Source organism: Prinia subflava, chromosome Z, assembly GCF_021018805.1.
Source record: "Prinia subflava isolate CZ2003 ecotype Zambia chromosome Z, Cam_Psub_1.2, whole genome shotgun sequence".
Taxonomy (NCBI): Eukaryota; Metazoa; Chordata; class Aves; order Passeriformes; family Cisticolidae; genus Prinia; species Prinia subflava.
The window spans coordinates 50,851,282-50,979,973 of NC_086283.1; the positions used below are offsets into that span (position 1 = coordinate 50,851,282).

General features: G+C 40.2%; 2 protein-coding genes across 4 annotated transcripts; both read left to right on the forward strand.

The window, feature by feature from the left end:
* Positions 1 to 2,470: 2,470 nt before the first annotated feature.
* On the forward strand, positions 2,471 to 85,232 carry DAPK1 (death associated protein kinase 1). Of its 3 annotated transcripts, XM_063421915.1 has the most exons (26): positions 2,471 to 2,614; positions 3,032 to 3,178; positions 43,822 to 44,043; positions 54,343 to 54,481; positions 55,010 to 55,139; positions 55,418 to 55,466; positions 55,609 to 55,635; positions 56,054 to 56,206; positions 56,362 to 56,407; positions 58,071 to 58,160; positions 58,564 to 58,656; positions 60,216 to 60,335; positions 61,420 to 61,518; positions 62,317 to 62,415; positions 63,607 to 63,705; positions 65,086 to 65,283; positions 66,269 to 66,466; positions 67,357 to 67,455; positions 70,188 to 70,265; positions 72,282 to 72,504; positions 74,804 to 74,992; positions 76,730 to 76,927; positions 79,176 to 79,314; positions 80,636 to 80,756; positions 82,042 to 82,230; positions 82,835 to 85,232. In XM_063421915.1, the coding sequence occupies exons 2-26, from the start codon at positions 3,117 to 3,119 to the stop codon at positions 84,065 to 84,067; spliced, it is 4,293 nt and encodes a 1,430-aa protein (XP_063277985.1). In that variant the 5' UTR covers positions 2,471 to 2,614; positions 3,032 to 3,116; the 3' UTR covers positions 84,068 to 85,232. The 3 variants fall into 3 exon arrangements, with proteins under 3 accessions (XP_063277985.1, XP_063277986.1, XP_063277987.1); XM_063421916.1 differs by lacking the exon at positions 55,609 to 55,635; XM_063421917.1 differs by lacking the exons at positions 2,471 to 2,614; positions 3,032 to 3,178; positions 43,822 to 44,043 and having other exon boundaries at positions 54,344 to 54,481; positions 55,390 to 55,466.
* Positions 85,233 to 111,949: 26,717 nt separating this feature from the next.
* Positions 111,950 to 116,998, forward strand: CTSL (cathepsin L). The gene is made up of 8 exons (XM_063422051.1): positions 111,950 to 112,107; positions 112,418 to 112,553; positions 112,902 to 113,024; positions 113,107 to 113,262; positions 113,420 to 113,644; positions 115,205 to 115,373; positions 115,702 to 115,819; positions 116,592 to 116,998. The coding sequence occupies exons 2-8, from the start codon at positions 112,428 to 112,430 to the stop codon at positions 116,689 to 116,691; spliced, it is 1,017 nt and encodes a 338-aa protein (XP_063278121.1). The 5' UTR covers positions 111,950 to 112,107; positions 112,418 to 112,427; the 3' UTR covers positions 116,692 to 116,998.
* The last annotated feature ends 11,694 nt before the right edge of the window (positions 116,999 to 128,692 follow it).

The window sequence follows — 128,692 nt, forward strand, 5'->3', positions numbered from 1 at the left end:
CAAATCACTCCTTTGAAAACACATTTGTTGTTGCTAATTTTGCTCCTGAGTCTCTTTCACACTGAAATAATCACTATTACTTCTGATTTGCAATGGTGTTAGTAAGGAGTTAATCTCACTTTATTATTTCTGTTATATTACAACAACTGAAAAAATCACACTGGCTTGAAATCAGGGAACCATGAAATCATGGAGATTCTGACACCAAGTTTATTAGGGCTGGATTTCGTCCAATATGCTATTAAAGCTGTAAGCATAAACCACAATCACTGTTGCTGAATTATATTCGACAGCAATTTAGAATTATTTATTCCATTTACTATATGTGCAGTTCAGTATAACTCCCATGAACATCGACAAGCATTTTGAAGGCACAGCAATGGGATTGGGTTTTCACCTAGACTCACTGTTCCCAGACTGCCAGATGAGTCCCACCACAAACTGGCAAAAAGTTTTTAAAAGTGGACTCCATCAGACAAAACCAGGTGAGTACTCTGAAGAAACGGGAATAGTACTTCTGTTGTAAAACCTCTTCCTTTGTACCTGTGTACACCATGGCATGGATATGTCATTGTGGCTGACTTCACTCAAGTGGAGCATGAGTCCTCCTTATGCATACAATGTGGTGACCTGTGCTTTTACTGCTGCCACAAGAGTATTCAAACACAACCCTCTGGTCACTGAGGGGCCTGGACAACAGAATCCAGGCATCCCAGGCCTAGATGGACAGGTGGCAGTTGCCAGATTTCCACCTTCTAATACGGTTACTTAATAAAAGGGGAAAGATAAACATTTTCATTTTTCTGTTATTCCTTTGCTTCTTGGTAATTATCTCAGTTATGATGTATCGATTCCAATGTGCTTTACTTGAATCAACAGCAAAATTCAATTTCCTTCAGTTGAAACAGGGCTGGGACATAAAGAGTAACAATGAACTGCACATTTGAGCACTGCTTGCAATCCAAAATACATAAAAGGTACTAGAAATGTTACTCTTGTATGAGCTCAGGGCCCCCATAAAACATACCAAAGAAGCTGAAAGACTCTGAAGGTTGGAGTGTTGGAAATTCCATGGGCTGGCTACACTGGTTGCCCTTATTTTCAGCAAAGGAAAAATCTCCAAAACCAAAATGAACTTTTGAACCCATACCCAGTGTTTGTTAAAAGCCTGTAGCTGTGTTGAAAATCTGACAGCCTAAACTGTGTGAGTCATGACTTTGAAAACCTATTAAACCTGTAGAAGATTGGCTGGAGAAAAGGCAGAACATTCATACTCCTGCATCTTTGGCTATAAAGGAAAGAGGGGGTGCATAGTTCTTAATTAAGCTCAGGCTGAGATGCCACCATGCTGCCCTCTTTGCAGGTGGTCTTGTGTAACTTCACATCTAGAAAGCCAACCAAATATCCTCCTTTCAATTTACAGATAACCTCAGTGGAGGTGAAAAACATTTTTGACACTTGCACAAGGTCATGCTGTAACTCAGTCAGAAAATATCAAGGATTCTGTACTTGTTGACCTGTATCTGAAGGCTAGGCTCTTTCAAGTGCCAAATCACATAGGTGTAAAATCGTATGAGTGCACTGAACTTCCTGTTACCTTTGATGAGCAATTCTCTCTCCGAACACCTCCAAATACCAGAAGTTCAGATGGAACTTAAAAGTTGCTCAGTTATGTGACATCATGTCACATCCCCCTTCAAAGGCCAAACAAAATGGATGGGAGGAAAACAGACCTACTAGGAAAAACACTTGTCTCCAGGATGTAATCAGTACTCAACTTGGCATGGGACCAATACACTACAGAAAACAAAGTGTGAGAAATCTGAGCCAGAGATGCAACAGAAGCACATAAGGGGACAGGAAAACGTCAAATATAAGGTGCAACACTCTGTAGAGATTGTACACTGCATCTTGTATTTTAAAAAAGGTTCATTATTATGGTCTGGTAAGAGAATACCTGCAAACAGCACGTAAGCATTTGCTTTCTCGGGTGCCCGAGAGCGCTGCCAGTGGCAGAGGCTCCCTTCTCCGTGCGGGCCAGGAACACTCGGATGTACCCGGGGTGGGCGCATGTGCCACGTTACAGCTGCCCTCCTGAGCTGGCCGCTGCTGGCGTGGCCCGGGGGCTCCGGACGGGGCGGGCGCAGGGCTGGGGACCGCATTTTGGTAGAGCTGGGTGCCAGCAGCGGGTGGCGGAGGGCAGCAGCCGGCAGCCTCTAGCTGCCCTGGCCCCAGCTCACCCCGCCCGGGGCGCGGGGCGGGCGGAGGCGCGGGCTGCGGGAGCGCGCGGCCGCCGGCGCGCACACAATGGCCGTGCCGGGAGCCGCCCGCAGAGCCGCGCTGGGCGGGTCCCGCCGCCGCGGGCTCGCCGTGCCGTGCCGCGCCGTGCCGAGCGGGGCGGGGCGGGGCGGGCGCACCTGGCCGAGGGGACGGGCGGCGGCCGCGGGGCGGGAGGCTGCGGAGAGGGGCGGAGGGCGGCGCGGCGGGCGGGCCGCTCCCCATTGGCGGCGCGGCCACACCGCGAGTGCCTGCGCGCCGGCCGGGAGCGGCCACGGCGCTGTGGCCGCTTCTCAGGTCGCGGAGCGGCGGGAGCCGCGGCAGCAGCGGCGGGAGGGTGAGCTTACCCAGCGGGCGGCGCCGCGGGAGGGGAGAGCCGGTGCCTTGAGCCCCGGCCCGGCGGCGCGGAGGGGATCCCCCGCCTCGCCCGGGGTCAGGTTGCGGAGATGTCCGGGGCGGGGGGGGCTCCTGCCGCAGGCCCGGCGGCACGTCCCGGTTGACAGGGCAACGGAGCCACTGAGGAATGCGGCGGGCGGGCGGCTGGGCTCCCGTGGCCGCCACGGCAGCTGGGTGGCTACCGCTGCCGGGGAAGGGGCGGGGGCGCGGGGTGCCGCTTTCTTCTCCCGGCGCTCGGGCAGGGGAGGTGCCCTGCGGCCCGCGGTGCCGCTTCCTTAGCGGGTGAGGAGGGCGGGCAGCGCCCCCGGCGCCGGGAGAGACCGCGGGCAGGGGCGTTCACCTCCGCGATCCTCCCCAGGGCGCGCAGCCGAGCGCGGGGCGGCTCCGGAGCGCTGGTGATGAGGGCGCCGAGCAGGGGCTGAAGCCGGCGGCGGGCGGCGACCATGACGGTGTTCCGGCAGGAGAACCTGGAGGAGCACTACGAGACGGGCGAGGACCTCGGCAGGTGGGTGCGGGCGGACGGAGCCGCGGCGAAGGAGCGCGGTGGGGCAAGGGGCGAGGGCAGGCTCGTACGCGCGTTGCCTTTCCACCATGTCTGAGGTGCCCGAAGAGGGGAAAGGGAGTTGGATTTGAAGTTACCGCGTCTTTGACTTTTTAATTCGGGTCTGATGAGATTTTTGGACAGGGGCCGTTCCTAAGCTGTATCTGCTGAGCTCGACGCCCTCCCGGGTGCTGTGCGGCGCGCAGGGGCGAACCTGCTGCGGGCGGCGCAGCTGTGGCAGTGCTGGAAACGGGCTGGGCTCGAAGGAGAGAAGTTTTCATTGTTCATAGCGCCAAGGAGTACGTTTGTATTGCGTGTTGGATTTTTAAGAACGCGATTAAAGGAGTGGGAGAAGCTCTGTATTCCATCGATACTATTGTGGTGAAGATCACTGGGCATCGCTGTTGGAGCTGGAAGTCAGATTAAGAGATGTGAGCAGAGTGCTCCAGATGCAGAGCTGCCAACTTGAGCCTTGATTCTTGAATTCTATGTAGTTGTGAGCTCCTCCGAGCTCACACTATTAGTCATGCCTCGTTTTTTCAGTGTTGTCCATGTTTTAAGACTGTTGAAACACTGAATTGTCTTACATGGTAGTCCTTTTCATGTTTTTCCCCCATTCTTTAAGGAGGAAACCAATGGCATTCTAGCAAACCAGTATGGCAAAATCCTTTTCTAGTGTTCATCTAGGTGATTTCAAAGCATGGGATCAGTGTTCAATTAACAGGGCATTCAGTATACACAGAGCAGGTGCCCCCTATGCCTCTACATACCTTTTCAGTGAAGGGTCCAGTCACAGCAAATGTTGTGAACAAGTTACTTGAATAGGGAGGAACTTAGAAATATGTCATGATTTCTTAAAAATAAACAAAAATAAGAATAAACAAAACCAAAACACCAAACAATAATAGCAACAACAAAAAAAACCCCACCCAAACAACAGGTAACCAACCAAGAAGCCCACTACATTATGAAGAACGTTAATTGCAATGTATTTCCAATAAGCTTCATCCCATTTATATACAAGTTTGCTGATATGACTGTGATGATAAATATGTACTTTTATTTCCTCATGGTGTTCTGGATTGGCATTTTCATACCTCTACAGTAATATTCTGTGTTAGACTGTGAAGTAGTATTAACTTGCTGAATAACTTGATAGGAAGATGTGTTGCCATGCTAAAGCATAAGTTTGGATTTTGTGGCCTAGACAATTATTTTGGCACCTAAAATTGTTCTATTTGATTTCTAGGTTTTTTTTGACAAGGATGCACAGTGTTCCAAAATTCAGGTTTAGGTTTCTGAACTCTTAAAAATAAAACCACTCTTGTGCTTACAGTACTGCTAAATGGTTGACTTTATGGAAGAAAACAAAGACACACATATATTGGGGGGTTTTTAAGGTTCTTCAGGGAGAAGATAATGTCAATATTCAAATTTAGACGGTGTTAAGGTTTATGTAATTTCTCCTGTATTTTTTCCTTTAAAGAGGAAGTATCGGTGCAATGTTTGGTCAGTAATACATATTTATGAAATAGAACAATTGCCCTTAGGCCAATTACATAAGAAGTGTTTAAATACATGGAGGGGTTTTTTTGCAAATAAATGTTCTTTCGGAGTCACAAGCTCCAGAACACAGCAGTGTACAACAGACATTTTGTTTTTACAGTATGAGAAGTACAAATGCTGAAAACATTAGGTAGTAAAAGAACAACCAAAACACCAGAACAAATGGAGAGTTTCAGATTGGCAGAGCATTAGGTAATGGTGTTCAGTTTAAAAATGGTATATTCATTTGATCAGTTACCAACAGGGTATTACAACACTGGGGGTTTTATCCATCCTAATGCTATAGAAACTTGGCATGCAGTCTAAACCTATAATAATTTATGAATTTTCAAGAATGTTAAAATGTACTCTAGTTTTCACTTGAAAAAGAGTAAATAAATCTAAGAACCTTGTCAATTTTATCTACATGTGTGTTACCATACCAATGGATGGTAAAACACTGTGAAATGTTTGGCAGGGCTTTTACTTTTAAAGTGGTGTATAGTTATTTAAAAGGGCCAAAGCTTTCACTTCAGTATCATTTTAAGTAACCAGGATTATTCCAGTGTGAAATGTTGGCATAAAACCATAGGAGTAAGGAAAACTCAGGATAATTGTTGTATCGTCTATTTCAGTGGTGTTTTTAACTTCTTTTTGAACTTAAGTTTCTAGGGTTGTACAAAATACTTTTTTGTAAATCTGTGACTTTCCATTCCTCATTTACCCCTCCGCAGGTTTCTGACTCTTAGGTTTGCATATAAATGTAGTTACCCTGAGGCTCAAAATTCAAAAAACAGTGAATATTCAAAACACCTTTGACTTTAAAATTTCCTGTATTCATTTGGAAACCCAAACTGTGAATTAATATTTCAACTAGGCAATGATGAAAGGTTCCATTTTGCAAAATCAACTGATTTTCTCCCTTCTCTTGGAAGAATGCATTTATTTCCTCTTACTTAGCTGCAGGCATGAAGTAAAAAAGGTAAATAAATTAACAGGTGAGTTTTTATTGACAGACTTGTGTTTGAATGAAAAGATCCTTAAGTTCCTAGGCCAACCTGCCTTTTGAGAGAGCTCAGTGAATTTTAATTTTAATAATCTAGATTTTAATAATCTGCACTGTTTTCCCTTGTAAATTATTTAAGTCTTTGTTACATTATGATACTTCTGACAGTAACTAGAATAAAAAATCATTTGAATAATAAAGGTGCGTTGAAGAAAACAAATGGGCTGTGTAAATTAAATTTTTGATAGAAAGTAATAAAGTGGGTTTAAGTATTGCTGAGCGTAAAACCTAGGGTTGTTGGAAATTAGAAGAAGGGATGATGGTGTGCCTGGACTGAAAAAAATGTGTTCTCTAGTTTTCTGATATTTTGCCATGCTGTTGGAGAAAAAAATAATAATCATAGTCCTGTTAGAAAAATGTCTGACTTCTCTTCTAATCTTTAGTTTGTTTTCATTTATGCCTGGGGAGAATAAGGAAAAAGAAATTTGTAGTCGTGAATACTGGTAGAATCCCTGTTATTTATTTCTCTTGCCCATATGTGATTTCTCCTGACAAGTTCATGGCTGTTCAGGTTGGTTTATCTTAAGCTTTTGTACCAATGTAGTCTTGGGACACTTATGGATCTATCTTTGGAACATATCAGAAAATTGCTCTTGATTAATGTATGGTGCGTTGCATACACTTTTTTTGTTTGTTTTCCATCTTACAAATATGAAATTACACGTGTTACTTGTTCACATGCAGGCTACCTACAGACGTGTTAAGTAATTATCTAAGCATGACATTTCAACGGGCGGTAAACATTATCATGGAAGAGCAACAAATTTGCTAAAAGCAATTTTGTCATTTTAATTCTGCCTGCAGTTGCAGGTGGTGTGACTGTGCATTTTAAATACCCTGCTGCTGTGCTTTTGCTTCAGTCTGCCCAAAAGTCAGGAATTCAAGTTCAGCAGTATTAAAAAACCTCAATATAGTGAGAAAGCAAGTAAAGACCTTCAAAGCACAGTGAACTTTTCAAGGTATGACTTTACCTCCCATGACTGGCCTTGCTTGGGAATTCATACAGTATTGTGAGAAATGTGGTGTTGTTTAAATAATTTTAGGGAGACCTATCCAAAACTGTGTTATAAATACATACTGTGTTTGTCTGTGTGAGTTCCTGATCATACAGACAGCTCCTTCTTCCTTCACCCCCAACACCCACGTTTGGTATTTTTGGTTGTTTTATTTTCCTTCAAGCTTTCATCTCTTCTAAAAGAGATGCAGAGTGTTAAGGTAAAGTTTTGGAATTGAAGAATGATATTTGCATTGCACTGTAGTTCACAATTTTTAGATTCTTGTTGATTCAGAAAGTAGGAAGAGGTATCTAACAGTTTTTAATGTCAGGCTTGTTTGGACCTGTTGGGCTCACTAGGGAAACGCTTGTAACTTGTGGAAGGAAAGCTACACTGAATCTTGCCAGTTTTGGAGACTACTCTGGCTCTGATTGGTAGCTCACTAAGCAGAGATGCTAAGACTGAAAAGCAGCAATCTAACCTTGCTCCCTAATGTATCTAATGGCTTTATCAGTTGGGAGAGAAAAATGCCTAGGATAACATACTGAAGATGTTGATAAGAGAGAACAGAGAGCTGTGCAAATATGTATTTACATCCTGTAAGATGTTCTTCCACCTTTCAGAGTTAAGTGAAAAAGGATTTTTTTTCCCCTGTGGAAAATGATTTCCATTGTAAACAGGAAGTATGTAGGCTGAATATACAATTATATATATATGTGCATGAATGTATGTGGTTTTGATTATTCAGATATTGGGTTTTGATAGCACTGCGGAGACTGCCTGTCATCTATCGAAACACCATAACTGTAACTACATTTCACATCTGTATTGGGAGGAAAGTAAAAGCACTGAAAAAAACCCAGACAAACCAACTTGAATGGTGACCAGAATTTGACCTTCATGGCACTTTTCAGGCTTGACAACCTAAGTTAATCTTGCTAACTAGCCCATGTATTAAAATTGCGTCAGTATTGTCAGACTCTGTTGTGAGATTTATAGGATGTGAAACACATTTCAGATGATACTTCCTTTCAAAATTGTCACATTTAAAACCCGTAACAGCAATCTTTAATAATCTTATAGTGTAGCATTTTTTCCTATGAATTATCAGAAAGTCATAGGAGGGAGGGGAAGGAGCAATGTGAAAGATGGTTTTGTAAGGCTAGAACGGTTGCATGTGAGCTACAAAATTTTTAACCGTGGTACACTGAAATTTCCAGTTTCTGTTTCCTTGCATTTCTTGCTATAAGCTCGTCTCCATTGCTCACATAGGGCATGTGTTAACCTTCTTTCTCAAGCAGCAGTAAAGTGGTTAAACTGAAGAAGCAGAAGGCGCAGACCTCTGCGGTCCCATTTCCTGTGTTTTTCGTACAGGCATGGTCGTAAATACTGCAAGTGTATAATTCACTGTTTTTGTAACTACTCTATTCAGATTTTAGTAGTACATGATAATGAATTAAATGGAGTAGACTATGAGTTTTTCAGGGAAAAGGACCTCAGAAGGAACTCTGGTAATGTTAATGACAAAGCCTCTTTGACCAGGAAACTTAGTTGATTGGTGTCTTTGTGAGCTGTTTTGTTTTTATTTGAAGAATTGAAAGTTGTGTAATTCAAATTACACCAAATAACCCTTTCTGTGCTGTTTGTGAATGATATACATGTTTTATCAGCCCTTGGAGAAGAAGTTGGTTATTCCATGCTTGTCTGGCTAAGTCCTGGCTTTGGTGGTTGTGTGGATACTGAAAAGGAAGGTTTCTTAACTGGAAAGCATGATTGCAAAAATTATGCATCTCAAGTCACTTTGTCTCCCAGACATGCCTCAAAATATTTCCTTTTCACTAATGCACTGTAACCTGCAAACTGCTGATTGCACAGACTGCAAGAGCTGTCACCATAGAGTGCCACTGGTGACAATTGCTGCCTTATAAAATGTGCTGACACGTTTGTTTCATGAAAAGCACAAGAATTGGTGGTGATTTTTTGGGTATAACTTGGTCCTGCTTACTTTATTTCTCTCTCTGAGGAAGAATAATGAGTGCTTTGTATGTCTTTTAAAATACAGTGTAGTAAAACCTAGAGCTTGCTGATTATTCTGTGCTTTCAGTTTAAATGCACAAATCTTTGTAAATCTAAACTCATCAGGAAGCAGATAAAAATGCTTGTCTGATTTTTTCTTCTAGCCAGGCTCAGTGAGGCATGATCAATGCCAGAGCAGGTGTATTAGGGGTGTGCTGAAACTTCAGTCTGTCTTTCTGGCTTTCCAGATTAGTCCTTCAGTGCTTGTGGGGGGTTTGGGGCGTTTGGTTTTTTCGTCCCCATTTTCCTCTTTACAGATGTTTGAGTATGTCACTTTCTCTGCTGGAATTGCATGTACTGAGGAGAAGTTGGCCCCTTTAGCCTAAGAAGGGGAGGCTGACACCACTGTTTCATGAGAGCTTTGTTCAAAGCTCAGGCTGCAGTGTTGGTGGTTGAAAGGAGCAGTATCTCTTTCCGCTGCTGTGCGTTTCTCTGTAGGTTGTTTTGTTTCAGGTTTGGGGGTTTTTTTATGTAGTGCTGCTGTCAAAGGAGAAAAATACCACACCCTGTTATCTAATTTATGGCAGTTGTACACTCTCAGATCAGCTGAAAGCACTGTGAAATCTCAGCCTGCATGGAGTTGTGATTGCCTCCATAAATCTACTTCAACTTAAATACACAGAAGGGACAGAGATAAAGAGTTGCTTTACTACAAAGACGGAAGAGCGTAAACTGACAAGGAAGTTTAAGCTGGAAATTAGGAGAACTGTGGGAGGTGCAGGAGTAATTGGAGTAATCTTCATGAATGGTAGTTGCAGTTAGCCAGAGGTATTCAAAGCTGTAGCAGTTTTTAGAGGAGATTATGTGTTTCTTGTGAGATCCTGCCTTAGTGTCCAGATGTCTTTCTGTTTTTAACTGGCTTGTTCAGAAAACCTGTGCAACTTGTTGGTACAATTTTATATTCTGAAGAAATTATGCCAATTAAAGCAGCTGCTCAGCAGCTTGTTTCCTGGATGGTAGGAGCTCTGTCTCAAATAGAACTGTTGTTTTTCAAGCTGTGTTTTATCCCCCTTGGAGGAAGAGGTGACACAAAGGAGGATTATCCACTAAACCTGAACAGCATTCTTTGACTAGCCGTGCAGTATAATAGGTCACTTAACTATGATGAGTTCGTGGCTGAGATGGATGAAGCTAAGAAAAGTGTAGACAAAGCCTAAGGATCTTCAAGCCTTTACTATTTCATTGCTTGTCTATCTCATGCAGTGAATTTTGGCATAATGTGAAATTTTGCAGGACTGGGTACAAAGGACAGTGCCAAGGAGTCTAATATAGGCGATGTTGCAAAACTCTGAGATCTTGTCTAGAAGGTGATACAGGAAGAGTGGAGCCTGCACATTTTAGTCAGTTGTTGGGTGACATTCCTGTTGGTTTTGGTGCAGTTATGGAACAGACTAATGACAGAGATGAATTGTAGGGGTGGGTATCTCTCCACATCCTTGCAAACCTTGCTACATCCTCCTTGACATGTTGCTTGCAGATCCTGTCCCTCGCTTTCAAAGAAATAGCTGCTGTCTTCTTCTGAAGTGAAGAAGAGATGCTAAGCTAAGGTGGGGAAGCTGTGAGATGAAGTTTCTTGAGAAAGAAGACTTAAGGCTTCAGTACATTTAGCCTTGTACCACTATGCTTGGAGTTGTATGATATTACTAATACACTGGAAAAGTTAAAATGGTCAGTGAAACAAAGAAACTTTAGAAACTGTATGTACATTTACGGTTTTCACAGATGGTTCTGCAGGCTGGAATTGAAAGGCTTCTTATCAAAATGACCTTATGGGACCTGGTGAAATGAGACCAGTATAAACAGGGAATCAAAACTGTATCAAGATTGAACTTGTAAAATTAAGAAACAACTCTTCTGGAAAAAAAGAAGGCTGATAAGGATACAGTCATTGTTGATATTTTGTATCAGTTTTAACATTGTCTTTCAAAGTTTCCAGGCATATTGTAGTCCTTGAGGGTGTTGTTCTGTTGTATTAAAATTGTGGTATTATTGGCATATTGAAATTTTGTGGGGTTTTTTGGTTGGGCACACATTGATGTTGGAGGGAATATTTTGTAATAGATATCCACCCAGTCCCAGAATAATTCACATGATTTAGAGCAGTGCTGTAAAACACTTCACTGAGTAATCCACATGGTGGTCTTCAACCTTATTCTCTTGGTTTGAGAAATTAAATTTCCTTCCCTTCATTCCTTCCTGTTTGTGCAAGCTGATGTGCCAAACCATTTCTGCTTCCAGAGGCAGTGGTGTTGAGGAAGAAGCATTGTTGGGTGGCTGTCCAGACCACGCGGGTGCCTTGACCACCAGCAGCAGGGATCCTGGTGTGCCACTCTGCTAGAGCAAGTCTTCCCCGGTACCTTCTGCTTGCAGGTGCAAGTCTCTGTTTGTTAGGAAGCTCAGATGATCTTGCCTTGTATTTAACAGAAAGAAAAATACCTTACTTGGTGATTATGGGGATCCACAAGCTTTAGCCACAGATGGAGGTTTCATAGTCAGTGTAAATTAGGTCAGTATAAATGATTTCTTTACGTACTGATTGAAATTACCGGTTGAGATTTTTTTCTGAATTGTGTAGAGGAGTGAGGTTTTGGAAAGGATAAAAATTATTCGGGGCAATAGCATTTGTCTGTGCACTTCTTGCCTAAATAGGATGCTAAGAGCCTGTAACTGAACCAGTGTACTGGAAATACTTTATTTCCTCTATGTCTTTATTTGTGTGTAATGGTAGCCTTCTAAGTTTTCACGAGTTACTTGGAGTCCTGCTTTCTGCCTGGTATGTAAATTGGCTTCTGGGCTCTTGTACATTTGCTCAGGCCTCTCTCAAGTGTCAGTGGTTGTTCTAGCTTTGAGACACTGGCGAGGTGTGCCTGTAGAAGTATGCACTTAGAGTACCTGCTTTCATGCCACGGGAACTGATAGCAGAGGGACATTTTCCCCAGATCACAGCCTGTTGGACCTGTAGTGTTCTGAAGTTGTTAACATTTACAGGACAGAAAAAAAGCTGTTAATTTTCTGGAAACTGGTGACTTTTAACTGTCTTGTCTTATAGAGAAGTGGTGTGGACCCTCTCATCTCTTCTCTCCTATGCCTTCTGTTTGCTGCAATTTTTAGAGATGAGGATTGAACTTCACTGCTGATATGGTATTTTGTAATCCTGCATTTCTAGAGGAGACTAAGAAAGCCAATACCTAAAGCTTCAAATCATGTGCATCCTTTGTGGTGTCTGTTATTTGCCATTGGGCTTACTTTACCTAGCTGTGTGGGTATAACTGAGTGCAGCTAACTTCTATCCTAACTGATCGTAGTTTTTTTCTGACATAGTTTACAATTAAATTATTCTGCCAGGTTAAATCATTCTGACAGGTTTAATAGGTGGCAAGGTGTGGGGTTTTCCCCCTTATGTTGGTTTTGCACAGCCTGGTTTTTGGTAGTGGGGAGGCCACAGAGGTGGCTTCTGTCAGAAACTGCAGGAAGCTTCCACCATGTGCAGCAGAGCCAGTCTCTGATGGCTCTGGAGATGGACATGCTGCCATCATAATGCCTCTGAGATGACATACTTTAGTAGAAAATAAAAACAAAATGGGGCACGGGGTTTGTTTGTTTGTTTTTTTCCTCTGGCCAGAGGAGGAAGTGAGAACATGTGAGGGAAATGACCTGGAGACACCAAGGTCAGTGAATGAGGGAGCAGGAGGTGGCAGTGAACTGAGATGCCTCTGCAGGCTGTGGTGAGACCATGGTGAAGCATCTGTGCCCCTGCAGCCCCTGGGATCCACAGGGGATGCAGAGATCCAACCACAGCCTGTGGGGAAGGTGTCCATGCCTGGAGGAGGCTGTGATCCAGTGGAAGACCCAGTGGAGAGAGGGGCCCTGCTCCCAGGCAGGAGCAGTCTGTCCTTGGAGGGCTGCACCCCATGGACTAGTGACCCAAACCACAGTAATTTGGGAAGGGCTGTGTGCCTGTGGCAGGGACTCACACTGCAGCAGTTTTGGGAGCACTGTGTGCCCGTGGTAGGGACTCACACTGCAGTTTGAGTTTTGGCAGGACTGCTGCTCATGAGAGTGGACCCACGCTGGAGAAGCTCATGGAGAACTGTGTCCCATGGGAGGGACCCCACGGTCTCACAGGGGAAGGACTCCTCTCCTGGAACAGTGGAAGAAAATCTTGCTGAGGAACTGACCAAAACCCCCATGCCCTGTCTCCATGTGCTGTCAGTGGGAAGGAGGGAGGGGCTGGGGGGAAACGGTGTTTTAAGGTCTTATTTTACTTCTCATTATTCTCCTCTGATTTTATCAGTAAGAAATTCACTTTGTACCTCTAAGTTGAGCCTATTTTGCCCTTGGAAGTGTTTTCTCATGGTTCTTAATGTCAACTGATGAAGCCTTTATTTTTTTTCCCTCCTCTGTCCAGCTGCGGCAGGGGAGGGTGAACAAGTGACTTTCATGGGTGCCTGGTGTTTGACCAGTGTCAAACCATGACACTCCTTTGTCCACAGGGGAAAATAATACTAGTGTGTGTCTTACTTGGGTCCTACAACTCTGAGGCCAAGAACCCAACGTTGAGTAGCGTCATTAGCAAGGCTGGTAGTTTATTATTGTATAAGGAAAAAAAAAAGTGTATGAAAGTCTTGAATGTAACACATTTTGTCTTTCAAATCCTCTCTTCTTGCTGACTCGAACTCCTTTGTTCAGACACTTGGCTCTTGTTACCTTTAACGAAGGTGATGCAGATGTAATCCTAGGGATCTATTTCAACTTCTCTCCTTCAGCTTTCTCTTTCTTTCAGGGATTTAGTTTTGTTTGCTTTGCATTTGTGTGTATTTGTTTTTGTTTTGTTGTGGTTTTTATTCCTTGCAAACACAGACTTCAAACATTTTGGTATGGGAGTATTGACTTTGTTGGTGTGTTATCTGTCTGGCAATATTTTCTTATCTCCATGAGCAGGGCCATCTGCGTAGAATTGCCATTGATTCCCTGGGAAAGGAAAGCACGTCAGGGAATGGCTCAGTTCCTTATGTCTCATCTTTTCTCATGGCTTTTTATTTGAAAGGGCCTTCTGATACTATTTACTTCACATTCTTGCATGAAAGGAGGATATCTCTTTTCCTGGTTTTGCTGCCAGTTCTAACATTAGCTGAAGAACAAACCATTCCAGATTCTATCTTGCAAAGCTGGTCTACTTCTGCTGCCTCTTTTGTTCCTCTAGAAAGAAACCTTTACATTGCTGTTCCTCCTGAGGGTGTTAGTTCCTGGTCAGTGCTGCACTGCCTGCGTGCGAGCCCAGCGGGGGTGGCTAAGCCAGCCTAGCACAGGGGTCCTGTTCCTCACCCACGGAGCAGCATTTTCCTGTGCTAGCACCGGCTCCATCGTGAGCACAGCCTGGAAGCAGGAGGGGATTACAGATGGAGCTCCGTGAACTGGGTCAGCACGGGCATGCCAGATGAGGATCGGTGCCAGCCGCCAGCACAGCGTAGGAATGCAGGGCCCGTGGGATGGGGAAGCCTCTGTTTGTGGCAGGTACTGGCTCAGCCTACTGAGCCACGCTGAAAAGCCTGCTCCGAGGTGCTCTGCATCAGTGCTGTGCAGGTCTGCCAGCGAGGACCGTGTGGAAGAGCTGCTCGGAACTGGGAAGCAAAGCCTGACTGTGATTAACCCTGGACAATGAGACTGGTGACAGCACAGTCTGAGTATGTTTTCCTGTGGCAGCAGCCATGGGGTAGCCAGACAAGCCCTCCTTTGCACAGGGGTCAGAGGGGACAACTTGGAATATATATATGTATGAAAAAATAATTCTTTTTCTTACATGTTCTAAATTTGGAAGTGCCCAAGCTTGTCTGTGAGAGTGAATAGCTGTGAATAAAAGCTGAAGATCGGGGGAAGCAGACAATAACTTGGCTGTAAATAGTGGCTCATAAAACCATAATGTATATGGAATTTATTAAGGCACTTAGCATAAAAGCATTGTGTTTGTGACACAAACTACTTTGTTTGTAATGCCATATCATCTTAAAAAGCTGCCTTTAAGTCATGGAAAAGCCAGTATTTTCATCACTGGCTTAAGTGATGTGTTTATAGCTCAGTGAGTTTCTTACGTATTTAGCTAACATCAAGTTAATAATTGAAAGAGAAAATCCAGAATTTTTCTACACAAAAAATTACTCCACCATCTTCTGTGGTGCATAAGGAGGTTGTTTTTCCTTATGCTCTAATAGTAAAAGGTTAGTAGAACATCTGTGGATTTAGTGGTTCTTCATACCTGGTAGAAGTAGAAAGTAACGAAACTTTAAATCCTTTCCACACCTTTAATTTGTATAATTTCTAGAGAAAGCTGAGTCATAACCTTCTTGGGTCTTTGCAGTCCATCCTCACTTCTGCTCTTAGCAATTAGATTTTACCCTTTTTCTAGGAAGTGTGTGAATGATCCATACTCTGACTGTATTAAATAATTTTTTTCAGAAATATACTGAAAAAACCATTTTTTTTATATCAGCATTGTTTAGCAGGTGCAGCTGTGCTGTAAAGGTGATGAATTTCTGTGTTTTTATTTGTGGCCATTCAACATAGATACCTGCCAGAGTCAAAATCTCCATAGGAGTGCTGCTTCTAGGCACAATGTTATTGCTCATTATGATGATAGGTCTATGCTACTAAACAGGGAGCTCCTGAAAAGCTGAAATGAAGAAAGGCTGTTCATTGTAATGAAAGAGTGGATCACACAAGTGAGGTCTGATCACTAGACTTTTCTTCCCCAAGCTGAAGGACAAACACCCACTCAGGTGTTCTTCAGGACCCATTGCTGAAAAAGAGAAGCTCATTATTCAAAGCACTAGTTATGAAATAGCAGCTACAAATTTTGGTCTTTAGCATCACCAAAATCAAATGTTTGTTCTGCTCATGTGTTTTAATATTCACACCAGTCTCCGGTTTCAAGATTTTCTGAGCTGGTGATAACTGAGCTTTTATGATCAGTTCCAAGTCAGACTTACGTCACATGTATCTTTAAACATTTAGCTAGATTAACTTATGACTTAATGTTAACTGCTGAGCTGGTTTACAAATTTCATGAAAAGTCCAAAAGGAGGGGAAAATGAAGTATTAAATAAGAGTAGAAACATTAAGACTCCGCTTAAGTACTTGCAAGATATATTTAGTTCTGTATTTATATGGGAATGCTTAGGCACTGATTCTTAAAGTAGCTGTATGTGCACATGTACTTTTTAATACCATCAATGGCAGTTACTTAAAAATCTGTGGCCTTTTTTGTATAGCTCCCTTTTTTTCTTCATTTTTGGCATTTTCCTGTATTTATAGATGTAGTTATTACTTCAGCTGTTTAAAAATGTGAGTGCTATTCTTGTCATAGTATAAGATGATTTCTGAAAAGGCTTTAGCAGATGTACATGTATGCAGACCAAATGGGTTTCTACAAGCTCCAGCCCAGGCATCATTAATAGGAAATGGCTGACACACAGCTGCCTTGGAAGTTTTACAGCCATACACATTCCTCCAGCTTATACATTAAATACCACAACCTTTTGACGTGGACTTCACATCGGCATTTTAAACTCCTTTGTCTATGAGTAGACTTTGATCAGAAGTATTTTCTCCAGTGCTATCTAGCTCTTCACATTCTGTAGTATGATAATTACTCAAATATTTTGTTAAGGCATTTGAGCATAGGAACGTCTCACATTTTCATTTTGCGTTGTTTTTACCATCCCCAGGTTTTACCCAGAATCATACTTGTGTTTAGACTGAGTTCACTTTCATACTGGTTGTGCTCATTTTATATTTGTCACATCACCACATTCAGGGAATTATTATTGTTCCCACTGTAACTGCAAAGGAGCAGCTCCAAATTCCTCTCGAACAGGTCAGTACTTTTTGCCTTTTAGCAATGCACATGTCAAAGATTAGTGACTCAGAAGTCTCCCTTGAGAGAGAACCACAGAGTATGAAGAGTCATTCAATCTAACACTACATTTCTTTTTGTGAAAGTGGGAGAGACAGTGTGTGAAAGTGTGGTATAGCACTGCTTTTGTCTGTATACTAGAAAGCTAAGAGCTCTTGAGCTTTGGAGTATTTGCTTAGTCTCATACTAAAAAGAAAAAAAATTTAAAAATTGAATGTACCACAGTAAAGACTATGTAAACTATTTCTCAGCTTCTCTGCCTGTATAATGCCTCTGCATTTATGTCACATTGAACTATATTAAATGAAACTTTAAGGTGAAGTGTAATCCTACAGTAAAATGAATTCTTAGTAAGGAACCAAGAAAAAATGTTTATCTCCTGAGCAGTGAAATGTTTTACTGCACCTGAAGTGTGGAAGTTACAGCCTTTAGATATTATGCTTTTGCTTACAAAGAAATAACCAACAGCTGATGTTTTGTTTGGTTTGGTTCCCCCAACACCACTGGACAGCATAAAAATAGTGTCTGACCATTACTAAGTCTATTGTATGAAGTTTCAGCAACGTTGATGACTTGCATTTCTTGTCCTGTTTACTGGCACAGTGACAACTATGCATGTTTGGTGTTACCCAGACTGTAAAAGTGAGTGCTGGATAGATAATATGAAACTGGAGACAGAGCTGAATTGTTTACATACATATAGGAAGGAGGGCAGGTTTTGTCTCTGCCTGTCTAGCGTTTGCCTCTCACCCACCTATTCAACAGTTCAAAGCACTAGAAAAAGCAGGAAAGAGAATTTAATCTTTGCCTACTTTCAGAAGAATATTTCAGTCAATTTCTTACAGCCATGTGTAAAGCTGTTGGTGTGTCTCTGTTTTGTATCTGCAATAATCCATGGGTTTCCAGGAGAACAGAATCATCAAACCTTCAGTAATGCTTCCAGCTTTTTCAGTGTGCCTTTTCTTCTGAACATCTGCTGCCAACATAGACCCAGAGTACTTTACTCATTCAAATTTGCATTCCAAAACCCAAATGTGAATATAAGAAAAAGAATTTGACATCAGAATTCCTGCTTATGCAAAATAATCTTCTTTTTTTTTTAAGGAATTACAGGACTCTGTAAAAGCATGTAATATCTCTTTGTTCTGGTTAAAAGTAACAAAAATCTACTTATTTGCCTGACAACTAAGCCACATCAATCCACTGACAAAAGTGTAATTTAGAATGAACAAGACAGTACTGGTGAGCACATTGATGTGAAGAAGTTCCTTTTTGTTTCTGTGTACAGCTTGTAACTTGGAACACTTTTCCTATTTGTACACAGATGCCAGCTTTTCAGTGCCAAGAATGTTCCTTTCATACACTACAAAGTTCTAGCAACAGTGCAACTCCTTTTTCTGGCAAGGGCTTTGTATGTGCTTGAGAGTTAAATCCTTGTACTTCTTTTCTGCTTCATCTCCCCCACATGCTTTCATTCCTTGACCTTCAGTTGCACTAAACTAATTTTCAAGAGCACAGTTTGACCTAATTGCTTAGCAGAGTATGATCATGGAGAAACCCATATATTGTCTGATAACCCTGTGGTAATAACTTCTTTAAAGTCATGTGCTCCTTTGAAAGAAGAAAACCACATTGATTGCAGGGAGGGCTGTGTGCTGGTGCTGTCTGTGGAGGATTTAGCAGCTGCAAGGTTTTTTTTTTCTTTCGTAGTCTGAAATACCATTGCCATGCACCTTTTCTTCTGGAAAAACTCTTATCCTTCATGCTGCACAGCACTTCAGAAAGACAAACTCTTGAATCTGTGCCTAGTTGTTTTTTATAAGGCTTATGTGCAGTTATAATGTAAATTTCAAATGCTCTCATGATTTGGAAATAGGTAACTAATAAGAGACCAGAAGTCAAAGTAGAACAAGAGATGCAATTACAGCTGTTAATCCCCATGTTCTGAAAAGGCTCAAAGCACAGCAGGAAGCAAAGGTAGGAGGAAGAGAGGGAGCACAGTTGCCTCATGTCAGCCATGCCTGCCTTAGCTGCACCTTGCTGCAAACCTTCTGGTGCCTTTTCAGTACTGATGGTAGTTTCTGTCTGGCTCATCAGAGCCATCTCAAAAAAACCTTGAAGCTGTATGCTGCTGCAGAGTGAAGCTTTCATCTGTTGAAACCTGTGTTACCTGCCCTTGTTCCCTGCATTGACAAATGCGGGGCTACACTGTGAAGAGTCTCTTAATGCACTTCTGGTTTAAGCTGTGTGTAATGGTAACATAAATGAGAGAGTCAAGTGAAGGAATGTTTTCTCTGCCTCCTTTGTAAGGCAGATGGAAATTACTTTCAAGTTCCTTGTGTATGTCTATCTGTACTAAAACAAGCCACAAATTAAGTGGAGGCACAGTTTTTCAAGCTTATGGAGTAGCCTAGTGACAGGAAAATTCACTTGCTAAAATAAGACCTTCACTGTCAAGTAGGAAGTGTTTTAGGATTATTGAAGTTGATGATCTGCAAAGTAAGGTGCAAGGAAGAACATCATTGTTTCCTAGCTGCTGTTGGATTCATTTGCTACGTAAAATAATTGTGAGATATTAGTTTTTATCTTTTCTTGGAGGATTGATTATGCCACTGTAGGATATTTCATTGTGTGAATTGTATTTGACTTAGTAGTAGTATACTTTATGCTATCATCATGACTGCTTTTTGCAGGGAAAAAGAGAGCTCTTCTGTCTGTAACTTTCATTTGAAAACTAGTAAGCAAACTAATTATTTATTTGTTTGTTTATGTGTTCCAGTATTAGTTCCTGTCTTTTTTGTAACTTCTTTTTTAAAAAGCTGGGGACAATAGGGTGATGCACTTCATCTGTCATGTGTGTGCTGCATGCTGTGTGTTGTCAAGGATGTATTTTCAAATTAATATTAAACATTTTATATTTAATAATTAATTTATTTAATATTTAATATTATTCATTTTATACAATTCTGTTGGTCTGTAAATTATGCCGTAAAGTTTACAGCCCATGGCCTTTGAGCATACAATGTTAAGTATTCTTTTATTAGTCTTTTAGAAGTAATGAGAGATAAAGGCATGTGGGAATATATTTGTGATGGAGATGACTCTCTATTTTTCTTAAAAATAGAAGTGGAGGGGAAGAGGACTGTGTGCCTGTTTGTAGAGACATGCAGGGTGCATGTAGTTGTGTTTCTGTGCTTGGTTTTTCTTCTGTTTTTACCACACATGTAGATTGTACAGCTATTGGCATGTTTTGAGAGGTCTAGTGTTTAGTCAGCTGCACAAAATTACTTAATAATGAAGTTCTGTTCCTTCACTCAGTTCTCTGTTCATTTGGAAGGACTATGAATTTTTAAACTACTTTTAACATTTCATTTAAACATCACTTTCTTCTATCTGCTAAGTAATGTTATCTTTAATACTGTTTATGGCTGATGGTTTTTCATACATTCTCAAGAATGACAAGTAACTGCCATAAAGAAAAAGAAGGATCTTTTGAAGCAGTTATACATGAAACACTAGAAAAAGCCAGATAACATAATGTGGTATCTATTGAACTGAAAATTGAATCAACTCTCTAGGGAAAGGGATGAGCTTGGTGGATGTGGTTACTATCACCTTGTTGGTGTTATAAAATGTGCGTGAGAGTGTTTGGGCTGCATGTACCTGCATGGAGGTAGTTATTGCACATTTCTCAGATGCACAATGTGGCCTTATGCTGGCATCACAGCGGGTTTACTCTGGTTTTACAACAGGTATTTATAATGGCTTATCCTTGTGCAGTGTGGAACAGGAGACTTGCTTTAACAAAAGCCAAAACCTGCAAGTTTCAGGTCTGGTGCCTGGAGTACTGGTCTTCACTTTATCTTTTCAGTAGATTCCCTGTATTTCAAGATTGCACTGGGAAGAAACTGGTTAATCTTTGTAAAGCTCAGACTAGGTTGTTAAGAACATTTGACAGCTTGTCTGTGTGTGTAGCTTTTAAAAAATCAATTGTGTTCTACCCATTGTTCATCCTTCTCTTTCTTCCTCCTTGTATTAAGGTTCAGTTGTTTCTGTATATCATCAGAAGAAACACATCACTGCCTTCTGATCTGTCTTGGTTGTTATCTTTGCTTACATTTGCTTTTTGCCCTCTTAACTTTGGCAGCTATTCAATCTCAACATGATATTCACTTCCTGCTGCCTGTTGGATATTTTCCTTGACTTTATCTCCAAGTGTCAAAATGCACCATGCTCTCCTTAATCACTCAATAAACAGACAGGAGCTGAGATTTTCCAGGATGTTGAAAGGTTGAAAACATCTTCAGGTTCAGTCTGAAATGATCTCCTTTGCCTCTGCTATGCTTTTTATTTTTTTCATCAGGAAGTTGACTTGTGCAGTAACAAGCTCACCTTGTTATACAATGAATTTCTGTCAGTTGAGTTCTATGGTTGCTTTTTTTTCTTAAAGTTGATATAGTAGTTTTAACCAAAAGTTATTAGAATATTAAAAAATGAAAAATCCAACTCCCCTAGCACCTCAGCTTAAAAATTAGTCACAAGACAATAATGAAGCTGGGATCATTATCAGAAAATCTTAGTGAAATCTTATGTGTATTAATTTTAAAATTGCTAATTATTAATATTTATCTTGGTTATTCATAAGTAACTGATGGAAAATTTCATGTCTCTGTAGACATTTAGAATTTTCATTCTAAAACTGGACAGTAACTGGTTTTGTACAGGGTAGGAAGAAGTTGAGAAAAGAATTAGTATAAATATCTTAATATTTTTCAGATTGATCTCCATTTTATATTTTTACATGCCTTTGGGAGGTCTCTAAAGGTCAATTTACAGTTTATTCTTTGCAATTTGCAAAGTAGCTGCATGGCTTTTAAGCAGTGCAGCTTTAGGTGTTTGGGATGAGCGTTCCATTGTGGTTTTGGCTAGAGGAGGTTACTCTGAATCTGACTGAGGAACTGTTTCAGAGATGGAGATATAAAGTGGCCTTTTGGTCTGATCATAATGAAGCAACTGTTGAATTCATCACTTTTTTTCTTTGGAGACACCAAAGTTGGTCCTACATACAACATCACTATTGTCTGTACAAGCCTTCCTGCTGAAGTTCCCAAGCATTTAAGTTGCACATCCATACTCTTCTGGGATGAGAAGATGACATAGTAAAGGAGTATCTTTATTGCATTATACATTTCTGTTGGATTTCAAGTTACAGGGACAGTTGTGCATTTGACTCTTCTGCTCACCTGGAAAGGCCTTCACAACCATGGCAAGGTGGCCCCTTAGCTTGTTTTCTGTGGAATTCTGTATAACTTGTCAACAGTGAAAGCTGGTGAAAATATTTGGAATTGACTTTGTGCTTTTTAACGTAGATGGTTTGGTGCTACTGCTGTAAAGTTAGTGTAACAAAGTGTAATGTTTTCAGTTCTGTCCTCTCAGCTTCACAGTCAGGGAGAAAATCACCTGCAGGGAAAATTTTCTGACCTATTTTGCATATTCTGTCAGTCTTAATTTAAAACTATGAGCTTATATTTGATTTTATGTGATCCCTCTTTCTAACTGTCCTATATAAAAAATCAAATTTGATGTTTCCATAGTATTATCCCAAATGTAGTGAACTAGCTATAATTAATTTCAGTTTTGTTTCTTAACCTGAGAGTAATTAATTTTCTGTGGTTGAAAGAAACTGAGCAGCCTGGTTGCAGTGACCATGTACTCATGGAATTTGGAGTCCTGAGGGATATGGGTCAGGTAAGTAGTAAAGTTAGGTTCCTGAACTTTAAGAAGTGGGACTGCCAGCTCCTCAGAGAGATGGTCAGTGGGCTCTCCTGATAGACTATTCAGAGGGGCAAGGGAGTGGATCAGAGCTGGCAAATCTCTGAGGAAGTCTTCTGTGGAGAAGAAGAGCTGGCAGTCCCCAGGAACTAAAGGGAATTAATCAAATGCAGAGGCAGTGGAAAAAAGAGCAAATGAGCTGGGGAAGGGCATAGAGATGAAGTTCAGTTGTGTAATGATGGGTTGAGAAAGGCCAAGGTGTACCCTTCCTGATAAACAGTGCTGTCAAACTGGTAAGAAAGGATGAGGAGACAGTACTGAGGTACTTAACAGGTTTTTTTGCCTTAATCTTCAATGGCAGTCTTCTGTCCCACACCTCTTGAGTGTGTGGACATCAGGTTGGGGACTGAGGGAACAAAGTTGCTCCCACTAGAAATAAAGGTCTGGTTTGTGACCACCTGAGGAACTTAAACATACATAAATCCATGGGACCTGACAAGATGCACCCCAGAGTCCTGAGGGACTTGGCTGATGAAGTTGCAAAGCCACTTTTCATGGTATTTGGGAAGTCATGGCAGTCAGGGGAAATGGAAAAGGGGAAGCATTGTATTCATCTTTAAAAAGGGTAGAAAGTAGGACCCTGGGAACTGCTGATGTATCAGCATTGTCTCTGTGCCTGGAAAGGTCACGGAACAGATCCTCCTGAAAGTTGTGGTATGGACATGGGGCACAGAGAAGTGACTCAAGCCACCATGGCTTCAGCAAGAGCAAGTTCTGCCTCACGGAGTGACTACAGCAGTGGACAAGAGAAGGGCCACAGATATAATTTATCTAGACTTCTGTAAAGCCTTTGACACAGTCCCCCAAAACATCCTTCTCTCTAAATTGGAAAGAAATTGATAAAAAAATGGCTGGAGGTGCTCACCCAGAGGGTTGTGGTCAGTGGGTCAGAGTCCTGATGGACATCAATGACAAGTGGTGACCCCTGGGGTCCATACTGGGACCACTGTTATTTAATACCTTTATTAAAGACATAAAGAGATCAAGAGCACCCTCAGCAAGTTTGTAGATGCCACCAAGTTGAGTGGTGCTCTTGACACACCTGAAGGACAGGATGCCATCCAGAGGCACCTGGACAAGCTCAGGAACTGGACCCATGGGAATTTCATGAGGTCTAACAAGACCAAGTCCAAGGTGCTGCACCTGGGTAGGGGCAACCCCCAGTACCATCACAGGCTGGGGATGAACAGATGGAGAGCAGCCCTGTGAGAAGGGCTTGGGGTGCTGGTGGGTGAGAGGCTGGACGTGGCCCAGCCATGGGCACTCCCAGCCCAGAAAGCCAAACGTGTCCTGGCTGCATCCAGAGCAGCGTGGGCAGCAGGGGAGGGAGGGGATTCTGCCCCTCTGCTCTGCTCTGCTCTGGTGAGACCCCACTGGAACCCTGCATCCAGCTCTGGGCTCCCAGCACAGGAAGGACTTGGAACTGTTGGAGTGATCCAGAGAAGGGAGGAAAAGCTGAGAGAATTGGATTTATTCAGCCTGGAGAGGAGAAGACCTTGGGATGACCAAATCTCAGTCTCTGCACCTGAAGGGAGTCTACAAGAAAGATGGAGAGAGAGTTTTTACAAGAGCGTGTAGTGACAGGACAAGGCAGAATGGCTTCAAACTAAAAGAGAGTAAGTTTAGATTAGATACTAGACAAAAACTCTTTGCTGTGAGGGTGGTGAGGCATTGCAATAGGTTGCTCAAAGACATTGTGGATGCCCCACCCCTGGCAGAGTTCAAGGCCAGGTTGGATGAGGCTGTGAACAACCTGGTCTAGTAGGAGTTGTACCTGCCCGTGGTAATGGGGGTTGAAACTAAATTATCTTATAAGTCCCTTCCAATCAAGGCCATTCTATGATTCTGCAATTTTAGGAGGAACACAAAGCAACACTGGCATGAAGATCTTTAGATCATTGCTATTTCATCATAGGACATGTGGTAGCACTTTCTACCATGTCTTGTGTGAACAGGGTTTGGAGTGGTTTAAGTTATATCTGAAGTTGGATCATTGAGCGTTAATGGTTAGAAGTAAATCTTAGTTTTGTGAGATCAGTTTGAGAGATATGACAACAGGAAGAAGTAGCTGGGCATGCAGGGGGTAAGGAGGGTATGCACAGATATTTTTGTAGCAGCTTCACTTCTAGACAGAGAAGGAACATGTTAGAGGCCCTTTTGACAATGCCATGTGCTGCAGAATTGTCACTGTGCTAGCAATCCAGCCAAACAGATGTTTATACACTGTATGATGTTAATATGAAAATTAGTTAAACTGAATTGTGGGAAAATACTATTTTGGGAGGACTATGAGTGGAAAAAAATATAAATCAATAATAAATTGCATAGAGAAGGTTCATTGGTCTTGATACTACTACTTTCTACACTAATTTCATGCACTCTCCTGTTTTACTTTAGATATATGTTTAATGTGTGGCCTACATAGGCTTTAACTTTGGAGCAGAGCTTAAAATTCAAAAGAGCTATGATCATCCCTGCTTTCATTTTTTGGAGTTCTGATAGTACTTTTTTTGTACTACCCTGGTGGCAGTCATGTGGCAGATGGGGAAAAGGGTCTCAGCATCATAGCACACAAAATCATGTGAGGCCAGAAAAAGTGACTGTTTCATGCTGGCTGCCTGGTTTCCATGAGATTATCACTTTTCCTGTAGCATCTGCAGAAAAGGGCAGTGTTCCTTGTGCTCACTGTAATTCCAGTGACCCTGTACTTGCAGTTGTGAGAACACTGCATTTGTGCTTAGGTAGTGCTAGTGCTTAGCTTCTACAGCCCACTCACCATGTGCCACCAACTTTCATGTGGATGCTGCTTCAAGCCCTTCTGTCATCTAGATCAATCTTATTATGTTTTCATCTCTGATAAACTGTCTTCTTTTAGCACCGTGCTGACATGGTTGTGTGCAGGGGTGTCTTAGAGGTGCCTGGTAACTTGCCCCTTGCAGCTGCTACTGGATTGCATCTTCCTAAGGGGCCTGGATTTTTGAGGGACCTTTGTTGGGAGGTGTTGATACTCATCGTGAAGTCAATTTATATTTGCATCCCTGACAAAGGTGGTGTCTGGCTGTTTGCAGCAACGACTGTGCTTACCTTGTTCACTCTCAAGGAGAAGCCTGGACTCGCACATGTATTGGGATTTCAGCTTGTTTACTCAAATGTTCTTTGATTCACAGTTTGAGATAAATGTTCTCCAGTGCTGAAGTTTGGTTTGGTTTTGTTTTTTTTTTTATTTCCATGCTTTGAGACAGCTTTCAAAAAGAACAGTAAGTATCTTCAGTTGTACATAGTGAATGCATTGAGAATGGCAGTAAATTTAAGCCTAAAAGCTGTTTATAAAACAGCTGAGACTCACTCGTGGTGTTGCCAAGACAATGAAAATTAATTCAGAAGCTGTTCTGACTTTTTTTGTGATTGTACGGTTTCAGAAAGGAAGGTGTTGGAGGATTTCCTATTCTATTTGACAGATTTTAATGTCAAGCCTACAAGCTGGTTTTTGACTGCCAGCCCTGCAGTAGTGTAGTTGCAGCAGCTGAGCTCAGCTCTCTGCCTGTCACCACCAACACACTGTCACTCTGCCAGCTAGACAGTGTTACGGTTACACTTGGAGTAACACCTGTGCAAACTCATTAATTGCTGAAAGAATTTCACTGATGTTGCTGTAGGAAACAGGAAGAGAGCGGTCTGTATTTTCTGGCAATCTTTTTTTGTTTTGCCTCTGAAAACTCATTTTCCTTCGGGCGCGTTGTTGGCCTTCAGCCACGAGAAAGCTGTGAGGCCAGAGCAGCTCTTGCTGCCAGAGAAACACCTGACCTGTGAGGGGAAGGAAGACTTTAACAGGGAATTATTGCTCTGCAGATGCAAACTTGGGTGCCCCTAGGTTTTCTGGACAGGCTACCGAGATGATGAGTGTCTTCCATTAGTTTTTTTGTCGCTACCAAGGAGTAGCCACATGGTTGCTCGCAGCTGGTCAGAGTGAATGTACTGCACAGGCAGCCGTAACAAAACAGTCTTTCCTGCAGTGACAGACAGTCCATCCTGAATTGCACGCCAGCACACTTGCCTTCCTGATGTGTTGAGGCACTTTGCTTCTAAGTGCAAGACAGTCAAGGGCAGTTAAGAAACTTAGATATCCTGGGAGCCCAGCCCTACTTTCTTTGGGAAAACAGGGGTTGGTTTTTTGGCTCCAAACTCTCAAACTACATAACAATAAAGATGATATCCTGTTGTGCAGGTGCCACCTGGCATCGAGGGCAGTGGGGCAGCAGTGGGGGGCTGCCTGCTCCACCCTTGGCTCTTGCCAGCCAAATTCTTTGTTGCATTCTGTGGTGCATGTTGGGCTCTCAGCAGTTGTCCCAGCAGCAGGGAGTGATCCAGAGGTGATAATGGATCTGTACATCATCTGTACATCACCTGTACATCATCTCCCTTCCACCAGTGAGGGCCTGCCTCAGGATCTCAGCTCTGCCAGCAGGATGCTGCTTCAGGAACTCCTGATCAGTGCAAACATTTTTTGCATGGAGTATCTTGGAACTCGGCGAAATTGACTGAGCAGCCAGAACAGTTTCAGAAACATGGTAGTGTAGAGGGATAGCAGGATTCTGTTTTGAGTTTTGCATGCTGAACAACTGAGAAGAACTACAAAATGGCCTTGAGGCAGATTACTGAGGCACCATTAGTAGGAAAGGAGCCGTCCTGCAAAACACTGGGCTGTCTCCTGGCTTCATGGAGCCACGTTTGAGTGCTGACTTCCTGACAAGTAGATACTGCTGCCTTCTCTAGCTGGGCATGAGATCTTAATGGAAGCTGAAATAAGGAAACTTCACTTGCCACGCTCTCTGGCAGCACAGGTTTTCTTACCCAGTATAATAAATCCTTCTTAAAAATCTCTTTCCTTGGATTAAAAAGGACTATTAAGATTTGTTGTTCTTCATCACACTGTTTTGCAAGGCCATTTGTGGCAAATGTACTACCACACTGGTCTCTTTCTGGTAGCTCTTCAATGACATTTCCCTGTGTAAAGAGCTAAGAGAAACCCCCAGTCTGAGCAACTTTTTTTTTTTTTTTTTTTTTTTTTTTTTTTTACATTTTAACATGAAAAAGAACAAAATGAGGCTTGTCATCGGGGACGAGTACATTGTGCTGGCCTCTCTGAGACCATTTGTATTGGACTGGAAATCTGGTGGCTGGCAGTAGGAAAGGCAGGCTGTTTACAGTCCTGGCACAGGGGGTCTCTGCAGAAAGCAGTCCAAGGCACGTGGTCCTCTGACACAGTGTTTTTGTTAGAGTTGGGCTTCTGTGAAAGGAGCAATAGCAGTCCCTGCTAAGGAAAATCTTGCTCCAGGTAATGTTCTGAGTAGATGAAACTTAAGCAGATAAATGTTGCTTAATGACAGAAGAGGGAAGGAAATGTGTGAATGCATTTTGTATTCTTGAGGCCAAAATAAAATGCCTTTGTGAACTGGATTTGTAACCTAAAAAATCAGCAAAAATTAAGAACACCTTTGTTTGCACTAGTGGAGCTTGTGTCATTTCTTTTTCCTTTTTCAAGGAGGCAACAGATACAAGAAAATTTCAGGAATTTGTGCAGTTTAATTAATTAATTAATGTGCATTTTTAATTTGAAATCTTAACTTGAAAAGTCTGTGTCTAGCAAATCAAAGATCAAAGTAGGCTGTGGTTTGGGAAGTGAAATATTTCAAGATTGTTTGTAATTTATTTCCATGTCCAAAACTACATAGTAACTATGACAAATATATCTTCCATAAAGCAGACTGTCAATTGTGGATTAATCTTTTAATTAGAATACCATATACTGCAGGAACATCTGATCAAAACTTTCCAAACCTTTTTTCCAAACTTTACAGCTTTGATGCAGGGTTAAAATCAACTAAAAGCTCTTTATACTCTTCCAGCATGTCTACAGTATTCATCCCTAAGCCTCTGAAATCTTTAAAGTAAACAGTTAACACTCTCAGGAAGTGAATTTGTAGTTAATGCTTGAGGAAGCTATAATAGCAAAGAGAATGCAGTAAAATACCTCCAGAAGGATGGAGAGGGAACTGATGTGCAGAGAGAGTCCATTGGAAGGACTGAAATGCCTAGGTGACTGGTTCTCCTGTTTTTTCCTGATGGGCCTGGCTCATCTTCAGTTTGCATGCAGGGGGCTTCTGAGTAGAAGTAAGATGAGGAACTGATTCTAGGGACGCTCTGCTGGTGATAGCGATAGGAAAGAAGCTCACAACTCATTGCTTATACCTAACTCTTAGGTGGGATGGATTTGGATACTGCTCTTTACAAGGGTGCAACCCTTTTGTTTGAAAGCTGTAATGAAAAGACCAGCTTTCTGGAACAATACACTAATTGAAGCTCCATTTACAAAGTAATTTATTAATTCAAAAATCGTTGCTTTATTTTGAAGCTGTATTTAAACACACTTTATTCCTCCTCCAAATATCTCCAAGTTAGTGCAGTTGCTTTATCACTGGTGCAGTATTGCTTAGCCATAGCTTATGAAGAACAAGGGTGGAGGATGGCAAAGCCAGGTTATGTAGGTCAGTTAGAATTCTACTCAGCAAAATTCTGCAGAAGTGCATCTTGATTAAGACCGTAATTTCTAAAGTGCTTCCTGGTAGTTTGTGCAGTCCTTTTCTCCCAGCTATTGTAACAAGCAGAAAAGCTTTCAGCTGCACCCTGCAGTGACTGTAAAGCTGAAGTCCATGTGAATGTGTTTTTATTCTGATGCCTAGCTCTTCATCTGAGTAGGAAAGCTGTAGCACAGAGGGCTGGAACTGATGCATTAGAATCTCTTGGAGACTGACTGAATTACTGTAGAAAGTGAAACTTATCAGTAACGTTATATGCAACTGTTTGCATGACAAATCTCCTTAGTCAAAACCAAACGTAGAAAAAATATCTCTATTTTGATAAAGAAGCTGAATTTTAGAAAACCACTTATTTTCAGTAATGCTGATATGGACTTGAAACTCTTTTTTCCCTTTTTTTCAGTGGTATTAATTATCACTGCTAATATTCTTTGAGCATACTCCTTGCATTAATAAAAGTGTCTCTGTTGGTTACAACAGTCTCCAGCCTTTCCTTCAATGTAATAGTTTTCCTAGCTTTCATAAAGTTCATTGAAGCAGACGTGTGGATTTCTGACTGCTCCAGAACACTGACTGCTGAAGTCAGAAATGGAGGTGGTGTTAGGTGACAGCTTACACACAGGAGAGAGTGTCTGGGCACAGCATCCAGTTGCAGAAGTAAAATGTCTTCATGCTCTAGCTTTATACTTTATATAAACCATCTCTAGAAATCACTTAATCCATTTCTCTGCTTTAAAAGAAGATCAACTCAGCTGCCTGTAAATATAAAGAAAGTTTAATGATATTCCCTGCATAACTAACACTGAAAAACGAAACGTTCAATACTCTTTTCTTAACTAAATGCATACTGCTAGCTTTTTTATGATGAGTCAAAGTAGGTTCTTATAGGCCAAAAACATGTTAAAAAAATGCAAGGAATATTTGATGGTTTTTGAGAGAAAGTATATACTACTAAAAATCTGAAACACAAATGGATGGAATCCTAAAGGATAGTGTTAGTGTTGCTATTTTATTTCATACAGTGAAAGAGATCCAGTAGATGAATAAGGCGATGATGCATCTATTTGTCACATTTACTTGATGCAAGCTTTTTAATTTTCAGTGATCTGTTTGTATTTGTCATTTAAGTTCTGAAAAAGTTAGATAATAAGACCTCCAAAAACTTGATGTTTTCCTGTCTTCTCAAATTCCATCTAGAAGTCTAACTCGGAACCTCACTCTTGTTCCACAAGGAGGATTTATGCAAATGAAATGCGTGCTTAACCTGGGCCCACGTAATTATTCAGCAGTCATGCTCCAAATTTGCTGTCTCTATAGTGCTGTACAACAGCACTTCCAAATCCTACCAAAGGAAGAGAACACTGTGTTTTTAATGAAGTGAGCTGGTTTTGCCACCAATGATTTTCATCCATTACTTGTGATTGTTGCTGTAGCACAAAGAATGTATTTCCACGTTAAACAAAACCAATATCAAAGTAAAAACGAGCAGCGATCTTCAGCATATTTTAACATAAAGCTGCGTAGATTGAATTGCTGGGTCAGAGGCTTTATTCTTCCTTTAAGGAAAGGGGTTAGAGACAGTTAGCTATATAAAAAGAAAAATAAAATGCTTGTCACTGTCTTTTCTCTCCCCTCCAGTGACTGAATCTGTACTACACTCTCAGACTGGGCAACATACAGTCTTCTCTGCCTTCAGAGTTAGATCTATATGCACGCAGTATGCCAAAGAAAAACTATTTTAGTGTGTTTTTGGATAATTGTGCCATTTAGTTCAGTCATGGTGAGACTGTTGATAAAGAGACCAAGTAGAAAAACCTAAAGCTAACCTGAAGGAGTCATATTTACACCTTTGGAAGAATAGTGGATTGAAATTAGAAAAGAAATGTGAAACTTTCATACAGAACAGAATTTCTCTGAGTGAAATATCTTAGCAAATGGGGGAACTTCAGATTGTTTGTACTTTAAATGCAGCAGTACTTAAAATGAACTGAGTTGGACTCAAAAGCAAGTGGGTAAGTAAATGTCCAAGAATTTCCCACTGAAATACTATTGCTTAAGCTATAGATTTTTTTTTTACATGTGAGAAAGGGAAGATGTAGAGGAGGGGGAGACAGATTCTATATTGATGCTGGTTATACAGCAAGATTTGTAGATTAATCCTTTTAACCATGTTGTAGATTGATGGGTAACTGCATGATGTGCCATCTGCTTAACTGTTTAACATCTGTTTAGCTGTTAAGTCAAACTTAGTCCTTGTGTATATATGCTTTTACTTTTTATTTATTCATTAAAAGACTTCTAACAAGGAAATAAGCTATCTGGATAAAAGGGAGTAAATAACTTTGAAAGCAGCAGAATTGTATTTTAATGAGGTATGTAGAAGGTTCAAATCAATAACTTAAATTAGTGTTTAGTCCTTTTTCTGGCAGATTAAATCATTTGTTTAGAACTGTGTGTGTCAACTTGTACATGCAATGACTCGATCCATTTCAAACATCCATAGCTCAGAACATAATAGGTTCTGAAGAACTATTTCTGCCTACACACTGAATAAGCCCTACTGCTTATTAAAAGTACTGGGTGAGTGTGAACATCATGTTTGGGGTTCCGCACTCTGTTTATTCCAGAACAGAAGCATAATTGTCAGGGTGGTTTGGGTTTGGTTGGGGTTTTTTTTCAGTTATGTTTTTGGTGTGCTTTGCCATTTTATTGTGAAGGTGAGGTGGTAAGTTGGAAGGAAAGCAAGTGTCAAGGAGAGAACATAGTATAGTCAGCAAGAGGGTAATTTGGAAAAGGGCATCTCTCCAAATCTCTCACATTCAATTCTCATTAGGAGAGACTTTTTGGGGAGTACTGATTCATTTCTTCAACTGAGCTTCAGGAAGAGATCTGAATTCCTGGCCACCATGGTGGAGTTAAGTGAATGTGCGAGGACAGGAAGGAGCAGTAACAGTGAGAGCAGAGGTGAAAGGAATGAGGAGAAATTTGTAGTTTTTCCAGGTTTTGGACATCAATGGCTTGAAGACCAAGATTTAGTGAGATACAAGGCTTGTATACAGTGAGATACAGCACTTGCAAATGCTGAAGCTGCAGATGAAGACGGAGGTCTTAAAAATGTGGAATTAAGGCAGCTGAGTGAGGAAAATAAATACAGGGGACTGACACTGGCGAAAATCATTAGAATGAAACCGTTCTGTTGTATTAAAAGAGCACAGTGAATGGGATGAAGAGGACTGAAGCTGGTAAACACCAGAGATAAACAGCCTATGAAACCATACATCCTATTCAAAAGTAGGTTTTAATAAAAGACAAACCAGTGAAAGACAAACAAGTTGCATTTCATTTGTGTTGCAGAATTTTGACCAAAAAAGACTACAAACCACACAGCAGAAGAAATGGAGCACATAGTGTCCCATCTGTTGGCACAGTGGTGAGAGAGAGCAAGGCTGGTGTATCCCGTGTATTGTCACCAGGGAACCCAGTCACCACCGTGGGGGCAGAAAGGACAGGAGGGTGAATACTAGGAGGTGCTATGCTCCAAACCCTTTTAAATCTTGGACTTGTCAGGTTTGTTGCCACTACCATTATTTCTAATCAGGAGGTGGAATAAACTCATGAAATGGTTGCAGCTGTGTGTTAAAAGTAACAAAACATTTTATTCAAAGGTCTTCGTTTGAAAGAAGACACGGTATTATACTTAACAGATGGGAGCTACTTCTGTGAATCTTAAAGTGCTCCCTGGAATGATTCCATTGTATCGGTGGTGAAAAGAGAAATCTACCCACAGAAATAGTTTGAAGAATTCTGTGTGATTTCTTAAGTCTTCTCGTACACTCACTGGCAATAAGTTTTACACTTTTAGATAGTATTTTGTCTAAAGTTGTGTCACGTCTTCATCATAAGGTAATGATTTCATGTGTGGGTTTATTTAATTTACTGTGCACATGAGTTTTGTAGATCCTCTTTTATTGAATATGAAAAAGAAAATTATAATTGTTGCTTTTAATGCCATAAGAAATTTGAAGACAACTTGGGAAAACAGAAATCAAATTAATTTTACAGTTATCTAAAATTGAGGGAAATTGAATCACTGGAAGTTTTTCTTGCCCTTAAAATGATGAAAAGTCAATAAAAAGGTCAATCTGAATTTAAAACTAACTAACGCGGCATACAGAAATACAAAAATTTAGGCAGCATGAAAGGTTAAACTCAAGGACTGATCAGAGGCTTAAAGATGCATCATTTTCTTCTGAGCAGGTGGTTTCAGAAGGACTTAGTGCATTTTCTATTACATTATTGAGTTGTTACTTGCCAATTTGAGTGAATGGATGTTAACTCTTATTTAAAATCCTAGATAACCTTCATTGTCTAATATTTTCAAACAATTATGAAATAGCTTCATAAGCATTGACTGTCTCACAGTTCCATGCTTTGTGTGATAGTTTAAATAATAAATATTTGTTGAAATACTGTATATATTGGAAAATACAGCTTTCCTTTGTTTGCTGTTACTCCCATATTCTTCTTCCTGATTCTTTTGAACAATTGTATTTTTAAAGAGATAAATTTGAGTTCAATGCAAACAAATACTTCAGTGATGATGTTCTTATGATTTGTTTATATTAAATTTGTGATGCATGTTTCTGTTTTAATGCTTTGTTGTAATTTAATAGATTTGCTTTTATTTTGGCAATCAAAAGGGTCTTGAACATTAATAATTAATTTATAGATTCATATAATCTACTGAGTTGGAAATGACCTATCAGGACCATTGAGTCCAGCTCCTAGCCCTGCACAGGACATCTGCAGATAACACGCCATGTGCCTGAGTGTTGTCCAAGTGCTTCTTGAACTCTGTCAGGCTGGTGCTGTGACTGTGACCCTGGGCAGCCTGTTCCAGTGCCCAAACACCCTCCTGATGTGCAGCCTCTCCAGACACAGCTTCAGGCCTGAAGGTCCTGTCACTGGGTGCCACAGAGGAGAGATCAGTGCCTGCCCCTCCTCTTCCCTGCCATGAGGAAGCTGTAATTGCAGTGGGGTCTGTCCTCAGTTTCCTCTTCTCCAGGCTGAACAGACCAAGTGCCCTCAGCTGCTCCTCATACAGCTTCCCCTCAAGGCCCTCAAACATCCTCATGGCCCTCCTTTGGATGCTCTCTAATGGCTGAATGTACTTTTTATATTGTGGTTGAACATCATTTACTTGTTCCTATACTGTAGTGCAAGGCTGTATACTGACAGACTGAGAGAGCTGGAGCTGTTGCACCTGGAAAAGAGAAGGTCTTGCAGGGACCTTACAGCAGCTTCTCAGTACCTGAAGGGGCCTTAGAGGAAGGCCAGAGAGGGATTTTTCACAACGGCATGTAGTGATAAAACAAGAGGAATGGCTTTAAACTGAAAGAAGGAATTCTTGGAGTAGATATTAGGAGGAAATTCCTTACTGTGAGGGTGGTACGGCACTGGAGGAACTGGTTGCCCCAAGAAGTTGTGGATGCCCTATCCCTGGAAGTGTTCAATGCCAAGTTGGATGGTGCTTTGGGCAACCTGATTTAGGGGGAGGTGTCCCTGCCTATTGGAGGGGAGTTGGAACTTGATGTTTAAAGTCCATTCCAACCCAAACTGTTCTATTGGGTTCTATTAATGTGATGCATCGTGACTCGCCTGAACATTCCTTTAAAGTGGTGAAGCAAACTACAGTTCAGCCACATCTAATTAAATATCAAGGCGTTGGACTATGTAAGGACAATACAAATAGCTTCTGTTGTGAACTGCGAATCAATTCACACAGGTGACTGAGGCCAACCAAAAAAGCCGCAGCTGAAATGCAAAGAATAAATCTACTCAATTACCTCTCTGACTGGAGGATCCTGAAACAAGGCTGGGCAGCAGACACAGGATGAGGGCACAGGCACTGTCAGGCTCAGTCCAATCCTGGCAGGCAGCAGGGCTGCTGCTGTGCCCATTTACCCAGGGCCTGAGCACACATAGTTCAGCACCTTGCTGTGATCTCCCCGTGCTTTTCACGGTCTCTGCTTCGATCTCTCTCCCAACAGGGAGCTCAGCCAGGTCTGGGACAGGGCTTACAAGGCTCTGTAAACACCTATGTTATCTCTACACAGAAACTCTACTTCTCCAAACAGATAGAGGATTAACAGCAGTAGATTTAATATATGATTTCTCACCCTGTTTATTCTCCAGGCCTTGGTATTCCCAGCTTGAGCGAATCCAGCATCTTCCTTGCCATTCTTCCCCTTTTAACCCTTTCCTCTGAACACAAACAAAACTTACATCATTTTTTGTTCAACTGTTTTTGTAATTGTTTTCACATTGAATCACATAATAAAGGATCTCTGACTCTACTTTTCATAATTCCTTCCACTCCTCTCCCTCCTTCAAGTTCACATGCCAACACTAGGGAATCACACTGAGCAGAACTACTTGTACCTCCATGGGGAGAATTGATATAATCCAGTCAGAACACAGGGTTTCACAGAAATCCTCTTCAATTTCGAGCTGTGAATTGAAACAAAGCCATTTTTAAAAAGAAAAAATTGTGAAGCCACTCTCCTTGGATAAAAGAGAGGACTGCATTCTCTTCTGGTTACATAGCAGCCATGCCTGGCAAGGGCATACTTGGCATTAGCCTTCAGAAAAACTACAGCAGCAGGATGAAAATACTGCAAGCATTTTGGCTTTAAATTTCTTTTTCAAGGTGCTATGTTTCTAATTAAAACCCTTTTCAAAGACTGAAACTCAGTAACTTCTTATGATAAAATATATCAAATATCTATTCACTTTACAATATAGTGTGTATAAAATAAACAGTAAATAAAGTATAATCCCAAAATATCATCCATTCAAATTTTTATCCTGTTTTTATAATCCTCATAGTAATATAGAGAAAGAGATACTGTGCATATTTATATGTACACAGACTGGCTGAAACTTGTGCTTTATTCTACTTTATGAAATTCAGCCTAATCGTGAGATTGCATTTTTTCTAATCTTCTTATTTGTAAATGCAAAGAAGTCTTCAGTCATCTGCAGTTGATGTTTACTGCCAAATTGCTGGTACAGGAGCCTCCTCTCTGCCTGATGGAGTGTACTAGTTAATAAGTGCTTTTCAGCTCAGCAAATGTATGCACAGGTGTGTGCATGCATTCACGCTCCAACTGGTCAACTTGTTTGACATTAAGTATATTGGGAAAACTTTATCGTGGTTCTCTCAGTAGAGTAATAAGGTCGCAAGCAGAGGCTGATCCTTTAGGTGAGAGTGCTGTGGGAGGGACATGGAAGGTTGTACAGGCATGCTTGGTTTTACTTTTGACATAGAGGCACAGTACATAGCTGTCTTTCTTCGTCCCCTTCTGTCTGAGCCAGCCACAGCCATCTGATTAATCTGCTCACGCTTAACTAATTACTGTACTGAGGAGCTGTGTTCAGTGAGATGTGATCCTGACCAAATCCATAAATGGATAAACGGGCTCCTTAGGGAGCCTTGGCAATGGCAGGCACCTGCCTTTTTAAATATGTGGCACAGGAAGCAGTTTAATTCTGTGATAAACCACACTCACAATAAGGAATTAAAACACTTTGTAGCACTCAGTACTGCATACGCATGCATATCTGTACAAAGACAAACTAATAGTCTCTTGTCTTTTCATCTCTTTTTCTCTTCCTCCCCATCTCCAACATAACTATTCCTCTAAAATTTTTCATACACTACTTGGAACAATATGAAGCATTTAAGAAATAATAATGAAAAACAGTAAACAATGTATGTTTTACTGAGATATGTTATTTAGATCGGTCATAATTTTTTTTATCATGCTCTTATGTCTTCCCTTAGGACTAGTGGCTCATCTGGGTATCTGAAAAAACAGTGAAGAAAATCACTTTTCTGTAAGCTTAGCAAACACCTAGAGAAGTCTGTTAGCAACCTAATAAAATTACAGAAATTTGCAGAGCAACAGAAGCCTCCGGTTTCATCAGTGTTATGTGCTGAGGCTGACAGCACTAGAGGATTTCTGCAGGATATAAATACATAGCTAAAAGGCATTATTTGTTTTTAAAATAACCAAACTGCAAAAATATGAGGCACAAGCTTTAAAATGCTGGAGAAAATAAGGGATTAGACAAGTCCTCTACTTCTTTGTGTCTGGTTTGAGCTGTAATAGAGCTAGTTTTCTTCTTGGTAGCTCATATAGTGCTGTGGTCTGGATTTAGCATGAGAATAATGTTGTTAACACACTGAGGTTTCCACTGCTCCGCAGTTGTGCCTACCTTAAGGCAAGGATTTTCCAGCTTCCTGTGCTCTGCCAGCTGGCAAGGGCACAAGAAGCTGGGAGCATCTGCTCAGCCAGGACAGCTGACCCAAAATGGCCAGTTTTTGGCCATGTTATACCATACATTAAAATCACGCCCACTATATAATCCAGGAGGAGTTTGTCATAAGAGAGAGGCAGTCACTGCTGGGGGATGGATTTGGGCCTCAGTGTGTGCTGACAATTGTATTGTGCACTGCTTCTTTCTCTTGAAGCAATTCCCTCCTCTCCCTCTCACCCTCTCCCTTCCAATGCTATTGTTATTGTCACTGGTTTTATTAGCTTTTTTTTTTTTTTTTTTACATTATTGCAGCTATTAAGCAATCTTACCTTAACCCTTGAATTTTTAATTTTTTTCCTGATTCTCCTCCCCGTCACACCATGGAATGGCTGGGAAGAGGCACTTGATTGCCATCTGGGGTTAAGTCACAACACTGTAATTCTTTATTTTCTGGTCTGTCATGCAACCTGACTTCAGTTACACAAAGTTATGGTAGGTAGTTTAGTCCATTAATATGCTTAAAAATTTGGCTTAGCCTACCTGCTTCTTACACAGCTTGAAATCTCAAATTCTGACTGCTTCATGTTGTCATATTATAGATACTATCAAAATGCTTCTATTAATTTAATTTTTAAGTTAACTATTACACTGTTCCAACTGTATTTGAATAGCTAGTACAACAGAAGTGTCAGTTGATCTACAGAGACAAAAAAGGTATCTAAATAAACCATATAGTAATAACAGAGTTCATTTTGAAAGCTGAGGTGTTTTTTAGTTAAAAATATTACATAAAGGAAGAATTATTTTTTATACTTTGCATTTTTTGGTAAAATAACTTTAAATTACATATTTGATCTATTCATAGTGAAGCATAATCAAACTTAACATCACACACATACATTGAGTCACTGTGGTGGAATCTCAGTACTTTTGGAACTTGGTAATTAGACACCAAAATTTATTCTAAGTCAGAAATAAAGAAAAAGATTTTAAAAGATGTGGAGTTTATAAGTGTATAAATTCATCTGTGCATAACAAGGAATTTGGAAATTAGGAGTTATCAGAACTCAGAAATACCAGGTGTTAGTACACTCGGAGTTTTCATAAATCTGATTTTCCCCCTTTGCTTCCCTTTCTTTGCTGTTGTTCTTTTTGTCTTTGCTACTTTTCCAAAATATTTCTACAGAAAGTGTAGCAGTATGCATTATATTGATGGGTGTAAATTGCAACTTCATTTTAACTCTGCACCTGTTGGAAATGTACTGCAGAATTGCCTAACACGTGTTCCTCTCCTGACTGTGCGCTTGCAGCACTCAATTTTTTATTGTTCCACAGTCACATCTTGTTAAACCCTTACGTTTGCATTTCAATACCAGTAGTACTTGAAAGAGCCTGTTCTTAACAGTGATCTCTGTGGTCCACCATCAGTTTCCAGCTGATTTATTCTTTTGCTTAGTCACTCATGTATCATTTGAGGAGTATTTTCTCTTTAGCTTAAATACTGTATCATGTTTAACGTCTCTTTTTTCTTTTATTTAGTACTGCTTTTTTCGTGTGACTCCGCAAATTCCTACTTCTGTTGTGCTCTGGCCACTGTGCCTTTTCCTTTAAAAACTGTTTATGTGCAGCCTGAAACACGTTTATGGTGATTAAGAGGCTCCAAGTGCTTCTAGCTTCTTGTCCCACCAGATTCATTGGCCTTCTGTGCAGCAGGTCTCTGAGGAAAGACAGAAATGTGTACAGTGTGCTGGTAGGTGTTCTGTTGGAGGAAACAAGTGTCCCCGTGGTTGAGTTGCAGTTTCTTTCACAGGCTAATCTAATAGTATTAGGTAAATCTCTTTTTGTTGGATTAGTGTAACTTTAAAAAGGGAAGCAGTTAAACAAATAGTAAAAGTATATTGTGTCTCAGTATATTGTGTTTTCAGAGTTGTGTACTGAACATAAAATTTTTAAACAGGAGAAAAATGCCTACATGTCAGAAACCTACCAAGACATCTTAATACTCTGATGGCAACTTAATGCCTTTTCCTTACTCCTATTTCCTGCTCCCATTAGACTTTGGAATGCATTCTTCAGAAGATGGCATGGAAAATTGCCCCATTCTTGACCTGTTGTGGCAATGACTACTACAAAATTGGTCCCTGGGGGTTACTTGACCAACTCTGTCTCCAGTTTCACCAGGTTCTTGGGGCAAGAGTTTTACTCCTCACAGAACAAACCAGCTGGGAAGAGGTGGTGCAGACGGCTGGGAGTGGGAAGGAGTACAGGGTGTCTGCCACCCCCAATCACTGTCACCATCCTTGTGGAAAAAATGAAAGTTCTTTGAGTTTTCCCTTTGATTTTAAACCAAATGTCTCTGTATTTAAAACTTTCCTTAATTCATGCTAGTGAGTAGGTGTTTTGTGATCCCACTAAGCCAGAACCAATAAAGGTTGACATATAGGGGCTTTATAGGTGCTTCCTTCTATCTGCATAACTTTTGCTTATAAATATATTTATTGTGTCATGAGACAGTGTGTCTCTTGTGTCACGAGACAGTGTGTCTCATGATGTAAAAAGGATGCAAAAATGTCATGATTAGGTAATGGGTAAATACTTGCTCTGAAGTGAGTCTGAAAAATCACTGGATATGGACGTATGCCAAGTGTCCCACAAAGAGTAGATTTAGGGTAGTAATTAAGGGCTGGTTGAGTTACGGATTATAAGATCACAAAACAAATTACTATTATTAGCAGAAGTATTTGTTCTTACTTCAAGCTGTCATCCTGTCTTTCTGTTTAACCTGATTCTGCTATGTGGAAAAAGAATGATGTCAGATACTTTATTAAGTGTGAATTTGTGATTTACTTCAGGGAGAGGGTGCAGGATAGTTAGTGTAATTTTCTTCTAAAATGGCAGACATATTTTGACTCCATGCACTTTAAATCAAACCTACAAAAGCAGGAGAACTTAAAAAAATAAAGAACTTTTCTGGCTTTGAAGATGCTGTATGAATGAATGATCAATCTGAAAATATAGGATCTGGGAAGACAACTACTTGATATTCTGTGAGTGTTAGCCCGTGCAAAGTTGATTTATATCAGCTTGTCACTGCAGTTCTACAAGGGGAAGCCCGGTAAACACCTTTGATTTACACATCTCCTCTGCTTTTAAAACAGGAGTTTAGAGGGACTTGTAAAATGGTGTGGCCTAGGGATCACAGGCATGAAATAGTCCCTTTGATTGCAGCTTAAGTGTGATCTGCGTGTACAGCCTTTAATAACAACTAATTGTGCAGTTGTGTGCTGAATAAATACCACAACAGCAACAGTAAGAAGGTTATTTGGTGTATAACTGGCACTTACTCAAGATAATTGTTAGCTGATAACTTCCTTACAGTCTTGATCAGTGTCTAAGATTTTTGGTGCTTCACCTCCTATAAACTGTGGATGAGACCAATCTTTAAAGTCGTGTGTTTTAAACAGTGTATTGGACTTCTGATAACACCTTTATATTGAATAGTAATAGATCAGGGCATCCTTCCAACAGGTTGTTGTGAACATAGAGAATAGTGAAAGACTGAAAAAGTAAATTACATATCTCAGCTCTACTTGTCGTATATAGCCCCACTTTGTTCCAGGAGGTCAACCTCACACTGTAACGTCATGGTTGACCCATTGCCAAAATAAGATTAAACAGTCTTAGCCTTAAAGGCATTGGAAGCATGAAGTGGCTTTGGGGAATGATGTAATTCAACCATGAATAATACCATGTAGAAATCCTCATGTCAGTAAAACGCAGACAATTCTTAATCCCCATTAACTTTTATAATTGTCTTCTTCGATATGAGAATATATTGTATGTCTGTGTAGTTCAGAGTTATGTTTTCTTTTTTTTACTCCGGAGCTGATGTTAGGTATAATTTTGGTTTTAATATTATTTGTTTGGGGTGGTTGTTTCTGGGTTTGTTTAATTTGCATTGTAGGGATTGGGTAGGGATTGCAGGGGGGGGTGGGGTGAGGGGGGAGGGTTGTCCTTTTTTTGGTTTATTCTGTTGATTTTCCATACTGAAGCAGTAGCTTTTGCTAAACTTAGAGAGTGAGCATCGATAAGAAAGTGAGTGGTTAGCCATGCAGCATTCAAGCCTATGGGTGAATCATAAGCAGAAATATTTTTCTTCCTCTATCAAGCATTTTAGACTTCTATCCTGAAAGCCAGCCACGTGGTCAAAAGACAAACAGCAGCTTTTGACTTCCTTGTCAATCCATGAGCTTGAGTAGCTGTTTGGAGTTATGATGATGTCTGCATCTGTCTACTACTCCACTTCGTTGTTCCTCTGAAACTGTGAATTTTCTGCAAAACTGGCTGCTTTTTAAATAAAGCTTTGTATCTCTGTGGAGATGTGCACGCTGTGGGGGAGAGTGTGAGACAATCACTTGCTTTTCTCCCTGGAAGCAAGAGCCAGGAAGACTGCATTTTCAATTCAGCAATGCAACTACCTCTTCTCTGGCAGTGCTAAATTGCTCAGACTTTGGAGATCAAACTCAGTTTTTGTGAAGCTGGACTGAACCAGGCAGAGAAGGCTGATGACCTTAGGACACCTTGTCTAGCTCTCTGCTGCCAGTTTCGGACAACACAGGTGTTTCAGAGGTCTGTGCGTTCTCTTTCAGTCAGGTGTGAATGTCTTACATGTCAAAGAGCATCTCTGATAACACTAGCAGGCCAAGTCCAGGCAAGTGAAGCAGGTCTTCCAGCCTGTATGTGATGGAGAGGAGGATATGATGTGGTCTGAAGCATTGCTCTGTCCACTGCAGTTTGTAATAACAATGTGGGAGACCCTGTATGGCAAATCTGACCCTTGAAAACTTTGTGCAGACCTGGGGCCAGGTGGAATTTAAGGCAGAGTTACTTTTCATGCAACATGACATCTTCTCACAAGTCCATTAATTGATTTCATTAAACAATGAGGAATGAAATGAATGGAATGGTGATCATAATACTAAAATAAATCTAAGCCTTAAGACTGTTGACTTAAGACTTCTCTCAAAGTTTGCTTCTCTGACTACTCATGGCTGCATTCAAGGGTTTCCCAGGGTGGTGGCTACTCTAGAATGTCTTTCTAAGAGTTCACATGAGAGGTCCTGTCTTTGCCTTGCCCTGCCACAAGTGACAGCCACTTAGTCCAGCTGCATGTCCCAGTTCAAGACAGTGTGTCACTCAGGGTACTGTGTGGGATCAGCATAGTAATGGTGGCGTTGAATGTGTAGCTCTGAATGCTATATGGCTGTTCAAGCAGTCAAACCTATTAGGGCTAGCTCTGATTTAATTGCTGTTTTAATTCTGCTTTAGAGAGGAGCTCTTCTTCAGTTAACAGTGTCGGCTAACTTCAAAAAATGTTCTCGTTAGTTTCATTCTGTGCTTCTATGAGTCCTTCATATGGTGAAAAAAGCAGGAACAGAATTTCCTGAGAATCCTCAACAAGAGATTAGGGAAACTTAAAAGAAAAAACAGTTTTAGAAATCCTGTTCTTTCTTTAAGTCAACATTAGACTCCTGGAGATTTCTGATCTAGATCAGTGTGTACATCCAGCAACAGCAGGCTTGTACATCAATGATAGTGTGCTGGAGTCAGCAGCTTCCTAAAGTTTCTTCTGGTTTGTAATACAAACACAGGTTTAGTTTCTCCAAGCCTTGGTACTTTTCTAATCTTCAAGTTTGTACTTAACAAGATGATACAGTAACTGTAATTTTTGATACAACTGTATTTAGTCAGTGCTTCAAAAATCCAAAGTGGTGTCAGGAAGCCCAGTTTTGTTTTAAAAGCTTTTTAAAAAACAAACTCGAGGCTAGAATAAAGTGAATACTGATTGCAGATTTGTAGAATTGTTGAATTGTAGATTGTAAGGAAACATGAATTGTCCCAACTGCAGAACAAAGAAAAAATATTGAACGAACGTATAGGAGGAGAAATCCAGAAACCATTACTTCTGCCCAGTAATCCCCAATGCACATATTTGTCAAAAATCCAGTGGTCCTTACTGACAATGTGTTATCTTTTACTTACTGATGTGATGTGTACATTTGTGTGATTGCAAGGCCATATCTTAAATTACCTTTCCTGCCTCTTCTAAGTTTTTTTCAAGTGTTATTCTAGATGGCATAAAAAGCAGTACCACACTTAGGCTAAGCAGAGTTAAAAGCTGATTTCCCCCACCACAGTAAACAGGCTACTCTTAACTCTAAATTTTCTTGAACTGAACACTCATCATCTCTTTTTTTTTTTTTTAGTGGGCAGTTTGCTGTAGTGAAAAAATGCCGTGAGAAAAGCACTGGTCAGCAGTTTGCAGCAAAATTCATCAAGAAAAGGAGAACAAAATCCAGTCGTCGTGGAGTAAGCCGGGAAGATATCGAGCGAGAAGTTGGCATACTGAAAGAGATTCGGCATCCTAATGTGATTACACTTCATGATGTCTATGAGAACAAAACAGATGTCATTCTTATTCTGGAGCTGTAAGTAACTCTAGAGAGCCGTGGACAAGTAGGAGAATATTTATTTCTTTGGTTTTTAAAAACAGACACTCCGAGAATTGCAGTGATTGGATGGAACTTCTTTATCATCCCAAAAGAAAATAGGTAGTAGCCTTAGTAATCCTCCTTCTAAGTCAGTGTTATAGCTTCCTGGTTTCTACACATATTTTTCACTCTGCATGCACTATAAAGTTTTTTTAAAAATAGTATGTTGAAGATTTCTTTTTTCTGTTTCTTACTTTAATCACTGTTGATGTTATGGATCCTGAAGAATAGCCTGGAAATAAATAAACTGATTCAAAAATCGGAACACAGGAAAATGGAGATTTTAAGTGGAGATTAGTTTAGCAAATTTTACTGTGTTTTGTATTGGAGTAAAGTGGTCTCAGTGAATGCTTTCTCTCTTTTTCTAGCCCACACAGAACAGAATTTTCCCAGTTCTCTCTTTTTGAAATGAGAACTGAACTTTCACACTCTTTCATACTGATTTAGTTCCCGATTTTTTCATCCAATGTCACTGCTAATAGATTGAGGTAAATATGTCAGCAGACACTACTTCTGCATTTTTTCAAGTGTGGCTTCCAGTTCCTCAAAGACTGCAATTGCAGGAGTTGAGCATTAGTCACCTGTTAAGAGTTTGTCAGGGCCTGCTGCTGGAATGTGCATATCTTTACACAGATGCTGTGCCTGGCACTTTATTATTGCCATACCTCCTCAGTATCAGTTAACCATGCTTCAAAGTAAGAATGTCGTGCAAGCAGAAGACTTGGTACCAGAATCTTGGGCAGCTCGTGTGTCTTCTTCTTGGTTGTTCATGTGGTTTTTCATATGTAGGTTTTGTGTTCCTGTTTACTAGCTGTGATAAATGGTATTTCCACTTTATAAGGATACTTCAGTGTTGCATGATGTCAGTAACATGTAGATTTACAGTATAGATTTAAAAAGAAAATTGGGAAATAGCTTTTGGAGTTCATTTTTTTCTATGGTCTGTGTATGCATGATACTACTTTGTTATGTTTATGCAAACATATTTTTACAGTTCTAGTCCAGCATGTGATGGTTTATTATAACAGCTGTATTCTGGCTTGGTTTTTTTAGTTCCCATTGTATACACTTGCGTTAGTTTGCCAAATTTGGATAATTTAAAGAAGTATTTTTTTACAAACTAAATTATCATCCTGTATGAAGTAAAAATTCCTTATATTCATACTGTTTCTGGGTTTTGTTCAGAATTCTTTGAAGTGTGATATGCATACGCAGCAAAATTAGTGTGATGCTTCTTCCTCTCCCCCTCACTTGATACTGACTCTCGTGTTCTCTTGCTCTATAACCTTGCTGTCAGAGTATTGTTGCTTCTGCAGCTCCTTCTGCTCTGAAATCTGTCCAGATGAGATCAGGCCAGTGTCTGTACTGGAAAGCTGTGAGGGAGACTTGGTAGTCATGGCAGTAGTAGGAGGAGTGGGACTGCTCCACCCCCACTTTGCACATGGAGTGGGAGCTCTTTTGGCAGCAAGGTTGCTCTGTGTGTGTCAGTGTGTACCCACTACTGTCCATTGAGCAGAACAGTGACAGTCTGCACATTTCATAAGCTTGATTGCATGAAGTTCAGCAAACTATTTGCGTTGCAATTTAGGTAATTGTTTTGCGAGGTGAGCAATCCCTATGAAGTTTCAGTCGGAGATTTTTTTTTTCCTTTCACTTTTCAAAACTGCTTTGGGAGTCTTTCAAGTTGAAGAAGTGCTATTTTGGATATCACAAAGGTAATGCATTTATTTATTTTGCCAGTCAAAGAGGAAAAGATGACGTTAGCAGTCCTTTTGTAAACTTGAATATGCTAACTGCTACAAAGTTTTGTAGTTCTCAAAATAACCGTGATGTTACATAAAGCTATTGAAAAGACAGGATTGTCATTTTAATCGCATGCTTAGACATTAAATATGTAATCCTTTTTCTCTAACACTCTAATATTCACATTTTGCCTAGGGACCTACTCTTTGGAAGTCTTTGTTCTTACAGAACAATTTCATACGAACAGAAATAAAGCTGAAATCTCATTAAATAACCTGTGTCGCTATCTCAGAACCAACCCTAAGTGTTCATTTTCCATTCTGATCAGAACATAGTATATTTCCTGCCACTTGAGTTCTTTTCTGACTACAATTATGAGGCAGTATACCACACAGAGACACAATTTTGTGTAACTGAGCAACTGCAGTTGATCTTTTGTTGCCATATGTCAACACACACAGTCCCAGGGCAACAGGGTCTGTGGCTGTTCACTAGTGATTTTTATTTTCTGCTTGAGCAAGAGGTTTGTTATATTGCATACAGCCCCCTAAACATTTTTCTGTCTTACTAATTGGCAATTTCTCAGAGGTGAGCGATTAATTGGACAAGGGGAAATGGCATCAAACAAAGATGGTAGACTCAGATTGAATATTAATAGGAAATTCTTAACTGTGAGGGTGGTGAGGCACTGGAACAGGTTGCCCAGAGAAGTTCTGGATCTCCATTCCTAGAAGTGCTCAAGGCCAGGTTGAATGGGGCTCTGAGCATCTTGGTCTAGTGGAAGGTGACCCTGCCTGTGGCAGGGAAGTTGGAATTTGATGATCTTTACAGTCCCTTCCAACACAAACCATTTTCTGATTCTATTCAAGGTCGTGATTTATATGCAGGAGTATGTGGGCAGTTGGTTAATTATTGCAGTGGCCAAGTAGGTCCTCACAGCACTGAATACAAAACAGAGCTACTTTATCCACTTAGGTGTTGGGAAGATTTTCAATTACCTTATATCAGGAAACTGATTTACCAAAAGAAACCAAGTTCTATGAAACATTTTATTACATACAAACTGGAAGCGACTGTCTTTTCCTCACCTAACTTAAAACCTAATAGATTTCTTTATTTTTGCTCTTATCACACAAATAATTGAATTTGTCAGAGTTTCATAGTACTTTTTTCTATCCAGCTGCAGCAATTAGAGTCTGCTATATGTTAGCAGTACTAAGCTGTTTCTAGTGAGCTCTGCTGAAGCTATCATTTTTTCAGACTTCACAGACTAGAAAGCACAGATGTCTCTGCACAGTGATAATTATTTTCTTTCCTCAAGCATGTTTTTTACCCACTTGGTTCCCCTTTTTCTGGCCTTGGATGCATAATTTCTCTCTTCCATTTTATTTTCTCTTCCACTTTATTATGTCTTTATTTAGACTGTAGATGTAAAATGTAAAATACTCAGTCTGTGGTTCTTTGTGGAGCCTTGGATATGGTTTCTTGCTGCAACACAAAAAACAAATATTTTCATCCTATATTGTATAGTAATTAGTTAAAATTCACCAAAGCAATGAAGATCTTCTCACTTTTTAAAATGGTTTGACAGCAGTATCTGACTCCTTTTATTTGGAAGCTGTGGATGGAGTTAGGTATTCATACTTTCTCTGCAAAAAACATAACTTCATTTCTGAATTTGAGATCTTAATTTAAGTGGTTAGCCCTTGTGATGTGGTTCTGAGTGATGATTATCTGTTTTATAAATTTTTTAAAAATAGAAAGCTTTGAAAGTGTTAGAAGCATATGTGCATTAAGTACTAGGATTTATGCTTCATTTGAAAGCATAAACTTTCTTTTAAATTTAGTCCTGTGCATGACACTGTCTCTGAGTTTCTATTTTGTTGGTAACTTCATGTTAAAACATGAAAACAGAACAGTGCAAGGAGAGTGAACATCAAAACAGAACAGTACAAGGAGAATGAAAATTTTAACAATTTAATTAGTTGATCATTGAAGAGTAAATAAGAACAAATAACAGCAAACTCTTTAAATTCCTATTCTATCTTCTGGGGCTTTAATTTAACTTTTTAGAGTTATGCTCAGGAAGAGAGTTATAGCCTGTCTTACAGAGAAGCTTGAAGTCTTTGTGGGATTTCTTTAATTTTTAGGTTTTCTGATAGAAATACCTCTAAGACTTTTATTAATTTTACCTATAAGTAAATTAGAAAGTTATTCTCCTGTGGCTTTACACTGAAATTTAAGAGAAGGATTAAATATTTGGTGCTTCTGGGATGTAACAGGCAGTCAGCAAACCCTGTGAAACTAATTTGTAGATCTTGTGCTGCCTTTGTATTTCAAAATCCTAAATCCCAGGCCCACGTATAGATGCACAGAGAATATGTAGACGGGCTAGAAGAAAAGCTTGGCAGGGCTGACAGGACATGCTGTAGAGCTGGTGTAACTCTGCCACACAGTCAGCACGTCTCAAAGGGAGAATTGGTTTCTGCAGTCACTGAGAAAAATCATTGCCCCTTTTGTTTGCTAAACCTGAATCCTCATAAATTTGAATGTTGTAGGTGAGATCAAAATACTAAGACACTCTGCTGGGGCAAGGTAACCAGCTGCTCTATCCAGACTCTGGGCTCTTCAGGAACTTTAGTTATAAAAACCTAAATACCAGTGGTGTTTGAGTGCAGAAAAGATTCACAGGAGTGTTCAGGCCCCCTTCCCCCCTTTTCCCCCCTCTAAATGGGATTTTAACTCCTTAAATTAGAGTCCAGGTTTTGGTGCGTGTGTTCTGGCTGGCTGTTGAGGTCAATGCTTCTTGTTCAGTATAACTGAAGAATTTAGGCACACTAAAGAGAGGATTTCATGACACCTGATGTCTCTAATAGAAGCTGGACAAATGAAAATGGAAAGGCTGGTGATGCTGGAACATGTCTTCATTTTTCTGGTAGCTAAATAATGAAAAATTGAAGTGCAGTGTTGTTCAGCCAGTAGGTAACTTAATGAGCTAGCAGCCCTGTTCTGCTGTTTCAAAGTGTTTGGTACATTTTGTGCTTCTGAGGTGTGGGTTGGTAACTGCACAATTCATAAAGGCAGTGAAATGAAGTGGATGCAAACCCCCTTATTCTTACAAAAAACAGAAGTAATAATATATGAATCTAGTCTTGGGCTGATAACTGCATGGTTGGCTGTCATACAAGGCATATTTGACCACAGAATCCTTAGGGAAAACATTTTTTTTACAAGTTGACAGAAGAAATGTTTGGACTAGAAAAGAATTCAGATAATTTATCAAATTGCATCTGTTTTAAAACTGGAATGGATTGATGGCGTGCATCTTTAACTTAGTTTATGTTGTTTTGAAATGTAGAGGAAGATAAATGTTTCTTCAAGGGATGTGGGCGTAGATTTTAGGGTTCATTTGTAGATTTTTAAATTCATTAGAAATACTTAGATAATCATTAATTATCATTTAGGTGCTATTACATAATAAGCACTGAGATCATAGCATATGACTGAGTCATTACGAGGTGACCATGCTGACTTTGAAGGTTAATTGATTCTGAGTTCCCTGAGTAGGTTCCCATAATGACTTCCTCTGAGATCTGGTGATAGTTCTGTTTCGTAGCTAAGAAAGCCTGGCAACTTGCAAAAGCACTATCCAGAAATCCTTTTTCCATGGGTGTGATGTATTTTATTTCCCAGAGGGAGGTGTGTGGGTTGCAATCACATCTGTCAACCTTCCTTTGGGAAGGCTGGGAAATGCTTTTACCACTATTGCATTTTATAAAAAAGAATGCAGTCAGCTGAAAGCTTTAATTTACTTCTCTCATTTCAGGAAAGCTAGTATTTCTGCCTAGAAGTATTAGTGGAATAGCACATACCAGCTTTGCTCTTAGTGAAAATGTTTATACAAAACACTTCTAAAAACATGTGCTCTGCTACTTTAAAACAATAAAAAGGTCATGTTATAATGATAAAAGAGGTTTACTCAGCCCTTATGACTTTCTATGTTATAACATGGTTAATAATACATTAGAATTAGGTGGAATTAAGATGTGACTTTGGAATTTAAGATGCACTTTTGACTTTAAAAGTGCAAATTCTTTTTTTATTGAGCATGATATTTGAACAACATATTAGGACTGCAAAATTATGACTTAATTTAAATGTAAACAGAAAGGTTTTATACAGGAACATTAATGAATTAATGCTGTAGAGGAAAACAGTATGTGAAGGTGAACATGGAGGCTTTGCAGCCATAAAGGAATTTAGCTGTGAGTTGACTTGTAATGAAGTTTCTCTGTTAATTTGAATGGGTATAGATTGCTGTTCATACTTTTTCTTACTAGCATTTTGGCAGTTAGAGTTGTTTTCGGGCACAGAATAACTGATCAGGAAGCTGTCTGGTAATTCCTACCAGCAAACAGAGGAACTGAAAGCTCTGTGCTTCCTGGGGGTACCAGGTAGACATACTTCAAAGTCCTCTACAGGAAGATGCACTAGTGCTTGGTGAACCTCTTGCTTCCACTCCCTTCAGGAAGCATCTTTATCCAGTTGGTGGTTGGGGGCAGCAATCTTTCAGATGTTAGTTGTGTGGGCCCCTCTGTAGAGGCCCAAAGACAGGCTGGGAGCAAATTTGCATGGCTTGGGAAACCCATGGAATAGTTTGGTTTCAGTCCGATTTCAGCAGTGTTTGTGCATCACCATCCCCCGTGCTAATTTAGAAACAAGGGCCCATTGTAATGGAGGTGGAAATAGTGTACTTCTTGGTAGAAGATGATGTTCAAAAAGACCAGTCAAAAGGGCTGATGTATGGAGCTACCCTTGCCATCTTGTTTAGATTGACACTGCCTGAGGTGGGATATCTACGTTGGTGCAGTGGGGGCCTCTCCTTGCCTGCTGACCCTGCTTGTGAAGGTGACTCTGGTTCACTAAAATGCGCAGTGTTTATGTATTGTGGGACTCTGTTACACCGGCTGAGGCACAGGACTAAACTTGACAGTGCAACAGCATTTTAGGAGGCTTTTGAAGGCTGCAGTAGCTTACACAGCCAGTGTCTTTACTGGCTTCTTCTAATCCATTTCTTCATCTGTATGAATATCTGGAAGTCTAGTCAAAGACATCTAGTTATTTTACATCCGTAAGCCAATTAGAAAATCTATGAAACCTGGCTCTGCTGATAAATCTGAGGACATTGTAATTCAGTCAATTAACTGTGGAAGTCAAACTTGTAAGGTTTGTTGAGTGTGGATCTGTATTAACCCTCCATGACTCACTTGAAGATTGCCTTGCAGTGATACCGTGGGTTTTTGTACGCCCATGGGAGTACAGCTTAATATCAGATCTTCCTGAGTCAGCAAAAGGGTAAGGAATAAACAGTCTCCTGACAAGCATGAAGAGGGAGCTGGAAAACACAGCCCCCCCATGGGGAAATTGGTCACTGCCTTGCACGTGTGAGAGGGCCTCCCTTCAAGGTTGCCTGGTGCAGAGGGACCTTTCTGGGAAGCCAGGCATTTCAGAGCTTCCAGGTGAAGTTCTTATGCATGCTAGTATAACATTTTATTCATCATTGCTGTAAAAACCCTTTTCTCTCATGCTTTATGTTCCTACCATAAGTAAGCAGCAGGAGATGGGTACAGTGCTTGCCAGCTATGGCAGCGCCCCAAGCTTCTGGAGCTCGCCCCCGCATCCGAGGAGTTACCAGCAGGAGAGATCACAGTGGCCCCCTCTCTGAGGTGAACCCATGCAGGATCTCCTCCTAGACATCAAGAGTGAGATGTGTAGCATGAGGGGGCACACCAAAGTCCCACAGACCAGAGGTACAGCTGCTCCTGGAACAACACTTTGAGTGCGTTACAGCTCGTCCCTCCTCACTCGCCTACTCGTTCAGCAAGGGCTGCCAAGTCACTTAGGGTAACAGTACTTAAGCATCAAGCAAGCACACAACAGATTGGAAAAATCTACCGCTTTTGCTAATAAACTTTCAGTTTTAAAAAAGAAAAAAAAAAACATTTCAAGCCTTTTACCTTCTCTGCCCCCAAGTTTTAAGATTTGCAACCACTAGGTATATTACCTGTGAAATACAGATAGCGTTTTACTGCACACAATTATAAGGCTTATGATGTGCATCAAAGAAATGTCACTACAATTAACTGTGGTAAAGACAAAAGAATGATATTCAGTAGTACAGAATCAGAATAATTGCAGATAAGGAGAAACTGAAGAGTCTCTTACAAATGCAGATATCTCAAAAAGTTGCAAACTTTAGGAATTAAATCTTTTCTTTGGGCTCTGTAAGGAATGTGTATAATCATAGTGATAATCATAGATGACTATTAAGTTTCACTGACTGTATATCTTTAAAATGCCAACAGGAGTAAGAGCAAGCTTTTACCAGCCATGAAGCATAACACTACCTGTGTGACACTGTCACAGTCCTTTTAAGACTGCAGGGTGGACAGCACAGTGCTTGGAGAGGGCATTGCTGCAAATGCCTGCCTGAATACTTCTCTCATATTTATGATGGCTGATGAACGATTTAGGCACCAGCAGGAGCTTTTGCTATTTTGCAGGGTTTCCAGCTGCTTGAAAAGTGGGACCAGATGCAGTCTTTTTGTGCAGTCTTACAAGCTGTTCCTCAGCTTCTCTGGTTCCCCAGACTGTGTGATATCTAGCCCAGTGCCAAACCATGCTGGGTGCACACAGGTGAGGGGTTTTGCCGTGGCTGCTGCCACAGCTGCCCAAGGCTGGGGCAGTAGCCACAGTGAGTCTGCCTGCTCCATGTGACAAAGCTGTGCTCCAGTGTGCAGCCACTCAACAGCTGCAGCCAACATCCACTTGTAAACATGCAGAAGCTAGCTTCACGTGATGCTAAGGCCTTTAGCCCAAAAATTGGAAATTAATTAATCGTTCAGTCCAGTGCTGCAGAGATACAGATGTTAGCCTGAAAACATTTTCTTTTTTTTTCAGTCAGAGGTAAACAATGAGAGAATATGCGTGTGTCTATTTGGAAGATGCTTCTGACCAGTCTCTGTAAAATGACAAGTTGGATTTAATCAGTAGGAATTCCATTTTAATGTCTCTACAACAACAAAAAATCATTGAAATGACCTCTCATCCTTACAGTCTATAATTCTTATATTTTAATGGCACTTTGTTTCAATAATTGCTATCATGCAGAAAATATTACAACACAAATAATACCCGAAACAATACTCTCATTATTGTCTAGGCAGCTCAATGAAAGCTCCAAGAACTCATTAAAATACAATTTTCATGCAATTTGCATTACAATAATGCAGATTAAGTCTCTTTAAAAGTAGACATGATAAAGAAGTCAAATGTATTTCCAGAAATTTGCCCAAACTGTTTACCTATAGTTACATGTTAATCACCACCTCATGTTTCATAATCAGAGCTTTAAATCATGAACAGATTATTTTCTTTCCCTGCAGAAAAGCAATAAAAATTAGGGTGCACTTTCCAAATTTGTTTTAATATCATTACAATTAAAAACACAGATGGTATTATGAGCATTTTTGCAATCACTGAGATTTTCTAAGTAATACCCCTGCTTTCACAGATAGGAAAAGTAGTTTGCCCCAGTGAGCAGTCATTTGTCCTTCAGCTGAAACGTGTTTGTCTGTTATTTGGGAATAGCTGTAGTTCCATCACTTCAGTTTCCCATCACTTCAGTGTCTCTTTATGCTGTTGACTCAGTCAAGAGCTGCTTGACTGAGTCAACAGAAGAGAAGAGGGTCAACTTCTCTTTATTCCTCTCTCTCTCTCAAATGCAAAAATCCAGATGTGCTCATGTACCCTCTCTTACCTTTTTCTTTCTGCTGTGGGGCTAAACCACTTGCTGGAAACAGTCTTAAGGGTGTTTCATTGTAGAAAAGGTATTGTGATGTTAGAGTGCAAATACAATGTAGGTGCTGCATGTAATACAGTATTTCAAAACTAGAATCTATTTTCAAAGAGTTGGATGTTCTGGGGAGTTTAGAAACTAAATGGTAGAACAGCTGCCAATAAATATTTCAAAATAAGCTTTATTTTTTTTATTTTTCAGTGAGGGTGTTGAAATCTCATGTTGTACTGCCAATGAGCCAATTTATGTTTTGTTTTCTATATAATGTAATGTCCCATTATGTTAGTATGTTTTGAGTCTCATTTCTTCATATTTAATTTCATTCTTTTAAATGTGTATACAGAGAGTAGGAGGCTTTTACTTCATTTAAGTTTAAATACTGTTAGCCATGTTTGTTTGGGTTTCTAAACTCTTCTTGTCTGAAAGTAAGACTTTTTACTGTATTCTTTTCAGGGGGAGGGAATTACTAACTCTTTTGGGTATTGAATTAAGTAATTTTCATCATTTTTTCTGATATTTGAAACATTTAAAGCATCTGGATCCTTTTCAAGGCTTCAGGGTTTGAGGACAGCTATACTAGAAGGAAGCCCCCAGTTAAAACAAGCATGTCAATAACTCTGCTTCTGCTCTCCAAGTGTTGCAGGTGGGGAGCTCTTCGACTTCTTAGCTGAAAAAGAATCTCTCACGGAGGAGGAAGCCACAGAATTTCTCAAACAGATACTTAATGGTGTTCAGTATCTCCACTCTCTGCAAATTGCCCACTTTGATCTTAAGGTGTGTTGAGCAGATAAAAACTTCAACAACTGTAAGCAACATCCAATAAAGCCCTTTGTAATTCTAGCCACAAATCAGCCATCATGCAGATCTTGGCCACAGTTTTGTTTTGCTAGCTTATGTAGACAGGGGAAAGCTCAGCCATTGGAAAAAAGTTACTGAACTGTAAATAGTTCCCATCTGTAAGATTCTTCAGTGGAAATGGCACCTTCTGACAAAATTAAACCATTCTGAGAAAACAAACCTGAAATAAAAATTAGGACTATGTTGTTTTTTTTTAATGTGAGTGGGATCTGGGTGAAACATTCTGACCTAGATGCCTTCTTCAACTGGGTTTGAAAATGTTCATAGCCCTCCAGCATCAACATGAAATCCTAATTTCCTGTAGTTAACTTATGTTAGCTATATGTTAGCTTTGTTAGACCATAAAGATTTTTCTGCCTAAAACACGGTTCAAGTGTCTGAGTGTCCACAGTTTGTGCCTCACCATGTAATCTCTCTTTCTCTCCCCCTTCCGCCTTCTCAAAGCCTGAAAACATAATGTTGTTGGACAGGAATGTACCAAAGCCTCGAATCAAGATTATTGACTTTGGTTTAGCACACAAAATTGACTTTGGAAATGAATTCAAAAATATCTTCGGAACACCAGAGTTTGTTGGTGAGAAAAATGTTGTTTCTTCAAACTATTCTTTTTCAGTCTGTGAAACAGTATTTGTGGCTTAGCTTGGCTGATTTACAGGTTATGAAATTTGTGTGTAATTCGTGACATTTTGAAATTTAAATAAGCAATTTATAGCATTTGATTTCAAATTGACTTGCATTAAGGTGTTTTAATCTATCAGCATCTTAGCTTATTATCTGTGACATACATGGACTCAGAGTGAGACTTATACCTGTTCTTTGCCTAGGTACTTATCTTGCTGCTTTTTCCTTTAGCTCCTGAAATAGTAAATTATGAGCCTCTTGGTCTTGAAGCAGATATGTGGTAAGTTATTGGATCTTACTTGAAATAAATCTCTCATGATTATGCTTATGTTCTAACCTTTTTTTTTCTCTCCTCTCTCTCTTTCCATCTATTTTTCTCTCCTCTCCCTCATCCTTTTTTGTTTGTTTTCCCTTCAATCCAGGAGCATTGGTGTAATAACTTATATTCTGTAAGTACCAAAATCTATGGGTGTTTCTTGCAAATGCTGTTGTTTTTTAATTCTCATTCTATCCTCTGGGGTGTTGGTGGTGTCTGTACAAATCAAACCATTCTGATTGCACATCATGATTCAAGTTGTATGATCTTAAAAGCAATAGTATAATTATTGAAGGAATTGCCATTAATCAACATTGAGCTAGCATGGGAAACTGTCTCAAATATGTAGGTGGCTTTCCTACAGCTATATCTTAACAGTATTCTTTGAAATTGCAGCAAATGTTTTGCCCTGCTACATCACATCTTCATGAAAGTAGATTTGCAGCCTTAAAATGGAAAAGAAAAATGTTTTTTACTGTTTTTTGATCTCAGAGGGTTGAAGCAGCAGTGTTACAACAGGAAATGAGAGGAATGTTCTGTCTTTCTTGCAGTCTAAGTGGTGCATCTCCATTTCTTGGAGAAACCAAACAGGAAACATTGGCAAATGTGTCTGCAGTGAATTACGAATTTGAGGAAGAATTCTTCAGTAATACCAGTGCCCTTGCTAAAGACTTTATACGAAGACTTCTAGTCAAAGATCCAAAGTGAGTTGTTTTTCCTCTTTGTGTCATTTACATCTCAAGTATTTAAAATTACATGATATTTGGTGATAATTGTTTAATAAACATAAAACAATACACATTTTATTAATATCTGAAACAGTTATTCTCTTAACAGTTATTCTCTTATTCTCTTAAAGGAAGAGAATGACTATTCAAGACAGTTTGCTGCATCCTTGGATCAAGGTTAGCATGCCATTCATTCTCTGTTGTCCTGTTTTTAATCATTTTTCATTTCATGCTTTTCAAGTTCTTTAACATGGAGTATTGTCATAATTTTCTAATATAACTTACTGTTTTGAAAATTTGTCTGTATGAAAGCTAACACATGCAAAATAGGGCTGCATTAATATAGGCTCTAATGTGAGTTAGCAGTAGGGAATTAGCCCCCTATGGGAATTAAACTCATGGTCAGACAGAGAAGAGAATCTTCAGAGAGCATTGCACTGACAAACATGCAGTCTCTCAGTCCAGTCCAATTCACACTAATTTTTCTTCTTCTAATGCCCTGTTTTAGACTGGGGAAAAAAACAGTGATCTCTCTTCTGTCCTTCTCCTTTAGACTGAAGAGAGCAGTTGATGTGGTGGTCCACTTCCTTCTTCAGTGTTTCAGTGTTTGGTTTGGATTGAGCTGTTGTGAAGCTGCTAGCTTGAGAGGGAGAAAATGGCACCTGTTATTCTTAATGTGTGTAGTACTCCCTGGCAGTCAATTTTTTAAATTCTGTATCACATTGTGATTGTGAGTAGCAAACCCATTCGGTGCCATTGATTTCCCAGGATATGGGGATGCAAAGTGGGTATTTGATCCCACTCCACTTCCCAGAGAATCAGTTAGCAGAATATTTATCTGTGCCACAACTGCTCCAGTTCACAGTATAATATCCAAGGCAGGCATTTCTACAGCAATGTGCCAAACTACAAATTTGACCATGCTTTGCTGACTTTTTGCTGAGGTAATCTGAAATAGTTGGTATGTGTGGAACATATTGTCATGATATTTTAAACCACTAAAGCAACTATTGTGCAAGTTGGTCTGTGTTGGACCAAGTTACAACCAAGAGACAGGTTGTTTTGTACCCTATTACTTTGCTTTATAACTTAACTTTCCAGGCATTTGATTCCCACTCCACTGTTCATATCCTTTTCTCCCCTTTCCCACCACTATCTTTACCTGCATTTCCATGGCAGGGAAGTTTGAAGCTAGTTCCCTTCCAACCCAAGCCTTTCCATTATTCCAAGATACATATATATCTATTTCTCTGTAAAAATTACTTCAAGGATGGATCATAAAATGCAAAATTTGGTGTACTCCACTAGTCACTGGTGTTTAGTATCAGCCCATGAAAAATTTGAAAGTATGCAGGCTTAGAGCTTGCTGTACTGGTAGGTGAGATGTGATTTTGTTTGGGAAGAGGGTAATTTTCCCAGCAGCACCCAGGTGATTACACTGAGCCTGTAACAAAGATTGACTGCATTTAAAATCAGTCAGGAAATCTTCTCAGAAGACAGGATTTATCTTGGAAATCAAATGCCTCTATCAGAGAGGGAGGTGAAGGACAAGGCTGAATGTTCTGGTGTTTGAAGGGGGTTTTTTTGTTTAAAATGAAAAAACGCATTTTAGTATTGCATTTTTAGGTCTGGATTTCCCTTACAGCATTTTCTTAAGAAATTCCATCTATATGCCAGACTAGACTCTGAATATTAAAATTATGTGTTTACAATTACTTCATTATTACAGTAGGATTGGACTACATTATAATGTAAGTGAAAGTCATCACTGAGGGACTGAGCCTTACATGCAGAAATGATGGAACTTTTTAGAACAGCTTTATTTTTCTTTTGCTCACAGCCAAAAGACACTCAGCAAGCACTCAGTAGAAAAGCTTCTGCAGTGAATATGGAGAAATTCAAGAAGTTTGCAGCACGACGAAAATGGAAAGTAAGTCTTTCAACAGAATATCAAAATGCTGGTGACATACAAATGCACTAGCATTGACTGTTCCAGTGAAAGGTCAGCACATTTAAGAATGGAAAAGAAGGAAGAAGAAACATTCTTCTGTCACTGGGAATAAATTAAGTGCTTGATAATGGTAGTATGGGAGAAGACTTCTTTGTTAATGATCTACATACAAACGCTTGTGTGTGTGGATTGTTTGCTTTGTGCTTCTGATGGATTATAAATAACAAAACTTCAAGTTTCAAATCCAACATAAAGAGCAAATGGGGTGTTGAAGTCAAACTTCAGTTTGTTTTGCTAAGTCCTTTAAAGTCTTTGCAGTAGCATCCTATCATAATTTTCTACATTTCTTACATATAGCTTTTTTTTTCTTATTTTTACAAAGCAATCAGTGCGCTTAATATCCTTGTGCCAAAGATTATCAAGATCTTTCTTGTCCAGAAGTAGCATGAGTGTCGCTAGAAGTGATGATACTCTGGTAAGTGTGTTCTTATATATTTAGAATGCTAAGTAACAGAAATATTAGGCTCTTGAAAATTTGCATAATTAACTAATCTCATAAGTACGAAGGAATAGATTGTCAGGCTACAAAGGTCAGTAATCCTTTGTTTGATCTTCTGCATCTTGAGACCTTGAAATTTATCTTACCATGTTGAGGCTGATACCAATTCATTTCTTGGTTTTGAAGTTTGATTCATGAGGATTTTTTTTGTACTGTAACAATTATGTGGTGAAAAAGTGTCATCTGAATTTTACTCAGCATTTACATCATCACTGTGTAGACTAATATAATAATATTCCTTATATTCCTTTTTTTTCCACCGAATATTCAAAATCACTGAGACCGTTTTAAATCCAATGAATGCTAGACAGCAGTATCACAACAAGCAGTTATTTAAGGAGGAAACTTTAGAGTTGGCCAGTATTCAGTTTGTGGTATTAGATATGACTAGAGTTGAGTAGTTAGGAGCAATTGCTGTATGTTTTGTAATTACAAATCCTTGTAAATCCAAAAGCATTCTTCTTAGCTTACTCTACAAGTTTTAATACACACTTCACAAATCCCCTGTGATCAGCAAGGAATGTGTGTTAATATGTTTAGAGCTGGGGAATATCATCTTTTCTGTGCATTAATAGGATGAAGCTTCCAAAATTCTGCAAAGCCTTTTTCATGCATACTGTCTTCTCCATGTCCCTCCTGTGCGACTCCATGCTCAAGTTTCCACTTTTTCTCCTCTTATCATTTGGCTTCTGAACTCTTTGTTCTCCTCTTTCTCTGCTTTCCCTGCCCACTGCCCCCCCACCTCAGCTATCTCTATGCTTTTTAACACTGGATATGCATTTCACACCTGTGTTCCAGCAGAAAGGATTTATAGCCCAAAGTTAGTGTCCTAAAAAATCTGAAACCTCAGGAGAGAGGAGGTAAGAGCAATCCAGATAATGGCCTCTGTGAATTTCAGCTCTTTGAAATTCTAGTGTGGAGGAGAAAAAGTTACACTGGTAGAGGTATCTAGGCTTATTTCTTAGGTTCTAGATTTTTAACTGATCCATTTGAATAGATGAAAGCTTGGACCAAAGCACCTCTCCTGTGGATGGCACGAAACCTGATTCTTCAGTTGGTACTCATGCACCTCTTGGGTTTCTTAATCACCACATGTATGCATAGAATAATTTCATTTTATGCAAGTATTGCTTCTATTGAAATCTATAATCTACTTTTCCTATGAGCAAAAAAAATACACTTAATAAAAGAAATCTGTGTGGAATCTCAGTGAGTAACAGGTTTGTGTGTGAAGAAGAGGGAAGCATATTTTACTAGAAAACGTGTGGGGCGATTTGGTGTGGGTTTTCAAATAACATGCATATATGCTAGCCATATGCTTAATGAAAGATTACAACTTGCAGCTGAAGCAGTCTTTTACAAAAAGTATTTCAAAAAATTTAGGGTTTAGTAGTTTTTTATGTCTTGGCAGCTGCTTAGATATGGATATTTTTCTTAAAGCTAACAATTTTTCTTCTTCCACCCTTAATTGCAAGGATGAGGAAGATTCTTTTGTGATGAAAGCTATTATTCATGCCATCAATGATGACAATGTTCCTGGATTACAGCACCTTCTGGGATCTCTGACAAATTACGATGTCAATCAACCCAACAAGGTAGTGTGGGTCTGTTTTGAGGTGTGAGGTGTGTGGGGGCTAGCTACCACCCTGTTGAATAGAGCAGTGTGGTTGTAAAATAGAAATGTAACACCTGAAATGAAAAGGCAAGGGAATGGGAAAAAATTATGCCTTTTTTCTAGGAGAAATTTTCATGTGCTTTGTGTTCAGTCTTCTCAAGATACATTAAAATGGAGCCCAAAATGGGATTTTTTTGCCTAGGTATTTCAAAAGTATAACTCAAATCTATGGTCAGGAACTGTGGTGTATCAAATATCAGCCTTCACTCTTGGTTGCAGTTGCTGTTTCCTGTGGCCGGTGAAGATGGCAGAATACCTAAGAATAACCAGACTGCTAAAACTGACTTTGCAAAGCATTGCTAGAAACAGAAGTTGCAAACTGCAGAAGTGGGTTATGTGAACATGTTAGATGGCAGTGTTCATTTTCAGTAATGATACTGCTTGTCCACTACAGTATTTCAATGCATCAGCAACATCTAGGAAAGTGAAATGGGACTGGGCATTAAAACAAAAAAATACAGTGATTTCTTAAATGGTTTAAGACAAGGTCACACTTTTTGGTGTGGTTATAGTGACCTTCATTGCAAAGTACTTTCAGAAATATTCATGAAGAGCAATAGACAAGTAAAATGTATGTTATTTTACTGTGATGGGGTCTTGAACCATTTGAGAAATCACTGTATTTTTTTATTTAAATGGGCTGTCCCATTTCACTTTCCTAGATGTTGCTGATGGCTTGTGTCTGAGGTGGTGTGGTAGCTGCAAAGAGATTACAAAGGGGAATGTTCTTGCCAAACAAGGCTAAAAAGAGCTTAATATTAATATTCCTGTTTTAAAAAGCATAAATTTACTGTGTGATATATTATGAATTCATCTCAAAAATATGGAGAATTGCTGTGCAATATTTTTTTGAACAAAGGGATAAATTATTTTCATACAATATTTCCGGAAGACTTAATTTGAAAGTGGAAATCCAGAGATGCTATTCAATGCCTGCCTTCTATTCCGCTGTTTTCTTAATCCTTCAGTAATTAATTGTATCACTGCTTGTCTTTCATTGTTAGCATGGAACACCTCCACTACTGATTGCTGCTGGCTGTGGAAACATTCAGATGCTTCAGTTGCTTTTAAAGCGTGGATCTCGTATTGATGTTCAAGATAAGGTTGGTGTTCTGCTTTTCAACTGCTTTTTATAGGGTTTTTAGTACAGTTAGCAGAAGAAAAGCAGTTCAGACCAAGTGGTATTGGAAATTAAAAAACTCTGAGCTATACATCCTGTTTTCTGTCTTCCACAGTAAAAACCTAAAACCAAATTTTTAGCAATGTCATTTGTTACGAATACATATCCTCTGATTTTCATTACTATATTTGCTGAAATAATTTGAATTATACTAATCTTATAATGTACTTCATGCTTACAAAACCAACTCAATTAGTCCAAATTAGTGATTGCCCTAAAACACAATGGTGAATTTTATTTAATATAGAATGATAAATGAATATTTTAGCCATGGAGAATATTGCAACTAAAATTCATATTTGATGGAGGATATGCTTTGCAATAAGCTTTTTTTTCCAAATGTGCTGTTACAATTCATTTAAAGCAAGCTTGAAGAACTGTCTGCTTCTCCATATAATAGATGGTAAAGCAAGCAGAAGAAAGGTTTTTATCTCATGACTGTTCTTTCCAAAGAACTCCCTAATGAGGGAGAAGGGGATTATCCTTGCAAACAGTTAGTAATCCTGCTAATCATCCTTGCATAGAGATTTTTGTTGTCACTGTTGGTATGTAGGATTGTTGAATCAATTTGAAATTTTTTTAAAAGTGAATGTGTTCGTTTAAGCTTGAATAGCTTCTCAGTATGTCTATGTGCACCTAAATGCACATGTACCCCAATTGAAAATCTAGAGTTAGGATTTTAACTCGATCAACAACATCTGAAATGAAATATTTTTGGCAGGCTGGATCTAATGCAATCTATTGGGCTTCTCGACATGGACATGTAGAAACACTGAAATTTCTCAATGATAATGAATGTCCTTTGGATATTAAGGATAAGGTAAGAAAATATCTCTTTTTTTTACACAGAGGGTGTCTTCCTATAATGTTACCTTAGAAAAGAGAGAGGACTTTCAATTGAAATGGTTTTCAGCTGTGCCATAATTCAAAGGATTTAACTGGCTTTTTGAGTATGGCTTTCTAGGTTGACATATAGGGCTGTGATAACAGAGCTTTAAAGTAGCTGGATGTACTAATTATTTTCCTGACAAATGTTAGCCAAGTGTGCATGTTAAATGTGGTGAGTACATAGTGGGTAGGTGGGGAAGTACAAACCTAAATTAATTTTCACTTGAAGACTTGATTTCTCATTGGAACTCAGGGTAAAATCGTGATTCGGTTTTTCATTCCCCTTGATTGAAAACCACTTTTGTCTGACAAGTAAATTTGACTGTTATTAAGTTGAGTATAAGGAAGCCTAACAATTTACAACTGATGAGCACTTACCTTGTCTTTGGCAGTGTTATTTGAGCAACATATGCCCTAGAAACTAGTTGCTGTTAAATTTTTATACCATAGCAATGATTTTATACTAGCCAAAGCTCCAGTACGGAAGAAATTATACTTGTGAAACACAGTTTGCTTTGTTGAGGCAACTAATGCAAGGCAAGGTTGCCTTGCATTAGTTCCAACATTAGGAAAATTGTTGTTTGAATCCTGATAAGGCTGCTAGGAAAGAGGTTACTCTCTTAATTAAAATATCGTTTCTGTTTTATATAATTTCAAAAAAGAAAGCGTTGCAAATAGTTGTACATAGTGACCAAAATGCACCAGGGTATACAAATGTGTTAGTCCAGCTCCTTATATTTGAATAAACTGGGCGGGGGGATGCATATGGAAATATTATGAATAGAAATGGGACATCTGTTTCAACACAATTGCACACACAGCTTCCTCCTCATATTGCTCAGAAATCTCATCGTGGCTGTGATCTGGAACAAATAAAGTAGGAGAATAATAAGTTCTGGAAAAAGAAAGCCTTTGAAGAAATAACCTGGCTGTCAGTTGGTGATGTGTCTGTCATATATAACCAGTTTGTAAGCTCTGCTGATGGAGCTGTGTGGCTGGGCAGCGGAGAGGAAGGAGTATCCCATGCAGGATTCAGGGCATTCAGGCTGTGCATGATGTACAGGCAGTGCATATCATGGCATGACACAGGAAATCACACTGGCATGTTCTGCTGTAATTGCAGTCCGGGGAGACCGCTCTCCACGTGGCAGCTCGGTATGGGCATGTGGATGTGGTTCACTTTCTCTGTAGCATTGGATCCAATCCAAACATTCAAGACAAGGTGAGTCACAAACACTGTGTGCATTTTTATCAACAAATAAGGTTTTATATAAGTGGGCAAAACTTAAAGTCTCACTTTTAGCCCCTGGCATGTTTGCAAACAACAGTTATGGAGGTTTTGATAGCTCTTAATAGACAACAATTAAGTTATAAACTGAAAGAACCAACCAATGCTATAAAATACAGGTTCTCTCAAAAATGAAAGCTTAAAGATGGAGAAACAACTCCATGAAGGTGGGGGTGGTGGTGTGTGCTCTGTGAGTTCAGCTAAAGATTTTTATTAGTTTTTGCCTTGAATTCTGCTTGGTTTTAGCAGTCATAGGATTTTTCTGCAATGTCAAGGACTCATTTTTGTAAATAAGAGGAGAGCTTTGAAGAGTTTCTATAGAGGCCTGAACTCTTGCAAGAAAACAGGGAAGAAAAGGCTTAACAGAAAAAGAAAATCAGTTTGACCCAAATTTGACTCTGTGTGTGTGAGTTCCACAAGCTTCCCCAAGTGATGCATCCTCTAGGACTTCCTTTTCATTGTTTAAGGAGCCCTGTGCTGAGGGAGGACAGGATGTGCTCAAGGTTTCTACAGGAGCCTTGAATATAGTCCAGGTCCTCTGCTATTATCAGCCCCAATTGTATCCTCTTCAATATTTGCCAGGTACAGAAAGGATATCCCATTTCTTAGAATTTGATAAAGCTACTTCTTTTAATTCTCCCTGCTCTTTCAGTGGGCTACTTTCAGCATGCTTTTGTGAAACATTTGAGGTTTTTAATGGCGTTCCACATAACTGCTCTGACGTACAATGAATTGAAGCTGAATATTTTGAAGTTTCCTGGGTTCAGGCAAAAAGCAAATTAGTACTTCAGTCACAACTGAACTCCAAATGCAGACAATTTCAAAGGCTTATTGTGATGTGTCTTAAAAAGACTCGGGTTTTTAAGTATCTTCACTCCTAGAACATTGGGATGTGCTTTCTCAGCATGATAAGCAGAGTGAACCTGCCTGTAACTGCAGGTCTAGTGGGATTTGCAGCTCTGTGGTGACTGATCTGCTTTAGACACTGGATTAGTCACAGCACACAGGATATAGAAGTTGTTTGTAAACAAGGGTCAGTTTTCAAGTGAGAGAACCAAGATAGTTAGGTTCAGGACCATGGATAGATTTAAAGTAGGATTCCTGACGTACAAGGTACCATAATCACTTGTATGTCAGCTGAAGTTATTCTTGGTTTTAGAATGTCGGCATTAGAAATTACAACATCCCTTTATAGGACTTACTTAGTAGACTGTCTTTTTTTTTTTTAATACCATGTTTTTGTGTTTTTAAGTTGAAGAATTGTTTTTCCTGAAGTTTGGTTCAGTACTGCTTTTTGATTTTTGATGTTGATAGGAAGAAGAAACCCCACTGCACTGCGCTGCTTGGCATGGCTACTACTCTGTTGCCAAAGCGCTCTGTGAAGCAGGTTGCAACGTGAACATTAAAAACAAAGAAGGGGAGACCCCGCTGCTGACAGCCTCTGCCAGGGGTTACCATGATATAGTGGAATGCTTGGCAGAGCACAGGGCTGACCTTCACGCAACAGACAAGGTTAGTTATGTCCGGAGACCGGGGGCGGCGTGTCTCTCGATTGCTTCATTTGAGTGCTGCGTTGAGTCAGCGTTGTTTCCACAACGTGAATTTCTGTAGCAGTTGACACAGGGCCTGTTGATGGCTGAAATAGTCTTTAAGGTTGTCCACTGATAATTATTATTCCATGACTGGGGTTTTGCTGATCAATCATCTCTTTATCATTTATCACCTCATGAGTAACACTCTCTGAAAAACTGCAGGAACATTAGGTTCTGTAATGGGCAACCAACTGTTAACTTAAGAGAAAAAGATGGATTTGGTGTTGGCTTTGGATTACTATGGGTTGGATAAATCACACCCATTTCCAATAAGAAAAAAATATTTTAAAATATGACTCTATTTGATTCAGAATCAGTTTTTGTCTTTAATGATGTAATCTCAATAAATAAATTTGGAATTTCATTGGTTTATTTTTGGTGTGGCTGGCCTTTTAGCTATCTTTTCTAGGAGTACTAGTTTAATAGTTATTAAAGGGAGTTCAGAAAAACATTTTTGCATCTAAAAGAATTAAATTGGTTCTTTCCAGATACATTGTCTCTCTAAATTGTTCCACAGATAGAAAGCTCTGTCTCTAAAGTTACTGATCAGAAAGCAGTTTGCATGACTTTTGCATCACTAACTTCTGTCTAGAGTTTACAATATTCAGCTGGTTGTTACTGTTGATTACTCTCCTCCCTCCGAGGAAAGCTGTTAGAAGAGAATGTGTATTTGTATTTCATCTGCTCCTCTGCAAAGACCAGTGGGTTAACAGAAATTTAAATTTATCTCATGGCTTATTTGTTGTGACAGATATGGTGCATATCCCTGCCTCCACCTTCTGATTAACAACTATTGTGATTCTTGAGGCAAGGAGATGCACCTTGTTACTTGAGATGGTTGTGACTTTACTAAATGTTTTGATTTTTAGCATTATTTGATCTCACAAGTTGTCTCTTTATTTCAGGATGGTCATATAGCCCTGCACCTTGCTGTAAGAAGATGTCAAGTAGAAGTAGTTAAAACCCTGATCAGTCAAGGCTGTTTTGTAGATTTCCAAGACAGACATGGCAACACTCCCTTACATGTGGCCTGCAAAGATGGGAACGTGCCTATTGTGATGGCACTCTGTGAAGCAAGTTGTAGTTTGGATGTCACTAATAAGGTAAATATGGAGAAAATAAGGTAAATATAATACTATAAATTATTATTAAATAGAATAATAATACCAATAATAAGGTAAATATAAGAATTGGATGCTGAACTACATTGTTTATTAGCTCACCTGTTGCATTAGGTGACCTTTTCAAGTTCTCTGATATGCAAAAGTCTTTTCCTTGATCCTTTTGTCTCTGAAAGTGGCCAAATGCAAAGTATTAAATTACTCACCTCACAAATTTACCCAAGTTTCAAAGTTTAATAGGCTACCAGCAGAGAATAAATGGTAGTTTTTGTAACAGTAGCTCCAAACACGCAAAACCAAAAGTGGATGTCATGAGGACCTGTTGTCAGTGAAGAGATTCATGGAAGAAAGGAAAAATTGGAAAATACTGTACAACACTTTCCCTCGTCACTGAAAAAATATATTATTTCATGCTGACTTCTTTCATTCATTCCTTTTATTTCTTTGGGTGAAAGGAGGAGATATTTAATCTTCAGTAGTACTTGGCTTGAAGTAAAACCCAGAGTTCTAAAGGTTAAGGAATCAGTGTTGTTTAAGTCGTTCATATTTAATTAATTTTTCTAGAATTCAAAGACATTGTCAAATATAGCAAAAAAAAAACCCTCTAAAAATAAAAAAAAATCCTCCACAGTTGTGAGGTATTTAGCTAGAAAAGTGTTTTCCCATCTTTTAAATAGTCATTTAACCTGTGTTTTAATTGCTCTTTCAGCAGTTCTGCTTAAGCTGCAATCAGAAGTAATTTTTCTTGCAGTTTTTGCAAAACCTTTCCTGTGTATCAGTATATATAATTGTATAATAAGTCTGATTATTACTCATGAAATCTGAAGTGAAGTTCTTTGACCAATGTAGTGACACTTCTCTCCTCGTGTTAGTATGGAAGAACACCTTTACACCTGGCAGCAAACAATGGCATTCTCAATGTTGTCCGGTTCCTTTGCCTTACCGGTGCCAATGTAGAAGCATTAACCGCTGTAAGTACTGAGAGATGCTGCTCTTCTTCTTTTATGGATGAAAGTAGAAAAAGAACTCATAGACAGCTGCAGGAAAAGGACATTCTGAAATTTAAAAAAAAAACCAGGCTGTTGTATGTTACACAACAAGAGTGGTATTTGTTATGTCTCTCTTGTCTACTTGTTCCCTTCTTGCAACTGAATTTGGAACTGATTATGGTACAATACAGCTACCACTTCATCCACACCTAATAATTTCTTTGTCTAAGAATTACTTGTATTATTATGTTTTCTATAAGCACAGTGAGTCACTTCATTACAATGTACATCATTTCACATCACATTTCAAAAACACATACATGCATTGTATGTATCTTAAATATTTTTCTTGCTTTGAGGGGGTTAAAAAGTTCTGGGTTTATGGTGGGAGATGTGTGGTTGGATGGATGAGTGAAGTAGCATGCGAGTATCCTTGTAAACTAAATCATTCGTGTCAGAATCAGTCAGCACCACTGCTTCCAGTTAGTAACACTGAAGGCAGTTTTTATTCTCAGCAAGGTGAGAAATATCCTCCTAATGACATACCCACAGCAGGAATGAAGTGTCCATCGTCATATGCACGATAAATTATACACGTCGTGCACACCGTTACGTGTGTTTTCAACAAACTAACCCTCTTTTGTATTCAGGTCCAGCAGATCATTCTACACTGCTGCGCACTGAAACAAATGTATTTTGCTTAGAAATAACTACTGCTCTGTATGAGGAAGACATGCTGTCATTAGATTTTAGTTGAGTCCACATTTTTCAGAGTTCTTTTCCTAACAAATTATTCCTGAGATGGCTGAAATGGAGGGGGAAAAGAAGAAAACTTCTGTATCATTTGCTTTACCCATTTGGTAGACATTACTAATTTTTGTGTCATTTTCCTCTAGATTTAACCCTGCAGCTTTTTCTTTTAAGCACAGATCTTATGTAGGAGGAGAATGCCAATAAACTTGGAATTGTGGCTTAAATAAGTTTAGAACTTAATAATTACTTTTGGTTACTACTGGATTGTATATTGCCATGTCCCATATTAATAATGAAGTGTGCATGCAGTCAGCTTGGTAGGATGCTTTACAGATTCCCTTTATCACTTTTTTTTTGTCTTTTTTGTTTTGTTTGTTAGATCCCATTGTGTATATATATTCACACTACTACACACTGTAGAGCTGAGATAAAAGAGTGATGGGGAATTCTTGAGCTGTTGGACTTCATTTATGTCATGACAGCTGTGTTGGTATAATTGCCTATGTGGACATTGTCCTTCAAAGATAAAAGTATATTTTGTCTCCTTAGTTTAGGTCAGTTTGAAGAGCATAACAAAATAGTGCTGACACTAAATCTAGCAGGAACAGTACATTGAATATATGTAACCGTCCATTATTCCAGCAGTGTAGTGGCAGAGAGAGTGGAAAAGGAGGAGAGGACCAGAGGAACTTGCATGTTGTGATTTTAATATTTCAGTTTTGCATTGGTTTGCTAGAAGGCTGTTAGACTGTTCTGAAAAGTTCATTAACAGATCTTTCTGAGCTAGTGCAGTAGAATTAATGGCCCTTTTCTCACTCAGTTTGCCATTTCTGAGGAGCTAACTTTTCCAACACCTTAAGTAACTGGGCTTTATTGTGAATCCCTTGCCTTCTTTCTGGGTTAAAGCCCATTTTGGAACTAGTCTATTTTTGATTTGATGGCATGGATGGTGTTGATTGACATTAGAAAACCTACCACTCCTGGAGTATACAATCATTTCAAGTGTTTGAAAATTGCCCCAAAACATCTGTTAATTATTAATCTGCTTAGATGTTAATGGATACTGTGTTATTGGATTCTCCTCATTGAAGTTTATAAACCAACTTTAAAATTGTCAGATTGATTAAAAATTTTGCATGCAGATGCTTGCAAATGCCATTTGAACTCAGGACCAGCTCTTGCAGGCTGTCTGATTGCAATATAGGGAGGCAGTCAGCAATTACAATGAAATATTACCAGTAGGTGCAAAATATGGATCCTGTAACCAAGCCTTTTTTGTATGTCAGTTTTGCTTACCTATTGCTATACCACTGTATAGCTACTTTGTACTTTTCAGGAAAGCTTGAATAGGAAAGGAACTTGTTGTTTTGCTTGTCGATGTATTTTCTAATTCTCTTATCTGAGATAGTGAAATAATCAAAGTACTCTGAAATTAGTTACCTCTTACCAAAATTTAAAACGGTACAATAGCATAAGATAGCTGTAAGAGTCAAAGCAGTGGGCAATTTTTCTTTTAGTCTCTTTAATATTAAACTGCTGATCTGTGAAACATAGGGAACTAAACAGCAAGACCAGAATATTGAAGGAGATTTGCTTCTCCTTTCAAACTTGCTGATGCAATTTAAACTGCATCCCTTACAAGTTTCTTGCTTTCTGGGATCCTCCAATGGCTGATGTGCCACTGTCAGTCTTTACCATTGGTAAACAAACATTCACTTGCTATTCATGTGAGTCAATATGGTGATGAGTCCCTTCCTTGTGACCTTTTAAATCTATTCAGTGGGCAAAATCTAGAAATCACTATCATCCCCTAATTGGTGAGAAGAGAGATGGAATTCAGGGGGAGGTGTGTTGACTTTGCTCTCAGACTGAATTCAAATTATCTTGTTACAGTGGCATCCAGAGGCTCATCTGTAAAAGAAAAATGAAGGAACCGCTGCTAATAATTTGTTTTTTAACAGGATGGAAATACAGCAGAAGATCTTGCCAGAGCAGAGCAGCATGAACATGTAGCCAGTCTGCTTGCAAGACTTAAAAAGGTTGGGAATGCATGAATTTTAAGTGAGGTTTTCATCAAAGCGATTCTAAAAGCTTTTGCAAAATTCCTTGCTGCAGTGATGTCTTTTTTTTTCATTTTTCCTTTTTGTATTTTTTAATTTGAAATTATGCCCTCAATTAAAACCAATATGTACATATTACAGAAGCTGACTAAGCTAGTCTGCACCACTGATTTATATCTATCAGTTTCTGACAGTGCCTAGCAAAGCATCCAAGTTGTTTAGTAGAAAATAAACCATTAAGAAATGGCACATCCCCCAAGATGATTTATTTCCTCTCCATCACCATTTCACTTAGATTAATGTTATGAAGGGTGGGGGGTTTGTGCCCCTTATGAAAATGTCAATACTATATGGAATAGTTGCATAAGTTCTCAATGTCATCTTTTAATTATGCAGTTTCAGTATATCCGAATGTCTTGCCAACTAGAACAAAAAGATGACCTGGGATTGTTGTAAGGCAGTATGTCTGACACATCTGATACGCATTGATTAGTCAGATAGGCAGCATCACTCGTGCTGGGAAGGTTCAGAGCCTACTTGCCTGGAGATTACAGGCAAGAGCCAGACCAATTAAAATAATTCTGTTATAATTATAATGATGAGTCTGTGATTGGAGAAACAGAAATAAATGACCATTTCTATTGCTAGTAGAAGAAGGTGCACACTGTGTTCCAAGGTGGAAGTAGAATCATGTCCTTTAGTCCTGCCAGCAAATCTATACTTCCTAGGATTGTAAACTATATGTCTGTAAAGTTGTGAGAAAGTGTAAAGTTCAGACTTCTTTGCAATGACAGCTTTTGTAAAGTTTGTCATAATAGGCTCCATTTTGCATTACATCCCCACACCAAACTCTTATTTGTGTCTGTATGCCGGCAGGTAAATTTCGGATTTATTCACAATGTAAATATGAAAATAATACAAATTGACCTAGAACAAAGGAAGAAGGTCAGATAGATCTCTCTTGAAAGCAATATTAGTAAACTGTAACTCTCTTCTTGATAGTGGAATATACATTACTGAAGGCCTGTCTCTATATAGGTGGGGCAAATGCATTATACTTTGTAACAGAGAATCTAGTCAATTAAAATTAACAAATTATATCTAACCACTGAAAGTATTCTAGTACTACTTAAAATGGTAGGTATCATCTAGTGTAGAGCATACCTTACACTTACTTACAGTGCTTGTGAAGTATTTTCCCTCTAATACAGACACATGAAGAACCTACCATCATAGTAGCTGTTGTGGAGGATTCAGTATTAGCTGTAACAGTGCAGTGTTTACACTGTGACTTACTAAATAAATGCCTGCCGATGAGGAAGGAACAAAATATTTTGCTACTGTTTCTGTCAAATTTCTCAGCTCAGTTCTGCATGCTTATAATTCAGGGGGGCTCATCCTACATGGAATTAGAATGCAGAACAATAGAGCCTCTCTCTCAGCTCCAAATGGGGGAATGAAGAAAGGGAAGATGAATTTAGTTCCTTTGCCCTTACACTTTTCTGCTTTCTCCCCGTTTCCTTGAAATTCATCCAAACGTGAGAGGCACAGAAAAAGTTGATGTAAACAAGAGAAGAAATGCACATTGGGTTGCTGGATGGTTCAGGTGATAGCTATCAGAGCAAAATTCTTCAGTGCTGCATGTATATTCTGTAACAGCATATATATATATATGTATATTGGTTAACCTTCTGAGACTGATGGGTTAGGAGAATGGGCACTGAAAGAGGCCAGTTTTGATGCCTTTGCCCTCTCCATTGGAGGTTAGAATAGTTCCATTCACTGATTTGAGCCTGAAGATGTGTGATTTTCATGGAACATCAAGGTGGCTCTTGAGAGTGAGCATTAAGCTCTCCTGTCCGCCTGTCCAGTAACTGATGGCTTGCATGATGAACCAGTCTGGCAAGGAAGTGTCTCTAAACCCCATGTTGAGTTTGTTGAGAGTGAGAAGTCCCCTGCCACACGTTCTGATTTCTTCTCTATGTTGAATTTTAGGATACTCACCGGGGGATTTTCATCCAGCAGCTGAGGCACACACAGAATCCACAGCCCCGGATCAAACTGAAGTTGTTTGGATACTCTGGCACTGGGAAAACCACCCTTGTGGAGTCCCTCAAATGCGGCCTGATACGAAGCTTCTTCAGAAGACGTAGGCCTAGGCTCTCCTCCACAAACTCAAGCAGATTCCCCCCATCTCCTTTGTCTTCCAAACCTTCAGGTATGGTTTTGAGCCATAATGTTTGTACAAGAAAACAGTTTCCTCTTATTCTTTAAGCTCCTAAGAAGAAGCAGTTGGCTGCACTGCAAAAGACTGGACAGCCTAATCATGTAAGAAACAAAAGGGAAAGTGAGAGGGGATTGACTTCCCTGTGCATAGGCTTGTAGCCTTCAGCTTGTAGCTGAAGTAAGAGGAAGAGGACCAATGAGGACAGGACTTGTAAACACTGCTGTTTATTTTTCACAAAAAGTCCTAGGCTGCAAACATCAGTGTCATAACTAGCTTCCTTTTTGCTGGAGGAATTTCAATGAAGACTGCAAAATTTGAACAGTTGCTGCATCTCTATGTGATTTTTAAAGTAATAACAGGTTTCAGAGCTGCTTCTGATACCTTGGAGTGCTTTTCCCTAAGGCAGAGGATTGAATTAGCCCAGTTAGAGGTGTTTAAAATAGTCTTCAAACAAGCTGAAAATGGAAGTTTTCTAAACAGAAGTAAATGCTTGCAAATATTAGGGAATAAATTGCTCGTGTAGCACCAGCTGGCCCATACAAAGTGGGAAGAGCTACAAGGTGTGGAGAAACTAGATAAGTTTATACTTAAGCATGTGTCCAGTTTTTGAAGAACCCACAGGGGGGCAGTGGAAAGACCAGTGAAATGTTTATCTGAGTCTCTTTTCTAACACTAGGAACCTGCACAAGGAAGCTAAGCATGTTGAGGAGCTCAAGTTTAAATTGATGTTTAGAAGTGGTCTTACTGTGTAAGTTTTAGATGAGGCCAGGGTTGCATTTTTAAAAAAAAACTTATGGATAATATTTGCAGGTTTGGATTTTATTTATCATTTTAAAGTAATATTAGAATAGTGCTAGTAGTAGTTTTCATCTCTACTTTCTCTCTGTTCTCCTGAGGAAGCTATAGGGCATTCACAGAGTGGTTTAACAAGGCAAGATCCATGCCACAGAGATTGTTACTGCAGTTAATGTTTACTTAACACAAGGGCTTCACATCTGTGACAAGAGACAAAAGAATTTGATTAAATTAATCCATCAAAAGTTCCTGATTTATTTATCTTAATTTACTGTGTCATACAAAGGGCAATAAATCACTCAAGGAATATCCATTCATGGAGGCAGTACAGGAATGTTTTGACTGAAGACAGATTTTTTTGTGTTGGTTGGTAACAGAACCAAAGAAGAGGTGTTATGTGTTCACACCATCATAAAATCAGAAAGACTGCCAGTCACACTGGAAAATCAGTGTAGAAATAAAGGTGAATTTGAAGCACGCTGCTCAAAAGAGCTTACCTAGATATAAAGCCAGAAAGATGTGGAGTTCTATACATACAAAGCTACTGTGATGTTATTTTAGCATTTGGAGGTTTGGGTTTTGCTTCTTTCATTATATGTTCTTTTGGGATGTAAATCGTTACATAGCATGTAAATTATATTATCGTTTGAGTGACATAATCAGATAAATATTTAAATCAGCACAATTTGGTCTATACTTGGTCACATGATTTGTTTGTTTATATGTTTGTTTAAATTCTATAAAAATAAGTGTGAATTCACTAAGTATTTATTTACAAGAGGTGAAAGGAGATAAAACATGAAAGTGTAGTTTTACAGCTAATGAATAATCTCTTTCTACTGTATAACCCAAATATTAGAATTTGCCAACCAGTGGAGGAAATAATCTTTATCCACTAGATGGTGCAAGTCAGTTAAAAAGCCATTTGTTTCTCATTTGCACTCTGGGAATCTGAATAAAAAAAAAACTAAAAAGTTGCTTATTAGTAAAATAAATTTGAAAAAGGGACTGCTTTTCTCCATCGCCCTGGAGACACTTGTTATACAGTGATTTCTTTTTTTTAATCATTACTTACAGGAATCAGTAATATGAATATGGGACATTTCCATGCCAATAATAATAGATCATGCAATGAAATTAATTGTAGCCCTTAGTTTAAAAAAAAAAAAAAAAAAAGGTAGTATATCTTTGCAACATAGAACTTTAACTATTCAAACCTTTCATAAACAAATATTTCAGTTGTCTTCTATGCTTCCCACTCGGCGGTATATCTGCTAATGGACATAAGTTCTTTATAGGATCAGTCTAATATTTTCCTTTTAGTAATTCAGAATAAGAATGTAGTTGTGTGCACCCACAGCTTCATAGACATCTTCTTTCTTTGAAGAGCACCTTGGGTTTTAAATCTGATTTTATGGCTTGCATACTTGTTTTGAAGTGACCTTCTTGTGATTTTCACATGGTTTGTAATCTCATTTTCCTTTCCCTGACCCAGTTTCAGTAAGTATTACGAATCTTTATCCTGGTTGTGAAAATGTCAGCGTGAGAAGCCGTAGTATGATGTTTGAGCCAGGCCTGACCAAAGGGGTATTAGAAACTTTCGTATCACCTGCTCATCACTCCCACTTCTCTTCTGATGACCAGTCCACCAAGGCCATTGACATCCAGAATGCCTGCTTGTATGGTAAGAAGAGCCGTGGGCTGAGGTGCCTTAATGTTGCAGGACAGTTAATGCCATTTTACTTGCTTTTTAAAATAAAAATGGGGGGAAATACTGACTTGGTATAGTAGTGACTGTTTGACAATTCAACACTGGTGGTATTTAATTTGTTTGAGAAAGTAAATCTGCCTGAAGTTCTGTAGCTGTTGTAATATACATTTTAATCAGTCATATCAGATCTTTGTAGTGTAACATAGAAATATTTTTGAGGTAAGTGGGAGAGTAGAAAAAGGGGTATTTGGTTGGCAAAGTGGCAGTAGCATGAAGCCTACTAGCATGAAGGCTTCTTCACCTTTGTCATCTGAGGATTTTATCAGATTTAGTCTCATTTAGTCCTCATCATTTAAATATATTCCCAGCTATGCAAAGGACACACTGTTCTCACCCCATGTCAGGGCTGGAGCATATTTGGTGAGTCCTGGAGCTCATCAGTCATTGTGAGTGAAGCTTCTGATTTAATTTCTTTTTTTGCAAGGAAACTAACTGCTCTGCAGTTGAAGGCAGTTAGCGGTAAGAGGGGTCAGTCCTAAAATGGTGTCATAAATACTCACATGGCTTTTAGCTCTGAGACCATGCAAATTGTGCTTCTATTCCACCAGCCATGCCAATTGTCATTTATATAGGTGGTCAGGTCTTGTCTTCATAAGGAAAATGTTTTAGCAGCTGCAGACTTGAAGCTGAGTTAGCAGTAATCAAGAGTTTACTTTGGAGACAGAAACCTGCTCATGAGTGCACAGTAACGAATGCAGTGACAAAATATTTATCCTAGATGCTGAGCAGTTTGCCAAGTAGCTAAAGCTTATTCTTTGTGCAGGCTAATTTCTTCTTTCAATATAATTTGAAGCGCAGTCAAATTCTGCAGGAAACAGAGTCGTGCCCTGGACTGTCAGAAGGACTTTTTTTTCTTTCTCTGTACTGTCTTGATACAGAACAAAGTGTACACAGAGTGCACTCTGAGCAGCTGTACTCATAACAGCAGATTGGAGTGTTCTGGCTTCTCTCCTTCTAGAAGTTTGAGGTGCACCTTAATCACCATTTGTTTAATTAGAAGTAGTACAAGTGTGACAGTCATCACTCTAATCAGATGGTGCATCTGGGAAGTGCAACATAGTACCACTTTTCTCACCCAAAGCTAAAGGAGATGGGAAAAAGGTATGGAGCTCTTGGAACCTTTGACGTCATTTTTCAGCCCTAATTTACCAACACAGTGTGAACAGTACAATTCTGTAAAGCAAAGCAGCCTCTTTTTAGAATGTGCTTAAGTGGTTTTTAAAATCAATGGTAGCATGTTAAGAAGAATAATTAATAAAAATATTAAGCTTTAATGGGAGCCATTATTCTTGGTTTTCAAGACAATTAAAAGATCTGCTGCTGTTGTTCGAGGCAAAACTCAATTTAATTGCATAAGGCTGCATGCATTTAACACAGGTACTTACACATGGCATCCAGCTACATGTCCTAGAGAAGGAATGTGAGAGAGGAAAAGACTCTGAGGGTCCAACTGCTAAGCCTCTGAAACTGACTGATACTCATTCCTTTTGTTCATGATTGCATTTTTAGTCTTGCTTTCTCACATGCATACAGTTTATGTTCGTGAAAGTTTAAATCAGATTAAATGTTTTGTTTGTATTTCCATGGCCAGAAAATGTTTCCTGCTTGCTGATGAAGTGTGATCTCTTTATCTGTTTGTCTGTTTTACAGGAGTTGGTGATTTCAGCATCTGGGAATTCTCTGGGAATCCTGTGTACTTCTGCTGTTATGATTATTTTGCTGCAAATGATCACACAGCAATTCACATAGTGCTTTTTAGTCTTGAGGAGCCTTATGAAATCCAGTTAAACCAAGTGACCTTTTGGCTCAATTTCCTGAAATCATTGGTCCCAGTTGAGGAGCCAATCGGTATGTTCTTGTGCTTGTTAATGAAGTATTAGAGATCTGTAGAACAAAGCTTCTTGTATTTCTCTGCAACTCTGTACATAATCCATGTTGGGTGTCTTCATCCCTATGTATTCAAACAAACTTTACATTAGGTTTCTTGGAAAAAGGGAATTTTATCTATGGAAGAAGCCAGAAGAGTTGCACACACCACTTAATTCAATTAAAGCGTCACAAAGTACAGTGCAATGCCTTGTGGCGCTGTGATTTACATCTGTACGTGGCAGATGAAGGTTTATGTCAGATAAGCTGTTCAGAGTGTTTCAGGGGGCTGGAACCATTCAAATCCAAGTTTAGACACATTGCTTAAATTCCTCTTATATCTAGCTGCAATAATATTTTCAGCATAAATTAGTCTCATAAGTGACAATAGGTCAGAACAGTATTATGGAACAGCATTATCCCTCAGTATGTGCACCTTTCATGTGTTTTCATGTGTTTAACTCATTAATTAGTTAATGAGTTTTATTTGGACAAATATGATAACTATTTTGGTGCTGATGCACAGAAATCAGTGTTTCTTGTAAATTTCACATATGCTCCAATTTTGCACAGGTTTTAAGTAATTTTATTTATTTTATATTCAGGCTTACTGAAAGTTACTTGGTGAGCAAACTTAACTTAAATAACATTTTTCTTAAGAGGTCTGGTAGTTCAGGTAAATTATAAATCGTTAGCATTTGTAGCTGAGTATTGGTCTGCAGACTGTTGCAGTTTCTTAGACAAACCAAGCTCTGACATGTCTTGGTTCTATGATTGGAAAGATTATTCCAGACGATGGAGCTAACTCAAGGGCATTTGTAACAATGCTAGAGATTCACTAGACAAATGTATTAAATACTTAACATTGTACAAAAAGTTATTTTCTTTCTCGTTCTGTGTTGTGCTATTCATTATCTTAGTCAGACAAGGAGCCAAGGCCAACCCTTGGTTTTCAGTTCAGGCATCTACTTTATTTTCTATTTTAGATCCAATTACAATGTCAATAATATCAGCATTTGGATCTAACCAATAATAAATTACCTGTGAAAGTTAAAGCTCAGAAAATTGCAAAAAGGTGATAAAGCTGCAAATACAGCTAATTTGCAACTGCTGAAAGCTCTTCAAGGCTCCTGAGTCTCAGCTGATTTTTTCTTCTTGCTTATCTGAAAATCAGCATTATTTAGATAATTCACTTAAATCTGTGTTTATACTGATCAGCTCAGTCTGGGTACCTACGCATCTCTGTGTTGTTACAAATCTCTCAAGTAATACCTAGTAATTGATGTTTGCAGAAAACTTAAAACTCCTGGAATTACTTTCCAGTTATTTTGTCTAAGTCCTTAGCTGCCAATTGGAAAAAAAAAAAAAAAGATAATTACAAAATACTTTCCTGGAGGGTCTATGCAGAGATTTTGGGAAATGTGGCTTTTAATGAATTAATCAAGATTGTGCAGCTCTCAGTTGATGGGAACTGAGCAGTGATGTAAGCTTATTTTCCCATGTGACTTTTTTTAAGGCTAAAAGAGCAGGATTGGGTGCTAAAAGAGCTGGATTGGGTGTACTGTCTCTTTTAGAAGTAGTTTAATGATGTCTTCTCTTTTCTGGAATATGAGTTTGAGAAAAGACTGAAAACTCTGTGTTCCATGCTGTCACCTCATTCATGCCATTTGTATCTTTCTTTCTCATTCTTTTTCATGGCTTCTGCCAGGCTTTCCTACTTAACTCTCACTTAAGTGAGAGGTCATTGTTTGTGTAAGTACTGCAAAATAGCATTCATATCAACATATGAATGTTGTAGACATTTTGTGTTCTTACAGTCCTCTATTCTGCACCTGTAATATTAAGGACTGTCAAAAGATTATGCAAAACCCTTTCAAGAAGTTGCTATTTCTAATTATTTTTTCCTTACACTGTCATAGTTTGTAGTTAGTAGCTATATCATTAGTGCTACTGGTTACTGTTTTTCTTAAACCAATAAAGTAATACAGTATAAATGTATCTGATGTTACTCAAATAGTCTATCTATTTGGGCCTACATAGACAGTCCTATAAGCAGACAATACCAGAGCACCAGCAGTTGTACTGTTAATGGCTGTGGTTCGAGTTGGTAAATCACTACAAAAGTGGTTGGTATGAAGAATGTAAAATGTATTTCTGATTTTCTGGCTCAGTATCAGCCATCTCCATAGGCATGCCTCATAGTGAGAGAGTCCTTTTGTTTCTCCACTAGCATTTGGTGGAAAGCTGAAAAGTCCCCTGCGTGTTGTTTTGGTTGCCACGCATGCTGACATAGTGAATCTGCCTCGGCCTGTTGGGGGAGAGTTCTGGTATGACAAAGACATCTCCTTGTTGAAAGAAATCAGGAACAGGTAAGTGGGAAGTATGTTTATACATAGTGTTCAAACATGCTAAGTGGAAAGAAAAATACTAAAATGCATTGGAATAAGTAAAAAGGTTTTCATATGGCTCATATGATATTATGATATTTTCAATATGTTCAGGAAGCATATGTTGTGCTAAAATTGAAACATTTACCAATATTGCAGTGAGTAAGCTGCCCTGAATGAGCTCAAATGAGCCAAGTGGTGTCAAAATTAATTGTGGTGTAGGCAGTCTTACCCTGTAAACACTAGGCTACATCCAAAGACCCACTCCAATTTTCTGTCTAACATCTTGGTTCTCAGGTTTTGCACTGGTCTCAGAAAAGTAGGCAGTTTGCAGCTAAAACCTCTGCATCCAAAAGAGAAAACTTTACCAGAGAACTACCCTTATCTCTTCACTGATTTAGGATAGGTATGAAAAAACTTAAATGAGGCCTGGAAGTACTCCCCACGCAGTTTGCAAACAGCTGGACATTGTGGAGTCACACAGGTGACAAGGCATCCAAGAGGTACCTAGGAGCTAGCAAAACTTCTGAAGTTCTTCAGCAAATGTCTAGAGCACATGCTAATGGTAGATGCGAATAGGGAGTTCTCCATAAATGTACTCTTGTTTAAAGTAACAATACCTTACATTCAGAGTGAGCATGTAAGTGGGAAACACTAGGTATGAAAAATCATCCATACCTGTGACAATACACATTTGTCTGGGCTGTACAAGAAACCTATGTAGGAATTCCAGCACTGGGGGGGGAGGGGTGGGGGAGACACAACAGTATCTTAATCAATTGAAATAAACCAATAGAAAAATATCTGTGTGTCATCTTTGGTGCCGTAATACTTTTAAATGCAAATCTGTCCAGAGCTAGGCAAACAGGTTTGTGTGGTTGAAAAGTCAAAAGGAAGTGAGAAAGAGAGCTGTCAACAGCAATGACTACTGAACTATTTGAAGTGAGAAGAAAGCAAGCAACAGACATTAAAGCCTTAAAAAGAATAAATACCTGTAGTCTCTTCTCTAGTAAAATGCTTTGTTTTGTAATTACAAGTCATGTATTGCAGTTACAATTTTCTTATGTACATTCAATCTTCATCCTGAGAGAAAACATTTTTCTCTCAATATCTCTGCTTATTTTCAAGAAAATTATACGGCAGCTATAGTGTCTGTGCTTGTAAAATATCTGAGCATAATTATTACTTAAACTTCATAATTCCTTAAGGAAAACAACTCTAGTATAATTTAATACTGAAGTACAGTTGTATTAACAAATAAACTGGATTTGGGGCTAAGTTGATAATAATTATTTTCCTTTAGATTTGGAAATGATTTGCAAATTTCAGAAAAATTATTTGTCCTGGATGCTGGAGCATCTGGGTCTAAAGATATGAAGCTTCTCCGAAATCACTTGCAAGAAATACGAAGCCAGATAATTTCTGTAAGTAGTATCTAATGGTCTGGGTTGGATCAGCCAAAATGTGAACATTTTGTATAATAATCTACTGTAAATTTCAAACTTAGAACAATGAAGTATACAGAAACCACTGTTGTTCCAATGTTCAAGCACACTTGACAAATCTTGTCATAAACAAACCCTTGACATCAAGGAAACAAATTGAGATTTCAGTTTAAAGTCATAGTTTTAGTTTTTGATTGGGAGTGATTGGATTCCAGAATTGCGCCCCCCCCACTTTCTGGGGGTTTTTTTAATCAGCATAGTATTATACAAAACAGAGAAATATATTATATTTCAGGAAAATAAACTTTTTCACTAAAAACCCACCAGAATAAAACAGTTTTCTCAACTGTTAGAAAGATAATTCCAAATACGGATATGTAAACTGAATATGTATTAACTTTTGACTGCATTTTTTATTTGAAAGCATTGCTTATAGTTGTACTTGTATGTGTAGGTATATGCATATGAGACTAAAGGTAAAGTGTAGCCATGGTTTGATGTTATCACCGTGAATCCATGGTGATTGCTATACTAAGGGTGACCAAATTTTTTGTAGCCTGTGTTAAATGGATTAATATTATGTTACACACCAACAAGATTTTCTGCAGCTACTTTTGAAACTTTTTTTTTGTAATTGATTAAAAGTGGATGTATTACTGAGTTATTACTGTGAGTTGAAGAAAATACTTGGATTCATGCAAAATTCAACCTATTTTACATTTTCGAGGGTCTCTTCATTTGGTAAGCTTTTCTTCTCTAAGAAAGCTTTATTACAGCTATGGTCACTAGCTTGAAATCTGAAGGGATTTACTATGTAAGAAGTGGAGGCTGTGGCTTGAGAATGTAGCCAGAAGGCATCAGCAAAGTCTAAGACAATCAATAAATACATCAAAGTACCATTTCTGTATCTTAATTAGTACCCAGCTGTCTCACCTTTTGAAGTGAATTTATCCTGTAAAGTTACTGATGAGCACAGATTCTAAATAAATTCTCATCATTTCAGAAATAAGCATTAACTTACAGATGCATGACAGCAACTCATGGTGATATTTAGAAACTTGGCTTATTTCAGTGAAAAACTGGTTTCTGCAGTTCACTTTTTTAAGAAAAGGTAGGCAGATCTTATGGCAAGTAGATGCCAGAGTAAGGGTCCAGCACAAAGGGAACTCTTTAGATCTGAATAGTCATTATGAATGGATTAGACCTCTGTTAAAATAACAGTGTACCACTATTCTCAAATTGATATTTTCTGTGCTTTTCTAAGACTTGCCCACCGATGACTCAACTGTGTGAAAAAATAATCTCCACACTGCCTTCCTGGAGAAAAATTAATGGACCCAACCAGCTGATGTCCTTGCAGCAGTTTGTGTATGATGTACAGGAACATCTTAATCCCCTAGCAAGTGAAAATGACCTACGGCATATTGCACAGCAGTTGCATAGCATAGGAGAAGTAAGTATTTTTATCTAAATTCCATCTCTTTATTTGCAAGATACTGTTCTGGTAGAATATTGCTTTATGAGTTTAAGCAAATGTCTAAAGTTGTTTGGTTTTTTTCTCTTCCTTATAAGACATCATAAGAAGTAGAGAATGCTTATTAACACGTTCTGTTATCATTATGTCTTGTGGTTTCTATTTTGCTCAACATAATCTCTTTGAGACAGGAAAAATTACAGTTTATTGCTATATTTGTAAGAATATCAAATACCCAGCAAGGATCACTATATTATCACCTTTGACGAAGTGTTCACTGCATATGAGAGATTTATATGTGTCCATTAGAAATTGAATAGTAGGATAACACCTTTGCGTAAACAGCTTGCAAAGCTTGACTAGGCTTTCCAGCTGTTGGGCTCTAATAATTCCATTACTAGTGGAAAATAACAAGATCTGTTTTTTGTTCAGAGTACTTGCCATATATTTAAATGCACTGTTGTTTTTTTCCTGTGAGCGGTGTTAATCAAATTGTCAGGTCAGTCTGTTAGGAAGGCGAGAACGTGGGCTAGCATCTTGTACTTCACAAGATGTAAACAGTAACTTTTATATTTATTAACAGATTAACATTATGCAGAGTGAAACTGTCCAAGATGTTGTGCTTCTGGATCCTCGCTGGCTCTGTTCTAATGTCCTTGGAAAAGTCTTGTCAGTGGAGAACCCAAAAGCCCTCCATCACTACAGAGGTCGGTACACCATAGAGGACATCCAGCGTCTGGTGACAGACAGTGACGTGGAAGAACTGATACAGATTTTGGATGCCATGGATATTTGTGCAAGGGACCTTAGCAGTGGAGCAATGGTGGATATTCCTGCTCTCATAAAGACTGACAATCTCCACAGGTCTTGGACAGATGAGGAGGATGAAGTGCTGATTTATGGTGGTGTTAGAATCGTTCCTGTGGAACATCTTACCCCATTTCCTTGTGGAATTTTTCATAAAGTTCAGGTGAATCTCTGCAGGTGGATTCATCAGCAGAGCACAGAGGGAGATGCTGATATACGTCTGTGGGTAAATGGATCAAAGATTATGAATCGTGGAGCTGAGCTTTTAGTGCTGCTGGTCAACCATGGACAGGGTATAGAGGTTCAAGTTAGAGGACTGGAAACAGAGAAGATCAAGTGCTGTTTACTTCTGGATTCAGTGTGCAGCACCATTGATAACTTAATAGCCACAACCTTACCAGGTCTTCTGACCGGGAAATATTACCTTAGTCCTCAGCAGCTGAGGGAACATCATGAACCAGTAATGGTCTACCAGCCTAGAGACTTTTTCCGTGCACAGAGTCAAAAGGAGACATCACTAACTAACACTATGGGGGGATATAAAGAGAGCTTTAGCAGTATACTATGTTTTGGGTGTCTTGATGTTTACTCCCAGGGAAGCCTAGGAATGGATATTCATGTTTCTGATCTGAATCTACTTACCAGGAGAAAACTAAGTCGACTTTTGGATCCACCTGATCCAATGGGCAAAGACTGGTGCCTTCTTGCCATGAACCTGGGCCTCCCTGATCTCGTTGCAAAGTACAATACAAATAATGGAACACAAAATCACTTTCTCTCAAGCCCAGTTCATGCCCTTCTGCAGGAATGGAGTAATGCACCTGACAGCACTGTAGGCATACTAATGTCTAAGCTGAGGGAATTAGGTCGCAGAGATGCAGCAGATTTCTTGCTGAAGGCATCTTCTGTATTCAAAATTAATTTAGATGCAAATGGTCAAGAGGCTTATGCCTCCAGTTGCAACAGTGGCACATCTTATAACTCAATTAGTTCTGTAGTGTCACGGTAAGAGAAGGTGTTTTGCGTGGTCATCCTTTCAAAGTGCAGAAAGGATAAAAGACACAGTATAAAAGTTGCAGTGCATACTGTAATTTATGAGCTTTTGCATCAGAGGATCCTTCTCTGGCCATCACCTTTTTTGTGCATAAACGTTCTACTCCTAACTGTGAATTGTTGCTCTTTATTAAAAAGACTGGTGTACTTCTGCTGGTTTAAAACTATTTCTGATTGAGAATGTGCTGCTTAATACTGCCATTTCAACTGGAAAGTCTTAACTTTTGGATTACGCACTGCAACCGTTTTATATAATTCTCCCCACAAAAGGTAGGGGGAAAGAATTAGCACATAGTACCTTATATGTGTATTTCTTACATTCTTTTTTTTTTTTCTTTTCACTGTGTCCTCTGCTTAACATTTTTTTATATTTGTAAGGAGAGAAATCCACCATTTGTGGTCGGTCTGACCAAACTTAAGCGCATAGTTTTTAGCTGAAAAAGTGAGTGCCTTTTGCAGAAGGGAGAGTGCAGTTGATTTGAATGACCCTGCTGGAGTTACAAGAACATGCTACCTCTGTTTCACTCAAATTGTCTGCATGCTTATCATTGCAAGTGGTGCTTGCCTGTTAATTTTTCCTGCACTTCTAAGTCATTGGTGATGACTCACGCAGAGCATTCTTGTGCCAGTACTATAGGTATAGATGTGATACCTAATCATCTTCAATTGTAGTCAAATCACAATGTGAAAAATCTCTTAAACTTGCCAATTATCATGCTTCATTATTTCCACGCACCTCAGGTAAAAGTTCATATCATTATATTAGAGTTCAAAAAACACAAGTGTTGGATACGGCAGAATAATATTGTCTAGTTGTCAGTTGTAATTTGTGTATAACAAAGGTTTTCTACTATTAGATCCTGCATTACTTACTTCCTGTACTTGAAAACTTTGATGGGGATAAAAAAAAAAGGAAGCAAGGTTTCTTGCAGTGATAACTTTAAAATCGATATGAGGGAATATGATCCATTCTCTGTTCTAAAAAGCATGTAATTTTCATGGTGCGATATGTGTTTGTTTATATATATTGTATGTATATATATTAAGACTATTTTTTCCTTAATCTTACATTGTAGTAAATTTTAAAGGATTTTTCTACAAATAAACTGTTGCTTGTTGCATCCTTGTTGATCACATTCCATTGCTGAAGGGAATCAAAACTTCTCTTTTCTTTACCGTCAGAATTAAAGAGAGGCAGTGCCTGCCTTCTGAAGTTCTGGAAGCCTCCTGTTTGACTTCAGGGGGATTTCTTAATATGCTGCAGGAATATTTATGGGGAGTTTTATTGCAGAGGTGGTCCCTGTGCAGCAGAGAGATCTGCTTTCATTTTAACAAATGGCAAGTCAAAGCAGTTTGCTACATAGTTTTTCCTTTGTGGTTTTTCATAATGGAAACCAAAACAGCAAATGTGAATCTGTCATCAGGAATTCTCCAGATAATGCTGTGCTGCAGAGAGAGAGGACACTGCATTAGAATTTGTGCTGCAGTAATGGTCCTTTACATTAAATATCCCCTCATCATACAAGGGACTGTGCTGGTGCTGCTTATTCAAAATCTCAGGATCACTCCCTGACAGCTGCACAGTCTTGGTATGGCACATTATGCAGGCAGCTTTGCGCAGTACCTCTGTCCTGTGTATGCTGCAAAGGCTTTAAGCAAGGTCTTAAAATGCTAGTTGCTCTTTCCCCCTGCCTTTCTTTGCCTATCTTACCCTTGCTTCATCAAAACTTTCCCCAGGTCCCAGTTATGGCTGCGCTCCATAGTTATCCATTCTTTTAGAGTCTGGTCCTCAATCAGAAGTATGGTTTATGAGCAGTCCTACCCTGAGCTGTGTTTTGATATTCTGCTTCTGACAAACTGTATTCAGCATCTCCCACCTCTGCTCTAAGTGGCTCACTGCCGAGCCCAGCTCTATGCAGCCTGTATTTACCTCTGCCAACTAATGGCCACTAGCATACTTCAGCTTCCAGCTGCAGACATCTTTAGTACTTCTGTCAGATTCTGGTATGTGGAGGGGTCTTTCTCGTGTCATAAAACTTTCTGTGTTTCTACCAGAAAAGGTTTCCGCCCCTGCCCACCTTCCTCAGATGTTTTACGGGCACTTGAGATGTGTGGTCAACTTACCAACGCTGATTAACTACTCCTTTTACTTTCTTTTTGTTTCTCCCTTCCCAACAGCATGTTTCTAACAGTTTCTTGCTTCCGTTTACTGTAAAATGCAGATCTGGGAGTATAAATTAGTTAATAGACTCTATGATGAACCTTTGACTAGAAGTCACAGCCTATTGCATCATTTACAGTTTTCATGGTAATAGGCTCAGGAAAGTGAATCACTGTCACAGGACAGCTTTGGATTCCTTTCTTATAAATCCTGTGCTACTGATGAAAAAAATCAAAAAATTGTTTCCTAGATGGCAATTTGGGGATAAAATAAAAGGCTAGCCAAGCATTACAAGTGAGCATCCCTTCTGTTGCTTCACTTTTATCAATGCCTTGTTTTGTGAATGCGACTAGGAGCAGAGCTTCATTCTACAGTTTTTAGAACTGTGTTTAAAGGGTGCACAGATCCTGCCCTTACTCCAGAAATTGAGAAAATGCGGGTCTTTGCAAGGTTAAAAAAGTTTAGTCCTAAGCGTACAGAATGTATAGTCCATGCAAGGAACATGATAAACTTAGCTCCTGACATAAACTCCTGAAATAACTGAAGCTGGATACCAACCATCTTTGTAGCTTCAGAGAAGAGCTGCTGAAACATAATCTTGAACACAAAGCAATGAATGACAATTTTCTTTTTGTCTTCAAAACCATAATACAGACAAACTCTCAAGTTTGTCGCTCAAGACTGAGGCGTTGCAGACTACCATGCAGTTTAGAGAAGTATTCTACTGGCACCTAGACTCAAATCTTGAAGAAATTTCCTGAAGAAGATGGGGAAGAAGCAAACACTTTGGTGCAGGCCATTTTGGCAGCGATTTCTCCCCAACATGCAGTAGCATGCATCAAATAAAAGAAGTGCTTTATATGGCCATTTTTATCTGGTGTTACTGGTTGTACTGTCTTTGGAAGTTTTGTTGCTGACCTGACTGCTGTGTTTGGAAAGCCACAAGAGATCAGTGGTTACATGCAAATGATTTTAAGGTGGGCTAAGGGCATCCAGAGGCACCCTTGGGTGGAAGTGGATATATATGATTTTTCTCACCCTAAAAGGGTGAGGAGACAAGGGTAAGATGAAGAGAGTAACAGATTTTTGGATTCAATGATTCTTTGGGATTCAATGATTGAAAAAGTTATGAAGCTACAAGAGTTTAGAAACTCCCAAATGTCACATGCTTGACAGAGCCAGGAGGTTTAGAAAGGAACCAGTTTCCTAAATGGTCAGATCTTTAAAGAGAGCAACAGTGAGATTTTTAGAGCTGGCTGTGCTGGAGCCAATTTCAGGTCCTCAACCTCTGTTGGCTGTGTTCTTCCCTCAAAGGAGAAGTTACCTCCCTAATTCCTTGCAACCTTTCTGTTGCAGAGATGCTGTGTTGCAGCATTATTGTTTAAAACAGGTGCCTTGATTTGAATTGCAACACTATTTCAGCTTTACCAATGAAATGGGGGAATAATGCCCGAGTTGTAACTCCAGAGAAAGTAAATGAAGCATGCTGTTAGCTAAGTCAGAGGAGATGAGCAATACAGTATCTTTGAAGGTGGCCTAAAAGCACTCTGCACAATATTAAAATTTATTTCTATTTGATTTTTTATTTGTTAAACTCACTGTGCCACCAAAAAAACCCACCAAAAACCCCAAAAACCAAACAAAAAACCACCACCCACCAAAACAAACAAACAAACAAAACCCAAAAATAAACCCACCACTACACCACCAAAAATTCACTCAGATTTCTTTTCAGGTATTTTCTGACTCAGAAGGCAGTGGGTGGAAAAGAGAACGAAAATCAGTTTTGAACATTGCCTAAGGTACTTGCTTTCCAAAAGGATTACAGCCAAACCACTCAGACTTTGCAAGTGGAAGTCTTTGGGTCTTCAAAAGTCAGATATCCCCAGGTATACAGAAGGGAATGGATGGTATTCCTCTGTATGGCTACACCATTTATCATATCAAGCTTTACAGGAGCAGTGGGACCAGCAGCTATGCTGCCTCAAAGCCAGATGAGGATCTCAGTGGACCTGCTTCAGTTTTGCATCAACCAAACTGACCTAGCATTTCTGCACCAGCCAGACTACTTTGGGTGAGGTCCAAATCCAACACATGCATATTTAAAGTTCTTTTTCAGAAAGTAATTATGTTGCTGAGTCAGTTGGATCTATCTTAAAATTGGCCTGTTCTGAGACAAGGCAAGCCCAGACCACCTTACCCAAACTCTGGCTCCTGCTGTCAGCAAGCCTAGGACACCTTCACTGCTAATATGCACTCACATACCCTAGGGAGAGAGGAAGACTAAGAATTCTGGGCAGGGTGATAAGGGGTCTCAAACAGGAGTGAATGCTTGGACATGCTGCATCTTACATGGATTTCTCAGCAAAGAGGTGCTGACAGCCTGAGCTCACACATATGCCTCCTACAGAAATGTAGCACCTGCTGCAATGGTGTAGGCATTTCTGGTGACTCTGTGTCCAGGCTCGTGAATACACACTCTGTTGTATCTGCACAAGATTCAGAGTGCAGCTTCCCCATGGATTCAGGCATGGTCACAGCTGAGTGTAACACCTGGAGAAGCTCTGGGCTATCTATATGTGCTGAAAGTTCAGTCAAGATGTTTCTGCTGCTCCTCAGCAATTGAAGCTGGAGGGATGGTGGAGAGGGCTAGAATTTGCATGAGTAAGGGCTGACTGAGACACCAGCATGTGGTGCACAGGGAGGGGAGGATGTAGTAGTACTTTTCAAAACTGTTATCAGAGAGATGTGGGAGAGAGGGGAAGGCTCTTGCATTAGAGGGGCTAGACTGCTGATGTTAAAAGATGGCATGTGTATGACTTTTTGAGTCATCTTGTGCTTCACTTTTTGAGCTGCTCATTGCATTGCAAAATCAACTTTTGTAGCCTGGCCACAAAGAAGTATAGTTTGACTAGTCTGTTTCCCATGAAAGATGAATCAGCTTCACTTTCAGACCCCCTGCATAAGGACTGCATACAAGTCAAAATAGATGTAGCAATCAGCTAAGCAAAAGGAACCTGGAGAGAAGATTAGCAGCAAATCTTGACATCACTAAATTTACCTACAAAGCAGTATAACTTTATATCATTTTTAGGTCTTTCTATTGGTTGCAATGTGAGAAAGAAGTAGTCTGCGGAGACTTGAGTATAATCAATTGCTGCTAAGCCAAAACTTTTATTACTGGAAAAAACAAAGTCTGGAATCTTGTGCCAAAGGCAACGTGTCAGTGCATATGAAAGTCAGTGTGGGTCTAGGTGAGTTGTAGGACAGAAACATATCCTGCTATCCTACGCCTATGGTATGGATTATTTCATCATTGCTAAGGTATGTATCTGCAGAAGAAGCAGAAAAGATATCTCTTTATAAGTGTTTCCCAATAACACTGATAGCTAGGATTAGATTCAGATTTAAGAAATTAACCACCATCCTCTACAAGTAGAACACTTCAAATAAAAATTTTCTACAGACCCCTGGGGATTGTGCTGGCAGCTGGAGGATGTTGCAGCGATTACCCTGGAAAACATGGAAGGAGGTGGGTCACTACAACCAATTAGCATCAGATAGGATGAGCTAAATTTCCTCAGTTGCTCAAAGTCAGAAGGAAATGTCACTTGCAGCTGCTAGACCTGGTAGTCAGGTACCAGTAAAAGTTTCAGAGGAAGCTTCAGGCACCATCTGCAGTATCAACCTGCTTATAGAGGTTCAGAAAGGAGCTGCATGAATGTTTAAACTGATGGATTAACAGTTTCCATGTAGGCTTCAAGAACTGAATCAAGGCACAAAGCTTGCAAGTGCTACTGAGAAGAGGAGGACTTGCAGGCCTTTTTATCCCACGTACTAACTAACATCTGCATGAGAAGTGTTTTGCAAAGCACTTATTGATGCCATCCCAGGGAAAGGAACATAAACTGGTGTCAGTTTGGGTTTGCAGGACAGATATGAGTAGATGAATACAAAGCTACCATGTGACTTCCCATTTCCCATTCATTCTCCAAGACATACTGTTGGTTTGTACTTAGCAAAACAGGGAGAATACTTTTCAGCAGACGGTGAAGGAGAGTTACAGGAAAACAACCTCCTCAGCTGTGACTTAGCACCATGCAGTTGTGCTACTTCTTACTGTCATGGCTAGAAAAGCTCTACAGAACTCCCACAGCCACCACAGAAAAGCATGCCAGAGAGGAAATCTGCCGTGTTTTATACATTCTTCTTCAGTAAAAATGTTCAGTTATTTAAATGTTCAGTCTTCCATCCTAGCATATTTTCACAATTCCCTTACGAGACCCACCTTTCTGCTTTAAATTGCTCACTGCAGGAAGGAGTGCTACATCACTCATGTGAAACAGTCTGCGCATCAGGTGAGCCAGGCATTGCACAGGTCAAGGCGAGTGCATGACAGGTAAACATGATGGTCTCAAGGGCCTCTTTCTACTACCAGTTCAACCATGTGCCCAACTCCAGCAAAATTCAGCTGCACAGTGTGAATGTGGTCTCTGAACTTCCCATGGATTTACCTTCAAATACCATAATATGACATCTGGTGGGGAGAACAGAGGTGTAACTGTTCTATATTTTTCTTTATGGTGTGCTAGACTGAAAACATCTTTCACGTTCCACCAGTGAAGGTCAGGACCAGACTTCATAATCACATAGGAGTCTCACTAAACTCAAGTTTGATGCTCACATGTACTTGTATTACTGTATTAAGCACTAAGGGGAAAATTCCTGTCTCTTTCAGAGTTCACTGGACTACATTTTTTCATTTCCAGAAGTGAAGACAATTTATATAAAACTGCTGGAAACCACTTGTTTTCAGCAAATACTTACGATCATCAGCGTCTCTGAGGCACATTGTTTTTAATGTGTTTCAATGAAATCTCTAAAAGATTTTGTCCAGTGGAAAAGCATAATCTTTGGCAGAAATTGTCTGTAATCTCCTAAGAGAGACTTCTGCCAACTGTTACTTTGACTGGTAATTGAAATCATATGCAAATTTTTTCTGCTGTTGGAAGAATAGTTTCAAAATCTGGTATTAAAAAACTGTAATCCACCATCAATCTGAAGCCACAACTCCTTGTTAGACAGCTCCATAGTGATACCACAGCAGAGTTATGACTTCAGTGTGCCTTTGCATAATAGACAGAAGTTGTGGTGGTTTAACACCAGCAGGAAATTAAACCCAGATAAACCACTCCTCTTACCCACAAAGCTTCCAGTAAGAGAGGGACAAAGGCAGAGACTATAGGCTGAGATAACAGTTTCCTGAATGCAAAAAGCAATGGAGTAAGAAACATAAAATAAATACAAAATGCCAAAAGTACACAAAGAGATAAGGTGTTTCACCTACAGAAATGAGCACAGACAAGATGGCGGGTGCTCCCCACAGGCCACACCCACATGGCTTCCCAGACAAAGGCAGTGTGGCAACCTTCTCATGCCCTGCACCAGAACAAGGGCCGAGAGGAGGGGGGCTTCCACAGACAGTGCTTCCCGACACCTTCCCGCTGGAGAGGGGGAGGCAAGATGACACCCTTCAGCTGGTGCGACAGGGTTTTCCTGCCGAGGCCGTTCTCCCGGGCACGGTGTGAGAGCTGTGGGAGAGCAGCCTGGCGGGGCCGCTGGAGCCCTCAGCGCCGCCGCTCCCTGCCGCCGGCAGGGCGCGAAGGGAGACCACCTACCTCCCCTCACAGGAGCGCAGAGCTTTGCATCCACACATACACAGCACGTATGAGGGCTCCTATGCCACGGCAACCTTGTTATTAACATCCACCAGGCCCAGAGACACACTTTGCATGAGCTAAAGCCGATTTCCGTTTGCAGCTTGGAGAAACTGATCTGCAGACCAATTCTCAGCCAGCCCAAGGGCTGACACCTCTATGCCTGTGCTGAAATTAGCCTCAAAAAGTAAAGTGTGCAAACAGTGCTAATGAAAATTTTGGGAAGCAAATGAGCTGCAAATACAGTAATTTGAGTTGTAACTTGAAGCTGTTTGTATTCTCTTTCTGCAATTTCCAGTTTTAAAAGTTATCAATCAAGTCAATTCAATTGTCTTTTTCAAATCTAGGAAACGTAATGAAGTATGGAAATCTTGTCATGTAAGTGATTTTGGCTATATTCTGGAAAAGGACAACTAAAAAATTGGGCTGGAATTGTTCATTGTAAACATTGCCCAAGAACATAGTCTTTCACACCAAGAGAGAGTCTGGTTTCTGCCCCCTCTGCTTGGTAGAAGTGTTTCCTCTCTGTGCCCAGCAGAAGACTCTCCACTGTGAACCAGAGGGTGCTTCCCAACACTTAAAAATCCCACATGGAGACATACTGTGTCATGTTTGTAACTCAGACAAGGCCTTTATTAGCACTGCCAACAACAGAGGTTTTTGAGTGCTGTTGCCATCAGGCAGGGTGTGGTGCAAGGTTATTAAACTGCCTCTGCCACTTAGTTTTCATCTGACACATGCTTAATTGTGAGGATGTCCTTCCTCCTATTAGTGTTTGAGTCAGTCCCACTATAGATGAGAAATGTCGTCCAAACCATGTTATATGGTAAAAAGTATTTAAAGCCAGAGCCATAGTATTATGGTAGAGGCAAGTTCAGGTGACATGTTATGTCCTCACATTTCCTAGCATCAGCCAGGAATAGCAGTTTTATGCCTGATGGGCAGAGATGCAGTAGCTGACATGACAAAGAGACTGGTCTGGATGCCCCTATGGAGAGAGGAGGGCTGCAGTGTAAGCCATTAGTAAGAGAGAGACTTTATTCCATGTTGTTATCTCCTGCTGTTTCTTTTAATTTATGGAACAAAACTGGTGATGAAGGTAAAATGGGAATGTGAAAAAGAAGGAAATGTGTGAAATAAGTGGCTTCTCAACCGTGTTGAATGTTTGGGGGTATTATGTACTATCTGTTGATCAAAAGTGCAGTGTTCAGATGCCAAGGACTGAAATTAGTCTAGGGTAAAAAAAAAGGTTGATGTTCTTGCACGAGGAACAAATTTCACAAGCTATGTAGCTTTGCTATATCATAAATAGCTACAGACCTTCCTTCCAGCTTTTGAAATCAGGGCATCAAATTACAGAGAATGTTTCAAATCTTGGAAGCCTGATGTACTTCTCCTAACCTCTGCTCCCTGAAGCCTACCTGTAATTGCTAGCTCCAACAAACCAAGTAAATAAAACACTTTGGAGAGTGGGAACAGAATAGTTAAGTGTTGAAATAATCAGACTAGAAAACAGCACTCACCTTTGGAAAATATCTACACTGCTTCCTGTAGGGAGCAGAGACAGTTTTAAATGGCAAGTGGAGGCAATGGCAAGTCCTCTTCATTACTCTCCATGATGCAGAAAGAGTCTTGGGAAAGGGTTGCCCTTGTACATCAAAAGTAAACAAGGCACTTGGAAAATAAGCCACTTGTTGTAAAGCCATGTCATGTTCTGGTATGGTTTCCTGGAGAGCCCTGTACGTCCAGTTCTGACAGAGTCCTTTTAGACTGATTGCAAGAGGGAGTCTAATTCTGGAGCTTAGTAAGTGGTGTGTTCAGCTTACCTAAACTGTCCTGTTAAAAAAGTATGGTTAGAAGTTAGTGGGAAACAGTAAACAGAACTGAGCATGCGGCAGCTAACGTAACTACATGTTCTGGGCAGAGAGGAGCAGGTGCTCTTCTGGATGATAGCCACAGTTCAAAGCTGTAGCCCATGTGTTTTGATCAGGAGACTGCTGGCAAGTGACCAACAAATGTGACCAAGGCTGACATCTCCTGTTTGGAGGGTGGTTGGTGTGTGAGTGCATGTGTGATTATAGCTAGTCAGGACAGATGACAGGGGTTAGGTACTCTGTTGCAGCAACTTCTGTGCTTCTCATGTTTTGTTTTTTTCTACTTTTTAGTTTTACTTTAGTCCAGAATATTTTGGCAAAAATGGAGAGAGTAACAGAGAGTTTATATATGATGTGTATATGTAAGGGTAGATGTCTTAGATTCTGGTTGGTACAAATCTCCCTGGCTTGCCACAGAAGAGATTTTAACCATGTTCTGCCATTAGTCAGCACTTTAGTCTCAACACTGTAAGTTTTGATCGTCCATTTTTCGTGGTTTCTTAAACTAATCTAAAGCTGTGTTGCACTAAAAGGGGAAGACCTGTCCTGTCCACCCTTGTTTGCAACCTTTTGGGTTCACACTAGTGGCTGGCATGCTCAGCCAGTTCAGCCCACTCATCCAGAAGGAAGCTGTCACTTGGCTTTGAGGGCATTGTTTGTAGCCAAATGAGCTTGCTGCTACAGCTTAGAGCAGAAATAAGCATTAACAGAAGAGGGAAGGGCCAAAATGTCTTTTTTCAGCACTAATTCTGGTTCAAATCAGCCTGAATTGCTTGGTAAACCACGCCCATAAATACTTTCAAACTCTGTACAGGTTTGACTTCATTATTTGTTTTAGCTAGAAGTATTTCCATAAGCTCTGATAAAACTGTCTAGATGCCAGTGGCTCTTGGCAGAAAATAAAACAGTCCTCTACCAGCTTCCAGGGAAACAGCAACTATCCCAAATCCAGAAATACTAGCAAATGTGAGCTGGGGAAGCCTGTACCCTGGAGAATGTTTAACCAAGAAGGCAAACCCTGAGTACCAGCTGCACCTGTTCTGGAGAGGACAGCACCACAAATGCAGCACTGTGGGACTGACCTCTCCTAACTCACTGCTCCCCCCTCAGTACTATGTTACTCCTGTTAGCAAATTTAGAGTGACATCCACAGCCCTTTCCTTCTCTCCTCAAGCTCCTGGGTACAGCTAATTCTGGTCCATCTGGTGATGAAGGGAGGGTTAGTGCTGAAGAAAGGAAAAGGAAGTTTGCTCTGCTCTTGCCTGCGCTACAGGATTCCTGTGCTGAAGTCGCTGAGTCCTTCCTTGACCCAGCTCTCTGTGATGTCCTGACAGGTAATAGTCCTGCCCTGCCTGCAAGGGCCGAGCTGCAGCTCAGCACAGGGAATGCTTGTAAAACTAGTTCAAGTCTCAGTGCTTACAGAAGCTCTTGAGCCTTCAAATAGCCATTACTTTTGCTAAGCTCCTGAGAGCTATATAGACTATGCTGGTCCTGCAGCACTGTCACAGGTGCAGGACCTGTGCAGATGTGAGCCATTAGCACCTCACCTCAGCAGGACCTGGGCTTTACATGCTGCAATGAAACAAGCAGTGGGAGGAGAGAGGCTAGCTGGAGGTGTGGGTGAAAAGGCACAGAATATGAAATGTGGTACTACTCACCATTAAACATTTTTGAGCAAAACTCATATGTGTGTCCTCTGTTCCCCTTAATCTCTTTCTTTATATCCATAAGATATTTTCAGCCTATTGGCTTTTGGATTTTCAACTTTCCTTTCAGTCTGAAAAGAAAGAGGAAAATGCTTTTACAGATAGACAGCAGCTGCTGCAAATGTTGCTTCCTAAACCAATATAATGAGCAAGTTTGATTTTAAATTCAAAGTACTGTTACAAAGCAAGACTCAATTTTCCATTTCTTGCACACCCAATACCACTGGTGGTTTCAAGATCTGATTCTATATCACTCTGTCGAGGAAAGCATTAGAAAAAATGAGCCAACAAATCATGCTAGTTCTGTCAATGATTCAGAAAGCATCTTCCTGTATTTGAACAAACCCTGATGAATTTAAGGGGTGTTCTGTGCTCGTGCTTCTGAAGAATGGTCTTCATGTAACCTGTTCGCTCTTCACCCTCAAAGCAGCAGGGTTTGCAATGCTGTGGCTGGCACATGGCCCCAGTTGTCTGCAGGGGCCATGCCCCAGGACCAGCCTTCCAAGACAGAACCACCTGAGAGGTAGAGCAGACATCAGCTTGGACCCTGATACCAGGTCAAGCATGACCAAGGATTAAGGCATTGCTTTTGGATGGTGGGTTTCCCAGGTATTGCAGCTGGATGGCATCACACCTAAACTGTTTCTGTAGATTAGGGTGAACTTTTCTCTGAGTGGTCCACATTTTCATACCCAAGAACTTACAGCACCTCTCTTCTCAACATTTGACCCTGCTTGCTGGGAAGAGGGTATTTTTTGTGTAATAGTGTCAGCTTCAGACTTACCAATGATGCAGCCTCCTCACATTTCTCCCTGTCCCAGGCTGTTTTCTGCACAGTGGAGAAGATATGCAGGTTGGGAGAATTACATTTCATGTGAATGGAGGACAGTATTAATTTTTACAGCTTACAGAGTCTTTATGTCCTAATTAGTGTGTGTAATAAAAAGGAGTACAAAAAGCTATTTGCAACCCTATTAAAATGTATGTTTTGTCTTTTATTTACTGTGTATGGAAGCCCCATTAATTTATCATGGTTTTGGAAATCTGTATTTGTGAATTATTTCCTCTTCATGTATAAAGCAAATTACAGATCCATCAAAATAAGTAAAGTAGAAAGGATTGAGCTGTGCTGTGGGGAAAAACTATCCAGTTCAGGACAGGCAAAGGATCTGTCCTTGTTCAGATGTAGATAACAGTGGCCTTCCAACCTGCTTCCAAAGTCCAGAAGTACAACTTTTACATCTCCAGCAATTAAAAAAATACACTAGCTAGCATATGAGATACATTTGCATTGACTTAAAAGACATAAACCTGAAATGGAAATGAAAAGAAACAAGAATTCTTTCAAGTGGAAAATTAGAGACAAGTGAGAAGGGCAAAAATGTAAGCAAGCAGATTTCTCAAGTAAGCAATTCCTCCAGGTTCTAGATTAGTAACTTTTCTGTTTTAAAAATGGGGGTTTTCTTATTTTTCCTGTTTAAATGTTTAAGGGTGTTTTCTTAAAATTGTTAAAAACTAGTTTCAATAGTTAAGTACAGGGAATAACTAAGAGAATGTGTAGTGCTAAGCAGAGGAGTCACCCAACCAGCCTATGTGAAGATACTTCCCTGCACAAGTTTTTTATGTCAGCAAAATCCACTAAGTACCTTTGAGGACTAAACTGAGAATTCCAAATGTTGAAGACTTTGTTGGAAGGAAAGATTTGGAGGAAGTAATCTGTAGACACCCCCTTTTCTGATCTCATTTTCCCCTGCTAGAAGAGCCAGTAAGCCAGGCTTTTTCATTAATTAGGTATTTATCAATATTATTAGGGCAGGAGAGAGAGTACAGTCCCATATTCTGAAGCTGAGTTTCTGTAAAGAAACAGCAACCTGACTTTTTGATACCCTCAGAAGAGCTGTTTTTGCAGTGTTACAACATGCAGCTCCCACTGGTGTCCACTGGAATTTGATGAGTTTCTAAAAGCTGCCTTTTGACAGCATCAATAACCAGGCATACAAAGCATCTGTGATGTCTTCCTGGCTGTGGCAGTTTATCAGTAGAATGAGAGAATAACATGCCTTTATCCCTCTGTAAGGAGGCTTCCAAGAGTGCTTGCAGCTTACAGACACAGAGACAGAGACAGACACTGTTGCTGGCTCTTTGGCACAGAGACAGGTAAGAAAGTTCAGTCATGTTAGCAAGGAGGAGTAGGAGGCAGTGTAAGGGACTTTCTGAGAGTGTCCTCAAAGGGCTCTAATGTGGTATATGCCAGCTAAGAGCTTCTTGTAATTGCAATTGTCACATAAAAGAGAAGAGAGACTGCAAGTGAATACACATAGGCAACTGTGCAAACCCTGTCTGTTGTGAATCAGTTACAAGTAACATGCACCTTGCAGGGTAAAGATGCTTCCAGCCAGCTCTTACATGTCCTACTCTGTGTTAATGCACTTCCAGATCCAAGAGCAGCTGTGATGTACGCTTGCTTGCTCATTATTAAACGTTAGAATTGTGTTTGCTGCGGCTTCTATCCTAAAAGTCACCCAGACTAGAACTGCAGGTGCTGCACTTTGATATGAATCATAACGTAAATATTGCCACAGTCACTGTGTACCACAAACAGGTTTATTTCAAAATGACCATTGCCAAATTCCTCTTTTGTTTGGCTGTTTTATAACTCTGCCTCGGTTCCTGTCAGCATAGTTGCTGCTGGGAGGTGAGAGAGATGGTCTTGTTTTTGTCCCTCATCACCCTTGGAGGCACAATCTGTGCAGTTCACCTGTGAAAGAAGGTGAAGGCTCTCTCATCTGACCATTCCGTAAGATAAACAAACATGCTGATTTCACACAGTCTTTTTCTTCTTCTTCTTCTTTTTCTTTTTCTTTTTCTTTTTTTTCACCCGCAATATAACCACAAATCTACTTACATCCGATTTCCTGCACAGCCTGTGTGCAATGCATTCTGGTAAAATAAGGGGAGGTGTCTGGTGCAGGGAGACCCTGGACTGCGCTGCTGCGCTGACTTAAGTCTGCCTGGGGACACAGCATTGCACCATCATCGAACTGCATAGCACAGCTTGCCCTGACCCAGCCTCCTCCCCTCTCTCACCTCCTGTCTGTACAGGGGCTTTTGAGGAGATAGACGCGGCATTGCAGCAAGAGGGGCACATCGCTCATCAGACCTCCAGCCATCCCGCTGTCCCTTTGCGACATCGTGCCTTCAGGCCACCTGTGAGCCAGGGTAAGAATCCGGTAAACAAGAGCACAAATCAAAAAACAGCATTGTGACCTGTTTAATGAGAAAAAGACTATGTAGACCCAAGCTACTGGCAAAACTTGTTTCATTGCAATAGCTGCTAGCAAAGTAAGTCATGTGTAGGCACATGCATTTAAAGTTACCATGCTAGCAGGGCTCCTGCGCCAGACTTTCAAACATCTCTGTAAAGGCTTGCTTGGATGAGAGCCTAGGCTGTCATGTATCTAGGCACATGCTATTTCTCAGCAGCAAGAAGAATCCAAGTTGTTTCTCAAAGCTAAGCATAATGCCTTTCTTGATAAAGCGTTCTAGAGACCATGTCTGCCCACATTAGGGGTGTGTGGATGCACCCATCTGACCAGGCTCCATACCGAGGAACACGCTACAGAGGACACTGTTCTCCAATCCAGCTTCTGCTGCGTGTGTTCAGTTACCTCCTCCATGCAGAGAGATAGCTGGGCAACAGCTTGAGAGGAAGGAAAGCAAAGGTTTGCAGGGATGTTTACAGCACAAGGGATGACTTTTAAGTAAAAGAGAAGGGGGGCAGGCAACAAACCAAACATGTCTATTCCAGTCTGAGGAAGCTCCAAAGAAATCAAATTATTCCAGTGACAAAAGAAAACTCTACAGAGACAGTAAGAAGAAAGCGTAAAGCAAGGATCAAAGACAAGTGGAAAAAAAAAAAAAAAAAACCAACCAACCAACCAACCAAAAAACCCACAAAAAAAACCAAAAAACCAAAAAAACAAAAAAAACCAAAAAAAAAAAAAAAAAAAAAAAAAACAAAAAAAACCACATAAGAAGGGCTATGTAAAACAGCAGCTTTGATCTTCTGTCCTAACCCTGCCAGTTTCCATGTACAAGTAACCTGACTGCTAACACCACCTGTGAGTAGCATACCTTTGTCAACCCTTGCCTGAAGAAAATGTTCCACCTGTGATGCTCAGAACATTCTCCTCCACACATAAGTGGAATAATAACTTTTAACAGAAGAAACCAGGAGGGATTAAAGGAGAATGAGAGGCTTCCTTCTGTCATGAAACATGTTGTACACAAACAGCAACACCACCACCATAGAGTCACTGTGTTCAAGCCCTCAGTTTGGGCCTTTGGGAACTGGAGATAGATAGATAGATAGAGAGAGAGAGAGAGAGAGAGAGAGAGAGAGAAAGAGAAAGAACTGTGAAATAGTGCTGTAACACTTGTACAGGTTGAAACAAAATACTAGTGATCCTAACTTCATTGCAGAAAGTAACCCTGGCAAAAGCTGCTGTGTGGTCTTCACAGTAGTTTTGGGGCAGGAAGAAAATTTCTTACAGTTCCACTTGCCTCCATACATACAATTTGGTTACACAACTCTTAGAAATTTGTTCATTTCTCCAGTCAGGTGTCAAAAAATGTCGTGTTACTCTCCATTTAGTCCTCTGAGAAATTCTGGCTTAAATTATACACTCTTCAAGAGACATTTTATTCAGTAGACTACATATAATAAGTTATAACTATGATTAGTTCTTTATTTTAGTCTTCCTGAAATTTACTGTGCTGGGAATAAAAAAGATGCAGTGCATTACAAGTGCGCAAAAGACTTAGTGTTATCAACTATTCCCTGAGCAGAAAAAAAACCCGTTTCCATCTCACTGAAGCGGAGGGCTTAGGTGTTTAGGGCTTAGTCCTGCAAACATTTGAAACTCTGTATGTGTGTGTGTAGTTCATTCATGAGAGAGAATTGACAGAATTATATGAAACCACCTCTGTGGATAATAATACAAGGCATGGTTTTTCACTGTCTTCAGAACTGGCATGACTGGAAGTTCCTGCTAAGTGTTGTAGAAATGCCATCTATAGAAATGGGAAAGTGTTCTATTTTTTAAAAGTGTATTGAATAATGGATTAGTCAGGCCTTATTGACCTTTAGTGATGATTCTTTCATCTTAAATGCTTTTCTAAGATGCTTTCTTAGGAAAACAGTTGATGTTTATTATCATTGTTGGTTTCTGCTACTGATGAGAAGCACAGTCACCATCATACTTGGCAGTCACAGGATGCTCAATCTTTAGTGATTTCACTTACCCTAGAAGACTTCACGTAATCAGAAACAGTCAAAAACAAAACTCATCTTGCCTTTGCCTCCTCCTTTATCTGTAGGATAGTGCTACAGTGTAAAGTCTTGAGCTCCATAGACAAGGATATTGCACGACCCATTTGCTTCAACACATTTCAGTTTCTCTACAAAAGAAGCATAGTTAGGAATTGTTCTTCTTAGCTACAATTCATCATTCCACAAATCTATCAGACTTCAGTAATTACACAGAGGTAGCTGTGGGATCTTCTGCAAGTAAATCAGAGAGCAGCTGTGGAAATAGATATCAACGTGGATGGCAGAAGATGTAGTGTGAGGACAGAACCAATGCATTTTTATTACTGTTGGAACTCTCTTTTGTCTTCTGTTAATTCTTTTCGCTATGTATCTCTTCCCATCCTCACTGACCAAGTGAAAGCCATGCCACAGATTGGAGCTATAGATGCTCAGGTTGGGGAACACTGCAGTACAGCTGCCAAGCATTGGTTTGTGGCATCTGTGGTCTCCCTGGCTTCCCCCCAGCAGAGGCTCTGGTTTGGTTTTCTTCTCTTCTATCAAAAAGCTGCCTTCCAGGCAAGTTGGAGATTTCCCCCTTTCACACCTGACTTGTGATGGCTAATGTCCTCAAAAGATACAGCAGGAAATACACATGTAGATGATGTCATGCCCCAGGTCTTATATTTTTTATGGGAAGAAAACAAACATGAGATACTGATGGTCTGACTAAGGGAGTGGGAGCAGGACAAGTGTGAATCTCACAATTTATTCTGCATTGCCTGCCTAGCAAAATTCTTACACACTTTCAGCTCAGCCTATGTGAGGATGCACAGTAAGGCATTGTATGCTTTATTATGATTCATGTGAAACTTGAATATTTTCTTGACTAGGAAGGCTGTTTCAGAAATGTGAGGTAATCATCGTGGTTCCCAGGACCAGTGGGAGAGGAGAACGAAATGGAAATATGAGGAAACCAGGCAATGAGCAAATGAATTATGTAAAAATATTTAAATACAAAACTGCAAGTACATAACACAACTGCAAGTACATAACTGAAGGTAAGGATGAGGTTGTCCATGGACCTGAGGTTAGAACTGTTCTTTTATGATATATCTCCCTTGCTTAGCATTCATAAAGGTCCACCCACAGCCCTAGTATCTGCAGTCTTATAAAAAAACCCTCACTGCACCCTGCAGCTCAGTGTCTGTGAATGTACCTTTGCTCTAGTACCTGAGAACAAGTAACCTGTATCCTATTGGATTTCTCTGCCTGAGGAGGAGAACAGCAAAAAGTCAGCCAAGACCTCACTGGGCCACGATATTTCTAAACTGTTATTTTCTCCTTCAAGCCTGTAGTGAATTCAGGATGTGGAACTACATCTGAGCTGAATTGCATTACAAATCCAGTTGATGAATTCTTGTTGTCTTCCCAGTGTTTTGCATAAAAATGATTCAGGCCCTTGTCCAAGAACATACTAACAATTAAAAAAAAAAAAATCAGGTTGAGGATTGGTTTTCATATTCTTCCACTAAAGTTTGGGCAGTGTTGCAGCTACACATTTTGTCAGCCAAAAAAATTTGTTTCTGCAATCAGGCTCTAGCTAGGAAAATATGTAGAAATGAGTCCTGACAGCTGTGTGGAGGTTATATAGAGACACTGGCCTGAATTATTTTCAAGCTTGATCCCCTACTCCCTCACAGGTCTTGGTTAACAAAGCATTGTTAGTTAATGTTCATGGAAGAGGAAGGTGTTTAATCAATGCAAAATGTTACTTTTAGTAGTGATACCACTACAGTGAGGTATTTTATTATCTCTCTTTTATATTTTGTTTTAATTATCTTCAGTCAAGATCTAGCCAAACCACACAATGTGCATTAACGCAATATCTGTGGTAGCTACTGACCTCTGCTTTTCTCAAAGGATAGTGATAAGGTAAGGCTAGCACTTAATGAAATCAAATTTTATAGAGTGAATGGTCTTGGTGATAAGGACCAAAGGCAACTTGGGGGAAAGAAGGAGGAAGAGCTTTTTTTTGTTATTTTTATTTTGAATAACTTGAGCATAAAAGAGCACTATAAAGGACTATGACCTGACTTGATGGGTGGAAAAGTCAGGGGAAATGTTAGAAAATCCCATATACTCTACTAAAGCCAACTATCAGTCACTGCTAGCAACTCTGTCCTTTGCCTGTCTTCATTTTCACTCTGCACGAGGAGCTGTCAACATACAACCTTAGTCATCTGAGGGAAGATAAGAGAAAGACCACTGGCGGCAGAGGGGCTCACAGCTGAGGAGATGGACTTCTACCTCTCTGAGGTTAACGCAGGAGAAGCAAACAACCTCGGTGGCACTGGGTTTGTACAGGATTGTCAGACAGGCATAAAATTTGCCTTGAGTCCAGGTGAAAAGGGCATGTTACAGCCAGAAAAACATGCAGACATATCCATGCTAGACATTCTGGTATCATTTAAAAATATGTTCATATCAATTCCGGTTTGAAAGCTAACATGAAAAGCCAGACAGTTATCTGAGGCGGACTTTTCTAAACTATTTCTTAAAGACTTTTTTTTTGATGACTCTTTGATGTAATGTCTCCAACCCCCTTCAGAAAAACAAGGCAATTGAAGACTTGCATACTGGGCAGTAGCCCATGTAGTTCTTAAATGTGGCCAAGTACAGAAAGTATAGCCTTGTCCCGACTTCTCCTTGGCTTTTCTTTCAGTGGGAAGTAAAGAAGAAGGGAAAACAGCTTTCTGTATGGTATTAGAATTCTTACTACACAACTCAATCAAGTCTAATCCAGTATTTGATTAGAGAATTTTGTTGTTTTAGTTTTAAATACTGCTTCAAGGGGAAACATTTTTCGTAATATGATGGAGCATTCTAGTTTAAATTATTATGGTATTCTAAATACAGAACATCACTGAAGTATCTTTTTCCATTAATAATTCACTCTTCTTTCTAGGAATTTTAATTTACAATCCGTGAATGGTTTAGGACAGTACAAATTCAGTTCATTGAACAACAGCTGAAATAATGTGTGTGATCTCATATTTGAGTGATGGATATATTTTTTCATAGGAACCCAGAAAGAAAGAACCCACTAGCTGTGCCAGTATGGAGCCATTCTTGAGTGTCCTTGCCTTGTCACAATGTAAGACTATTTGGGGTGGATGTCAGCTGTGCTAATGTAGTAGTACTGCCTGAAAAAACACAAAACAAACAAAACCAAAAACAATAAATTCAAGCTTATTTGCTAGGGGAAAAAATGTAATAATAAAAATGTTTAATATTTATATTCATATTTGCCACTCTACATATATCCAAAATAGGCACAAAATAAGAGGTTTTTAGGTAAACTCTAGACTACTAGTCTGTTTTGTATATTTCCTCATTTTCTTTCTCCCTTCCTGCCTCTCTGTCTGTCTTCATCATAGTATTTGGAGATTAACCTTTTGCAGGCAGCTTTTGAATGTACCTGTTTCCAGATCCAAGTGTCAGGACTGGCAGCTGCACCAAGGAAAACCTTTGTTAACAGGCATGGTAGCTGGAGCAGGCTGCATTCACCCTGGCAAAAGCATTAAACACAGCCTCTGTTTTGAGCAGTTACTTGTTTAGCCAAAAATAAAGTCCTTAAAAAAAAAAAAAAGTCATCTGGGGGAGAGGAAACAGCCAGCACTCTGTTTGGATTGCAGTGTGTTTGCATTGCAGTGTGTGCTCAAGTGTCTGCCCTTCATGCTAATGGGAGGGCTTGGGACCACTGTCAGAGGGCAGGAGAGCAGAAGGCAACCCAGGTACACAGCATTGGGACAGCCTCTGAACAAAGGGGTTCATCACCACCTTTCCAGCAATGGGCAAAGGCCAGATTTTTTGCATAAGATCATTGATATGGTCAGTAATGAGTTGTTTGTAGGCCAGGGTGTAAAACAGCTTACTTAGCTAATATCCAAGTCTGATCAACAAAGCTCAAGGAGGGAGGAATTTGCAAGTAGAGTATGCTGTAATGTGAATGGTGAGGCTTGGCTTGAGCAATTGAGGCCCCAGTATTAGGAAGCCGTGGCACAGTCCAGCACAGCTGAAAGCTACTGTGGGCATCATCATGACCACTCCAGGTCAGCCCAGTCTTCTGGTAATGCACACACACCAAGAGATAGCCTGGTGTAAGAGCAGTGGGAGACTGGTGACAAGGATGGGAAGTGATTGTGTGAATACTGTGTCAGTGTCACTCACTGTACTCTTCTGCAAGCCCAAGGGCAAGTTCTAGTAAAATCCCTGTGGATTTTTCCATATGGAGCAAGAGGAAATTGCATAAGCTTATACATAGCTGCTCATGAGACAAGTTTGAGAAGTAGCTTCAACCCTCAGCTCTGCAGCTGCTGCACTATGTATGGCCTTGTCATGGAGCCATCAAGACGCTGATGTGATGTGAAACAGTTTCCTAAAGTATCTTGTTTCATACTGGCTACTAAGTAAATCAGCTTCACCTCATATCCAGGTGACTGTCCTCTTGCACACAGTCACTTTCAGTGGCAAGTGAATAACCAGTGCAGAAGTCATTTGCCTTCTGCTGTGCTGCCCTGAAGCTTGTGGCATACATTTTGGATGCCTCATGGGCTGAGGCTGATCAAGGGAGAGATCAAAAGAAGTTCTGCTGTACTGATAGTGCGAAGATTCAAATCAAGAAGGTCCTTGGTGGCCATAAAGGTTCTATAAAAGACCTGGTGTAGTGTGTCTGCCACCGTGATTAAGTAGTTATTAAAATATTTGAAATTATAATGTAATTCTGACAGCAATTGTCAGCATCCTCAGGATCCATGGGGTGAGAATGCTTCAACTGAATCTCAGAGACTAACAAGGCAATTTCACTCGTCTATATCACATGTGTGTTCATATTCCCCAAACTAGGTAACCCTTGCATTTATCTTGACTGGCAGAGGTAGGAAAAGAGGTGAGATGCATTGCAAGTTACCATGGCTAATCGAGGTGTTGAAGAGCCTATAGTGATTTGCTCATAGTCATTAATTTGATTTTAGTAGCCACAGCTGCACATTACTGCTTCTTCTTTGCTCACTCTTTTTGTTTGTAAAGCAGGAATAACAGCAGGTGTGAGTCACCACTGCTATTGCCCCAAAAGCACATGCAGTCATTTTGCTCATACCTGATTTTCAGGAAAACAAACTTTAGACTCGTATTCGATTGTTTTAATAGCCTCTCTCCTCTTCTGCAAGCAGCTTTTGTTTAACCTTCTCTCACATGATCTGTTAATGAAGCCCAGCCTGTAACTTCTAAGTTTAAAAATAATTCCTCACCTCACTCACAGTCTCTAACCTTATCATGGGAAATGCTTTCCAGTATGTCAGCTTGCCCTTTAGACACTACTGCTCCAAGAGACAGACAGATTTGTCTTTCATGCTATGCAGCTGTTTACAATGGCTTGCAGAAGCACAAACATCACAATCAAACACTAAAAGATTTATACTTCTCTGAACTTTATTATTGTTTCTGCCTCAAAACAGAAATATTGGATCATTAAACAAAAAAAAAAAAAAAAGTGATTTCAAATAATAAATAGTATGTGAAATCTTCCCCAAACCTTCACCTTCTTTGAAATCTGGTAAAATGCTTTCACTGTGATCTGTAGAGTACTGATGGGCAGTAAAAAATTGATCTTGGTCAGAGGAATTTTACAATACAGACTGGATTTACAACTTCCAACCTGTTAGAATAAAATTTTAAATTAAGAGAGTCAGGGAATGGTAAATACTTTTGAGTATTTTTAAAAATATCCTTCTTAGTATAAGGAGGAAGAAACACCAATTACCTTTAAATTTTAGACAATCATCAATACAATGCAAAAATTATTCTATATTTGTGAACTTTTATATCAACAATTCAAGATGATAACTTCCCTGCATACTCCCACTATTTCCCCCAGTTAGCTTTCGAATCTCCCAAAACACAGAAATTACTAGCTGCCAGAAATCACGAAGAGACACTGAGTAATGAATGAGGAATCAATCAAATTGAAGTTTAAAATTTTAAGCATGCAAGTTACACCATGGTCAAAGCTTCAAAGGTGACTTCAAACATGACTCAGTATTTAACCTGTATTTAAAAAATTAAGCTAAAAGAAAAAAGAAAACAAAAGGGCTCTTTTTTTCCCCACAGATGCAAAAAAATATCTTCATCAAAAAACCTCACAGGAACAGAATACTGTGTTTGAGAAACCCTAACCCTGAAGTAATGGAGGACCTCCACCCGGTTTTTCTTGCAAGGCAAGCAACCCCTTGCATCATATCCCAACTCCTGTGACTAGGTGAGACATTGAGATGCAAACGAAGTCGTCTCTGCCTTGTGGACCAGCAGAAAAGCTGGAATGTGGCTTCTTATCTAGCACTTGGGTGAGGAAATGGTGATTCTGGCAGATCACAAGACCACTGAAAACAATGAAGTGTTTCAGAAGGATTGTGTCACTGTTCCTCAGCCATCTCCCAGGTCTTTGGAACACTCACAGAACCGTGTCTGGGTTCTCTTGAAGCAAATGCTGCTTCCTTTTCTAACCTTATAATGATGCAACTAACCTCATTGTGGGTTATGCTCCAGCTGAAGGAGTTTAAATCTTTTATTTTACAAGGCAGAATCTGAAACAAAGATTCTTAAGAGGCTACTTGTGAATGAATGTCGTTAATCCCAGAGGGACATTATAAATTCCAAAGCCACCTCAGATCTGTGGTGAAGAATGCCTAGGCTGGGAGACAAAGCTGTTTATTTTCATGGAACTGCACAGAAAAAGAGAAACCACTCAGGTTTATTTGGTAGCCTTTTTCCCATGCATGTTCAAAACAATTTAGGTGAAAAAACTAAAAGTTTTCTGAGGGTGCCACTATTAATAAGTATTAAAACAAGCAGCACAGGGATATCCCTGCTGCAAAAGTTTTCTCACATCCCCCCAGCTTTCTGAAGCAGTCACTCTGATTTTGGAAATTTACTATGCTTTTTTCCTTGCAAGAAGAATTTTTAACATATGGCAGAAGAAAATTGTGTTTATTTTTTAGAAAAGAAAGTTGTCCTCTATTTTTTAAAGTTTCATTTTCGTAAAGACAATTATGACTGGCATTTCATACACACAGACTCTGGGATGTAAAATCAGCAGAGTGTTCTCTGCAATGTAACTGTGATTTTCTAAACTGGATCAATTTTCGGCTAAACAGAAGTACATATGAAACCTGAATTTTTAAATTTGTTTTTATTTTCCTTTGTTTGTTTTTGTGGTTTTTGTTTTGTTTTGGTAGCATCTAATGGAAGCTGGTCGGTAAAAGCTTGCTATGAAACACAATAAGTTGTTATATAACACTAAAATCTTGACTGAGACCATACTCCTGTAGAAATCTGTTCTTAAGCCACAGTGTAGTAGGGTGAAATGACAGAAACTGGATTGTAAACTAGAGGACTTTAACGTTTTTAGAAACAGTCATATTCACATGCATAGCTTCTTAAGTAAGCCAGTTCAATATTTTTATTTCAGAAACAGAAATCCTGAATTTAGTTTCAATCGTAAAGCAAAAATCCATCCAACACTTTGATTAAATACAATAGATGTCCTACCTTTGCCATTCAGATAAAATGGCATACAAATAAACCATTTGTTTTTACTTCAGTAAAGATCGTGGCTCATGAGTTATCTTGAGATTGCTGGTCTGGGGGATCTGTTTGTGCACAGTCTTGTCACAGCTGAGCATGACATAGCTTATTCTGTTTACATTGCTCAGATGGTTTTCACATATTGCCAGCCTCTTGTAGCTTGGCAGGTCGATTGCCATTACAAAGGAGCTTAGCTTTTGTGATTGCTGAGTTGTCTTCTGGCAGGTGCAGATTGGTCCCCTCCTCTGTGTATTTGTACCAGGAGAACGGCAAGGATTTAAAAATACCAAAAAGGTTTCAAAAGTCCTGGATTCAAGTAAGTAGTTTGGTTCCAAAGGGAGATCATTGTACTGCACACGTGCAATGCAGTAGCTTGTGCAGTACCAAGTACACTTGGCAACTCAGCGATATGTCTCAAGTTGATGACGTGTCCCTGGAGATCCAATGCTGAATTGACTCCTTCAGCTTCAGGGGCAACACACCTCTATGCAAGTTCTTGGCACTATTTAAACATATGGGCTCTGTTATCTGGTTACTTGTAGGGCCGGATAGCTGCAGTAGAGTTGGCAAACTTTTTGCTGTTGCAACGTGACTTGACTAGTTATTAAAAGGTGTTGTCTTAGAAGAGTGGTATGCCTTTGGCAAAATACCTGGAGTTTTGCATATGCAGAGTTCCTCAAAAGCTGGAGATGTTTTCAAAAACTATTTGGAAAGTTACCCTCCGAAATGGAGAGATTTAAAGTAATGGACAAGTCTTCCTTCCAAGTTTTGATCTTTGGATTATTGCAGACAGAACACTGACTACTGTGATTAGCATGGCTAGCTAGGCCTCCCCTGGACTGGATGGCATCAACAGAGCTTTTAAGCAGAGGAGGTGAAGGAGCTCTTGATTTCACCCCTTCTCTCTGCTAGCCTAGAAGGATTGCATTGCTCAGTCCTCGCAGAGAGGTTTTCAATAGAGCAAAGGCTGCTACAGCTGGTGTGACTGCAGCATACGGTCACAAGGTTGCACAGTTTGATGGAAAATTATTTCTATCAGTATCTGCCCAGTTATTACCTGTAACTGCTGCCACTGACCCTCTGCTCACTTCAGCAGATCATCACCACACTGGGCTTACAGTTTGGCTTGTGAACACCTTGTGGTGCACAGGCAGGAGCAGCAGGGACAGTAACAGAGGGATGCCTAGTAGCTGTGTAACATGGTGTTTTTACCTGCCTGAAATAATGAACAGCTGCTGTAACATGACTGTCAGTGTTCACTTTGATGCATTATCATAAAATTCTCAGAGAGGAAATGTGCATCCAGAACTTGGAGGTGGTCCTTGTTCAGTTTCCTATCTCAGGTTTCTAAATGGCTGCTCTTGTGATGACCGAATTCTGGCCATGGCTGTTGCTGTACTGATTTCCCTTGCACACGCTTATCTTTCTGCACCTGGATTCTCAAACGTCCTTAGCAAAATATCTAAGGAATTGATATATTCACACAACACTTACGACTCAGTACAAGCCTAAGTCAGCATGCTGAAGGTGAAAATATTCCTGTCTCCCTCAAGGATTTCAACAAATTCTCTGCTAAGATTTCCCTACATACAGTTGTTAAACAAATTGGTAGTGTGAATTTATTTTCATAATAAAAATGATATTTGACTCCTCTGTGTGTGTGTATGTGTGTGTACGTGCACCAAGAGTGTTCAGAAGGAGAGAATAGCACAGTGGTATCATATGTTAGCTGACTGCATGGTAACTTCCCCAGAGACAGGACCTCATGTCATCCAGAAAAGCATCAGTTTGCCTTGCTGCATCTCAGGGCACATTACAGAACAGCAGACATGTGACTGCATGTGGTGCAAGACCTTCTGTAATTTAGACATTACCTCCTGTCATGCCAGCTAAACATCTTGTCCTTTAAGAAAAGAACTTCTTGTCCATAGTTCATTGATCATTTACTTGTAGCCTTTCAGTGTTCAGGCAATACTAGATATAATTGCATAAACAAAGCTAACTTAAACAGGACAGAGAAATCCGACCGTACAAAAAATACCAGCAAAAAGCTGTTATGTAAAATATTTTCAAATGCCATACATCTCAAAAAAACCCAAACCCTAAGATTAGAAAAATCCCTTACTATGAGTTAATCGAACTAGGTGATGTTATATCTAACTCTTCTGAGGTATTTAAATGTGAATTGATTATGAAGTGAAGAGTTTCATGCTGGAAAGATACAAATGCATAGGAGATTTGTGCAAGCACTTTAAAAAGACAAGACAACCCCTCCAACATATCTTTATGTATTTGGCTCTGTGAGGTTTCCTTAGGCCAAAGAGTGCTCCTGAGATTACGTGGGTAAAGAAACATGTTGCTTGTTTTAGCAATACACTGTGTGTCTTAAGGCATCAAAAAAGTGAGAAGTACGTATCATATGATTTCTTCCTTTTCACTGTTGTGTAATAGTCTGCAAACCCTGATTTTTACACTAAACATATGCTCTGAAGTTTGTAAGCTAAAGCCATCAACAGTGCTAGCTCTAGAAGAGTGTAAGGGCGAACCTCACACAGCTTGCAGTTATTCTACTACTGTAGACAGTTTCCTGTTAAAAATCAAAGTTTGTCTACTACTGCTTACATGAAAACCAAGTCCATGTGTAAATCTACTAGTATCTCATCTGTGCTGTAATTCTTGATATCACAATGTTTTCCAGTATGCACATAAACACTAGCCACTAGTGTTAAAACACCTTTTACCGAGCTTGGGTCTAGACGCAGAAAAAATTTTAAAAGCAAACAAACAAACAAAAAAAGCCAACCCAAACCCAAAACAAACAGAGAAAAATCAATAAAGCAGTTTTCAGATACTAAAACAGGGAGGAATAAAAGGAGTTTCCTGGAAATGTTTCTGGCAGCAGTGTCACTGCCATGCTGCTGTGCCCAGTGGGAGATGCCTCCTCACACCTGCCTGGTGCCAGCCTCATGGAAGTGGCCCTGCCGGCCGTGTTCAACAAAACCTCTGGCAGAGCTGCAAAGGCAGCAGCTGTCCCAGGCAGAAGGAGCGGGCTGGGCCTGCTGGGGGGCACCCAGGGCCAGACCCCACAGCAGCCCGTGCAGCCGCCGCAACAACCTGACCGAGCAGGAGCCCTCCAGGCGCACACGAACGGCGCTGGGGCTGCCAACACCCGTCATTGGTGTCTCTTTGCCTCCAGACTTAGTCTTCCCTTCGTTCTGCAATCTGCCCGCTTTAAGTCCCTCCAAGTTACATTCCACCAAGGCTTAGCGTGCAGCCACTATCTCCGGCCCGACAGCGCTCGGAGTAAATACTTGAACAAGCGTTGCCCAACCTAGCGGCTCCAGCGGTGCCGCATTGCCCCGGGGCGGCCCCCGCCGCCTCCGGGCGCTCCCGGTCCCGTCCCGGGGGTGATGCGGGGCAGCCCCGGCAGAGCCCGCCCCGCCGGGCGGGAGGCGCGGCCCGGCCCGGCCCGGCCGCCAATGGGCGCGGCGGGGCGGGCACGGCCGCGGCCGGGATAAGAGGGACGGCGGAGGCCGGGCCTCGCCGGGCAGAGGCGATAGGAGTGCGGCGGAGACCCTCGGCCGTGGTGAGCGCGGGCTGCGAGGCGGGGGCGCGGGGAGAGGGCCGGCCCCGGCCGCGTCCTTGTCCCGCGCTCAGGGGTTCCTGCCGGGAAGGAGCCGCCATTCCCGCCGCTCCCTCGGGAGACTGCCGCCTGCGCACCCCGCGGCCCGGCCCCTCCGCCCGGGCTTGTTTACAGTCGCGGCCGAGGGTGGGGCGGGCCACACGGGGTGCTCGGCCCCGGCCGATCGCTGGCGGAGGACGCGCGGGCGGCCTCGGGTCTGGCATCCCCTGCGCTGAGGGCGCCCTGCCTGACCGCTGTTCTCCGTCCTTGGCAGATCTGCCAGCATGAACCCTTTCCTGACCACGCTGTACCTCTGCTTGGGCGCGGTTCTCGGCGCGCCGAGGCTGGACCCCGAGCTGGACGACCACTGGCAGCTGTGGAAGTCGTGGCACAAGAAGGACTACCATGAGGTGAGCGGCGGGGGTACGCGGGGCTGGGCGAGCGCGGAGCGCACGGGGCCGGGCCCCGCCAGCTGAGTCATGTCTGCTTTGTTACAACGCCGGCTGTGGGCAGCGCTTGGGAGGCATAATCCTCGTCTTCCCAGGATCCTTTCCTGTGTTTGTGTGCTGACTCAGCTGCGCTGTACTCCTTGTTTTTGTTATGGGGACGGCAAAAAGACTACTTCTTAACCATCGTTCACGCTTCCCGTTCGAGTAGTCCACATTTGCCCGAGTATTATGAGCCTTGGAAATCTTGTTGTGCAAGTGAACTTGGTTTGCAGTGCCTCCTTGAAGTATGCTGTTTTTTTGGCCTCTTAGAGAGAGGAAGGCTGGAGAAGAGTGGTGTGGGAGAAGAATTTGAAAATGATTGAAATCCATAATCTGGATCACGCATTAGGAAGACACACCTACAAGTTGGGAATGAATCAGTTTGGCGACATGGTATGTATAGAGACATCTAATGTACAGTTCTAAGTAATGGTGTGTAATAAATATTGACTGGGTATATTGATCTGTTTTTTAGACAACTGAGGAGTTCAGACAACTGATGAATGGTTATATACACAAAAAGTCAGAAAGAAAATACAGAGGATCCCAGTTTCTTGAGCCGAACTTCCTGGAAGCACCCCGATCAGTAGATTGGCGAGAGAAGGGATATGTAACTCCAGTTAAAGACCAGGTACTATCTGATGGTGAATTTCTAACCAGTTACAGGTCCACTTTCGTAGAGGAAAAACACTGTGCCTGTTTACTGGTGCCTAGTACAAGCTTACTCAACTAAGCACCATTTTGTAACTGTCTGGGTTTGTAACTTGTGATTTCACTTTATTCTTCAGGGTCAGTGTGGCTCTTGCTGGGCTTTCAGTACAACGGGAGCTCTTGAAGGGCAGCACTTCAGAAAAACTGGCAAACTTGTTTCACTGAGTGAACAGAATCTGGTGGACTGCTCTCGCCCTGAAGGGAATCAAGGTTGTAATGGTGGTCTCATGGACCAGGCTTTCCAATACGTGCAGGATAACGGGGGCATTGATTCAGAGGACTCTTACCCATACACTGCAAAGGTAAGTGGAATACCTGAACGTTTATTGCAGGTGTCATGTTTTTTGTGTGGAAAAGACTGTGTGTTGGGAAACTCATACCTAGAAAGGAAAATGTCTGTATAGGGATCAGTGCCTCTGTAATTCCTGTTGTATCTTTGCTAAGAGAGCTAACATGACTGTTAGCCCTGGTAGGAATCACGTACTGCACTGGTCGCTGAGGTCAAAATCTTGACAGACCAGTTAAAAAAACTGGAGCAAGTATTCTTATTCCTCCCCCTCGTTGTTGCCCTTCTATCATGCCTTATCTTGGTTGCCACACCAAACCAAGAACCCAGCCCTTGTGAACAGTGCTACTTAGTGGTAGGAGAGCAATTAATCTTCCTATAACTGACCTTTTACAGCTGTAGACCAGCTGTTGCTGCCTGTAGACCACCTAATTCTTGTGGCTACTGTCAATTGGATTTTTAACAATAGTTGTTGTTAATTCTTTGAGTTCTGTTTCTGGACTAAATGTGCATAAATGGAGATAATTGATAGGCTTTTGAAATCCCTCTAATGATCTATCAAATGTTAGAGATACAAGAGGATGAAAGAGCAATAGGCAATTGTGGTATCACTTCAGAGCCCATAGTTTCTGGTTTTCACCTTTTAAGAGTTCTGCTCACTCTAGAGGATCTGTTCTTTCAGCTTGTTTTGTTTTGTCTGAGTGGACAACAGCAATACCATTTGTCGTGAACAACACTAGATCTGAGTCCCTGCAATCTCAATTTTTTCCTAAACTTGGCTGTGGTAGAGATTCCAGTTGATTATGTGCCTACTTGCTGAGTACAAAATGTAAGCAACTGAGATGTAGTCTGTGTTTATTTAGTTGGGGAAAAACCTATAGTGCAGGTAAGGGAAGAATGGGCTTACTTGAATCTGCTTCAGTTTCACATGACCTGACTGCCAAACTAGGCCTCACCTCTCCTGCTGTAGATGTATGTGACATCAGCAGTTCAGGCTTCACTGTAGGAAAACAAACAAAAAAACCCCCAAACCCACCACCTGAACAAACAAAAAAAACTAGAAATACCACCCCCAAATGTTGTATGTAAGGTCATCTAATACAAATTCCTAACTTTCAAATCACTCTGTGCAGCTTTTCAAACTATGTCATGTTAAAGTTGTGGATTTTAAGGGCTTGCTCAATGAGCAGTTTCTGGATTGCTTTGTAATTAATGAATACTTGGCTTTCTTCCATTGCCCATTAATGCATTCTGGGCTTCTTTCCTTCCTGTAAAGATACTTGTCCTGCCCACCAAAGAGGGCAGAGTTCCAGAATGTGATGGCCCTCTGCACCTCAGTAAAGTTGGTGGGGATTTTTTGGTCCCCACTGTCATTTACTTTCTCTGTACTTTTGAGAAACTCAGAAGCAGTTCTTTTGTATTCCCTGTCTGTTATCCTTGCAGAGTACTGCTGGGGCAGTTGGATCCTCTTCAGTCCCTTGCTTTCAAAGCAGCAAAGTCACATAAAGTGTGGTAGTTCTGTGCTCACCTGTGTTAAATGGAAAACTGTGTAATAAATACAGCTTTCTCTACTTAGGATGATGAAGACTGTCGCTACAAGGCAGAATACAATGCTGCTAATGACACTGGCTTTGTTGACATCCCTCAAGGACACGAAAGAGCTCTCATGAAAGCAGTTGCAGCTGTGGGTCCAGTCTCTGTTGCTATTGATGCAGGCCATTCTTCATTTCAGTTCTATCAGTCAGGTGGGGATTTGTTAATTACATTCATTTAGAGAACTGGGTTTTTTTAATTACTCAATATTCATTACTTTACAGTTAAATAGATGGAAAAACCCCCAGGTATGATAATTCAGAAGTCATTTTAATTCTAGGTCAGGTTTTCCATATGTGTTTCTTTTGCATATGTGTCACTTATCCCTCAGTTTTTGCCATGATAAAACTCACTTACGATTCCTTTCTCTAACTTTCAAGAAGCTGTGCAACATTTAAGCTTAAACGCACAAAGCTTCTCATGAGGGATGAGGGTTTTCTACAGATGATTTTGCTCATGTGTAAACTTATACCTTTGCAGGTATCTACTATGAACCAGACTGCAGCAGTGAAGACTTGGACCATGGTGTTCTGGTTGTAGGTTATGGCTTTGAGGGGGAAGATGTAGATGGGAAGAAATACTGGATTGTTAAGAACAGGTAAGATCTGTCTCATGTATCCTGGAGAGAATAGAAGGTAGTTTGTCACTTGGAAGGGGAGAGGTAGAGAGACAACAGTAATTCAAATCTGTGTGTGGGAAATCTGGAGTTTGTTTTCAGATTATATGGTATGACAAAAGGAAAAATCCAACTTGTGCTGCTGCTTACTAAAGTAAGCCCAAAGCAGCCATCTTATTCTGCTTGTTCAGTTAATTTAAGGGAGCTCAGTGCTGAAACAGCCTGTGAACCTAATAGATAATAAAGCAGGGGAGCAGGAGGAAGCCTGCTTGTGGGGGTGTAATGGATTTCTTTGGAAGCAGAGTTCTGCTCACTTCTGTGAAATAGGATAATACTTGGACTTTAAAGATGGAGTTACCTCCTAGGTTGAAGGGAAAATACATTAATGCCAAAGGGCACATCACATGAGCTTGTCTCATGTTCTCAGCATTACTGGGACACCACCCTTAATTGCTGTTTGCAGCCTTTGACTTCCCTTAAATTGCCTGGGAGCAGTGTCTGAGCTTCAGGCACCTGTAGTCAAGGTTTGCACATCAATGTGATTACCTCATGAGAGAATGGCTGCATTCTTCCGTTCTGTGAGCTTGGGATACCTCCTGGCATGCTTTTAATTGCTGGAAAGCACTTAAGCTTTTGGCTGCAGCTATCTTGGATTTTCTCCACAAGTGTGGAAGGCAGCAGTTTACACTTTTAAACACTTGGAGGGGAGGGTAGCTTCTGAATATGTAAACAAACCCTTTGCTTTTATTTTCAGCTGGGGTGAGAAGTGGGGTGACAAAGGCTATATCTACATGGCCAAGGACAGGAAGAACCACTGTGGAATAGCAACAGCTGCTAGCTATCCACTCGTATAATTTGAAGACTGAACATTTCAGTACAAGAGGGGATTTAAACTGAATGACCAAACCCATGTTCACATGTGGTAGCCTTGTGTCTTTCAAAACTCAACTTGATTTTTAAAACTCTTGAAGTATATTTTACATGTTGGTGACATGCCACTTGTTTAAATTAATGTAAATGTTGGTATGTAAACAGCTTGTAATATTGCTGGCTTTTGACTGCTTAATCCAATAGATCCTTTGTATTTTTCCTTTTTTTTAAAATTGCAATGTGTCTAAAGTTTACTTTTTAAATAAATACTTAAATTCCTCTGTATACAGATGACTTGGCATTTTGGTCTTTTTTTCTACTTGGTACTTTTGTCAAATAGGCATCCTAAATCATACTCTTAGGTGGAGTCTGTGTGTTCACCTCTCTATCCATTGGTCACTAAAATGCAGCCCTGTCTGGGAATGGCAATAGCTGTTAAGCAAGTGTAGAATTTATGGTATAGATTATTTAAAATGGGAAGTGGAAAATTATCTCTGGTTCCTTGTGTCTCATAACAAAGATTTTCAGTCTTGTCATCAGATGCAGCATCTGATCTTCACTTAGCTTTTAATTCTGTTAGTGTTTTCTTTGTGGCACGTCAAAATACCACACTTGTGTAGTTTGTGCAGTTATGTCCTTTTAAACATTATAGCAGGAACACCCAAAACACATGTGAACTGTTCAGAGTGCTTGTTTCTGGAGATGTGTAGGACACTAGATAATTGTCTTCCCCCTGTACCAGCTTCAGCTGGAGAAGGAAGAGGGGAAAGGGAGAAATTATTTCCCTATGGAAAGTGACATAGGGCTGCTTTATCTGTATACTTGCTGGCTGACTTAACTGAGGTGATTTACATGGTGTTCTATATGTCCTTTTCTCTGCAACTGTCACTGCTGCTGAAACATGAGTATTAGTTGTTATGTACTACTATTCAGGTGTGTTTTGGGTACCAGTAGTTCTTGCAGAGGATGGTAAATACCAAAAACAGCAGGGGGAGAAGGCTTGGCTTTTGGGTGTTGACATCAACTCCTGCTCTTGGGCTGTAGGTGAAGGAGGTGTAGTTCTGAAGCATAACTAGCATGAGTTCTGAATTCATGGACCCATAGGTTTTTGTGCACAGTATCTTTTCAGAAGCTGATAGCCATGCACACAAAGAAGCACTTAGACCAGGACGTGTGGATGATTAATTTCTTTATTGTTGATAATATAAGTCTTTAGGTTGCATTTAATAAACTCTCAAAGACAAAACCAAGGTGAGTTATCCATAATAATAATAATTGTGAGTTGTTCATGTGCTGCTTGTAGACTAATTATTTCAACCTGAATTTCCTGACAACTTTGGTTTCTTTTTTGTTGTTTTTTGTCTTTTTTTTTTTTTTTTTTAAGGAAGAGCCTCACTCAGCCCAGTGGCTATTAACAAGCCACAGAGCAAAAGTATTGGTTAGAATTTAGCTATCAAATTCACTTGCTAAGCCAGTTATGGAGAGCATCCACACTGCTTGGGGAAGCTATGGACTAAATATTGTGGAGCTCACTTGGTGGTCCTCTAAAGGCTGATATTCAGAAGGAAGTAGCAATGGTCTGTACATTTAAAATGAGAGCCAGGAGCAAAATGCTGCAGGAGAAGTGCCAGAGAATGAAGATCTTATGCAGAAGATTATTTTCATTCTTGCTGGAACTGACACCTGTCTCTCTTAACACTTTTTAATCCTGGAAGCTGATGTTAATGTGAGCCTGGTAGTGCTTCATACTTTGGGTTCTTTTTATTGGCTAAAACAGGAGTGAGACCAGTACAAAGCCTGCTGGGTCTTGAACTGCTAAAAAAATGGGCAACAGGGAGGGAAAGGTGTTTGGTTCCAAAATCGAGGGTTAAAAACAGTTGCTGGGAAAACAAGGTATTTTTTATGAGCAGATGGGAAATGAAAAGGAAATAACTTTCCAACGCATCTGCACGTGAATTGGCATGTAGCTCAGAAAAGAGGCACCCGCCTTTGGCTTTTTTAGAAAAAAAGTGTGATAGTGCAGTTATTTGTGTGGGTTAAAACTTGCTGACAGTTCTGGCTGAACATCCTCCTCAGAGTGGAATAATAAAGAAGGGGACAGGGTAAGTCGGGTCATGTAGATAACTCAATATTTACACAATCTGAAGTAATGGCTTCACCCAGAATAGCCTTACGTGACACTACAAAGACTAAAATTTTTGTGTAAGTTGCAATTTCTGTAAGTTTTTTTCTTAGGAATATAAAGAACACATTTCAAAAGCAATATTAAGTTTGGTTTTGTGATTCCATTATACTGGCTATAGCCTCTGTAAAGCTGTTTTATTTACTTCTGAAATACTATAGTAAATTAGCAAATTATTCCATAGTGGCATTTGTGCTGTTGGGGAAAATGTTTCTGTTCAGAGTTGTTTCTGTGTGAAGATTAAGCAAATGCATGTTCTGTGTGGTCATGGAAGGCTCCAGAGTTGTTCCCAGAAACCTGTGGTAGTTAAAGCTCTTGATTACTGTTCCAGTGTTTCTCTCCAAAGCTGTCGGTTATATATTCCTACTGATAGCTGAAGCTGCATTTATTAAAAGATGTGTTACTTTCAAATCTATTAGTGCACATGTATTATCAGTAAAAAATCCTATCTATACTCCCTGGTTCAGGCAGGCCCTGTCTAAATTATAGCTACTGTTGTTAATGGACTTCTTACACGTATCTAAATACATGAGCTGGGCACTGTGTTGCATGCTCAATAGCAGTCCTGTATAGTAATAATAAGTCTTTGCAGTCCTTGTTTCCTAGCATCTGAATTGTGAAAATGCACTTTTATATTGGAACTTGGGAAGAAAAAAAAGTTTTGCCTTTGGTTTTCATGTGCTGATGTTTCTTAGACTGTTCTTGTCCTAAAGGTCTCTTCGCAGTTTCTCTGCTCTGTTTGTTGAATGTATTTATCACTCAGTGGACATGAGTTTTTAAAGACATGTATTCTTGAGGCAAGGAAAGTCATGAAATTAAATTATTTCACTTACACGTGAAGTTCTTATTCTTTAGAGTCTGGTGAGAAATTAATTTAATTGTCATGTTAGAAACTATTTCCCCTTAAGTGCACTCAATTTCTCATACTATCTGTAACTGCTGAGTAGAATGGAATTTTGGTGGGTTTTTTTGTAATTTGATTGGTTTTTGTCTTTGCTTATGTTCAATTTCCAAACATTAACAGTGAAACAGATTTCTTATTCTGCACAAGCCATGCATGAAAGTAATTTTTAAAATGTTTTGAAGAACCATGGTAACAAAATATTTGTCACTTCATGCTGTGAAAAACTTACAGGAAAGGCAAATGTGATGAACTGTATCAGTGAAGGTTTTCTGTAATGAAACATCAACTGTTGATCTGCACAACAGCACTCAGAAAACGTAGCTCTGAGACAATCAGAAACATAGAAAAATGGGAATCCACCTGAAAAAAAAACACAACAAAAATGAGCTTCTGAATATCAGTTATGCAGCATTTGCTCCTTCATCTCCTTGATAAAATAACAAATCCTGTCATATATGTCTTAAGCTTAATGCCAGCCAATCAGTATTTACATGTTAGAGACTGACAGCAGTTTCTTGGCTATTAACCAAGGAACTGAGCATACCCTGAAGGCTGTCATAATATAACCTGATGTTTCTACTTTCTAGCTCTCTTTGGACTTTACCAAGATGTACAACAGGTTGAGCACCAATTTTTATTTGCTGTCTGCCCAATAATCTTCTGTCTTTTCTCTGGGAAGTTATAGTACAAAATGCTGACTCAACTAATATACTGTTTTGAAGAAACAATTGTTTAAATCAATCATGGGATGTTATTATCTTATTTGTTAATCACAGTTTTATCAAATCATGAGTGAAATTTTGGGTAAGTGCAGGGGCACCTAAAGCATTTGGAAGAAATGCTAAAATCATGACATTTCATTCACAAATCACGACTTGGGTGATACTCAATGAGACCCTTCTGAAAACAGGGAGCCCCATCAGGAACTTGGGGAAGCAGGAGGGTCGGCCATAGGATGGAGACTGATCCATGGATTGATTATTTTGGATAGATCAGGAGTCTCAAGAAAAATCTCAGAAGATGCCACCTTCATTTATGTTCACAAATGAACTTGACTGTTTGGGGGTTTTTTCCAAGCTTGGCTGCACAAAGATTTACTGTCCAGTGGTCTTAAAATACTATTTCTGCAACACTTTTTGTTTCCCTCCTGCCTGTTTTCTGCTGAAGAGCTACTGCCAACAAAGGAACGACCTCTGTGCGCAAATGGTGATGGCCATTTGTAAAATATTTATTTATTTTTTACAATGCTTCTTCCCTGTTTTGTTCACTGACAGTTCTCACCACCTCTAGGAGATCCAAAGCCTGCTTCTTTGTGAAACCCGTTAGACTTTCCCAATAAAGTGACACTGGGAAACACAATGTAGAAGTAACACTGTGTGTTGTCAGGTGTGGTGCTACAGTGCTGATACCTGGTACCTTCTGCAGTCCTGGTTTGGGAAGAAGAGGTCAAAGATGGAGCAGAGTCAGAGAGTGAGCTATTCCCTACTCCACCACCTTCAGAAGGCTCTTCTGATTAAGAATGGCTTTGTGATGTCCTCTTGGGAAAGATGGGTCTGAGAGCTCAACAAGGAAAGGATGACTTTCCAGCCTTGTAGATGTTGTTCATATGCTTGATGACACTTCACCTGGAATTAACCTTGTGTTTCGAAGTTCTGAGTCTGTACTATTGTGTATTCTCCCAGGGTGAGAATTGTGGGCGTGACATTAGTCTGAACTTAGGCTTCAGGCTTTGCTAGTGTCTGTGTGACAGGCAAGTGAGCAACTTTCTCATGTTAGCCTGAGAAATCTAAAGGAGGAATTCAAACAAACCTTGGGAAGTGAGAAACTATCTGCAAGTGGTGTTTTTCTAACATGTTTACCGGAAAGAAATATTTACAAAAGAGTGTAGACGCTGAATAACCAATCATGTTCTTTGTACCAAACTACTCTATAAAAGTAGAATGTAGAAGAATAAAGTTTACTCTCATCTTTACCATCATAGAGAGTCATGTTGTTATTTCTGTGCCGTCCGAAAACCATAGCAACAGAGAATGGTTTAGGTGTGCTCCCTAGGGTGCCACTGAGGGTCCTCTGAAGCTGTTACAGCTACTACTTTCTGCCTCTTCTAGGAAAAATTGCAGTATCAGGAACTGCCATAGAAATATTCTAAGTTCTATTGAGTAAGATTTTGTTTTTTTAATTACTAGTGAAAGCTTCCTGTACAGGATGTTTGCCAGGACATATAACTGTTTAAAATGCTGAGTTACTACACACTCAGACTGGCTTAGGGTGTCTGAGAAGTTGATGGTGAAACGGGATGATGAGAACCCCTTGAGGCCATAGCATGTCTTGGAACACAATTAATGTGCTTAAAACCAAAGGTCAGATGAGGTGGCTTCAGAGCTGCCAAGTCAGGTGTTTTTTTCCCACAAAGGAAGTATACGTCTACGCATATCTCTGTAATATATCAGTTTATGCTGCTGGTAACGAGACAGACACAGCCCTAGATAGGGCTGCCCACAGAACCCTGAAACCAGATGATTGCTGTGTATGCAGAGGCCCATTTTTGATAGATGCAGCAAAAAACCCAAAACCAACAACAACAAAAACCCCGCTGAAACCACATAGCACAATCTTTTACCATAATAGTACAGCAATGCCAGAACTGTGAATGCAAGTTCTTCTCAATAGCCGTCTTAACATTCCTTCTGCTCAGCATGTTTAGCAGTATTGCTTTCCTCATTCAAGCATGAAGCATAAACTGACAGCAGGGAGGTTTTTTTTGAACAGAAACTATATACTGGAAACATCAGCTGTGTTGTAAAATTGCATTGGCTTTTGGAGATTTATAATAATACTCTCTTGTAGTTAAAAGAAACATCTCTCTGTTTATATAGAAATTCCAATGCCTTGTGCAAGGTTAAGAATAAATCCTGCTGCCTCTTTGCTATTTGTTACTTGCTAGTCATGGGAAGAATTGAAGAGGACCTGTGTTTTCTGATTCAGTGCTCTTACAAGCATTTCTGTCACATTTCTCTCACAAGGTAATAGAGCACCTTAGAAGCAAACTACTTGTGTACACAGGATGCCCATCAGGAATACTTTTGAAGTGATATTTCTGTAGCAGTATTTCCAGACATTTCAACGGGCTTTATAGCCATTTTTTGTTCATAATTCTGCAAACCAAGAGCAAAAGAAACTCCCTCCACACTGAATTTTTAATCTAAAGTGACACAGAGCTGAAAAGTGGGAGAGGAAGAAGGCCAAATGTAATGAGGCCGCCTGCCAGAGAGCAGGCTACTGATTAGCAGCTGTGGGTGTGCATTTGCAAGAAAGCTAACCCCTCTGCTTTCTTTTCTCCCAGCATATCTTCAGAAGTAAAGTAAACATCCCCATTCCTGTTCTTCTACTGAGTTTAAATATCAGATCTACATTTGTCTGCATGCCCCTTTCCACTTATACTCCCTGCTTTTGTTTGAACAGTCTCCTTTTTCTCTTTCTGCGCCAGAATAATAAATCATGCTGTGTTGTTAAAAGAGGGAGAAAATTGCCCATGCAGGAGCAAAACAGGAAACCTGGCAATCAAAAGGGCAGAAGACAGATGGTGTGTCACCCGGTACGGTGTCTCAGAGCTGTGCTCCTCGGAGCACACGATGACAAGGCCCAGCAGCAGCTGGGCGTGGAGAGAAGCTGACCTCTTTTTTTTCCGGGCATGTGCCGTCGGTGCACTGGAGCGTCTGCTGAATGGATGAGACATCGTGAGCGGCCTGCCCAGGCTGGGATTAGGCTGGCCATGCACATGCAGCCTGAGCACAGCTGACCCAGTAATTGAGCGGGAGCGTTATCACCTTCAGAGGTGTCCCTTCAAAAGTGATAAAATATTCACCGGGTGATCTGCTCAGCAGCTGACAACAGTTCTTAGGCCAAACTCTTGTTTATCAGTGTGGAAGTACATAGCTGTCTTGGCCAAAACCCTCTCCAAGCGGGCTCACCAAACTGCCTTCACTGAGTGCAGTGGTCAGAACTACAAAAGCTGCTACCAGGAAACAGGTTGCTGGGCCCCTGATGAACAGAGTCTTGCAAAACCATGATGCAAATTGTTGCATTGGATGAAAGCAACCTCCTCAGGGCACATCACTGTGGAAAATCCTATCTCTGTGGACATTAAAATCAGTTCACTTGAATCAGATCACATGCTTGGTCTGAGGTTTTTGGTTTTGCATTTTCTGAAACCACATCTGTATTTTCAGAAAGCTGGGAACAAAAATCAAAGGTGTTTTTGGTAGCAATACATGGGGTTTATGAACATGGTCTGTGATGACATGAAGTTTGACTGGTAGGGAATGTCTCATCAAAACTTCAGGTGTTCTGTACCTCTGGGTAACTGTGTGCAGATCCTCTGTCTCAGTGCTCATTTGCTCTCTGCTATTCCCACTTTTGGTCCTGGGCTATCTCTGGAAAGTAGATACTTTTACCTTTCTCACAGAAGTTAATGACTTTATCATCTTTCCTCTTATTAAACCTCCTCTTCTCTTCCACAGACACCAGCTCCCATTTTCTCACAATGAGTCTGTGTGGTACAATCCATATAAGCCAAAAGCTCTTGTTCTCTGTCTCTAATTAGCTGGCATTTTGTAAATGAAGAAAACTTTTGCCTGACTTTTCCAGAAATATTAGTTGGCTTCATTTTAGAAAAACAGCAAAACTCCTGGTGTGTTGAAAACAGAATAAAGTATCAATTTTTGATGCAAATGCTCAGAGACACATTTGATCCTACATTACAAAGAGCATCTGCACTTCAGCCGGCTTGCTTTCTCAGGGATGGGTGAGGTCCTGCTTCAGAGTGTCCGGGATCAGCTCCTCAGAGTGCTGGGCTGGCAGGGCAGCAGCACAGGCAGCCAGAGTGCCACGGGACTGGTGGGAAGCCTGCCAGCCCCAACCTGTTCTCTGATCCCCCGTCTTGTGATTGCAGTCACAAGGCCACCTCTCTGCGGCTGGCTGCTCAGACTAACTCAGTTTCCAAAGTAATTTGTGAACAACTGCGCATTTACTAGAGACTGCTCGGGTTGCTGTGTTTTCTTGTGTTATTAGACACCACTAGGTTTAGGTAGTTTGCCTTTATTTTACTTCTGAAATAGGTGCAAATGTTCCCAATAACTGTAAAGAAGAATTATGTTTGGCAACAAGTTTGACAACCAGAGCTTTAACAACAATCACATAGATATATATATATACCTGGTACAGCACAAATAGTATTGTTTCTGCTTCTTTCTCCAAAAGTAATAGGAAGTCAAATGTGCACTGACTTATTCATATATATTTTTATGCTAAGAAGCTATTGAATACTGATACGAAGGCACATATGTGAACCAGTATTTTGTTTACATATGTCTGTTCCTTCCTGTACTTGCTGTTTTCACATATTTTCAATTTTGTATCATGCTGATGAGTGAGTATCTGACAAATAACATCAGGCATTGCTGACTTCTGCATCTGGAGGCAGTCACAACACCTTCATCATGAACACTGCCTGCTTCTCTCAGCAGTCTTGATGACAGCTTGTGGTGTGTCCCCTTTCACACCACTCCAACCACTAAATAGTCTCTGATTTAAAAAAAAAAAAAAAAAAACCACCAACTGTGTCTTACTTTCTCAGCAGCCCTTGGATACCTTGCAAAACCATGATGGGAGGCCATGGAAGGAAGTTGTGTTGCAAGAACTTCATACGTGGTGTCTCCTCATCCCGCAGTTGGTGTAATAGAGCTCTGCAGAAACGGTCTGAACTAGTATCACACTGCAGAGGGAAACTTTAAAACTCACCCTGAGCCTTTAAGAATGACTTTGTGGAGTGGTGCAGTTGCAGGGCTGTGCTATATGTAGGAGAATACATACAAGTACTTAGGTAGGTGAGGCAGATCGAAGCAGGACTCCAGCAAAGAACATCCACTGTTCACACTGAATAAAGTCGCTTGTTCCTTAATCTGCATTTGAGGTTTGTATGGGTTGTTTACACAAGGCAGATATGCATCTCTTTGTAAGTATCAGCCACCCAGCAGCCCACAGACCAGGAGCATTGTCACTTAAGCATCAGCAGGCTCCCAAGCAGCAGTGGTTAGTCAGAGCAGTGTCCCAGCACTACCCCCTCCAGTAACACGTGCTTTTGGTGCAAACTGAGGAAAAAACCAAAATGTAGGGAAAATAGTAGCTGGGATTAGATCCAGGCTTTACTGTGAAACTACACTTGAATGAAGGCAAGTTGGGTGCTGTAAGACTGACAGTAAGTAGGGCACTGAATGACTGACATTGCCGTGTGCAGATGTGTATTTCCTGCCAGCAGGATCACAGATATTAACCATAGACTGGATACACCCACTGCAAAACAAACTTTCAGCACGTCCCTAAGTGGTGGTTTTTAGAGGCCCTGTTGTTATGCTGAGGAGTGCTGCACCTCTGTTCTTACCTTATCATCTCTCTTGGCCCCTTGGGAATAGGACCAAGTTACCAGGGATCCTTCTGATGTAAAACTAGTATTGCTAGTTGACTTAGACTGGCCTCAAATTACACTTGGTTTTAGGTTTACAACTTAAAAAATGCGATGGAGTTGCTCAATAAATAGTGATATCAACCTCTGTGTTCCTATATAGAGACTCTGAGAGAGAGAGAAAGAGAAGTAATATATATGTATGTATGTCTAAAAAATTGTTTAAATAGGTATATGTACTCTGTGCACATTTTTTTCACAGGAAAACTGATACATTAGTTCCCCTAATCAGGGTACACAATTGCATCATGCAGTAAAACTATTACCTAAACTGTCTTTTTTTTCTGCTTCCTCTTCAGTCTTGTTTGTGTTCTACTGTTGATAGTAGAGCTTTGGAAAGCACGTGATGAGGAACAGAATAAACAAGTACGAGCTGTACTTGCTGATCCTGGGCAGTTGTCACAACTTTAAAAAGTGCCAGATAAACACCTGCACTAAGAGTGCTTTGATACCTGAAGCAGCACTGAAATCACACCCTCACCCCTGGGATAGCAATAACTAAGGACAAATACTCATCCTGAATAATTTTCTGTCTGCTTTTGTTCAGCCTCCCTCTCCTTAAAGAATAAAACACATCTGTGAGTTAAAAATAACTGTTGGATTTTCTTGGCAGGAGTATTTTTAACTCCTCTCTGTGTTCTAATGTAATTCACAGAATGTTCTTACTAAAGTTTTGTACCAGCACAGCGGGGGGTGTGCATCAGGGGTGAAAATGAGATGAAGGTACAGCAGTTGTTTACATCAACGAGATTGCCTAAAAGATGTTGATATAATGAGACAAGAGAGTTATAAAGGGGATTAGACAGGAAGGTCTAATACTTAGAGTGACCTAAAGCCTAGTTTTCACATCCTTATCATTTAATGTAATCACACATTTCTTTTAATTGCTAATTTTTGCTCTCCTTTGTCAATGACACATAGTTGTACACTGGATTTCTGATCTCCTTAGTCAGTGTCAAGTCTGAGATCTGGCACCAGAGCACCTACAGGATAGAGGGCTATAGAAATCTAGAAGTGTCAGATTCACAGAATCATTAGGGTTGGAAGGGACCTCTGGAGATCATAAAGTCCAACCCTCTTCCAAGGCTACAGTAAGTTACACAGGAACTTATTCAAATGGGTTTTAATGTCTTCACAGAGGAAAACTCCAGGACAGTCTGTTTCAGTGTTCTGCCACCTTCAGTGTAAGAAATTCTTTCTCATGCTGAGGTAGAACTTTCTGTGTTTTAGTTTATGGAAATTGGTCCTTGTTCTGTCACTGGGCACCACTGAGAAGAGTTTGGCACCATCCTCTTGGCATCCACCTTTAAGATAATTCTATGTGTTGATGAGATCCCCTCTCAGTCTTCTCCTCTCCAGACTGAACAGGCCCAGTTCCTGCAGTCTCCCCTCATAAGAGAGGGGCTCCAGACCCCAAATCATCTTTGTGACCCCTGCTGGACCCTCTCCAGTAGCTCCTTGTCTCTCTTTGACTGAGGAGCCCAGAACTGGACACAGCACTCCAGATGCAGCCTCACCAGGGCCAAGTAGAGGTGCAACTCCCTCAACCCTCTGGCCATGCTCTTCCAAATGCACTTCAGGATTCCCTTGGCCCTCCACGGGGGCACTGCCAGCTCATGGACAGCTTGTGATCCACCAAGAGTCCCAGGCCCTTCTCCACAGAGCTCTCTGTAGGAGCAACCCCTGACCTGTACTGGCTCTTGGGGCTGTTCCTGCCCAGGTGCAGGACCCGACACCTGCCCCTGTTGAACTCTTTAAGTTTCTCTCTGCCCATCTCTCCAGCATATCAAGGTCCATGGAATGGCAGCAGAGCCTTCGGGTGGGTCAGCCACTCCCCCAGTTTAGCACCATCAGCAAACTTGCTGAGGGTACATTCTGTCCCTTCATCTGGGTCATTGATAAACAGATTGAACAAGAACTGTCCCAGTAGTGATCCCTGGAGGATGCCACTGGCTGTTGGTCTCCAGCTGGATTCTGCTCTGCTGATCATGACCCTCTGAGCTCTGCCATTCAGCCACTTCCTGATCCACTTCACTGTCCAGTCCTCTAACCCACATTTCCTGAGCTTACCTGAGAGGATGTTATGGGAGACAGTGTCAAAAGCCTTGCTGAAGTCACGGCAGACAGCATCCACTGCTCTCCCCTCACTGACCCATCCTGCCATGCCACCACAGAAGTTTATCGACTTGGTCATGAGTCCTTGGTAAATCCATGGTGACTTCCAATGACCTTGTTGTCCCCTGCATGCCTGGGCATGACCTCCAGAATGAGCTGTTCCATTCCCTTTTCAGGTATGGGGGTGAGGCTGCCAGGACATACCTTCCCAGGTCCTCCTTCTTGTCCTTTTTGGAGATGGCAGTAATGTTGACTTTCCTCCAG

Excerpts from the sequence above, each read along its gene's own strand:
- DAPK1 (XM_063421915.1), top strand. The coding sequence starts at position 3,117 with ATGACGGTGTTCCGGCAGGAGAACCTGGAGGAGCACTACGAGACGGGC. Across the intron at positions 70,266-72,281 it reads TGCTTGCAAGACTTAAAAAG|GATACTCACCGGGGGATTTT; the intron begins GTTGGGAATGCA and ends GTTGAATTTTAG. Across the intron at positions 76,928-79,175 it reads CCCAGTTGAGGAGCCAATCG|CATTTGGTGGAAAGCTGAAA; the intron begins GTATGTTCTTGT and ends TTTCTCCACTAG.
- CTSL (XM_063422051.1), top strand. The coding sequence starts at position 112,428 with ATGAACCCTTTCCTGACCACGCTGTACCTCTGCTTGGGCGCGGTTCTC. Across the intron at positions 113,025-113,106 it reads TGAATCAGTTTGGCGACATG|ACAACTGAGGAGTTCAGACA; the intron begins GTATGTATAGAG and ends TCTGTTTTTTAG. Across the intron at positions 113,263-113,419 it reads TAACTCCAGTTAAAGACCAG|GGTCAGTGTGGCTCTTGCTG; the intron begins GTACTATCTGAT and ends TTTATTCTTCAG.